Source organism: Corythoichthys intestinalis, chromosome 7, assembly GCF_030265065.1.
Source record: "Corythoichthys intestinalis isolate RoL2023-P3 chromosome 7, ASM3026506v1, whole genome shotgun sequence".
Classification (NCBI taxonomy): domain Eukaryota; kingdom Metazoa; phylum Chordata; class Actinopteri; order Syngnathiformes; family Syngnathidae; genus Corythoichthys; species Corythoichthys intestinalis.
The window spans coordinates 57,200,294-57,344,472 of record NC_080401.1 but is presented as its reverse complement, the minus strand read 5'-3'; the positions used below and the strand labels follow the sequence as shown (position 1 = coordinate 57,344,472).

The following is a 144,179-nucleotide window of genomic DNA, read 5'->3' as shown; positions in this document are numbered from 1 at the left end:
AGCGGCGAAAGGGGATGTCGAGAGACTCGCCAGAAGAGGACCGGTCGGCCCCTCCCTCCAATTGTTTGCTACAGGGGCAAAGCTTTTACAAAAAGGGGGCATAGGTCAGCGGCATCCCTGGTGAGACTAGCAACTCCATTAGCTCTCTGGGCCACTGGGGGCGTCTCGGCCAGCCCTGACCTCCCCCCTTGCTTAAAAAGATATTCCGGCAGCAAAACACTGATGTCAAATCATCTCCGTTACACTCGGCTGGCCATCTTTTTGTCACACGTGGGGACAACAAACAAACAGGCAGGCAGCAATAAAATGGTATAAAACTCACTCTGTTTAGAATGGGATTATTAGGGGTGTGACAAAATAACGAAATGGTGATATATTGTGATACTATATATTCTAATGGGTTATCGATACGCTCCTGCCAAGAATTGATGTATACCGTATTTGCCCGAATATAAGACGGCCCTGATTTTAAGACGACCCCCTCTTTTTCAAGACTCAAGTTTGAAAAAAGACTTTTTGAACACCAAATTTATTTTTATACAGAAAATAATTACAGTACATCCGAAACAAATGATTATAACAATATATTTGAGAGAAAAAGCATATTTTGCCTCATTCAAATCTTAATATCTGAACTATAAGATGTCCCGATCGATCGGGATGCCAATCGATCGGGTCCGATCACGTCATTTTCAAAGTATCGGAATCGGCAAAACAATATCGGACATGCCTTGTTTTAATACATATATATTTTATAATTTAATCGTTTTCTAATTGTATTTAACGTTAGAGACAAAATGTCTTACACTCATCCAGTCTTTAGTTTTTGGCTTAAAATAGGGCTATCAAATTTATCGCGTTAACGGTGGTTATTAATTTTTTAAAAATTAATCACGTTAAAATATTTAACGCAATTACCGCATGCGCTGCACGACCCACTCACGCATTGTCGCGTTCAATCTATAATGGCACCGTTTTATCTATATATAGAGGTAAAAGGCAGCGTAAAATGAATAGAGTGAAATTTGGCAGTCTATGGAGCCGTTTTTTTAATTGGCTAAAGCCTTAAAATCCCTCTCTCAACAATTAGAAATACCGTGAGAAGCAATATGGGGAAGAAAGGTAGTGGTTGATCTTTTTCTTAACACCCTATGTTATTTCCCAACGCAGAGAAGATATATCAATTGGTGCCACTACGCACAGTCATGGTTGCACTTCCCATCATGCATTTGGGCAGAACAGTTAAATGGTTACAGTATCATTTACTGCAAGCTCAACAAATACACTAGATGGCAATATTTAGTCACAATATACAAAGTCACATTTATCCTTTAAGAATTACAAGTCTTTCTATCCATGGATCCCTCTCACAGAAAGAATGTTAATAATGTAAATGTCATCTTGAGGATTTATTGTCATAATAAACAAATATAGTACTTATGTACTGTATGTTGAATGTATATATTCATCCGAGTTTTATTCATTTTTTTCTTAATGCATTGCCATAATGTATATGATCAGGAAAAATTATCGGGAATGATTGGAATTGAATCGGGAGCAAAAAAAAGCAATCGGATCGGGAAATATAGGGCTCGGCAGATACTCAAACTAAAACGATCGGGATCGGATCGGGAGCAAAAAAACATGATCGGAACAACCCTATTCTGAACATTTTAATATGTAAACTAAAGTGCAATCACATTCGTAAACGAATGGCTTCTGGTTTTTAGATGTAAATAAACCAAGCTATTGTGATAAAACAACAAAATTGCAATAACTGCATTAACCATCAAAGTGAGGTCTAACTGTAAGTGTAGTCTTGAAACAAATCTGAATAAGGACAAACATTGCAATAAAACAATGCAAACTGCTTAAACTTGAGAGTCGCTGAGATCTGTCATGACGGAACATCGCTTCAATGATATTTGGCGCCATCTAGCGTCGTAAATGGGGAGAGTAGCTGAGAGCTGTCATGACAGAACATTGCTCCAATGATATCTGGCGCCATCTAGCATCGTGAATGGGTATAATGTCTAGACCGCGAATATAAAACGACCACCCTCTTTTTCAGTCTTATTTTAATGCAAAAAACACAGTCATATTTCCGGGCCAATACGGTAGTTTTAAAAAAGGTGTAACTGTTCAAAAGATTTTTTTTTTTTTTAAAAAGGAACCAACACGTTATAGTTGGCCAATGAGATAAATGATTGCCCTATTTATAGAGGAACCAATTTATTAACCCTGCCCCCCAACTAGGACAAAGTAATCCAACTCGCACTCGTGTTTGAATTCTGCAAACAAGACCTCGTCAGCTCCTAATTAAGAAGGGCAAGCTGCGCATTATTTGCTTTCGTGCGGCTTTTGTGCGGCGCTTTCATCGACGTTCGGCGCCGACAGAGCGGCAGATGCTACCCAAATCCCGTCGTTCAAACACGCGTACCCGCCGCCCATTCATGGAAAATCAGGACTAGACTAAGCGGGAAGTCAGTGATTGTCCTTCTATTGTAAGACAAATACAAACACAGGCACAGGGATGAGCTGAGTCTTAGTGTCCTTTGTGCTGATCGCAATATGCTGGAAAGTCATTTTTAATCTCCAAAAAGCGTCTTTGTGGAAAAGCTTGCTCATTCCATTAGGCTGGAGAAAATCAATCTTGATCCTGTCCTGTTCAGTTGAGACTCAGTCCTTAATTGTTTGCAAAACAAGCTTTCCTAATACATTGAACTACCGGTAAAACATAGGAATAATCTAACAACTCAAGATGTTGTCCAGAGGTAGCAAAACAACCCCAAAACATCATTGGACCTCCACCATGTTTGACTATAGGCACTGTGTTCTTTTCTTTGTAGGCCTAATTATTTTTCCTGGCACTGGGTGCCTTGACAGTGTGCAAGGAGTCATGAAATATGGAGACTATCAAAATGTTTTGGACTGGACTATAGGATGTAGTGTCAGAAAACTGGGTCTGCGTCAGAGGTCATTGGTGTTCCAACAGGACAATGACCCAAAACATACCTCAAATAGCACAAAGAAATTGTTGGAGACCAGCGTCCAGTACCAGAAAATAGAATGAGGCCTACAAAGAAAAGAACACAGTACCTATAGTCAAACATGGGGAGGTCCAATGATTTTTTTGGGGTAGTTCTGCTGCCTCTGGCCCTAGGTGCTTTGACAGTGTGCAAGAAGTCATGAAATCTGGACACTATCAAAATGTTTTGGGCCGCAATGTAGGATGTAGTGTCAGAAAACCGGGTCTGCGTCAGAGGTCATGGATGGTCCAACAGGATAATGACCCAAAACATAGCTCAAATAGCACAAAGAAATGGTTGGGGACCAGTGCCCAGTGCCAGAAAATAGAATGACGCTTACAAAGAAAAGAACACAGTGCCTATAGTCAAACATGGAGAGGTCCAATGATGTTTTGGGGTAGTTTTGCTGCCTCTGGCACTGGGTGCCTTAACAGTGTGCAAGGAGTCATGAAATATGGAGACTACCAAAATGTTTTGGGCCGGAATGTAGGATGTAGTTTCAGAGAACTGGGTCTGCATCAGAGGTCATAGGTGTTCCAACAGGACAATGACCCAAAACATACCTCAAATAGCACAAAGAAATGGTTGGGGACCAGTGCCCAGTGCCAGAAAAAAGAATGAGGCCGACAAAGTAAAGAACACATTGCCTATAGTCAAACGTGGGGAGGTCCAATGATGTTTTGGGGTAGTTTTGCTGCCTCTGGCACTGGGTGCCTTGACAGTGTGCAAGGAGTCATGAAATATGGAGACTATCAAAATGTTTTGGGCTGGACTATAGGATGTAGTGTCAGAAAACTGGGTCTGCGTCAGAGGTCATGGGTGTTCCAACAGGACAATGACCCAAAACATACCTCAAATAGCACAAAGAAATTGTTGGAGACCAGCGCCCAGTACCAGAAAATAGAATGAGGCCTACAAAGAAAAGAACACAGTGCCTATAGTCAAACATGGGGAGGTCCAATGATTTTTTTGGGGTAGTTCTGCTGCCTCTGGCCCTAGGTGCTTTGACAGTGTGCAAGAAGTCATGAAATCTGGACACTATCAAAATGTTTTGGGCCGCAATGTAGGATGTAGTGTCAGAAAACCGGGTCTGCGTCAGAGGTCATGGGTGGTCCAACAGGATAATGACCCAAAACATACCTCAAATAGCACAAAGAAATGGTTGGGGACCAGTGCCCAGTGCCAGAAAATAGAATGACGCCTACAAAGAAAAGAACACAGTGCCTATAGTCAAACATGGAGAGGTCCAATGATGTTTTGGGGTAGTTTTGCTGCCTCTGGCACTGGGTGCCTTAACAGTGTGCAAGGATTCATGAAATATGGAGACTACCAAAATGTTTTGGGCCGGAATCTAGGATGTAGTTTCAGAGAACTGGGTCTGCATCAGAGGTCATAGGTGTTCCAACAGGACAATGACCCAAAACATACCTCAAATAGCACAAAGAAATGGTTGGGGACCAGAGCCCAGTGCCAGATAAAAGAATGAGGCCGACAAAGTAAAGAACACATTGCCTATAGTCAAACGTGGGGAGGTCCAATGATGTTTTGGGGTAGTTTTGCTGCCTCTGGCACTAGGTGCCTTGACAGTGTGCAAGGAGTCATGAAATCTGGAGACCATCAAAATGTTTTGGCCCGGAATGTAGGATGTAGTGTCAGAAAACTGGGTCTGCGTCAGAGGTCATGGGTGATCCAACAGGACAATGACCCAAAACAGCACGAAGAAATGGCTGGAGACAAAGCGCTGGAGAATTCTGAGGTGGCCATCGATGTGTCCTTATCTAAATCATATTGAACACCTATGGAGAGATCTCAAAATTGCTGTTGCAAGAAGGCACCCTTCAGATCTAAGAGACCTGGAGTTCGCAAAGGAAGAATGGTCCAAAATTCCATCGCAGAGGTGCACGAAACCAAATATTCAGTTGAGGGTGCCAACAATTTTGACCAGCCCGTTTTTTGCATTCTGTGTAAAATTGTGTACATTTTGGCTTTTCTCTTGAGCTTTTTTGTGTTTTTCCAATGCAAATCCCAAAAAATAAACAGATTCATACTGAAAACATTTGTACTTTGTAATTGCGTTAATGGCTGGGAGAAACTGTGTATTTTCTGGAAAAATTCCAGGGGTACCAATAATTTCATCCATGACTGTATACATACATACACACATATTGGAATGGATGAAGAAAGAATGAATGAATAATGGGAATAAAAGTCACATGATTGGCCGTCTCTCATCGTCAATAACACGGAAAGAGTTCAATAAAGCATTTATCATTCTAAAGCATTGATACAATATGAATACTTTGGATAACATGTGTGAGCACAGTGAGTAATCCTCTTAGAGCGCAAGGCAGATAAGAGGTTTATGTCAAGGTTCCTCCTCTCAGAAGAGGTTTCTGGAAGAGTTTTAGTTCTGACACACATGGTGGTCAAAGTATTTTCTGAGAGGAAAGAGGTGGCTGTTATGATGACCGAGGGGCAGGTGAACGAACTTCTTCAGCGATGGGTAAGTAGTAAATACTTTCCCAAATGTCTTCAAACCACATGAGGTACTTCAAGGTGTTAAACAATTTGTCTAGAGAGATACTCCTGAAGAGGAGCTGACTCAAGAAGACCGGCAGAACTTTAAGGACCTGGCATGTGCGTGTCTCGCTCAGGAAGACAGCTACAGTTTGCTGACGTTCCTTCAAGATGACAAAAATCAGGTAAGCAATTATGTATATCACATCTGGAATCATTATTTTCTTCTCACAATGTCTTCTTAAGATGGTGGTGAAGTCCATGGGCTGTGTTCTCCTGGCACCTCTTGTGAAAGAATTGCTGAACACCAGGAAGACTTCTGAACACGTCCAAGCAGCAATCTTACATATTACCACGGTGGGTTTAACTAGCGATGGGACTATACACTTCAACTCATGATATGACGCACCTTGATATGCCAGGGTCATGATACGATATGGTACGTTACGATATCCATTTTTTTTTTTTAAATACTGTTTTTTTGTGGTGGTGTAGGTATGTGGTTGTAAATATATTTGTATTTTCTTACACAAATAGCAATAGAATTCTCAACGTTGTTGGCCTGTGGTGCTTTAAGACCACTTGAGAATAAATGAACCAACATGAAGCTTTGAACCAATTGGCTTCAAGAAGCTAAATTTTCCCTCATCGCTGCTCAATGTAATCCCTTACTTCTCTCAGGACAACCTTTGCTGCCGCCTGCTGTCAAAACTTTTGTTGTACAACATATTGCTACCGTGCCCAATGCCTCCCAGCATGCAATGCGGCACTAGGACACTAAATAAATGTCAAATTTTATGTTCTGTGCTAATTTTTCGTCCGTTACTGTTCCGGTTGTTTCATTAATTCAGGGTTCGTACACCTTCTTCAGGTCCAAATTCAAGCACTTAATAACGACTTTCAAGACCAATTTTCCAGTACCTTTTAAAGGTTATCTAATTTTAAAAAATTATTACTATTATCAGAAGTACGCAAAACGTCTTCCAAAATCTTCTACAAAACTTGAGGCTCAGGAAATTCAGTTTGAAAGGTGCGATTCTGAACACCTCTGGGAGGGGTGCTTTCTCTGCGGCAGAGGCAAATTCTGTTCGCATCAAATAGCAGGGGTGCCAGCGTACTGATAGCACGCTGTTCGGTGGACAGAGACATATAAATCACGGTCAAGGAAACCTTGATAAATGACCTTTCTTGGAGGTTTGGGACACCGGAAAAATGGCTCTTACACATCCAATTGCTAAGCTATATGATATCTTGATGTACGTTTGTGAGGAACAGAAGTTCACAACAACAACAAAAAAGCTATTCTACTCTCCCCAAAACTACAAAAGCTCTTCACAAGGCTCTTACTATCTCTCCTACTCCTTAAAATAAGTGGCTGTTTTCTTGTGTAACTCTCACTGGAGCGGTTAGCAGCCGTGTGTAAAGCAGTTGGGATGAGGATCACCACCTCCAAATCTGAGACCATGGTCCTCAGTTGGAAAAGGGTGGTGTGCCCTCTCCGTGTTGGGGATGAGATCCTGCCCTAAGTGGAGGTCAACATTCTTGCACTCTTGTTAACGAGTGAGGGTAGGAGGGAGCGGGAGATTGACAGCATCTGCAGTGATGCGGACTCTGCATGGGTCCATAGTGGTGAAGAAGGAGCTGAGCCGAAAGGCGAAGCTCCCGATTTACCAGTCGATTTACGTTCCTACCCTCACCTATGGTCACGAGCTGTAGGTCGTGTCCGAAATAACAAGATCCCGTATACAAGTGGCCGAAATGGGCTCCCTCCGCACGGTGTCCGGGCTCTCCTTTAGAGGTAGGATGAGAAGCTCGGTCATCCGGGAGGGACTTGGTGTCGAGCTGCTATTGCTCCGCGTTAAGAGGAGCCTGTTTAGGTGGCGCCTCTCTGGAGAGGTGTTTTGGGCATGTCCCACTCGCGAGAGGCCCCAGGGATGACCCACGACACGCTGGAGAGACTGTGTCTCTCGGGTGGCCTAGGAACACCTTGGGATCCCGCCGGAGCAGCTGGTTGAAGGGGCTGGGGAGAGGGAAGTCTGGGCTTCCCTGCTAAATCTGCTGCCCCCGCGACCCTACCCTGGATTAAGCAGTTGATGATGGATGGATGGATTTCTTGTGTAACAAGGGGACTCGATCGAAAACCATGCGAGCAGGTTGAGTCCTTACGGCAACAAAGGCGAGGGAAGTAGCTTCCGGCCGGATTATATCATGACTGGCAGAGTGACTTTGGAGGTCGCCAAAATTTTGAGACAAATAGAGGAACTAGCCATGCGATAAAAGTATTATACTCAACCACAGCTAATACATATTGCTCAGGATTTCCTACACGTGGTACTGTACTACATGGAGGACTTAGTACTGCAAGATGGTGACATCTGCGATAACCCGATAGGAGAATAAAAGGGCCTCCTACCAAACTTCTGACAAACATGTCCAGGGCCATATTTCAACAGACAGCGTACCGGTAAATTGAGCTCGCAAGACGCAGAAGTGGTGCCAATTGTAATTCCCGGCAATCTTGGAGAAGGACGAGTGGCCGGGAACAGCTCCGAGCTGTCGCAAACAGAAAATCTGTGATCGATCGTCCAAGAAGAGATTAACAAGAACAGGAACGTCTGAAGGCACTCTGACCAGGAACATATGAGCTGCCTGGTCCAAGATGAGCTCAGAGGACAAACTGATGTCCGGCATGCCACACCGTATGCTGGCCTGTATCAGGGAGTAGTGGGGATATATCTGTAAATAAATTGCGACTCTCAGATATGTTGTTTTCATGCTAGGGACACTGGTAAGGTGTGACATTAATTGTGGAGATATACTGTATAACATCTACCTTCATTCTATTGTGTAGACCTGCAGACCAGATGAAGTTCTCCAGAACTTGCTGAACATCGTGGAAGATTCTGATCCAGAGACCATAGTGGTAGTGGTTCCACATCTTCAGACAGGTACTTTTGATCCAGTTATCTGGCTCCCCCTTCTGTGCGAGGTGACAAAGTGCTCTATGGTCAAACAGGGCTGCTGAGGCTGAAGGAGAATCAGGCGTCCTCGCTGGGCTCTGCGCTGACGGTCCTCCACAAGCAACTCAGCCGGCTGCCAGTACCGTACACCGAAAAGCAGGAAGAAGACGATCTGATGGGACTGGGTCGCAGCTGCCATGCCTTGTCCGTCTTAACCAAGACTTTCACGGAGGCAGTGAGGAACAACGGAGGACAAGAGTGCCGAGAGATGAAGACAGAACTGCTCAACTTGTACGTTTCCGTAAAAGTATCGAGATATAACCGTGACCCCATTGTGAATGTTGTTGTTTCCACTACACAGCTGCATGAAAAGCCTCAGAGAACCTTTACTGGAAGCTCTCCTGACTCCAGGGAGAAGAACGTCACACATGTGGCTCTTTGCGGTCCACATAATGGTGAGTCAAGATACAGAGGGTTTAATTTCCACTCCGTGAACATGCGGTTTCATCTGTCAGGATACTTTAGCTGCCATTCAAGAGTCGGTGGCAGAAATCCTGTTCTTCAGCACAATGGGGAAGAACATCCAGATGGAAAAAAAACAGCTAGACGAGTCCAAAGGCTGCCTGGCGTATCTCGTATTTGTCAAGTTGCTGGATGCAGAACGGTTCCCTGTCGTGTTCAGGTGACACTTGCTAACCCATGAATTGATAATTGTTGCATCGCCATATCGTTATCACGACCCTTTTATTGCAAATCCTATCGTGAGCCACTCAGAGGTTCCCACCCCAAATCACGACATATCACCATTTTGATATTTTTTCACACCTCTCGTTTCATCTGCCTTTATTTTGAAAACCTCTACCAATTTTGTTCCCCAGCCCAGAATTCGTCCTCTGGAACAACGTGAAATATGTTCATCAGCTGCTCAGTAGGTACGCAACAAACTCAGGGTTTCCCTCAGTTCTTTATAAGCCTGGCGGGCCAAAACATACATTTCTTGCCACACCGCCAGGCTTAAACAGTACTAAGAAAGCAGCATTTTTCAAGACTAAAAATACACATCGTCTGTTTTTGCCAGCAAAAAGGAGTCACACGTACTCAAAGGACTGGTAAGGTTGAAAAAGAAGACATGTAAAGGTAATGTTGGGTTTAACTGTATGGCTTTTCCCCCCTCACAGGCACTGTTTGAAAAAAGCCTGCAGAAAGTGCAAGATAATAGCCTGCCAGCAACTTTGCTGGCTGTGAAAAGCTTTTATGACGTAAAGCAGGTGGGACTATGTCAAAAACGTCTTTTAAGCGTGTTGTTTACTTTTATTTATTTAACTCCTATTTTATTTAATTGACATATTTAATGACACTCTATTCATTTAATTCTCATTTTAATTAATTAAATGAAACATTTAAAGCAACACTTAGTAGCTTTTCAGTTTTGGTGGGTTTAGCGACGGCGGTGGACAAAAGCGTGAGTGTTTTGCCTTAAGGAAGACTGCATTTTCCATGAGGACCAAAGCACACCCGCACAGTGTCTTATAGTGCTGCAACAATTAATTAACTTGAGCATTCGATTAGAAAAAAATATTCGAATTAAATTTTGTTGCTTCGAGTATTCATTTAATTGAAGTGGCATTGTAATGGTTTATTTTGAAAGTGTTTGCATTTCGTTTTATTGATTAGGGTGGATACATTGCCCTCTGGTCTGCCTCATTTCACATGGCTGAATCCAGCTGCTCCCTGTTAAGACCAACGTAAGCTTTTGTTTGAGCTAATGTTTTTTAATGTATTTGTAATTGAGTTTATAGGTATATTGCCTGAACCATTTAAGAGAATTGTAAAAATAAAAACTTAGCATTTTATAGTGTTTAAGTTAGCGGACTTTTTCTATGTAAGTAAGCCAATTGTTCTTTTGTTGTACTTAGATCATTATTCATTTATTTATTTATTTTATTTATTTTTACCGTTTGAGGCTCAGCTCAGGTATTTTAATTTTTTATGTTCCTTATCCGATTACTCAATTATTCGAACTAACTAGTTCATCGATTAATCGACTACTAAAATAATCGATAGCTGCAGCGCTAGTGTCTTACAATCATCAATCAATCAAAAATTAATCTCCCCGTCGCCTGCAGATGGATTAAACAATATTTGTTTCCATCAGCTGTGTGAAGGATGAATAGTAATAATATAATGAATCCAGTTGTGGCTAAACAATAGCATATGACGGTTAGCAATCGTGTGGCTTAGTGTGGAAAAGAGGTATGTGGCATGTGGCAAGATTGATTTTGGCATGTGTCTTTTTTTTTTTTTTTTGTATGCGGCAAAATGTATTTTGGTCTGTGGATTTTTTCTTTTTGCCATGTGGCATTTTTTTTGCCTTGTGGCAAAATGTATTTTGACATGTGCCATTTTTTGCATGTGGAAATTTTATTTGGTATGTCGCAAAATGGATTTCGGTATGTAGGAATAATTGTAATTACATTGGTATCCATGGCATGGACGTGCACAGCCCCCAATGGCATGGCCTTACTTGGGTGTCAGTTGTTTGTCAATGTGCTGTAATGCTAAGTGTATGGTCAAAAATAACAGCAACACATGTTTTTCTGCCATTCAAAATGAATGGGAAAATTTGGACGTTCATAGCCGCTAATGGCATGGACGTGAATGGCCTGCAAAAATGCCATATACCAAAAAAAAAAAAAAAAAAGCCACATACCAGAATCTATTTTGCCACATACAAAAAAAAAAATGTCACATACAAAAATCCATTGTACCACATACCAAAAAAAAAAAAAGCCACATGGCAAAATGCATTTTGCCACATAGCAAAAAAATACCACATACAAAAATCCATTTTAGCATATACCAAAAAAAAAGCCAAATGGCAAAAAAAAAAAAAAAAAAAACGCCACACGCCAAAATCCGTTTTGGCACATACCAAAAAAAAAATGCCACATACAAAAATCCATTTTACCACATACCAAAAAAATGCCACATGGCAAAATCAATTTCGCCACATCCCCCCAAAAATGCCACATGGCAAAAAACAATTGCCAAATACCAAAATCTGTTTTGCCACATACCAAATACCACTTTTTGTTCTCGCTGTCTCTCCGAAATTGTCCAAAATCAACCAGGAAGTGACCCGAAATACCAACCATCAAAGCAAAGCTACATCGCAATTGCTCTAGAAATTGCATTTTCTGGTTAGTAATACTATTGAGGAACGATGTCACATTTTACAGAGCCTGCTGCAAGTTCTGACCGACTGTCCTATGAAACATCTGGTGAGCATCATCGCTGTCGTGAATTTACAGTAACTATGACATAATCAAACAGTCAATATAACGTGCACAACAGAGAGAAAGTGGGCTGAAGGTCCTCCAGCTCCTCATTAATAAACAAGACACCGAAGCAAAGCACAAACTCTTCAGGCAAGTTGTCATCCCTAGACTTGTCAAATATTTTTGGAACACTAAATCTTGATTTCCATCTCTTTTTAAAAACAATAGATGCTTGCTAAAAACCAGCAATCATCCAGGAGTGGAAGGTTACATTGTGAAGAACATTAGAAATCAAGTCGAATTCTCCATGGCGGTGAGATACCTTTCATTTCATACAGTGTGCTAGTGCTATGCTATATATATGCTATATGCTAGGCAATACAATAGCTGTACTTTTTTATTTTAATGCATACACTCCACTCCCAACACAACCCAATCACGGTGCTGTTTAGTGGCTGCCAATTGGGGACATGGAAGCCACAGTAATAGGGTGATAGGTGGGTCCCACACTTTTCTAGATGGCGGGGCTCCCATGGTAGGGTTACAGAGGTGGCGGCTTCTTTGCGTTCTCCGGGTTTTGCCTTCCTCTCTCTTTTCTAGCCAGGCATCCTCCTTAGTTCTCAACAAGGATTGTCGGCTGGGCGCCAGCTGGGTGGCACGGTCTTGCCCTCTCCAGGTGCAGATCCTTTCCTGCACCAGGCCTAGTGGGCCGTGGGGTCCCGCGTTGGTTGGGGGTTGCAGTGGTGGCTGGGAGTCTGGGTGGTGTGGGCTGGCATGGAGGGCGGTGGCGCGTCCCCTCATCCCTATCCTCAGGGTTAATTGGGGCGCGGATGATCTAGAGGACCACCCTGGGTCCCATGGGGATGACAGTTGCCCCATTGCCGGAGCTGTGGGAGGAGGGGTGAGCCGCGCTTGCTTCTACCCTGATTGCCTGGGGCTCTGCCGGGGCCATGAGTTGGCCCCAGCGCAGCATTTCTACTATTCTGCAGAACTATTGCATGTCTCTTTGGGTTCATGCATGATTGGGTGCAATTAGACACATTCAGGTATGGAGATTGTCCATGCCAGGATTAGCCATCAGGTAGCATAGAATAGGATATCAACATGTTCACACTCACATGTGATTTAGATAATACTCGATTCTTCGCTTTCATCACAAGGGTGAGAAGCTCGGTCATCCAAGAGGGACTCAGGGTTGGGCTGCTACTCCTCCGCGTTGAGAGGAGCCTGCTGAGGTAGCTCGGGCATCTGGTTCGGATGCCTCCTGGACCCTGGAGAGGTGTTCTGGGCATGTTCCAACGGCGGGAGGCCTTGGGCCTTGGGCCTTGGGGACGACCCAGGACACACTGGATACACTATGTGTCTCGGCTGGCCTGGGAACGCCTTGGGATCGTGCTGGAGGAGCTGGTGGAAGTGGCTGGGGAGAGGGAAGTCTGGGCTTCCCTGCCAAAGCTGCTGCCCCAGCTACTCGACCCGACCCCAGATTTAGCGGTAGATAATGGATGGATGGATTCCTCACCTCACATTGCTAAATTGTGTACACTCCACCCCACCTATTTATGTCTTCTTTTGACTCACCTTCCCTCCTCTTTCTCCTCGGTTATCATGCCCCTAACATGGTGTCACTGGGCAAATACAATTAGCTAACGACAGCACCACAATGTTCATCAGTGGTCCTTAACCTTGCAAAGGGTACTGAACCCCACAGGTTTTACAATTGCATACACAGAACCCTTTGGAATCACATAATAAAGCAAATTTTGTTCAAATTCAAAACCAATATAGCTAAGCAATAGTAAGCTAATACCTGAGTGAATTTTGATTGAATTTTTTTCATGTCTACGTTCTGATTTTAGTGTTGCATCCTTGAATCTCATACTATTATTATAGTGTAAAATATGCAAATGTAAATGCGCAAATGTTTTATTTATTTATCTATTTTTTTTTTTTCATACTTCCTCGTACCAAGTAAAGGTCAACCTTCCACTGAGCAAACCAGTTTCTCCTCCCATTAGATAGAGGGCTAGCAGATGAACAAAATTGAATTACAGTAAGCTTGTAAATGGGGGGCAAACCAGTACAAAACTTAGTCTAAAACGACACTTTGCCTTTAGTCAGTGTACGAAAATGAGGCCATGTGTGTCATAACCTTCGCCAACCCCCTTAGACTTACTCACCAGACCCTTGGGGTTTGATCGAACCCATGTTAAGAACCACTGTTCATAAGTATCATAGGCGTCTAATAATGTATTCCTCGTTGTTGTTTGTTTTTCTCTTCCGTCTGATTCCATCCTTTCTGTCCCCCCAGAACCCTTTCCTCTTTGCTGCTTTCTCCTAATAAATCAAACATAGTTAAGAAAAAAACTACAGCTGTATTGAGAGTCAATGCCTTATTACGTTATAGCCAGGCAACGCCACCAGTTGGTTCCTGGGGTCGGAATTTGTGCCGCTTTTGGGCCTGGTGTTGAGTTTGCCGCAGGGTGCAGAGACTGACATTCTTCACAACATGGACAAGTAAGCCTTCGTTAAAGGTGCTATCAAATGGACCTGCTTCAAATAATATGTCCATTTCAATTTATCCATCCAGAATCATGGAGAGTTTGAACCTTTTGCGCTACCTTCTCATCCGAAACAACCGACTGAGAAACGACGTAGGTCCCCTTTAATGTACATCCTCCTTCTTTGCATGCACACTATAACCTTTTTCATATCTTCAGTCAGACGTATGGGAAAGCGTGAGCAGGATGAAGGATGAATACACCAGAACGCTGCATGTGTGCATCAGCATGTCAAGAGCTTATTACACGTCTCAACTGAGCGAACTAAGAGATGAACACAAGCTCAAAGCCAGAGGTAGACTACTACTTGCACTACTTTTTGTAAGACTTCAGTCCCAGTTTTTTCCACATGAAGTTATTTTATTCAAAGTTGTGTTATTTCTGCCCTCTAGCGGCCAGAGCGTCAAAGTGCACTAACACATGCTTTCAAAGTGAAACAGTCAAACAGAAAAAGTTATCCAAAATGTCACCGGACGTGCAACACCAGGTAAAACACATACACGTGCTTTAAATCCTCTAACTTATTATTTTTTTTAACTCTTTAAACTTTGAACTGTACCTCAGGTTGTGCAGTGCGCGCTAGTAACCTTCGACTTAATGGAGAGCCTCATTGTGCGCGTAGAAGAGATCTCGGAGGAAAAGAACTCCCACCGGGTCGACACAAGTGCTTTGTATCCATGAACAATAAAGTTTTACATGTTTGTCATTCACTCTGGTGCTTTAGTGAGCTTTTTGTACATCTCCAACACGGGGCTTATATCGAGAATCTCCGACCGAATGGTAGCCATTCTGTTCAAAATGCAATCCACGTGAGGCTTGGTCGTAGCCTGCGGACAAAAAAAAGGCAATATGTATTTCCTTTGACTTTACATGATAGCATGTGAGATACACCATTTGTTGATTATTATCCCGAACGATAGTTGCCAGCCATCCCATTCAAAATTGGATGCTGATCAGGCCCGATTTCCGATCACCTGAATGGACCTTGGACATCTCCAATATGTAATTGGGGGGGGGGGGGGGTGATGGGAATAAAGAGTTGTAGACTTACCTTTGCGATTGTCAGCATTCCATTGATAATTTCATCATTGTTTCGCACGGGTAAAATGTAGAGTTTACTGCCGAAGAATCTACAAAAACAAAAATCATGAGTTTTTAAAATGCAATATACTGCATATTTGCAATCCAACAAAACAGTAATTTTTAAAAATCTATGAATGAATAATCCCGGTTTGAAACTCCAACATCATCTTCCAACCCCATTTCAAAATGCTGATCCTGGTTTGTACCCTCATTTTAACAACAACAATTACCGTATTTCCTGCTGTCTATAAGTCACACCTAGAAGCCTTCAATGTCCTCAAAAGCCGACAGTGCGCTTTACATATGGATCAAGATTGGTTAATCATGGCATGACAATCCCTTTAATGCAGCTCAATTTAGTGGGTGCACAACGCAACGCCAACCACTACTACTATTGCACATTATAATCCGACGCGTTTTATGTATGAAAAGCGTTTTAAAATAGCCATTTATTGAAGGTACGCCTTATACTCCGATGCAATTTATTGACTAATCCGAGTAGAGATTTGTGGACATCACGCTCTAGTGTGGCTGCCATTAGCAGCCCAGCGTCAGTCAATGTAAACAGTAAAGTTAGCTGCTGCTGACAGTGTGCTGCAGGCGGCACACCTCAGCAATGGCGGACGGGGTACTTCTAGTCATTTTGCTCATATTAGTTAATAGTGCAAAAATTCGGTAAACATTTTAAAACAGGAGTGTCTAAACCATTCCTCAAGGGCCGCTATGGGTCCAGGTATTTTTGTTCCTACCAATCAACCACATACAGTTTATCCAATGAAGTTTCTGCTTAAACAAGCAGCACCTGACTGCACTCAACTGATTACACTTGTAAAACACCAGATTGGTGAAAAGGTGTCATATTTTTTGTTGGAATGAAATCCATCACCCACTGCGCCCCTATGCGGAATAGTTTGGAGTTTTGAAGTGTCTTCAAATCCTAACCATTAATTGAAACTCAAATTTGAGGTGAGATTGTAGGTGGGTCCCACACGTTTCTATATGGCGGGGTTGCCGGGTGGGGGTGGGATTGGGGCTTGGGTCCCGCGACGGCTGCTCAGCGATCTCCCGTTTCCGCCCTCCAATCTGTTTTGTACCTGGGCATCCTTCTTGGGCGCTGGCGTGGATCACCGGCTGGTCGCTAGCGGGGTGTTGCCCCCTTCAGGTGGGGATCCTTTCCAGAGTGCCGTGTGGGTTGAGGGGTTGCGGCGGTGGCTGAAGATCTGGGTGGGCGGGTGGTGGCGGGAGCGCATGGCGGTGCATCCCCTCGTCCCTTTCCCGAGGGCTGGTTAATGGGGACACATATGGACTGGATGACCACCCGGGGTCCCAGGGGATGATGGAGGCCCCTTTGCTAGAGCTGCGGGGTAGGGTTGTGCTTCACTCACCCCCCCCCCCCCCCCCCCCCCCCCTTGATTGGCTCAGGTAGTACCAGGGTCCACTTCTGATTGGGGTCATGCATGATTGGGTGCAATTACACACTCAGGTAGAGAGATTGTCGGTGCCAGGATTAGTGATCAGGTAGCATAGAATAGGATGTCAACAAATGTAACGAATGCACGTGGGCATGTTGTGTGCAGTGCAGAGACCTCCCTCCCGATGCCTTCAAGAGGGTGCGCAGGCAACTAAAGCTGCTAGCCTGGGCTTTTAGCCTAGTGGTCAGCGCCCTCGCCTACCGTGCTGAACGAATGAGGGGGACTGATCGCGTCGTGCGCCGCCTCTCCATACAGACCAGTTACATTGGTGCCGTGACCCGGACCGACAGTGAAGGTTTTGGATTGTGAGTGTAACGGGTGCACGTCTGTCTGTTGCTGCGGTACATAGAAACCTCCCTCCCGATGCCTTCAAGAGTGAGCGCTGGCAGCTAGAGCTGCTAGCCTGGGATTTTGGCTTAGTGGTCAGCGTGCTCGCCTGCCTGTGCTGGACACGTCGTGCGGCGCAGCTCCATGCAGACACATATCCACACTTACAGGTGATGTAGATAATATTGGGTTCTCCACCTCACATTGCTAAATTGCGTATGCTTCACCCTGCCTAATCACGTCTTTTTTTTTTCTTTTTTTTTTTTTTACACCACTTCCCTTCCTCAGTTATCAGTTTCCCCACGGTGTTCACGGGTAAATATAATTAGCTAACGATAGCGCCACTATTCATAGGTAGCATAGGTGTGTAATACTACATTTCTTGTTTTTGTCTTTTTTTTTCTCCTCTTTTGTCTGCTTCTTTCCTTTCTGTTCCCCCATAACCCCTTCCTGTCCGCTGATTTCTCCTAATAAATAAAACATAATGAACAACCATAATGGGAGTATATAAAAACTCCCATATGATACATTAAAACTGTTCAGACCATAAGGACACTCAGACTCCTATTCTCAGTGTCTAAGCATCTGAACAGGACAGGTATGATTTTTTTTTTTTTTTTTTGGAACATAAGGTATTAAATTAGTTGACTTTGTCTCATACATTTGAAAACTTTAGACAACCCCAACACTGTGATTTTGATGTACCTTTCCTGGATGAATGACAACATTTTCTGTTGTGTTTCCCTGTTGAAAGGAGAATAGAATAGCACGAAAGAATTCTGGTGGAGCGCCACAAACTTCTGGATTTGCTCTACGAGGATTGACTGGTCTTTGACTTTTTCCGGCTCCACAAGCTTGAACGCGGTACCTATGCCCAAAAAAAAAGTAACAGGCAAACAGTTCCTATTTTACACCAATTCTATAATATGTAATATATTCTTGTTATACCAGACTGAGGAAAAACAAAAGAGTCCAACTCTACGCTGTCTGACAGTCGGATTTTGTGCCGTTGCGCTTGAAGCATCCGGATGGTTTCATGGCTCTGAAAAAAAGTTACACAGTAACAAGTATTGGAATTTGATTGGCACATTTTGTTTGACTCAAATAAGTATTGAATAGAGTCATCTCCTTATTCAAACACCGGCAAAAGTGGTTAAATTTTGAAAAAAAAAAAGACTTTTTTTTTAAGTTACATCAATGTTTTAAATAGACATACAAGCTAATTAGCCAGTTGCATAGGGGGCCATCTAGTGGAGGAGGCGCCAAATTGTTTTCAGGGGAACAAAAACTCGTGCTATGCTTCCCGTTTTGAAGTCCAGTTCAATAGGATACATATAAAAACTATTTGCCGTTTCCTACCAGGATTGGAATAGCCATCTGCTATTTTGTGACACTCACGAGGCAGGTGGGAACAGTTCAAATCAAAGGTCAAAGGTCATACAAAGTTACAGTTTCGGAACAAAACTAAAATTATCACAGAAACAACAAACCAAGTAGCATAACTTGCAATTAATGAAACAACTAGAACGGTAACTGAAGAAATACGGCCAAATGAAGCTTATTGATGAATGATGCTTTACATCCAATTGATTCAAATAGTGCTTCAACGATCAATCGATTAACTCGAGTATTCAATTAGAAAAAAAATATTCGGATTAAATTTTTCTGCCTCAAGTATTCATTTAATTAAAGTGGCGTTGTAATGGTTTGTTCTGAAAGTGTGTGCATTTAGTTCTACTGATTTGGGTTGATCTGCTGCCCTCTAGTCGGCCTCATTTCAGCTGAATCCAGTTGCTCCCTGTTAAGACCAACATAAGCTAAGTTTTTGTTTGAACTAATGTTTTTTTAATGCATTCATAATTTAGTTTAAAGGTACAGTTTGCCATTTTTTGTGGGAATATGTATTTGAGCTATTTGTTAAGAGCATTGTAAAAAAAACATCGGCATTTTATTACATTTAAACTAGCGGACTTTTGCTATGTAAGTTAGTCAATTGTTCTTTTGTTGCACATATATCCTCATTTATTTTTTATACCGTTTGAGGCTCAGGTCAGGTATTTAAAGTCCGATTAATTGATTATTCGAACTAACTAGTTCATCGATTAATCGACTACTAAAATAATCGATAGCTGCAGGCCTAGATTCAAAGCTTCATTGTGGTTCATTTGCTATATGCAGCTATCAAATGGTCTTGAAACCAAGAGGTGAAAAGTGTTGGGAATTCTATGGCTATTTCTTTAAGAAAATGAAATGAACATGCTTGGGTTACTATATGAACAACATGCAACAAGTGCTATAAGGATAATTTGCTATTCGTTTTTATTTAGATATAATAGCTTTCCCACAGTATTTGGCTTTAAACTGTACACCCTTTAAGTTGTGAAAAAACAAAATTTACAATAGCTAAAAAAAAAAGTTTTTTCGGGCGTGGGGGCTTCTAGCTACACTTTTGCCTACGGCACCTAGTAACCCAGGGCCGGCTCTGTAAAATACAGGACATTGAAGTAAAAAGACTTTAGAATTATGAATGCAAAACTCCAACAAGGTGCAACTGCTAAATAATGAAGTACAGTATTAAAGTACATTTATTTTTACTTGAACAATAATGACATTTCGAAAAGACAAAATACATTTAAATAACCAGACATTCCATTTTCTATCATATAGTATAGAAATTAATGTTTGAAAGAATTCAATTAAATTTTTTAAAATATATTTCCACAAAGGTCTCTCTTATTGTTAATAAACGTAAGAGACTCACAATAACAACCAGTCTTTGAGACATAAAGAAAGTTTAACGTTTTATGTAGCAGTATAAATAAATAAATTTCTGTATATTTGTGTTCAAAATATGTTAAGCTATTGTGAATTATAGGTAATTGTATGACCAGTGTTTTTTTTTTTTAAATATTGCACAACATTTTCCTGATACTTGACTCTAAAGGGGCAATCACAAAAAGATAAAGTTCCAAGAAGAAATTCACAAAATTGACATATTTCATCAACCACAGCAAATCATTAAACATGAAAATTACCGTAGTTCGATTATATATTCTGCAAATGTATAGTACTTCATCCTACTCACCTGCAGGGACGTATTGATGATGATAGTTGTTGTCCAACTATTTCCAGTGTTTGTCGCCATCTTCAGGAGAGATGTGAAGGTAGGTCAAAAACAACATTGTTTAAATCTAATACAAAAATAATACTGTACTCTATGTCCTTTTAAAAAGCCTGTTGTCTCGCTAGTGTCTTTTAGCTAGCTAGTTTTGCTAGCTGCCAGCACGATTACTATGACAACTCTCAGTACCCTAAATTTCTAGGTTTTAATAATATAAACACTACTGAAAATTGTCGAAACTGCAGTTTATACTTTACTTATTTACCTGTAGCGTTGACATAAGTTTCTATTTGCTGTGTAGAATTATAGACGTCGTTTTTCAAAATTTCCCGCTATTGTAAGGTACTTAACTATTTGTTATGACGTCATTAGTAACGCGTCCAGTATCTAGCAAAGTTAAGTTGTACTGCACATATCGGAGTTTAAATGACGATTGTACGTCATGTAATGTTACTTTTTCATAAAAACTTACTTGTCGTTAGTCAGTCCTGAGGAAAAAAATGGAGATATTTCGTCTGTGAACTGATTTTTATTTCATTATTATTTTTTAAAGATTTAAATAAAGCACAACCGGAAGTTCAGGTATCAGTACTTCGATTTTCAGTGCTTTGATTGTAGCTTTTAAAATATGTATTTTTTTGTTTTGTTTTGGCATGAAATTTCATTTTCAAGCCGACCTAGACATAATTTTTTGTTGCAATTTGATTACAAAAAAATAATAAAAAATATACCCTTTTTGTGACGCATAAAAAGATGCCAAGTGCCATGCTAGCTACTGCCCTTTGTTTACATACATTGTATAGCCTACTGGAAAAATTCATTAGAATCCAGCAATTGCTAATACTTGAATACACAACTCAACTATATTCTCCTATAAAAACCTACCAGTGAATATCAGTCTGATGAGTGAAAAATTTAGCCCACTGTATTTATAATACAGCTAGTTTTGTAAGCATAAAAGGATCGTGTCAGCTGCCAGGTAACTAATACTGCTTGTTTAAATACTAGTTGACATTGTATACTTGAAAATACATTAGATTTCAGCAAGCACTAATACTTGAATACACAACTCAACTATATTTTCCGATAAAAACTACCAGGTAATATCAGTGTGGTGTGTGAAAAATTCATTTTTTTCCCCACATTCATCCCACTGTATTTATAATACAGCCATTTTTGTGAAGCATAAAAAGATCGTGCCAGCTAGCAACTACATACATTGTGTACTTGAAAATACATTAGAATTCAGTAGTTGCTAATACCCGAGTACACAACTCAACTATATTCTTCTGTAAATACTACCAGTTAATATCAGTCTGGTGTGTGGAAAATGCACCCCCTCCCCGCCCATATTTAGCATACTGTATTTATATAATCTCTCTATAAACTCTGTTCATCCGATAACGTAAACAATTATTAGCCTATTGTGTGCGTGTGTTGACCAAATGAACTATTTCAACTCTACACAGAGGTTTATTTTAGTAATATGACATCAAATGCAACACTTTAGACAAGTTTTCTTCTTAAGAATCCATTAAAACAGTATGATCAAGACGAGAGGTGCCCATTTCTGTAACGATTAAAATATATTTGTAGTTTCCATGTGGCCTAGTGGTTGGAGACCACAAAATTAGAACTTTTTTGCTATGGATGTAATGTGAAGTAAATACCAGCAGGCATAACAGACCAGAGGGTAATAAAAAAAGCATGATTTTGAATAAATTAGGACTAAAATGTAGTATGTTTCTTCTGCGCGTTGCAGGTCAGTGATGCGTTTCCAGTTCCACAATGGTCCACTCCCCTTGTGGCGAGGCGGCGTCTTCCGGGGAGAAACTGGTCACCGTAATGCTGGTGGACGAGTCCTCCATGGGCGATATGAGTTCCGCCCACCGCTTGAAGGTCTCCCTCTCCGGGGACAGGAAGGCCCTGGTGTCCAGGCAGTCCCGTGACAACGACAGCGTCTGCTTGATGAGGTACTGCGCCAAGTTCAGCTCCTCCGGCACCGGGTTGATCACACCCAAATTGGACTCCTGGTCCGAGAGGAGCTGCCGAAGCAGGTTCCAGTCCCGCTCTGCAAACTCGCTGCGTTTGTCCTCATTGTTCCCTTGTCCCGATCTGTCCGAGCGGCGCGCAAACGTGTCGCCTGTGTCCGTCTCGTAAATAGGGGAGAGGGCTTTGTTGGACGGCGTCCGCTGGCGGTTGCCGCCGCCTAGATCCAATCTGTCACAAGCAATGTCGCCTAAAAACAATTGACAATATTGCAAAATGACAAACTGTATCACAGCCCCACTGGTCGTCTTGAGTTTGAACATTTCGGAGACAAATCACAGCCAGCGATGCGGCAAAAAAACAAACATTGTAGCCTGCAGCAGACTGAAGTTGTGTAGGGAGCAGTGTGCTTTAATGCAGGGGTGTCCAAACTTTTTCCAACATATGTCAAGATACAGTACTGTATGTCTAATGGGAAAAATCCAGTTAATAAATAGGAAAAATATCTGCCTCAACGCAAAACACATCAACTAATATTACTGTCTCATTCTGGCAAAATAAAATGGCGACGAGGAACGAGGAACTTGTCCCTACAAATTTGATGATGCCAAAATTCTGGGATCATTTCACATTTGAAAAGGAAAATAAGGTACAATTACGTACTAGGGTTGTTCTGACCATGTTTTTTTGCTCCCGATCCGATCCCGATCGTTTTAGTTTGAGTGTCTTCCGATCCCGATATTTCTTAATCCGATTGATTTTTTTTGCTCCCGATTCAATTCCAATCATTCCCGATAATTTTTCCCGATCATATACATTTTGGCAATGCATTAAGAAAAAAATGAATAAAACTCCGACGAATATATACATTCAACATACAGTACATAAGTACTGTATTTGTTTATTATGACGATAAATCCTCAAGATGGCATTTACATTAACATTCTTTCTGTGAGAGGGATCCACGGATAGAAAGACTTGTAATTCTTAAAGGATAAATGTGACTTTGTATAGTGTGACTAAATATTGCCATCTAGTGTATTTGTTGAGCTTTCAGTAAATGATACTGTAGCCATTTAACTTCTGCCCAAATGCATGATGGGAAGTGCAACCATGACTGTGCGTCGTGGTACCGATTGATATATCCTCTCTGCGTTGGGAAATAACATAGGGTGTTAAGAAAAAGATCAACTATTACCTTTCTTCCCCACATTGCTTCCCACGATTATTCTAATCGTTGGCAGAGGGATTGGAAGGCTTTAGCCATTTAAAAAAAGGCTCCAAAGGCTGCCAAAATTCACTCTACTCATTTTACGCTGCTTTTTAGCTCAAAATACTGTATAGGTCAGTGGTCTCAAACCGGTCCTCAAAGGGCCGCAGGGGGTACTGGATTTCATTCCAACCAAACGAGACAAATACCTTTTCACCAATCTGGTTTCTTACAAGTGTAATCAGTTGATTGCAATCAGGTGCTGCTTATGTTAGTAGAAACCTCATTGGTTGAACTGTTTGTGCTGGATCTGTTGGAACAAAAACCAGGACCCACTGCGGCCCTTTGTGGAGTCGGTTTGAGACCGCTGGTATAGGTTAAACGGCGCTATTAAAGATTGAACGCGACAACGTGTGAGTGGGTCGTACAGCGCATGCATTTATTTAACGTGATAAATGTAAAAAGTATTAAATCTCACCGTTAACGTGATAAATTTGATAACACTACCTTAAGCTTAAACTAAAGACTCTGGAAGAGTGTAACATATTATGTCTGTAACGTTAAATACAATTAGAAAACGATTTAATTAAAAAATTAAGTAAATCTTAATATTAGTCTTAAATATTAAGAAAATGCATGTCCGATATTTTTTTGCCGATTCCGATACTTTGAAAATGACGTGATCGGGACATCTCTATCACGTACCATTTTCAGAAACAAAAGTACGCATCCCGTATTGAGTTTTCAAGGGACACACTTCGTCCCGTCTTATCTTGAAACTTGAAAATAATGTCTTATTTGGAGGTCGTTCGAATAGTGGTATAACCGCTTTTCAAGAATATGCAGTGAAACATTCCCCCCGCCTCTCTTGCTTTTTGACCAATGAGCTGACGGAACAATGAAAGTATGTAATCCCACTCATTTTATTGGTTGAGGTACTGTCGCTTGCCGTGATGATAACATAAGACAACATAAGAGTGATTTATTTTGTTCTTCTCTACTTTATTTTCTCTAATTAATTGTATTACCGTATTGGCCCGAATATAAGACAGTGTTTTTTGCATTGAAATAAGAATGAAAAAGTGGGGGTCGTCTTATATTCGCGGTCTAGACGTTATACCCATTCACGACGCTACATGGCGCCAGATATCATTGAAGCGATGTTCTGTTATGACAGATCTCAGCTACTCTCAAGTTTAACCAGTTTGCAGTATTTTATTGCAATGTTTTTCCTTATTCAGATTTATTTCAAGACTACAGTTACAGTTAGACTTCACTTTGATGGTTATAAGCAGTTATTGCAATTTTGTTGTTTCATCACAATAGATTGGTTAGCGCTGTAGAGTGACGAGGGTGTAAAATAAAAACTTAATAATGCTAACTGTCAATTTTAGCTCAGTAGTCATTGCTGGATAAAACACCAAGTAGCACTGGTCCCTAATGTGCTCCAATACAGCAGGTATCAAAAATTTATTTTGAACACTGCAAAAACTCAAAATCCTATCAGGACTTACAGTTTTGACTAACTTAAAACTTAACTAGAAGTTAAAAATAGCTTGACACAGATAGAAATTCAAATAAAACACGTGGGGAAAAACACCTCTAACTTTTAAGTGATGTGTGTTATCAAGCGTAATGGCATTTTAGGTAAGATATACAGTGGGGCAAATAAGTATTTAGTCAACCACTAATCGTGCAAGTTGTCACACTTGAAAATATTAGAGAGGCCTGTAATTGTCAACATGGGTAAACCCTAACTATGAGAGACAGAATGTGGAAAAAAAACCAGAAAATCACATTTTTTGATTTTTTAAAATAATTTATTTGCAAATCATGGTGGAAAATAAGTATTTGGTCAATACCAAATGTTCATCTTACTACTTTGTTATGTACCCTTTGTTGGCAATAACAGAGGCCAAACATTTTCTGTAACTCTTCAGAAGCTTTTCACACACTGTTGCTGGTATTTTGGACTTTCCTCCATGCAGATCTCCTCTAGAGCAGTGATGTTTTGGGGTAGTCGTTGGGCAACACTGACTTTCAACTCCTTCCTCACCCCTTGGCGTCAAAATGATACCAAGAACGGTGAGCAAAAATCCCAGAACCACACGGAGGGACCTAGTAAATGACCTAAAGAGAGCTGGGACCACAGTAACAAAGGCTACTATCAGTAAAACAATGCGCCGCCAGGGACTCAAATCCTGCACTGCCAGATGTGTCCCCCTGCTGAAGAAAGTACACGTCCAGGCCCGTCTGCGGTTCGGTACAGAGCATTTGGATGATCCAGAAGAGGACTGGGAGAATGTGTTATGGTCAGATGAAACCAAAATAGAACTTTTAGGCAGGAACACAGGTTCTCGTGTTTGGAGGGAAAAGAATACTGAATTGCACCATACCCACTGTGAAGGATGGGGGTGGAATCATGCTTTGGGGCTGTTTTTCTGCAAAGGGACCAGGACAACTGATCTGTGTAAAGCAGTGCTTCTCAATTATTTTCTGTTACGCCCCCCCAAGGAAGACGTAAATGTTTCGCGCCCCCCCCCCCCCCAACTCTGCCACCACTGTAAATAGTATCATTCGTCTATATTACTATTATAAGTACGCCTCAGCCTAACATTGTGTCCTTTTTTTTCTATTAAAGAAAAAAAGTAACATAGATCAACTTATAATAAAGTATAACTTTTTTAACATTGTGTTGCTTGTAACAGAAAAGACTTAACGCGCATCAATTTGCCTGAAGTTAAAAAAAAAAAAAAAAAGTCACATCCAAACTGTAAAAATACACTCAAGGTACATTTTTGACCATTTGATACTGAAAAATAAAATGTAATAAAATCAGTAAATAATAACAAATTCAAACTGATTAGAAACATTTACTCTTCAGGACAACGTGCCAAAAAATTTGACCGAAAAACAAAACTGAATAGAAGGGGGGGAAAAAAGTCTTTGGACAGAAGGAAAGTTTTTATTTTCGCTGATTCACCACAGTGCTCACTGGTTTACTGATATAACACTGACAAAGCGGGACGATTGTGACAATTGGCAATATTCGGCACATTTTCGCTGAAAAACAATCAATTTCAATTCAATTCAATTCAATTTTATTTGTATAGCCCACAATCACAACAGAGGTCTCAAAGGGCTTTACAGAGGCAATATGATACACAATTAGAAATGAAGCAACAAAGATGAATAGATACAGTTCAAGTCCTGGGTATCCCCTATCCTAAGACCCTCCATGCCGGCAAGGAAAAACTCCAAAAACTCCAGAGTCAATTGGGAGAAAAATGAGAAACCTTGGGGAGTACCACAGTCAGGAGAGATCCACTCCCAGGACGGATAGACAGGAACCCCAGAACGGCTAATGGGAATTAGCAAGCGAAATTGTAGTCCGTAAAAATACAGTGGAGTAAAGGAGCAAGAAGAGGTCCCTCTGGTCAGATGAGACGGGGGTAGCAGCGAGGACGTCAATCCAGCCAATCAAGCGGCTTATCAATGAGATTGAGGTCGAATGTCTTTAAGTGGCATCTTAACTGATTTGGCTTCTCCGCTATAATCATTTTTAGACTCAGTAAACAGTGGTCTTTCCTCATTTCCCACTATATTAAAAGTCAAAGGCAAACAGCCCGAAAAAAGCGCATTCTCGGCGGCCGAGGTAGAACCGTAGGTGAGGGCGGTGGTCGTGACGATCCCAAGCCGAAAACGGCACTTCTCGGCCGGACACGTGAGAACCGAAGAAGACAGTGGGTCGCTGCATGAGTCCAGCTCTGCATGAGTCTCTTCTGTGTGCTCTTGCTTACTTCAAAAATACTGCACGCACTTTGAAAATGAGAGCGCCACTGCCACCCACGGAGTGGATGTGCAGGTACACTTTATTCTAGTACGGCAAAAAAAATAAAAAAAATAAAAGCATGTTCCCCGAGGTCACTCGCGCCCCCCCTGGCATCGCTCGGCGCCCCCCTGGGGGGGCGCGCCCCACCATCTGAGAAGTACTGGTGTAAAGGAAAGAATGAATGGAGCCATGTATCAAGAGATTTTGAGTGAAAATCTCATTCCATCAGCAAGGGCATTGAAGATGAGACGTGGCTGGGTCTTTCAGCATGACAGTGATCCCAAACACACAGCCAGGGCAACAAAGGAGTGGGTTTGTTAGAAGCCTTTCAAGGTCCTGGAGTGGCCTAGCCAGTCTCCAGATCTCAACCCCATAGAAAATCTGTGGAGGGATTTAAAAGTCCGTGTTGCCCAACGACAGCTCCAAAACATCACTGCTCTAGAGGAGATCTGCATGGAGGAATGGGTCAAAATACCAGCAACAGTGTGTGAAAAGCTTGAGAAGAGTAACAGAAAACGTTTGGACTCAGTTGCCAACAAAGGGTACATAACAAAGTATTGAGTTTAACTTTTGGTATTGACGAAATACGTATTTTACACCATGATTTGCAAATAAATTCTTTAAAAATCAAACATTTTGATTTTCTGTGTTTTCCCCCCCACATTCTGTCTCTCATGGTTGAGGTTTACCCATGTTGACAATTACAGGCCTCTAATATTTTCAAGTGGGAGAACTTGCACAATTAGTGGTTGACTAAATACTTATTTGCCCCACTGTACATATATTTTTCATAAGAACTAGAAGTTTTTTGAGTGAAAGCAGTGAATTAGTCTTTTTTTTAATTCTAGTTACATCTGAGATGCAATTGTTGGCTGTTTTCAACAATGTACATCGAAAATAAAGACATTGATTGACTGGAAATGGTTCAATATTAGATGAAATGTCTTGTTTTCTCATATATATTTATAATTGCTCTTCACCTACAAATGTTTTATCCGATTAATCGATACATTTTTCAGTCCATTACTTGATTACTAAAATATTCGATAGCTGCAGCCCTATCTTTTTGTGTTGTCAATTTCTACAGAGCCCTTAAAGGGATATCGACAGAAATAGAATACATTTAAACCATCTGGTGCGCACCATGTAGTATGTGGTGCGCACTTGCCTGGCTCTGCCAGACTATTCTCCCTGTATTTTTCAAACACTGAGAGTATAGTCTGGGAACCAACCCATTAACGGCCTCTCGAGCAGGTACAAAATCAATCGACAAATCAGATTCGTTTATTTGCGTGACGTAATCTTAACGAGCAACGTCACTCGTGCGCGTTGAAAGTCGTCTCCGCAACAACACAGATGGTGAACGGGAGAGCCGAGAATATGTTCCAATCCACGGTAAAATCAGTTTTAAATGACCAAAAACACATCGACACGAGTCATTATCAACAGTCTGTCTCGCGCTAGCCATGTTGAATAAACTCCGCTCTCTTCATATGTTTACTTCCGCGCGCAAGTCCCTCATCCTTCCCTCGTCATTTTACTAACGTCATGTCACTGATTGGTCCACTCCGCTCTCTGTTTGCTGTGGCTTGCTCCGCCCTGGAAATTGTATCCGCGTGAATGGTGGCCAGACTCAATAGCTGGAACAGCGGTGAGTCTGGTGTACCAGGCAAGGTGCGCACTAGAAATGATCTTGATCCCCTAAAGGGACATCGACAGAAATAAAATGAATTTAAGCCATCTAGTATCTTTGGAATTTCTCACATTTCTGCATAAAATCACCATCAAATGTGATCTTTGCCAAAATCACACGGATGACAAAACAGTGTCTGCTTTAACTAAAACCACCCAAACATTTATAGGCTTGCATATTTTAATGAGGATAGTATGCAATGAATGACAGAAGGGGGAAAATAAGTGCACCATCACATTTAATATTTTACGTTTCTAATGAACGAAAATTATCACTTGCCCTATAATAGGCTAATAGTCTTACAGAGCATACGACAGGAGAAAACAAAACAGTCTTAAATAGCATTATCATGTGAATTAGAATCATATTTTGAGACGATTCGACTTTATACAACAATTAAGCAAAGCGCAGATAACCAGAAATTAGTTTTTTAATCTGCCGGTTAGCCACGCCGACCATTATTGGGCTCTAGCGTCCCCAACAGGTGGATGACGTCAGCGGAGACTGGGCTCATCGGTTTTACTATTCAGCCCATTGAGGGGGAATTATTCAGAACAAGGAAAACGTGACGAAGAGAGCCACAAAATGTCATTGTTTCAGGCTCTCTACTCCAATATTTTTACAGGATATTCTTTTTATCCAAGTATTTTTCCCCAATAGCTAAATAAATGGCTTGAGAAGGACCAGTCAGCCCGTCGAGGGGGAACTATTCACAACGAGGAAAACGCGACGAAGAGAGCTGCAAAATGTAATTGTTTCTGTCTCTTTCCTTCAATATTTTTACAGGATATTTTTTTTTATCCAAGTATTTTCCCCAATTGATAAATAAATGGCATGGTCATGACAAATAAGTCTTGTGCTAAATGGAATACGAAATAATAAAAATGCACTTATTCAGGACGACATGGCAAAATTACTCCATAATGGTAAAAACTGTCGACTTCACATTTACTGTCGCACCTCCCGAACGATAGTTTATGACACCTAAATCAGACATATGTCATTTCCCTTCCCCGGCTTCGGAGAATGTAAACAAACCAAGGGCGTGACAGCTAGCCGACATGCTAACCCGAACCGAGTGATGTTTCAAAGTCTTCGAAGCGGAAAATCACACATAACTAGCCCAGATTATTTGACATGATGACTGGGTTGTCGATTGTCTTTGGGGATCGGCAAACCACCCGGCGGAGAGCAATTTACCGCTCGTTCCCCGGAGGAGGGCGGCTGCAGTTGTTGTGCAGCTAACGTGCAGCTAATGTGCATGAGGAGAGCTTTTTACATGCCTATCAATGATCAAATGTAAGTAGTCCTTTATTTAAAGAAAGTTTGTAGGGTTTACTTTGTAATCGCTGTATTCGTATTTGACATAATACAAAACAAGATGTTTACTCACTTCCTCGTAAGTCCAATGGTCCCACAGTAGTAGGGCTTGTTTTGGCCAATATCCACGGTGAATGGGAACCTTTTGAAACTCCAAAAAGGCGCACACGCCTCTCCCTCATAAAGCAAGATTTTTCTGCAGCCGTTTGGCTGGCGTGATGCGAAAAATAAACGTAATTATCCGCAAAATCAGCTGAATCCTTAGTCCTCATACACAACAGTACGACTGTTTAGTGGAGAGGACGCCTTCACCCGTACACGTCACAACGCCCTCCTCCTCAATGCAAGATCGAAGCCGGAAGTCACTCATTTTCATGGCGCGGGATTCAAAAAACTAAATAAATATAGCGATCGCTTCCACACACACCCAAGCGGTCCATATCATTCAGGAGCATAAAATACCGCGTGTATTATGGAATAAACATGCTTTTTCGTGTCACATGCACCAAGTGCTAACTTTCAAAAAGCTGTCCACGGGTGTGACCAATGTCCCCGAAAGGGTTAATATAACTTCAGTTTACTTAACATTTTAGGTTATTGGCGATGTTTTGTATCACAATTGCAAGCGAAATAGTTTGACTTCAAATTTCAAGTTTCCGATAATTGCTAAACTCTAACACCTGTCACTCACCAAGCCAAAAATTTTAAATCTGTTCACATCCATATTTTTCTTGTCACAATCTTGTAAGATTAAACTTTTCATATTTCGACTCGTGACCCCCTCCAAAAAAAGCAGTGGGGCCACAAAAAGGCCGACCTGCGTTTGGACACCCCCGCTTAAACGGCTGCAATTACAGCAAAAACAGCACTTTTAAATGCATATTTCTTTTTTATTATTATGATTATCCACATGCTCAAACAAAGCAACAAGCCATGCACTGCGCGGAACTTTGAACGAAATGTGAAACAAAACCAGTTTGCGTCAATATTCTTAACGCTTTCATTTTCAAAGGGGAAATTCGGTTGCAGTTCTTTTGGGGTTTGGACAGAAAGGAAAGGCAAAACGTACCATACATTTAGGAGACAGAGCCATCAAAAGCAAACAACAGAATCGCTTCTCGTCTTAAGCGTCGAGACGCAAGTCAACAGGGCACAAAGGAATATAAATTAAGACAAACATGAACAAATGATGATAGGGAAAGCAGCAGCATGCATGGGTGCAATGCCCAAATCATACATAACATCACAAACAAAAAAGTGCAGAAAATCAAGAACAACCAGGAGATGCAAATATGTTTTTATTCCAACTGAATTATGTTAGCTTGAACCAAAAAAAAAAAAAAACAGAACGTTATCATGTATAGCATTTTAACAAACATCGCAGTTGTTTATTTTATTTTGGGGAGTTACATTCTTATGTAGTTAACAAGATACTAGTAGAAGAGTAACAGTGGGTGTTCATTTATGCCGCGGGTGTCAAACTCAAGGTGCGAGAGACAGATCCGGCCCGTCACATCATTTTGTGTGGTCCACGAAAGTTTATCGTGTGCATTGACTTGATGTTTTTTGTTTAGATAAACATTCTGTAGGCCTCAATAAAAAAGATCAAGCACTACAGAAATCTAACATTTTACTTTATTTTTCTCATTTTAAAAAAATCTAAACTTTTTTTTGATCAAATATAAACAATTTTTGTAGTCCTCAATGAAAGCTCAAGGACTACAGAAATCAGAATATTTACTGTATTTTTCCTAATGAAAAAAAAAGCATTTAAAAAAATAATGTCTTCAATGAAAGACGAAGGACTACAGAATAAGAAAAAAAAATTTTAAACCAAAATATTTAATTTAGTTTCCTGTTAAAAATCATTATTTTTAATTAAAAGATTTTTTTGTAGTCCTTAATGAGAGCTTGAATGTCCTCAATGAATGATCAAAATAAATACATTTTTAAATATTTCATGTAACTTTTTTGTAGTCCTCAATATATGATCACGGACTACAAAATTCCCCATTTACAAATAAAATAAAAATTAAATAAACGGAATATTGTACGTATTTTTCCTGTTAAAAATATAATCAAAAAAATTTTTTAGATACAATTTTTACCATCCACAATGAAGGATCAAGGACTAAAATCTCTCATTTAAAAATACATTTAAAAAAATTAAATTATGTAAATAGAATACTGAATGTAGTTTTCCTGCTTAAAAAAATAAAAGTACAATTAAAAGATTTTTTAAGTAATCCTCAATGAAAGATTAACGACTGACTGCAGAAAAAATCCCCCCTATTTAAAAATAAATTTAAAAAAATTAAATGAACAGAATATTGAACGTATTATTTCCCATTGAAAAAAAAAAAAAAATCAAAAAAATTTTTAAATGAAATTTTTGTCGTCCTCAATGAAGGATCAAGGACTACATTTTCTAAATTTAAGTTTTAAAAATAAACTTTAAAAAATACATTAAATAAATACAATATTTAATGTATTTTGCCTGTTAAAGAGAAATAAAATAAAAAATAAAATAAAAAGAACATTTTTGTAGTCCCCAATATATGACCAAGGACTACAGAAATAAATTTAAAAAATGTAAATTAAATAAAGGAAATATTGAATGTATTTTTCCCATTAAAAAAACTAAAGACTAAAAATTTTCCTTCATTAAAAAAAAAAATTAAACTGAATATTTGATATATTTTTTCCTTTGAAATTTTTTGTTGTTGTTTTCTTTAAATAAAATTAAAACAAGATTTTTGTAGTCCTCAATGAAAGATCAAGGACGACAAAAACATATTTTCCCCAATTTTAAAATTAAATAGACGGAATATTTAATGTATTTTTTTCTGTTAAAAATAATAAAAAAATAAAATGAAATTTAAAGAATATTTTTGTTGTCCTCAAGATCAAGAACTACAGAAATACATTCTCTCTCATTTAAAAAAAAAACAATAAAAAATTTAAATCGAACAAATATATAAAAAAATAGAATATTTAATGTATTTTTCCCGTTAAAAATTAGAGAAAAAAATACAATAAAAATTAAAAGAACATTTTTGTAGTCCGCAATATAAGATCAAGGACTACAGAAATACATTTCCCTTATTTAAAAAATAATTTTAAATGAAATAAATAGAATATTTCATGTATTTTTCCTATTAAAAATCAACCTTTTTTTTTTTTAAACCATGAGGAATTTTTTGTAGTCCTAAATTCCGCCCCTGCCCCTGTTCTAAACAAATGACTTGGCCCATGAAAAAGATGAGTCTGACACCCCAGATTTATTATCATTAATGCCAAGACATTTTGTATATTTTTAAGTGAGAATTTCAAGTAATACTTGCTAAACAGATAGAACAGTCGTTTGCTAGCGTATCTGCTAAATTTTGCCATAAAAGTATCCGTATTGAGGTCTGCGGTGTGTTAAAATGCTGTACACGGTAACTTCAGAGGTGGAAATGCGTAGCGTTGCATGAAATAAACCCCAAAATAAAGTGCTTTAAATATATTTTTTGGGGAAAGGCGCCTCAGGGTCTTCGCCAAAGTCTAAGGATATCGATGTTGCAAATTCAAATATGCTGAGATGAGAGCCGATGTTTAGCCATGAAGTTGATTTGAATTTGAACCTGAATGTCTTAAGAGGTAATATCCTTTTTTTGTCTACACAAGGGATGGTTGGTAGAACATGGGTCAGGTCTAGGAGTCGGGCGCAGATTTGAGGGGAGGATCAAGGAAGAAGTCCATAGATCATACGTTACCTGCTGGAGATTGTGCAGCACGTACGGGAGAGTCCCCCGTCATGTGTGGCTCATTTAAGTCTAGGTGTAAGTCGGCCTTCTTGATTCCGTTGGCGTACGGTTGCCGGAGGTCCAGGTGACACGGACGCTCTTGGGGCGGGGGGTCTGCGGCGGCTTCGGTGCCGGCACACGTCTCTTCCCGGAGCTCCTCGGGCTTTTCTTGATCTGTACCTGAATGTTCGCACGGATTGGGCGACCGGGCGCAGTGAGATTGCGGAGTGACGGAGTCCGACTCGAAAACATCGCAGGGAGTAGCCGCGTCGTCAGGGTCTTGAGGTGTCTGGGGTCCGCCTTCCTCAGAACCGAGCTCCTCGCACTCGTCCACGGAGAGCAGAACGGATCGGCGAAAGTTGGATGCGGACTGAAAGTCCGGCTGCTCGCTCTCTCGGTCCCCTCCGTCGTCGTCGAACGCTAGGTTGACGATCCCTTGAAACGGAGGCGAGTGATCGGTTGGAGCTTGACTGGGGACCACCTCCACTTCGGACCTCTCTTCTTCGGTCTCCTCGTTGTCATCCTCCTCCTCAGATGTCTGATTCTCAGAGACAGTTTCCGCTGTCACGACGCCTCCTGAATGCTCTTCCTTCTGCAACCATGAGCGAGGACGCCGCCTCGCTACCTCTTCCTCGCTGGTCGTCTCTGCCTCCCGCCCTCGCAAACGAACCTCTACCCTCAGCCCCGCGCCTGTCTCATACATCTTGAACTCCTCGGGCGTGCTGGTGTCGCTGCTACTGCGCCCCAGGAAGTCGTGGCAGCGCATGGTGCCACATTTGGAAACGCCTCGTTCGTTGTAGCAGTCGTCGTCCTGCGAGCCCCCTGCGTCGTAGTCCTCGGAGCGGGGCTTGATGTCATCCGAGGAGGTGGAGTGAGTGCTGCCCGTTTCGGACGCGGGACTGATCTGCGGGTGAATCCCACTCCAGGAGTCTTCCAACGGAGTGCCGGTGCTTCCTACGCTGCAGGGAGTGTCTACGGGGGTGCTCGGAGATCCGACACCGGTGAGACTTTCAGATTTTTTAACCGCGGTGACAGATCTAACAGTTTGCGACGAAAGACTGGGTTTAGCTGCTTCATTTGCGGACTGTTTTTCAGTCTTTTGTACATCAGATGTAGACAAAGTTGTCTCCAGATGGGAGCTAACAGAATCTTGGTCTTGGCTCGAAGGTGCTACGCTAACACTCGTCTCTTGTTCAGTTTTACAGTCTAAACTTTTAGCATTTTCCTTTGTTTCGGGTCCTTTTCCATTTCTGCTTGTTCTGGATTTTGTTGAGGCTATCTCATATTCTGTCGTACTTTTAGCCTTTGGTGAAGACTTTGACGGTTGCTTAGACGGCACAGACACTTTGGTTGGTTTGTTAGCACATTTAGCTGAGGCTCCGGTTATGTTCTTTTTGGTTGTTTCTCCATTTGGTTTGGTAGGTGCAGATTTGATGCTGTCTAAATCTTTTCTGGGCAAAACCTGCTTTTTTACAGGAGCTCCATGCTTGACGGCTAAACAACAAAAAGAGTAGAAAGGTGTTAACAGGATGTTCAGTTTTATTCTAGACCAGTGGTTCTTAACCTTGCTAAAGGTGCTGAACCCCATGAGGTTCACATGTGCGTTCAACGAACATGTCTGAATTAAATAATTCAAATTCAAAAACGTGTATCTCTAAGATAGCAAGCGAAAAATCAATTTTTTTCACATTTTGAAAGAATGATTCTAAACAGTGAGGGTTAACCTCCGCCAAGACTGCCCGATGACACCGGTTCTGTTCATAATTTTTATGGACAGAATATCTAAGCGCAGTCGAGGCATTTGAGTGGGTCTGGTTTGGATGCGCAGTATTGCATCACTGCTTTTTGCGGGTGATGTAGTTCTGTTTGCTTCACCAAGCCACAGCCTTCAACTCTCACTGGAACGGTTAGCAGCCAAGTGTGAAGCAGTCGGGATGAGAATCAGAAGCTCCAAATCTGAGACCATGGTCCTCTGCCAGGAAAAGGTGGAATTCCCTGTCCAGGTCGGGGATTAGATCCTGCCCCAAGTGGAGGAGTTCAAGTATCTTGGGGTCTTGTTCACAAGTGAGGGTAGGAAGGAGCGGGAGATCGGCAGGCGGATCGGTGCAGTGATGCGGACTCTGCACCGTTGCGTCGTGGTGAAGAAGGAGCTGAGCCAAAAGGTGAAGCTCTTGATTTACCAGTAAAACTACGTTCCAACCCTCACCTATGGTCGCGAGCTGTGGGTCATGACCAAAACAACAAACTCGCGGATACAAGCTGCCGAAATTAGTTTCCTTGGAAGGGTGTCCGGTCTCTCCATTAGAGATAGGGTAAGAAGCTCGGCCATCCGGGAAGGACTCTGTGTCGAGTCGCTACTCCTCCATGTTGAGAGGAGCCAGTTGAGGTGGCTCGGGTATCTGGGTTGGATGCCTCCTGGACGCCTCTCTGGAGAAGTGTTCCGGGCATGTCCCACCGGCAGGATGCCCAGGGGATGTCCCAGGACACGCTGGAGAGACTGACTCTCTGTTGGCCTGGGAACGCCTTGGGATCCCACTGGAGGAGCTGGTTGAAGTGGCTGGGGATAAGAAAGTCTGGACTTCCCTGTTTAAGCTGCTGCCTCCGTGACCCGACCCCGGATTAATTGGTAGATAATGGCTTGATGGATGGATGTAGTTTTGTTTACTTCATCAAGACGTGACCTTCAACTCTCACTGGAACGGTTTCCAGCCAAGTGTGAAGCAGTCGGGAATGCTCTCAGGGATGAGGTCCTTCCCTAAGTGGAGGAGTACCTCAGAGTCATGAGTGAGGGAAAAATGGAATGGGAGATCGACATGCTGATCGATGCGGGGTCTTCAGGACTAGGCATCGGTCAGTCGTGGGGAAGGGAGCTGAGCTGAAACGTGAACCTCTCTAATCACCGGTTCAACTACATAACTTCCCTCACCTACGGTCACGAGCTGTGGCCGTGACCGAAAGAACATGATCCCGGAAACGAGCGACCGAAATGAGTTTTCTCAGTAGACCGTCTGGGTTCTCTCTTAGAGAAGCTCAGTCATCCGGGAGGGCTCGGAGTAGAGCCGCTGCTCCTCCGCATCGAGAGAAGCCAAATGAGGTGGCTTAGGCATCTGATTAGGATGCCTTTTGGACACCTCCCTGGTGAGGTGTTGTGGGAGGAGGCCGCAGGGCCGATCCAGGACACGCTGAAGAGGCTATGTCTCCTGGCTGTCCTGGGAACGCCTTGGGATCCTCCAAGAAGCGCTGGATGAAGTTGCTGGGGAGAGGGAAGTCTGGGCTTAAGCGGGAGAAAATGGGTGGATGGATGGATGGGTTTTTAACCAGATCAAAATTTGAGTCCACGCTGGTCGTCTGTTATACTTCCTCATACTCAATGCAGGTCAACTTTCCACTGAGCAAACCAGTTTCTCCTTCTATTAGACAGAGGACTAGCAGTTGAAAGAAATGGAATAAGCCTTTAGATTGGTGGCAAACCAGTCCAAAATCTGGCCTAAAGCACCGCTCTGCCATAGTCGAATCGAACCTGTGGTGCAACCTGGACACATCGTCAGTGATGTTCTTGGGGTCATAGGATTTTTAGGGTCTTGCATCAGACACCCTCACCCCGGCGACCCAGTGATCAGGCCCCGACACATGTCCAGGTAGCACACTTCGCCACATATCCCCACAGGCAGAGCTACCGTGAACCTTTTTGGCAACCTCCAAAATGTTCTTGGTGGCTCTTTGCCTGGGCGTTCCACAACTCTCCAATAGTCCAAGGACCTGGTGCGGACCTGCAAAGCCCCTGCAGCCCAATTCAATCGGCTCACAGGGGGCCTTCCATCCTTTTCACCAACATTCTACTACTAGGTTTGTGAACTACTTGGCCCTGTCTTTCCTGTGCTTCCTTGCCACGGACATCAAGACCATGTCTCGTTGAAGTGATGTAACAGCAATGGTGTCCGGAAATCTCAACTGTCTCCCTGTCTGCATAGATTTGTCAGTGTAGGAAAATAGGGCCATGTGTGTCTTAACCTTAAACGTACTCAAAGAACCCCTGGGGTTTCACCGAACCAGGTGAAGAACCACTGATCTAGACAAATGTATGGAGAACAACAAGTCTGACCATGGTTTTCTTGCAGTCCTTTTCCTTTGGTGTCTCCTCTGGCTCTCCCCGTTCCAGCCACAGCGCCCTCTGCTGCTCCAGGCTTGACTTTAATGGCTTCTTTCGCCTTGGACCTGCTGGCAGGACTGCTGACGGACAAAACCATGACAACCAGAAGGTTTCTCTCGCAGAAATTTCAGATAATTGATCGCGAAAACTCACCCGCTAGTCTGCTTTGTTGGATCCGATTTAGTCAGCGTGGATTTGTTCAATGGCTGTTTGGGTTTTGTTCCTGAAACACAAGTCATAAATCAGCAGAGTACATTGAGGACAAAAGCTTGAAATTTGCTGTTTGCCTGCATTGCCCTGACACCAATTTTTAAAAAGGACGCATGAGCTTGGACTCGCCAATTTGACGGAATCCAGGTCCCCCCCCCCCAGTGTTTTATAAGCCTGGCGGGCCACCCTTACGCCTCCGCCAGGCTAAAACAGTGCCGTAAAAGACAGTACAAAACATATACATACATGAACCGCATTTTAACCACATCAGATCATACGGTTGAAAGCGCAATGGCGACATCTTATGGTCGATATGTGAAAAATCAGCTCTATTTTTGTTCAAGACTGTGCCTTTTTGTAGGACTATGTTTTATTACTGTCAATAAATTGCTAATAATTAATGTTAGGCCGATGCATATCTAGTAATCTTTTTAAAATTTTAATTCAGAGCAGAAGGATAATTGGACGCCACACGACTGGACCTTATTATCATCTTGGGATAAATGACAAAAGCGCTCTCGAAAAAGTACATAAAGCACGGGCACATCATTTCTTCGTACTCGCCGATACTGATGATGTAATTTTAGTGCGGTATCAGTACCGATACTGATGATAGTATCGGCACTGATACTAGCATCGTATCGGTGCATGACTAAGATCAATTTGGCCATACAGTACATCGCGAAAAATTGTATCATTCGCGGATACCGATGATGTAATTTTAGTGCCATATCAGTACCAATACAAGTATCGGTGCATCACTGTGTTTTAAATGATTGGCTGCCAATAACGGCTCTAGATATCCAATTCATTTAAACTGGAAGGACCTACATTTTTTTAGTCAGATTGACTAGACATCTAGACACTAGACATCTAATCCATTGTGACTGGGGGGCGAATGAACGTCAGACAAATGCTAGTTTTACACATTTGTGACGTCGCCAAAATGTACTTGTTCAAATGGTTTTCTTTTTTTACACACATTTAAAATGTTAAAGTATAATTTTCACGAATTGCCTTGGAGGCTCCACATGTGCGTTTTAAGCGCTCGAGCAGAAAAGGCTTTGAATAATGCTATCAGTGATGACATCAGGATTTAGCGGCCTTTCTAACCACAAAGTCTCTAAATGCTCAGTCAAGCAAACACTCCCCCCAGCACCGCTCTACCACTTTACCCCCCGGCAGCTGTGCAGGGCTTAGACGTCTGCGTTTGAGCAGCTGCTGGCATGCTGATAGCAGCCTGAGTGCTTTATCTCTTCTTGTCTACATGTGTAGCGACTCAACCTCTGACAGACAACAGTTAGACTGAAGTCCCAGATTTTGAAACTGGTTTGAAAAAGCTTGACAGTGCCTCTGGATTGGCAGACCGGGGTGGTTGTCCCGCTTTTTAATAAGGGGGTATTGGAGGATGTCCACTTCTCAGCTTCCCCGATAAAGTGTATTCAGGGGGTGCTGGAGAGGAGGGTCTGTCGGAAGACTTGACTCTCAGATTCAGGAGGAACCGTGTGGTTTTCGTCCCTGTCGTCGAACAGTGGACTAGCTCTACACCCTTGGCAGGGTGCTCAAGGGTGTATGGGAGTTTGCCCAACTGGTCTAAATGTGTTTTGTACATCTGGAGAAGGCGTTTAACCGTGTCTCTCGGGGAGTCCTGTGGGGGTTGCTCCAAGAGTGCGGGGTATCGAAGCCTTTGGTAAGGTCTGTTCGGTCCCTGTACGACAGGTGTATGAGTTTGGTCCACATTGCCGGCTGTGAGTCGAATTCGTTCCCGATGACGGTTGCACTCTGCCAAGGTTGCCCTTTGTCACCGATTCTGTTCATAACTTTTATGAACAGAATTTCTAGGCGCAGCCGAAGCGTTGAGGGGGTCCAGTTTGGTGGCATCAGCATTGAATCTCTGGTTTTTTGATGATGTGGTGCTGTTGGCTTCATAAAGCCGCAATCTCCAATTCTCACTGGAACAGGTTGCAGCCGAGTGTGAAGCGGTTGGAATGAAGATCTCTACCTCCAAATCTGATACACTGGTCCTCAGTCGGAAAAGGTGCATGTCCCCTCCGGGTTGGGGATGAGATCCTGCTCCAAGTGGAGCAGTTCAAATATCTTGGGGTCTTGTTCACGAGTGAGGGCGGGAGGGAATGGGAGATTGACAAGCGGATCGGTGCAGCGTCTGCAGTGATGCGCACTCTGCATCGGTCCATTATGGTGAAGATGGAGCCTGGCGAAGCTCTCGATTTATCAGTTGATCTATGTTCCTATCCTCACCTATGGTCAAGAGCTGTGGGTCCTCACCGAAAGAACAAGATCCTGGATACAAACGGCCGAAATTAGTTTCCTCCGCAGGGTGTCCAGGTTCTCCCTTAGAGATCAAGTGAGAAGCTTGGTCATCCGAGAGGGCTCGGAGTATAGCCGCTGCCCCTCCGCATTGAGATGAGCCAGATGAGGTGGCTCTGGCATCTGATTAGAATGCCTCCTGGACACCTCTCTGGTGAGGTGTTCTGGGAGGAGGCCGCACAGCCGACCTAGGACACGCTGAAGAGACTCCTGGCTGACTTGGGAACGCCTTGCGTTCCTCCAAGAAGCGCTGGATTAAGTGGCGGGGAAGAGGAAGTCTGGGCTTCTCTGCCGAAGCTGCTGCCCCCGCAACGGACCTTGGATAAGCGGGAGAAAATAGATGGATGGATTGGTTTTTAAACAGGTAAAAATTTGAGTCTTAGTGGGAATAGCCAGAGCTACTGTGAACCTTTTCGGCAACCTCCAAAATGTTCTTAATGGCACTTTGCCTGGGCATTCCACAAATCCCCAAGAGTTCCAGGACCTGGTGTGGACCTGCAGCCCACTTCAATCAGCGGCTTGCAGGCCTTCCATCCTTTCACTGGCACTCCACTTCGAGATGGGGTGAGAAACTTGGTCCTCCGGGAGGGAGTCAGGGTTGAGTTGCTACTCCTCTGCGTTGAGAGTCGCAAGCTGAGGTGGCTCGGGCATCTGGTTTGGATGCCACCTGGACGCCTCCCTGGAGAGGTGTTCCGGTGGCGGGAGGGTCCGGGCACGACCCAGGACACACTGGAGAGACTATGTCTCTCGGCTGGCCTGGGAACACCTTGGGATCCCGCCAGAGGAGTTGGTTGAAGTAGCTGGGGTAAGGGAAGTCGATGCTTCCCTGCTAAAGCTGCTACCCCCGCGATTTTACCCCGGATTAAGCAATACATAATGGATGAATGAAAATGCTTGAATGAAGTGCATTTCTTACATATGGAAAATGATCTCAAGACAACAATAAAGCACCTGGAATGGATGGGTTCACAACATGATGGCTCTTGCCGCCGTTTTCTGCCGATGCGGCTGAACTGGCCTGTTGCGTGGGGCCCTTTAGAGCTCTGGATGTGCAGCTAGGAGGGGAGGTCTTCAATCTGCTCCCTGGATTAACCTTCTTATCAGTTTCCTTCACCACGCGAGATCGAGCCGGACCGGCGACATCCCTCCTAGCCCCCGCGGCACCGTTTAAAACCGGCGCCCCAGTTGACGTCGCCTTCGGTTTTGTCGCCGTGCTCCGTTCTCCGGGTTTTCTGGCGGTATTCGCTTTGGAAGTCTGTCCGTCTCCTGATTTGTGAGCGGTCGTCAGAGCGTCTGACTTCATGGCGGGTGGAGGAGATGCTTGAACTCAGCAGTTGAAGAGCATCTTAGTAGCGGTTTCTGCTGTTCAAGTCTGAAAGAATATGGGAAAAAGCGAGGACAGGTGAAACGGGTAAAGAACATTCTTTTAGAAGTCTAAAGCATGAAAAGTTTCACATTGAGTTACGATTTTGAAAACCGACAGAGTAGTACTGCAATGATAAATCGATTGACTCGTGTAATTCGACTAGAAAAAGGCTTCCGAGTCAAATTTTGCTGCTTCGAGGATTAGTTTAATCAGAGTGACGATTTAAAGTGTTGAATTTAGTTTTATTTGGGGGGGATACACTACCCTCTAGTGGCAACAGACTCGTCTAACATGGCTGAATCCAGCTGCTCCGTGTTAAGACCAACATAAGGTATGTTTTTGTTTGAGCTAATATCTTTGTTTATGCATTCTTTATTTAGTTTAGAAGTACAGGTAGTCCCCGGGTTACGACGTACTTGACCTACGCGATTTCAACTTTACGACGCTCAAGTCTCATCTGCCATTTTGTCGCTTCATTTTTTAAAGTCACATAAACAGTACCTTATTGTACCTTACAGTATCTTATTTTTTACTTTACTTTATTAGCATGACGTGTTCTGGCCTCACTAAACGAAGTTGTTCAACTTTACGGACAGCAAACAAGGCAACTGTGCTTTTTCCTTCCTTCACTTCTGAAAATTTGTAAAGCTATAACACACATATGTACACTTATGTTCAAAACACTTGACACAAAACAATTGGTGTTTAAACATCCATCTAATTTGAACAATATGTAAATTTAGTAGAATTAGCCTAATTTGCCTGAAAAAGGTCCACTAGCTTAAATGCTATGAATGCTAACATATTTACAATTCTCATAGCAAGTTGCTCACACCTAACTCCACAAACTGTAGCTAACTTAATTACAAATGCAGACACAAAAATATATTAGCTGAAACAACTTACAGACTTAGGTGGACCAAACCAGAGCGCAGCGATCTTTTATCCATGTCAGACTCCTGACCCAACGCTGCCACCAGAGGGCTGTGTATCCTCCATCGTTAAACAAAATACAATACTTTTGGATTTTTTGGATTGTTATTTAGGAGTACTTAAAGAATTAATTCCGATTTATGCGGAAATTCGGGTTACGTCGCCCGTGTTGGAACGGAGCTTGTTCGTAACTGGAGGACTACCTGTATATCGCTATACTTTGTATCGGTTCGTGATTCGTTCCTGCCAAGAGTCGATAGATCGTTTGAAAAAGCTACCAAAGTGTTCCACTGAACAGGAAATTTCCACGACAAAAGTGTCTATTCGCACCCTCCCAGACAAAATAAATCGGACGTCCATTGCTGTCAATGGCACTCAAACATGAGTATTCAAAGCCAATCACTGCCAGCTTCTACCAGATCTAATGAAAATATTAAGAATGAATGCCTTTATTGTTTTGCGCAATTATACAACAAAAGTACGAATTATGAATCCAGAAATCCTGATTTACAAAAAAGTATAATAAAATATATGGAAATTTGGAACAGAGAAGGGACATATGTAATTACAGTGTTATAATGTAGTAATAAAACAATAATAATAGTAAATATAGTAATATGCATAATACGACATAGTGGAATGACCACATGTCCAAATAACATTCATATGTCCATGAAAAAAAGACTAGTAATATAAAGGACAGTGTTATGTAGTAATAAAACAATAATAATAATATAATACTATGCATAATACGACATAGTGGAATGGCCACATGTCCAAATAACATTCATATGTCAATGAAAAAAAACCCACTAGGAATAATAAGGGAAATGTTGCCAGCTTCTACCAGTTCAAATGAAGATATTAAGCATGAATGCCTTTATTGTCATTGCGCAATTAGACAACAAAAGTGCGAATTATGAATCCAGAAAACCTGATTTACAAAAAAGTATAATAAAATATATGGAAATTTGGAACAGAGAGGGGACATACTGTATGTAATTACAGTGTTATAATGTACTAATAAAACAATAATAATAATATAACAATATGCATAATACGACATAGTGGAATGACCACATGTCCAAATAACATTCATATGTCCACGAAAAAAGACCAGTAATATAAAGGACAGTGTTATAACGTAGTAATAAAACAATAATAACAATAAATATAACAATATGCATAATACAACATAGTGGAATGACCACATGTCCAAATAACATTCATATGTCAATAAAAAAAACCCCACTAGGAATAATAAGGGAAATGTTGCCAGCTTCCACCAGTTCAAATGAAGATATCAAGCATCAATGCCTTTATTGTCATTGCGCAATTAGACAACAAAAGTGCGAATTATGAATCCAGAAAACCAGATTTACAAAAAAGTATAATATATGGAAATTTGGACCAGAGAAGGGACTTATGTAATTACAATGTTATAAATTAGTGATAAAAAATAAATAAATAAATAAATATAATAATATGCATAATACGACATAGTGGAATGAACACATGTCCAAATAAAATTCATATGTCCATGAAAAAAAGACTAGTAATATAAAGGACTGTGTTATAATGTAGTAATAAAACAATAATAATAATAAATATAATAATATGCATAATACGACATAGTGGAATGGCCACATGTCCAAATAATATTCACATGTCGATGGAAAAAAACCCCACTAGGAATAATAATGGAAATGTAGCAAAATTAAAAAAAAAAAAAATGCCACAAAGCATCCAATAACATAACCATCAACATGCATTATTCACCTGAACGTAGTAACAACAATTACCAGTGAACTGCTGACGACAAGCTTCCGGTCTGAACCATCTGGAGAAACAGCCGAAAAATCGTTAGTTAGCGTGTTGCTAGCTCACCTTAGCACATACACACACACACGCCACTGAGCAGAATCTTATTAACAGTTAATAATGAGCCTGGTGATGTCATCGGTGTGTTTTCCATGCGGTCTGGACACACTGATAAAATATTCAGGCGGCTACTTTAGCGGACACAGACAATGTGGATCACATAGAGACACATAAGCCACCCCCCTTATCCCATTTATCATGCAGTAAATAGTAATAATAAGAAGCAATAAAGCTAAAATGGAATCTGATGACCTGCTCCGCTGGTCCGCAAGCCACGAGAAGCTCCAGAGGAGGCGCAGTACAGCAGCGTGGAATGCGTCTGGTGATTGGATCTCCTGGGTGTGGGTTGTTAAGAATGGAAAAATGGTGCTGTGCAGAGTCAGCCAATCACCAGCTGCTTGGAAGGACCTTTCATCGCCATAGCAACACACAACCCCGCCCTCCGCAGACTCACTCTCTGGCGCAGAAGACGCACCCGTGTGTGTGTGTGTTGCATCAGATTAGCCGAGACTGCTACGGGTTTAATCGGCGAGGGCGGCGTGCGTCTACTCGCCTCCGAAGATTAGCGGTCCATTACCTCTGCCAAGGACGCTTCGATTGTTTTGTTCGTTTGTGTACAGAGCTGCTTATTTGTAAATCAGTTTTCTGTTAGACAGACTCATTTTAGAGTTAAATGACAAAAATGTTTATAAGAAAACATCTGTTAGCGTAATGCTAACATGTAATGTGAAATGCTGTGAACAGGAAATTAGCATGTTTCGGTAAATCTTTAAACAGTTTAAAAGAAATTTTCGCGCTGACGGAAACTACAACGCATGTATTACACGGTAAATTTGAGTGCTGGTTAGCATGTTGTGGCACTGTTAAGTGGTTAGCTGTCCATTAGCTCCGCCTACAACGCTTCCATTGTTTCCTTGTGTACAGAGCTGCTTATTTGTGAATCAGTTTACTGTAAGACGGACATATTTTTGATTTAACTGACAAAAATGTTTGTAGGAAAACATCTGTTAGCCGAATACTAACATGTAATGTGAAATGCTATAAACCGGCTAATGAAAGTTAGCATTTTTCAGTAAATCTTTAATTATAACAATTTGAAAAGAATTTCTTGTGCTGATGGATACTACAACGCATGTATTACACGGTAGAGATTTGCGCTAAATAGCATGTTGTGGCACTGTTTAGTGGTTAGCGGTCCATTAGCTCCGCCTACAACGCTTCCATTGTTTGCTTGTGTACAGAGCTGCTTATTTGTAAATCAGATTACTTTATTACGGACATATTTTTTATTTAACCGACAAAAATGTTTGTAGGAAAACATCTTTTAGCTTAATGCTGACAATTAATGTGAAATGCTTTAAACCGGCTAATGAAAGTTAGCATTTTTCAGTAAATCTTTAATTATAACAATTTGAAAAGAATTTCTTGTGCTGATGGAAACTACAACACATGTATTGCACGGTAGAGATTTGTGCTGGTTAGCATGTTGTGGCACTGTTTAGTGGTTAGCGGTCCAATAGCTCCGCCTACAACGCTTCCATTGTTTGCTTGTGTACAAAGCTGCTTATTTGTGAATCAGTTTACTTTAAGACAGACATATTTTTTTGATTTAACTGACAAAAATGTTTGTAGGAAAACATCTGTTAGCTTAATGCTAACATGTAATGTGAAATGCTGTAAACCGGCTAATGAAAGTTAGCATTTGTCAGTAAATCTATTTAAAACAGTTTGAAAAGAAATTTTTGGGCTGACGGAAATTACGATGCATGTATTACACTGTAGAGCTGAGTGCTGGTTAGCATGTTGCGGCACTGTTCAGTGGTTAGCGGCCCATTAGCTCCGCCTACAACGCTTCGATTGTTTGCTTGTGTACAGAGCTGCTTATTCGTGAATCCCAGTTAACTATAAAACATACACATTTTAAGATTATAAACGACAAAAATGTACATGTGCTAGCTTAACGCTAACATGTAATGTAAATGCGCTAAACAGGCTAATGGAAGTTGGCATGTCTTCGTCAATCTTTAAAACTACTTGAATCGAAATATTTCTATATTATGATGCCCGTATTACACAGTAGAGCTGAGAGTTGCCTAGCATGATGTGGCACAGTTTAGTACTACACTGACAGGGTAAACTTAGCGGACCATTATTTCCGCCGAGGATATTTAGATTGCTTAATTGGAAATCAGTTTACTGTAAGACGGACAAATTTTAGATTTAAACGACAAAAATTAGCTTAATGCTAACATGTAATGTGAATTGCTGTAAGGAGGCTAATAAAAGTTAGCATATTTTGATGAATCTTTGAAACAATTTAAAAATAATTTCTGCGCTGACGGAAATTATGATGCATACATTGCACTGTAGAGCTAAGTAGTGGCTAGCATGTAGTGGCACAGTTTTGTTCTACACTGACGGGGCAAGATTAGCGGTGCATTACTTCCGCCAAGGACGCTTCGATTGTTTGCTTGTGTACAGAGCTGCTTATTTTTAAAGCCCAGTTTACTGTAAAATGGACATATTTTAGATTTATTCATTTATTTATTTTTAAGCCTGTCCTGTTCAGCTGTTTGACACGGAAAATGGAAGTGTAAGTGTCCGGTTGGTCTGAACAGTTTTAATGTTTCACATTGAGAGTATGACATACTCCCATTGTGATCATTCAACATAACTCGTTTATTATGACCAAGCAGCGAACAGGAAGGGGGTATGGGGGAACAGAAGAAATGAAACACAAGAAAAGAAAGAAAAGAAACACAAAAACAAATACATTGAACGCCCACACTAACTATTAATATGTTGGTGCTATCGTCAGCTAGATGTATTTCTGGTTGACACCATGTGGGGGGCCTGTTGACCAGGGAAAGAAGGGGAGGGGATTGGGAAGTCCATAAACTAAGGAATTGGGAGGGGTAGAGTTTACACAAATCAGCTCTGTGATCTAGAACCCAGTAATCGTTTGAATCTCTTGTGAGTGTAAGCCCGTTGGCCACCAACCCTACGCCACCCCACCGCCAATCCCGGCATTGGGACCCCCCATCCGAGCGCGCCCAACCACATCCAGCCGCACGTGAGCCCCACCAAACACGCGACTGCCATGCAGAGAAGCGGAGGCGCCGTGCAAGCGCCAACCAAGGGCCACGGCCCCCACCCAGCCAGCCTGGGGGGGCAACGCAACCCATCCCTCCTCCTGCAGCCCAGCAAATGAGCCATTGTCACCCCCCCGGGATCCAGGGCGGTCCCCTGGGCCACCCGCGCTCCCATCAACCAGTCCTCAGGGATGGGAAGAGGGGACGCACCACCAACCCTACGCCCACCCCCGTCCGCCCACCGGGCCCAAGAGCCAGAGTGAAATGATGTAAACAGGCTAATGGAAGTTAGCATGTATCGGTTTGTCATTTTTAGTTGATTGTAAAAAAATTAGGGCTGTCAAACAATCAAAAATTTCAATCGAGTTAATTACAGCTTAAAAATTAATCGTAATTAATCGCAATTCAAACCATCTGTAAAATATGACATTTTTCTGTAAATTATTGTTGGAATGGAAAGATAAGACAAGATGGATATATACATTCAACATACGGTACATAAGTACTGTATTTGTTCATTATAACAATAAATCAACAAGATGGCATTAACATTATTAACATTCTGTTAAAGCGATCCATGGATAGAAAGACTTGTAATTCTTAAAAGATAAATGTTAATACAAGTTATAGAAATTTTATATTAAAACCCCTCATAATGTTTTCGTTTTAATAAAATTTGTAAAATTTTCAATCAAAAAATAAACTAGTAGCCTAGCCATTGTTGATGTCAATAATTACATAATGCTCATGGGTGCTTAAGCCCATAAAATCAGTCGCACCCAAGTGCCAGCAGAGGGCGACAAAACTCCCAAAAACACAAGTAACAAGTTGGCATTGCACTGTGCTATCATTTTAATCTGTTTGAGCGGGGCATGTGCGTTAATTGCGTCAAATATTTTAACGTGATTAATTAAAAAAATTAATTACCGCCTGTTAACGCGATAATTTTGACAGCCCTAAAAAAAAAAAAAAAAAAAAAATCCACCTCTGGAGAATTACCCACATAAAGAAATGAACTAGAGACAAATGTGGACACACACCAGGGGTCTCAAACTCAATTTTTCAAGGGGTCGCAATAAACAGTCTGGCTAAGTCTGGGTTGTATCAAAAATTCTCAAAAAAAAAAAAAAAAAAAAAAAAAAAATGGAGTAATGTTGCTAATTCACCTAGCGAACTTGTTGGTAAAAATGCCACAAAATTACACTTTTTAGAATGTTTTTTTTAAATGAAGGATGTAATTTTATTTGGATTACATATACTGTATTTACAGTATATATTTAATGTTTTTAGTATGCGTGGATCATAATACTACTATATAATTGGCCCTGGGGCCACAGATTTGGGTCCGAAAATGAGCCGAGCCAGCGCTGCATCGGCAATATAATCGAGTTCCTTCAAATTGAATCAAGGGGTCTTTGATTGCATGATCTTCATGTTTCCTTCCTGTGGGAAAAAAACATGGCACTCGGAAGATAACAAGCTAATCATATTCAGCCCATTTAATTCTTTCGTTGCCATCGACGATGATCGACGTCCAATCGACATATCCTTCTGCCGCGAATGAAAACGACTATCACGAGTAGACATCCAATCTATTGACCGAATGCTGCTCCCCCTCCCACTTCGAACGAATTGGACTTCGACTACAGTCAATAGCAATAAATTAGTTAATAGTTCACAATGGCGCTGACACGATGCATCGATTAATAGATTGTCAAATAATTGACAATTTTGATATTTGACGAACTGCCAAGACATTTCTGACCTGAAGATTTTGTCTAAGACCTCTTTGAAACTTATGACTACGACGGAGGATTAGACAAAATAAAGGAGAAAAAAAATAAAAAGGACTACGAGATTAAAGTCGTACTGGTACTACAACCAAAAAAAGTATTATTACAGAGGGTAAACTGCTCTGTAATATAGCTATTGTGGATTTCAAGAGAGGTACATTACCGCTACGTAATTGTACGACTTTTTTTCTCGTAGTAATAGTATGACTTTTTTATGGGGCCCTTAAAGGGACATCGACAGCAATAAAATAAATTTAAGCAGAAACTATCAGGTGAACATTAGCATTATATGGCCTATACTGTATATAGATAGCAAAGTTAGCCAATCGTTGCATTGTTGCAATTGGCTAACTTGTGTTGCAAAAGTCTGCCAGCTTAACTCTTTCACTCCCAGCCATTTTCACCAGAGCAAGGCCGTTCGCTCCCGGCCGTTTTTTCTGGATTTTGACTGATTTTGCAAGGCCCACAGAAAATTCTGTTCTATTGCTATATAAACTTTGAACCCACCAAAAGAAAGATTGGACTCTCTTCTTTCAGCAGAAAAAAAAAGTAAGTTCGTATCTTTTTCCACTCTTTAGAAATCCGCATTAGAAAATAGCTTAGTTTGAGCAATTTTCCAATTTATGATGAAAAAACGGAGAAAATGAGCTTTTTGTAAACGCATACATTTCAAACATAACTTTGACTTTAACAAAGCTATTTTTTGCATTAGTTACATCCCAAACATCTGAATAATGTTTTCCTTTTACAAAATACTATGAACAACCAGACAAATAGAGCTTTAGATAGAATAGTAACAATTTATTCACACACAACGACTGAGAGATGACGGTTTGTCGCCGAGATGACGCCGTTGTCGCCACGTCAGCTGTGTAAACTTTTCCCTCATCGTTGTCTGTCTCACAAAAATGGATTATTTTTGCATTTCTGCGGGGTCTGCTAGGCGAGCCGCTCCACGGGGGGTTTCACTCGTTTTGCACGATCGTCCAGCGCCTGGTGTCCCAGGCGTCCTCTCGTTGTTTTGTCCGGAAGGAGCGCCGCCTGGGCTCAATCCGCCAGCGCTTTGACAATGCTGGCCGGCCGTTCACTGCTGTTGAATCGGCTTGTCTAGTCTTCCAAAATGCGTTACTGCCCTCCAGTGGCCAGTTTTATTGCTTTAAAATTGGTTTGGAGCGTTTTTCTTTGTTTCTCAGATACAGCGGAACCTATATATGCTTCTTATAAAAAAAAAACGCAAAAGACGTATAAATACGGTTGCGGGACAGTTGAGCATTTAAAAATAAAACGTATTTATACGGTTCCGGGAGCAAATGAGTTAAATGCTATATAATGCTAATGTTTAATGGTTATAATGATCATGTTTTTTTTGCTCCCGATCCGATCCCGATCGTTTTAGTTTGAGTATCTGCCGATCCCGATATTTCCTGATCCGATTGCTTTTTTTTTTTTTGCTCCCAATTCCAATCATTCCCCATAATTTTTCCTGATCATGTACATTTTGGCAATGCATTAAGAAAAAAATGAATAAAACTCGGACTAATATATACATTCAACATACAGTACATAAATACCGTATTTGTTTATTATGACAATAAATCCTCAAGATGGCATTTACATTATTAACATTCTTTCTGTGAGAGGGATCCACGGATAGAAAGACTTGTGACTTTGTATATTGTGACTAAACATTGCCATCTAGTGTATTTGTTGAGCTTTCAGTAAATGATACTGTAGCCATTTAACTTCTGCCCAAATGCATGACGGGAAGTGCAACCATGACTGTGCGTCGTGGTACCAATTGATATATCTTCTCTGCGTTGGGAAATAACAGTGTTAAGAAAAAGATCAACTACTACCTTTCTTCCCCACGTTACTTCCCACGATTATTCTAATCGTTGGGAGAGGGATTGTAAGGCTTTAGCCATTTAAAAAAAAGGCTCCAAAGGATGCCAAAATTCACTCTAGTCATATTATGCTGCCTTTTAGCTCTATAGACCCTACCCACCGACGTCACAAAACCACGTGCTCGCTGTATGGCTCCGCCCACTTGTCCGTCATTTTGTCTCTGTATTAGCATTGGTTTCAATTGATCGAGGAATTTAAAATGCATTTCATGGAAGACCCGGTGCTTTCTGATGCCGTAAACTCACCGGATGTGTTGCATAAAAGGCGTTATGTGGAAAAGCTTCGTTCTATACAGTCGCCAGATCCATATTTGATGCCCAAATCGATGTTTTTCGACCCACTGTCTTCGCCCTGTCTGCCTGACATCTGCTACGCTGATATTTACAATTATCTTGTCCACACAAAATCAGCCTATTCTCACGAAAATTTGAAAAACTTCAAGAGCTTGGAGGCTTATAAATACTTCGTTGCTGGTTGGGTGAAACAGGTCCTCGTCCACGAAAATTCGGCAGGAATCTATCTTGTGCTTGGAAAGGTGAGTTACGAAACTTTCAATTCAAAATCTTTTGTTATTGCTAACATCCACTGTCAAGTCTAATGTATTTCATGTCGTTTGTCAATGGAGTTAAGGCTTTTAATGTTTATATGGTTTAGCGATAGCACTCTCACTATATACATACGTGTATGTTGTCGGCGATTAGCCTCGCAATGATCTTAATTGTGGTTATTTGTCAGCCCAAAACCCTCTAAGTATATCTTAAATGCATCTTACCGGATATAAAATGACTACTACATAGTCTGTGGTGATTTTTTGGTGCCCAGTTTTCACGTCGAATTGCAGCCGTCCATTTCGCTCTCCTCTTTGGATCCCTCGGAATACGGTAAAACTTCAAGTCTCTCCTTCCATCTTCTCTGTTAGTGCAACCAACAGCCACACACGCCTTCACCATTTTGATTGTGGAGCAGAAAAACACGCCGTAAATAGGAGGAATGTACGTAGGTTAACACTATGTTTTGACGGACAATTGGGCGGTACCATTCAGGAGAGCGGAGTTGTGACGTCACGTGGGTAGGGTCTATATACTGTATGGGTAAAACGGCGCCATTATTTATTGAACGTGACAACGCGTGAGTGGGTCGTGCAGCGCATGCGTTAACTGCGTTAAATATTGTAACGTGATAAATGTAAAAGATATTAATTCTCGCCGTTAACGCGATAAATTTGATAACCCTATCTTAAGCTTAAACTACAGACTATGGAAGAGTTTAACACATTATGTCTGTAACGTCAAATACAGTTAGTAACGATTTAATTAAAAAAAAAAAAAAATTATAAAAAGGCATGTCCGATATTTTTTTTGCCGATTCCGATACTTTGAAAATGATGTGATGGGACCCGATCGATCAGGGTGCCGATTGATTGGGACATCTCTATTTGCAACAATTGGCTAAAAGTCCGCTAGCTTAACATCTATATAATGCTAATGTTTACAACATAGTTTATTTCTGTCGATGTCCCTTTAGGGGCTCCGTACTATTTTTCCTGTCTTTTTACCTTTTTTGTTTTTAGAATAAGTCAACTTAAAAAAAAGGAAGAAAAAAACTAAAGTATTTTTATTTTGGGGGGGAATTTTTAAAATTGATTTTATGAATTGAAATGAAACACAAAGAACCCGTTCCCTTTAAATCACACCTAAAAACAGACAAGCGTATCCACGGACGTCAGACTTATAGGACTGAATGTCAACATTACATTTTCTGTTTTAATCGGAATTTGTGCTTTTTAACTGTTTGTACTGATCGTTTTATTGATCTCTGCACGTTGACCTTGAGTGTCACGGAAGGCGCCTCTTAATAAAATGTATCATTATTAGGGCTGTCAAACGATTAAAATTTTTCATCATCTTAAAAATGTATTAATCGTAATTAATTGCAATTCAAACCATCTCTAAAATATGCCCTATTTTTCTGTAAATTATAATGGAAAGACTAAACGGATGTATACATTCAACATACTGTACATTTGTTTATTATAACAATAAATCCACAAGATGGCATTAACACTATAAACATTCTTTATGTGAAAGGGATCCACGGATAGAAAGACTTGTAATTCTTAAAAGATAAATGTGAGTACAAGTTATAGTAATTTTGATAGTGTGTATATTGTGACTAAATATTGCCATCTAGTGTATTTGTTGAGCTAAATGAAATATTTGAATACAGTTTGTAATATTTTGCATAGCTATTTTGATTGGGAGTAGCAGTTCTCTTTGCATTGAGCGCTTTTCTTTTTGTGAACTTTTTTTTTTTAAGAGATAGGAATATTATTTTTATTGAGCTTTCACTAAATGATACTGTAGTGACTTAACTGTTCTTAACTGTCCAAATGCATGATGGGAAGTTGGGCAACCATGACTGTCAGTGGTGGATGCAAATGGTATATCTTTTCAACTTTTCAAATCCAGACAGAAAACACACCTGTTCACTCTTTCTTACCCACCATAACCCCTAGCTCTGTTGTATTTTTACTTCTTTTTATTGTGCTTTTAATCTTTTGTCCTTTTAATACCTTTTTATCGTACTGTGATTCCATGTCTCTTGTGAAGCGTCTTTGTGTGGTTTGAAAAGCGCTCTAGAAATAAAAAAAATAAATAAAATAAAAATTGTGTACATTACAGGGTGTTAAGAAAAAGATCATCTCCTGTTACTCTTCCCCACGTCGCTCGCCACAGTAGTTATAATTCTTGGGAAGTTGGGCAACCATGACTGACAGTGGTGGCTGCAAATGGTATATCTTCTCTGCGTCGTGTACAATACAGGGTGTTATGAAAAAGAACATCTCCTGGCATTCTTCCCCACGTCACTCGCCATAATAGTTATAATTGTTGTGGAAGAGATGCCAAAGCTTATACCAATAAAAAGCGTGGCTCCAATGACCGCCTGTGTCCACTCGCTTGTCTCTGCCTCTTAGCTCTCAATATACTTGTAGTCTGTTTGTGACAGTGAGTGAGTGGGTCGTTCCGAGCATGCGTTAAATGCGTTAAATATTTTAGGGCTGTCAAAATGATCGCGTTAACGGGCGGTAATTAATTTTTTAAATTAATCACGTTAAAATATTTGACGCAATTAACGCACATGCCCCGCTCAAACAGATTAAAATGACAGCAGTGTAATGTCCGCTTGCTACTTGTTTTTTTGTGTTTGGCGCCCTCTGCTGGCGCTTGGTTCCAAATGATTTTATGAGTTTCAGCACAATGAGTGAGCATGGTGTAATTATTGACATCAACAATGGCGAGCTACTAGTTTATTTTTTGATAGAAAAATTTTACAAATTCTAACAAAACGAAAACATTAAGAGGGGTTTTAATATAAAATTTATATTATAAAATTATAATAAACAAATACAGTACTTATTAGGGTTGTTCCGATCATGTTTTTTTGCTCCCGATGCGATCCCGATCGTTTTAGTTTGAGTATCTGCCGAGCCCGATATTTCCCGATCCGTTTTTTTTTTTTTTGCTCCCGATTCAATTCCAATCATTCCCGATCATTTTTCCCGATCATATACATTTTGCAATGCATTAAGAAAAAAATGAATATAACTCGGACGAATATATAAATTCAACATACAGTACATAAGTACTGTATTTGTTTATTATGACAATAAATCAACAAGATGACATTAATATCATTAACATTCTCTTAAAGCGATCCATGGATAGAAAGACCTGTAGTTCTTAAAAGATAAATGTTAGTACAAGTTTTTTTACATTACATTATTAACATTCTTTCTGTGAGAGGCATCCACGGATAGAAAGATTTGTGACTTTGTATATTGTGACTAAATATTGCCATCTAGTGTATTTGTTGAGCTTTCAGTAAATTATACTGCAGCCATTCAACCCAAATGCATGATGGGAAGTGGAACCATGACTGTGCGTAGTGCTACCAATTGATATATCTTCTCTGCGTTGCGAAATAACATAAGGTGTTAAGATAAAGATCAATTGCTACCTTGCTTCCCCACATTGCTTCCCATGATATTTCTTATCGTAGGGAGAGGGATTGTAAGGCTTTAGCCAATTAAAAAAAGGCTCCAAAGGCTGCCAAAATTCACTCTACTCATTTTACGCTGCCTTTTATCTCTCTATATAGGTAAAACGTTGCCATTACAGATTGAGCACGACAATGCGTGAGTGGGTCATGCAGCGCATGCATTAATTGCGTTAAATATTTTAACGTGATATCTTTTTAAAAAAATTAATTACCGCTGTTATCAGGATAAATTTGATAACCCTACCTTAAGCCTAAATTAAAGACTCTGGATGAGTGTAACATATTATGTCTCTAACGTTAAATACAATTAGAAAACGATTTAATTAAAAATGTATATATATATTAAAAAAAGGCATGGCCGATATTTTTTTGCCGATTCCGATACTTTGAAAATGACGTGATCGGACATCCGATCGATCGGAATGGCGATCGATTAGCGTACCGATCGATCGGGACATCTCTAGTACTTATGTACCGTATGTTGAATGTATATATCCGTCTTGTGTCTTATCTTTCTATTCCAACAATAATTTACAGAAAAATATGGCTTATTTTAGAGATGGTTAGAATTGCGATTAATTACGATTCATTTTTAAGCTGTAATTAACTTGATTAAAAATTTTAATCGTTTGACTGCCCTAAAATATTTTGTGATTAATTTTAAAAATTACCGCCCGTTAACGTGATAATTTTGACAGCCCTAATGATTATGATTATTTAATGAATTGGATGGCAATCACTACCAGTAAATGGCAGCTAATGAGTTAAATCTAAGCAAACAATAACACTATCAATGAATATTTAACAAGTTGGTGTAGTGTCACCTCACGTGTGGCCTAATAGTGTCACGAGAGAACGACGAGTCATCAAGTGTCACTTGCAACGCCGGCCCCGGGCTCCGAGAGTTCCCTGGCTGGATGTCCGCTCGCGTTTAAGCTAGCGCTTCGTCTCCGAGCCCCGAGGGCCAAACACGGCCCGCGCTACTTCCGAACCACTACGAGGCCCGACGGGGAACATCGAGCGCTTGTGTTCTCCTGACCCTCTTCGCTTCTTCTGTTGGGGAAAATAAAATGACTTCATGCACGCAGAATTGTCCTGGAAAGTCAACCGAGCCCATAGCGAGACGTGGAATTTGTGTGTGCGTCCGATAGAGATTTCGACACCCGGACACCTGTGTTGTATCAGCAAACACCAATACTGTACTGATACGTTTTTAGTGATAACCTCATTTCATTTCACTGCAGAGGGATGACTGGACGTTGCGCGATTCAACGTCACGAGACATTCAATTCATTTGAAGTGGAAGGGTAGGCAGCCAATCATTCACTGCCAACCCTTCCGCTTCAAATGGATTGGACCTCGTGATAAACTAGTTGCAATTCATGGCAGAAGCATGCAAAGTGTCGCCCCTACCAACATGGCCGCCCTGAGGCCATGTTGGTAGGGGCGACTTCCTATTAAAATCCATGCCTTAAAGTGCATGTGACACGAAAAAAGCGTGTTTATTTCATAATGCACGCGGTAGTTTATGCTCCTGAATGATATGGACCGCTATATCTATTTAGTTTTTTGAATCCCGCGCCATGAAAATGAGTGACTTCCGGCTTCGGTCTTGCATTGAGGAGGAGGGCGCTGTGACGTGTACGGGTGAAGGCGTCCTCTTCACTATACAGTCGTACTGTTGTGTATGAGGACTAAGGATTCAGCTGATTTTGCGGATTTATACGTTTATTTTTCGCATCACGCCAGCCAAATGGCTGCAGAAAAATCTTGGTGTATGAGGGAGAGGCATGTGCGCCTTTTTGGAGTTTCAAAAGGTTCCCATTCACCGTGGATATCGGCCAAGCCCTACTACTGTGGGACCATTGGACTTACGGGGAAGTCAGTAAACATCTTGTTTTGTACTGTATTATGTCAAATATTAATACAGCGATTACAAAGTAAACACGACAAACTTTCTTTAAATAAAGGACTACTTACGTTTGATCATTGATAGGCATGTAAAAAGCTCTCCTCGTGCACATTAGCTGCACAACAACTGCAGCCGCCCTCCTCCGGGGAACGAACTGTAAATTGCTCTCCGGCGGGCGGTTTGCCGATCCGCGAAGACAATCGACAACCCAGTCGTCATGTCAAATAATCCGGGCTAGTTGTGTGTGATTTTCCGCGTCGAAGACTTTGAAACATCCCTCGGTTCGGGTGAGCATGATTGCTAGCCGTCACGCCTCTTGGTTTGTTTACATTCTCCGAAGCCGGGGAAGGGAAATGACATATGTCCGATTTAGGTGTCATAAAATATCGTTCGGGAGGTGTGACAGTAAAGGTGAAGTCGACAGTTTTGACCATTATGGAGTAATTTTGCCATGTCGTCCTGAATAAGTGCATTTTTATTATTTCATATTCCATTTAGCACAAGACTTATTTGTCATGACCATGCCATTTATTTAGCAATTGGGGAAAAACTTGGATAAAAAGAATATCCTGTAAAAATATTGAAGTAAAGAGACAGAAACAATGACATTTTGCGGCTCTCTTCGTCGCGTTTTCCTCGTTGTGAATAGTTCCCCCTCGACGGCTGACTGGTCCTTCTCAAGCCATTTATTTAGCTATTGGGGTTTAAATTAAATTGCCCACAAGAACGGTCAGAGATGCAGGACAACCAGAAGATTTAATATATAAGAAAGACAGGGCTGGTGGTAAAGGATACCTTGTTGAAACAGGAGAATGTCAATTTCAGTCACGTAAGAAAAAGGTATCGATAAAAAGCTAAGGCTATGCTAAGGTCGGCTCGTTTTTTTCCGTCTTTTTCAGCCCTTGACACTCTAGCCATCTCTTTAACTGAACATTTTTATGTTCTTCCACATTTTTGCAAGTGAATTTGGCAGCAGAGACATCATTTTCGGAGAGAATTGGAGGTTTAGCTCTGTAAACATCTCCTTCATACACAATTTCCCTTCATACACAATTTCCATTCATTTCCTATTGGGGACAAACGGTGGCGTTTCCTCCCTTAGCAACAGTAGCTAACGTCATGAATATTTTGAGCGGAAGTGACGTGTTACTTACGGTACGCCATTCAAGGGAGAAGCACAAAAAGACATTTTATTGCCCACATACCAAACTGGCATCAGGGCGGCCATGTTGGTAAGGGCAACGTTCCGATTGAGGTAATTAACATTAAAATGCTGGAAAATGCATTTGGAGAAATGACGCTGGGTCTTTGCCGTGTGGAGATACAGATCTTAGCCCCGCCCAGGTTGGTTTGGGAACATTTCGGGGACAGTATCAGGTCACTCCCTGTTGATTTGGGGGACACGTCCTGGTCCTATCAGGTCATTTGGGGACATTTGTAGGAACATTTTGGGGGCGTGGCCTGGTCATATCAGGTCAATTGAGGACATTTAGGGGGCGTGGCCTAGATAATATTACTAGCTTATTAAATTACTGCTATCTACTCATTGACCACCATGGACAGCGCTATGGATTGGACGTCTACTAGTGATTAACTTATTTCGATTCACCACAGAAGAATGACTGTCTATTATCATCTTGGTAAGGGCGACAAGCGCTCCTGTTTTTAATTGCGGCGTGCTTAGCTGGCAGCCATCTTGGGTAGGGCAACCAGCAGTTGGAGAAGATCTGAGAAGTTCTACATCGCACAGCACCAGCACATTACTTCTAAGTACTCACCGACGCTCTATTTTTATATCAGCTCCTCTTTTCTATTCCCGTTTTGACTGAACAAGAGTTTTTTTTTCTTTCTTTCCAGAGTCTACTTTTAGAAGAAGCCCACAAAAAGTGACAAGAGGTGCGTTTATTTATAAAACAAAAATGGCGGCTCTGTGAACTTAGGAATGCGTGCAGAGGAACATTTATGAAAGAGAGAAAGAGGTGAGGCAAGAAAGTAGGGAAAAAGTGAGGTTCACAAGTGTGATGTGGATTTTTTTTTACCCACTCCGAAAAGTTCTTTAAGTCCACGCAAAGTTTCACTTTGTTCACATTTTTTGGAGTTACAGTTCTTATTCCAAAAATGGAATTCATTTTTTTTCCCCTCAAAAATCTAAACAAAAATTTTTAAATTTTTTTATATGATTTAATAGTTGGCTGGGATAGGCTCCAGCACCCCACTGACTAGGCATGTGCTAAACCGGTTTGAAAACCACTACAATTTTCTGTGATACCGTAGTACTGTATTAGCTATTATAACTATTAGCTCACCCATGCCCCTCCGGCTGTTGCTCTGTCCTGTGTCTGTCGATGACACTACACCTGAGCCCCCGCCCCCTCTCAAAAAAGACAAAATCATTAGTAGAGCAGGGCAGTAAACCGAAAATTTACCGTTACCGAAATTCTTCATGATGACCGACGTAATTTTGACCATGTGGGTAAATTCGGTAATTTAATAAAACAAGAAAATATAGTCTTTTCATCCCGCTTTGACTCTGTGTTGTTCGGCTATGTTCATTCCCCTTTAAGAAAGTAGACAGTGTGCTTACGTATGGAGTCACGTGGTTTTCAGGAAGCCAAACAAACAGAAGCCAGGTAGGCTAACGCTAGCGGCTAACGCTACAAGTAAACGGGATGGAGTCGGGCTTAAGTTAGCTTCGCCAAACTTTCACCCGACATTAAGTAAACTCTTGGCGGGTTCCAGACGGGCCATCACCCGCTGTCCTCCGTGGTTCTCACGATTTCAGGAGAGGATGCTTTCAGTGCATTCTTCTGGTAGCCAAGCCACAGGCTAACGTTAGCGGCTAACAGTGGCTACAAATGAACGTGATGGAGTCCGATAGCGGCTCTAACCTTGTCGAAACGGCTGAAATTAATGAGTGGACTGGGCACGGACTTCATGTAGCAATCATAATGTCGCGTTATTTGGTATCTCTGAGTGATTTCTCTGAAAGCTTTCATGATGGTAAAGCAATCAGCATAAAGTATAATCCAACAGTGAAGCCTACATACAATATGACAGTTTAATGGCCACAGCCATTTTTCTGTATACGTTTGCTCTATTCTGCCATCATAAAATCTTAAATGTTTCATTGGCATCAGAGCACACAGCTTTAATCTGGTTGTGTCTGTGTGGTGGGTGCATGTATTAAAAAATGTTCTGGGAAAAAAAAAAAACTGAAACCTTGACGTAAACACTTGTGTTGAATAATTCTGTCACAGCAGCCATTACAAATAAGTTGTCTGAAGTGTACTGTTAAAGCTGCAAGTCATTTGTGTGAGAATGACATGTTTGCACAGTCGTCATATTGATTTTTATAATGTAGTAGAGCAGAGCGGTAAACCGAAAATTTACCGGTACCGAAATTCTTTACGATGACCGACGTCATTTTGACCATGACTGTAAATTCGGTAATTTAATAAAACAAGAAAATATAGTCTTTTCATCCCGCTTTGACTCTGTATTGTTCGGCTATGTTCATTCCCCTTTAAGAAAGCAGACAGTGTGCTTACGTGTGGAGTCACGTGGTTATCAGGAAGCCAAACAAACGAGCCCGGTAGGCTAACGCTTGCGGCTAACGCTACAAGCAAACGTGATGGAGTGTTGCTTAAGGGAGGTTCGCCAAACTTTCACCCGACATTAAATAGACTCTTGGCGGCACCCATCAGGCTTTCACCCGCTGTCCTCCCGATTTCCAAAGAGGATGGTTTCAATGCTTTCTACTGGTAGCCAAGCCACAGGCTAACGCTAGTGGCTAACGCTACAAATGAATGTGATGGAGTCGGATAGCGGCTCTAAACTTGTCGAAACAGCTGAACGTGGATTGGTCTCGGACTGCATCTAGCAATTATGCTGCGTTCCAGAAAAGTGGGATGTCAGACTTTTCCGACCTCCGAGTAGGAAAATACCATTGGAACACCACTCGAACTGGGAGGTCCAAGTCGCGAAGTCGGAGAAAAAAAGAACTACCCCGACTTCCAAGGTATTTCAATCTGACGTCACTGGACAAAATGGCGCTCATGAAAACGTATTGATTGATAACACGATAATGAAGTAAATCAAGTTTATTTCAGACGCCATGTATTTTTTTCTCATACAGTGAATTATCTTTGTTGTGCTATGTTTTTATATTGAGGATCAGCAAAGGATGTAACTAAAAAAAGGCAGTTTACAGTGTGGGCTATAACGCAGCCGTCGTTTTTCCTCTACTATTTGATCGCTTATAGGAAGGCAGGTTCGCTGGAGGTCAAAATGTCTTTGGATGGCCAAAATAAAAAACACCTCGTCGCGATCAGCCATCTTTGTTGTTTACATTTGCTTGGAACGCTTTGAGGTCGGAACTGGTACCATCCGAGTGGGATAAATCCGACTTCCCACTTCTCTGGAATGCAGCATTAGTTTATCACGTTATTGTGTATCTCTTGTCTGTGTGTGATTTCTGAGATAGCTTTTGTGATGGTAAAGCATTCAGCATAAAGTACAATCTAACACTGAAAATTATAATGTACCGTAATAACGCGCACTTTTTTCCCCCAAAATCAACTTGTAAAATCATGGTGCGCATTATAAACGGGTACATGGACGGAGACAGAAATATATATATATATAAACCGATTTCTTTTTAATTGACACGGCCACGTTGTGTTGAAGAAACGTATGCGGCGACCCGTTGCCGACCATTACGGTACGTGACGTCACCATTTTGTTTCGGTAATACTTCACTCTAATCGGCCGAATGATTTCGTCTGTGTTAAATTCTGCTTTTTTTACTCTTCATAAAGCACGGAATTTAGTTTCTTGAACTCATTTGAGTCAACGTTTATTGCAGCTCCGCAACTCTGACCATAACAAATGGAAGCACACAGACTTCCTGTGTCCGTCAACGATAACTGTCCCTCAGGAAACTCAATCCCAAATAACAATAGTTCCTATTACTGTCGTGGTCACAGCGATGAGCTCTCACGGATTTCCGACTTACGTCCTCACTTTCATTTTGCCGTATCAATCCACGGAAGAAACATTTATTCATCATGATGAAACGAGCAAGTTACACAGCAGCCTTTAAAAGAAAAGTCACATCTGTTTTGTTTTCTCCTATATTCTGGTAAGCTGGAGAGGTTGTCAAATCGTATTATTACCGTAAATATTGTCAGTTTATGGTAATGTTTTGAACTACCAATATGCTATGCTTGTGCTGTGTTTCACCATTCAGTAAAATGACATTTCTGTATCTGTACACGAGCTCTGTTTTCTTGTATTCTTCTATTTATTGGTGCTAAAATTAGGGTGCGCGTTATAAACGGGTACAAAATTTCCCCCTAGATTTTACAAGTAAATTTGGGGTGCGCATTATACACGGGTGCGCCTTATATTCGGGAAATTACGGTAACTGTTTAATGGCCCCAGCTATTTTTCTGTATGTGCTTAATTTTGTGTCATTAGATCAATGCAGCTTTAATGTGAGTGTGTGTATGTATTAAAAAATGCACTGGGAAAAAAAAACCTGAAACCTTGCAGTAAACACTTGTGTTGAGTTTTATACGTAATGTTTAGACTGCATGTTCAATTGTTAAATATATTAAATTGAAAGCTGGTAAATAAATCAACAAGAAACGGTTAATTTGTATTTCATGCATTGATTCAGATTTTCAGATGATATAACAGTCTGCTTGGGTTAATTTATCGTCATTTATCGTTATCCAGGTAAATCTGCTCAATTTATTGTGATACATGCTTAAGGCCATATCGCCCAGCCCTATAATGTAGTACATTTTTCAAGTCATACAAGCTGTTATAAATGTTCACACTAGAATTCTTATTGTTTACAAGATTTTTTTTAATACTTAATGTTTAGACTGCATGTGCGATTGTTAAATTGAAAGCTGGTAAATAAATTTAACGAGAAACGGTTAATTTGTATTCCATGCATTGATTCAAATTTTCAAATTATATAACAGTCCGCTTGGGCGAATTTATCGTCATTTATCGTTATCCAGGTAAATCTGCTCAATTTATCGTGATACGTACTTAAGGCCATATCGCCCAGCCCTAACCACTAGCATGGGAGTACTTCGGCAAATGAAAAGAAACCGACGGCTGCAGCTTAGAGGAGGAAGGACAACAGACGTGCAGGCAACGCCTACAACATGATTTCATATTTAGGTGATCACCATCCGCTACTTTGCACAAAACTGAAGGTAAGTAAACGCTGTCATGAACGTTTTCCACCAGCTCCACCTCCAACATGATTAATATTGCAACTTTAATCTTGTAATATGACATTAATCACTTCATATTACGACTTTTTGTCTAAATAGAACATAATAAAACTTAAATTTCATAATTGTACGACTTTGTTCTTAAATTCCAAGTTTGTTGTAAGTACTTCAGGATTGCAATACTTCATTTGCTATGCATGATGAATTATAAAATTACTATAATATACAAACTAATTATAAAAAGGCTACAACGCAATAAATAAAAGGACAATATGTACAATAATGTGCAATATTTAGCATATGCGAAGCCAAAAATGTACAAAATCTTCTTTGGGGAAGGTGCTAGATTTAAAAAAAAAGTATTTAAAGTAACACTAGGTAACTTTTCAACCTTTATAAAAATATTTTCATCACATTTGTGATATGTCGACAGACGACTAGTTGAATGACACCTCTTTTTAAATATTGAGGGGGTCTGTTTCGCTTTCACCGGGACTAATTCCCTTTGAGGAGGGTGGCAGGAACCCAAAAAAACAGCAAATGTGCTGACTGCTTTAGGGCATACGTCACTTCCCCCTTTTTCCATTCACTACAAAGACGGAGGTTTATGCAAACGCTTTCGTGTGAATTCTGCAAAGAAGGCAGAGCCACATTAGGGACAAAAAGTTTTGTCCGAGGAGGACAAAAAAGGGAGGGTACAGGATATAAAGAAACATTGGCCTGGCTTTCACTCGCTGTTAGCACGCCCCCTCCCCACTCCTCATCAGTGCTGATGAGTTTGGGTGGGGGGATTAGCCACACTAAGCTACAGGTTGCTATCCATAATATGCTATTGTTTAGCCACAGCTTGATTCATTACCTTATTAGGGCCCGAGCACCATTAGGTGCAAGGCCCTTTTGGAATGCAATGAATTATTATTAAAATTATTATTATTATTTCATGGCAAATGAAAACAGCCAATTTGGAGGCCTGAACATGCTTGAAAACTCACCATAATTAGCACACTCGATAATTTAGCAGCGTTGAGGACAAAATTTAACAAAATGGCTCAGTGGCGCCCCCTTGAATTTAAAAAAAAAAAAAAAAAAAGCCTACATTTCGGTTCTTTTAACGTAGAGCGATGAAATTCGGGGAGTTGATACGTTGTGCAAAACTGCTCCAAAAAGTCTCTTGCACCCATATTCCAATAGTTTATAAAAAGCGTGCACGTTTGAGACCATTGGGCCTAAGCAGTTAGTTCGATCCTTCTCAAAACTGGTGAGACTGTTCATGAGATATAAGAGATGTTAAGTCATGAAAATGGTGAGTTAATTCACGGGCCTTACATGGGCGGGGTACCAAAGTTGGGCGTTTTTTGGGGGTTAGGGTTCTTGTTGGACCAATTAGATGATTCATTTTGTTCTTGAAGAAAGTCATGGCTGCACAGATTACATGATTGGGGGGGTGGTATTTTACAGAGCTTAGGCAGTTTACAGAGCCACCGCAATTGGCACACTTTGTCGAATTGGCACAATTAAAACAGAGTTTGCGTGACTGCTCGCAGGGCTAGTTACTATTCATCCTTTACATAGCCGCTGGAAACAGAAATGTTTTTTAATCCATCTGCATGCGAGCGGGAGATTCATTTTTGATTGATTGATTTATGATTTTACGACAATGCGGGTGTGCTCAGTCCTCGTGGGAAACGCAGTCTTCCTTAAGGCTAAACACTACCACTTCTGTCCACCGGTGTCGCTAAAATCGACCAGAACTGAAAAATTACATATCGTTGCTTTAACTCATTGCCTCGTCCTTACAAATACTCAATATAATTCATTTCAAACGGTCAAACGCTAATGTCTCAGTACCATTGACGTCTCACACCGTCGGGCAGCCTATAATTTTAAATTACTGAATTTTGAGGGGAAAAAAAAGAATTCTTACATTTAAGAATAAGGCTGTAACATGAGAAAAAGTCACCCGGATGCACCGCAAACAAAGAAAGTCTTCACCGTGCATCCGTGGCGGTCATTGTCAGTTCCTGTGTCCCTTGCGGCTGTCGCCCTCCTTGAGGAAGGTCCACATGAGCGTGTTGACGATGTCGGGCTGGTCCTGCTGCAGCCAGTGGCTGGCCCCGGAGATGACGTTGAGGCGGAAGTGGCTGCGGATGTGCACGCGACACGCCTCCGCCATTTCCTGCTCCACGAAAGCGTCGCGCTCGCCCCATAGTAGCAGAACCGGAGAGCGCACCTGGTTGCGTGTCAGCGGTAGAGAGCTGCAAGTCAAATGAAAAACATTTCTGTCAAAAGGCAAAAAAAAAAAAAAAAAAAATTACAATTTTCCACTTTTTAAAAGATCACAATGGTTACGAATTGACACTATTAGTATAGGCGGTGTTTGACTTTTGAGGCGGGGGGGGGGGGGGGGGGGGGCACAACATGTTGATGACCGTGAAACGCAGTGTCAGCAATAAAATTAACTTACAAGAATAGAAGTTGAAAATGAGCGTTTTTGTTGTTGTTTCCCTTCATTCTTGAGGGGAATTCTTAATCAGGCTGCTGGCAGGATAGCTATAGACCCTACCCACCGGCGTCACAAAATCACGTGATCACTGTATTGTTCCGCCCCCTTGTCCGTCATTTTGTGTCTGTATTATCAATGGTCTCAATTGATCGAGCAACTTATAATGCATTTCATGAAAGACCCGGTGCTTTCGGATGCCGTAAACTCACTTGATGCGTTGCATAAAAGGCGTTATGTGGAAAAGCTTCAGTTTATCCATTCGCCAGATCCATATTTGATGCCTAAATCGATGTTTTTCGACCCGCTGTCTCCGCCGTATTTGCCTGACATCTGCTAGCTACCCTGATATGCACAACTATCTTGTCCACACAAAATCAGCCTATTCTCACGAAAGTTTGAAAAACTTTAAGAGCTTGGAGGCTTATAAATACTTCGTTGCTGGTTGGGTGAAACAGGTCCTCGTTCGGCAGGAATCTATCTTGTGCTTGGAAAGGTGAGTTACGAAATTTTCAATTCAAAATCTTTTGTTATTGCTAACATCCACTGTCAAGTCTAATGTATTTCATGTCGTTTGTCAATGGAGCTAGGGCTTTTAATGTTTATATGGTTTAGCGATAGCACTCTCTGTTAGGTCCTCTTCCCCTTCCTACTGAGACATGCCCACCTCCAGCAGGTGTGCATGTTTTTTAGTTGATTACAGGTCAGACGAGTGGAGCGGCCACACCTGAGGGCAATGAACATCAGCCAGCTTTAAAAGCCAAGCAGACGCTCCACCTCGTCGCCCGATCAACTCGTCTGTTACACATGTCAGTTGTATCTCGCATTTCCTAAATTATATCTCTGCTCACTGGCTCACGACTACCTTGCTTTCGTCTCAGGTCCTGTTTTCTGCGCGCCCCTCGTCGGATTCCACGCCTGCCTCCCTTCCGAGCCTCCTCGTCAGCTCAACTACCCCGAGCCAAGCAAGACTTCCGCCCGCCACGCTCTTTCTGGTGCTCGCTAATAAAATACTACTCGCCAAAACCCGTTTGTCTGCATTGGGATCCCCTCCTGCTCACGCACACCCTAACACTCTCACTACATACATACGTGTATATTGTCGGCGAAAAGCCTTGCAATGATCTTAATTGTGGTTGTCAGCCCAAAACCCTCTAAATACAGTGCCTTGCAAAAGTATTCGGCCCCCTTGAATCTTGCAACCTTTCGCCACATTTCAGGCTTCAAACATAAAGATATGAAATTTTAATTTTTTGTCAAGAATTAACAACAAGTGGGACACAATCGTGAAGTGGAACAACATTTATTGGATAATTTAAACTTTTTTAACAAATAAAAAACTGAAAAGTGGGGCCTGCAATATTATTCGGCCCCTTTACTTTCAGTGCAGCAAACTCACTCCAGAAGTTCAGTGAGGATCTCTGAATGATCCAATGTTGTCCTAAATGACCGATGATGATAAATAGAATCCACCTGTGTGTAATCAAGTCTCCATATAAATGCACCTGCTCTGTGATAGTCTCAGGGTTCTGTTTAAAGTGCAGAGGGCATTATGAAAACCAAGGAACACACCAGGCAGGTCCGAGATACTGTTGTGGAGAAGTTTAAAGCCGGATTTGGATACAAAAAGATTTCCCAAGCTTTAAACATCTCAAGGAGCACTGTGCAAGCCATCATAGTGAAATGGAAGGAGCATCAGACCACTGCAAATCTACCAAGACCCGGCCGTCCTTCCAAACTTTCTTCTCAAACAAGGAGAAAACTGATCAGAGATGCAGCCAAGAGGCCCATGATCACTCTGGATCAACTGCAGAGATCTACAGCTGAGGTGGGAGAGTCTGTCCATAGGACAACAATCAGTCGTACACTGCACAAATCTGGCCTTTATGGAAGAGTGGCAAGAAGAAAGCCATTTCTCAAAGATATCCATAAAAAGTCTCGTTTAAAGTTTGCCACAAGCCACCTGGGAGACACACCAAACATGTGGAAGAAGGTGCTCTTTTCAGATGAAACCAAAATTGAACTTTCTGGCCACAATGCAAAACGATATGTTTGGCGTAAAAGCAACACAGCTCATCACCCTGAACACACCATCCCCACTGTCCAACATGGTGGTGGCAGCATCATGGTTTGGGCCTGCTTTTCTTCAGCAGGGACAGGGAAGATGGTTAAAATTGACGGGAAGATGGATGCAGCCAAATACAGGAACATTCTGGAAGAAAACCTGTTGGTATCTGTACAAGACCTGAGACTGGGACGGAGATTTATCTTGCAACAGGACAATGATCCAAAACATAAAGCCAAATCTACAATGGAATGGTTAAAAAATAAACGTATCCAGGTGTTAGAATGGCCAAGTCAAAGTCCAGACCTGAATCCAATCGAGAATCTGTGGAAAGAGCTGAAGACTGCTGTTCACAAATACTCTCCATCCAACCTCATTGAGCTCGAGCTGTTTTGCAAGGAAGAATGGGCAAGAATGTCAGTCTCTCGACGTGCAAAACTGATAGAAACATACCCCAAGCGACTTGCAGCTGTAATTGGAGCAAAAGGTGGCGCTACAAAGTATTAACGCAAGGCGGCCGAATAATATTGCACGCCCCACTTTTCAGTTTTTTATTTGTTCAAAAAGTTTAAATTATCCAATAAATTTTGTTCCACTTCACGATTGTGTCCCACTTGTTGTTGATTCTTGACAAAAAATTAAATTTTTTTATCTTTATGTTTGAAGCCTGAAATGTGGCGAAAGGTTGCAAGGTTCAAGGGGGCCGAATACTTTTGCAAGGCACTGTATATATTAAATGCATCTTACCAGATATAAAATGACTACGACATAATCTGTGGTAATCGTTTGGAGCCCAGTTTTCTCGTCGAATTGCAGCAGCACATCTTGCTCTCTCCTCTCCGGGTCTCTTGGAATCCGGTAGAACTTCAAGTCTCTCCGTCTATCTTCTCTGTTATTGCAACCGACCGCCACACACGCCTTCACCATTTTGATTATTAATGTTAACGAGCAGAAAAACACGCCGTAAATAGGAGGAATGTACGTAGCCGTAACAGGGAAACACAATGTGTTGACGGACAATTGGGCGGTACCAGTCAGGAGGACGGAGTTGTGACGTCACGTGGGTAGGGTCTATACTTTACGCCAAGATTGTCATCCATTGAATATGGTACGCCCGCCGGTGTCGTGCCAATGTAGTTACCTCAGTCAAAAATTGTATCCCCTGGGCGGAGCCATATGAGGTAAAAGTTGTGTCTTCATTATTTGATCCCAAAAAAAAAAAAAAAAAAAAGTTTAAATAAAAAAAAAAGTTGCTTCAATCAAAAAAATGTGTTTGAATTTGGGCTGTCAAATATCACGTTAATGGGCGGTGATTAATTTTTGTTAATTATTCACGTTAAAACATTTGACGCAATTAACGCACATGCCCCGCTCAGATTAAAATGACAGCAGAGTAATGTCCACTTGTTACTTGTTTTTTGTTGTTTGGCGCCCTCTGCTGGCGCTTGGGTCCAAATGATTGGGGAGTGAGCATGGTGTAATGACATCAACAATGGCGAGCTACTAGTTTATTTTTTGATTGAAAATTTTACAAATTTTAATAAAACGAAAACATTAAGAGGGGTTTTAATATAACATTTCTATAACTTTTACAAACATTTATCTTTTTAAGAACTACAAGTTTTTCTATCCATGGATCGCTTCAAGAGAAAATTAATAATCTTAATGCCATCTTGTTGATTTATTGTTTAAATAGACGAGAAAATTAATAATCTTAATGCCATCTTGTTGATTTATTGTTTAAATAAACAAATACAGTACTTATGTACCATATGTTGAATGTATATATCCGTCTTGTGTCTTATCTTTTCATTCCAGCAATAATTTACAGAAAAATATGGCATATTTTATAGATGGTTTGAATTGCGATTAATTACGATTAATTAATTTTTAAGCTGTAATTAACTCGATTACATTTTTAATCGTTTGACAGCCCTAGTTTGAATGCATTTTTTGATTGAAGCAACTTTTTTGATTGAAGTAATATTGTTTTGTGTTTGGGCCACATTTTGGCTAGGACTTTTGTGTATTATTCAATCAAAAAATAAGTTCCTTGACACAAAAAAAATATATTTTCAAATAAAAAACAAACCCCTTATGGGTAGGACATTTGTGTCTAAATCATTAAATCCCCCCCATAACTTGCATCAATCATAAAAAAATATTTTCAATCAAAGAAAAAAATCATTTGAAAAATAAAATTGCCCTTTTAAAAAAATTAAAATATGCAAAGCAAATGACCGTCTGAGGTGCTCGTCACATGATCTGTTCGAAAAATAATTTTGAACCATTATTCAAAAAAAATGTTTTTATTCATTTCATTTCATTCATTTTTGTTGTTTTCTTGCTTTACAACTTAAATATATATATATATATATATATATATATATATATATATATATATATATATATATATATATACAGTGGAGAAAATAAGTATTTGAACACTCCAGAAATCACAATGCATGATTTTTTAACAATTTATTTGTGTGCTACAGCTGAAAATAACTATTTGAACACCTGTCTATCAGTTAAAATTCTTACCCTGAAAGACCTGTTAGTCTGCCTATTAAAAGTCCACCTCCACTCAATGTATTATCCTGAATCAGATGCACTTGTTTGAGGTCCATAGCAGCATAATGACACCTGTCCACCCCATACAATCATGAAGACACAAACTTGTAACATGTTCAAGATCAAAGAGCTGTCCAAAGACACCAGAGACAAAATTGGCTGACAAGGGCTAAAGAGCAATTGCCAAGCAGCTTGGGATAAAAGGTCAACTGTTGGAGCAATCATTATAAAATGGAAGAAGCTAAACATGACGGTAAATCTCAGTCCTAGTCGAGCCCCATGTCAGATATCACCTCATGGGATCTCAATGATCCTAATAAAGGTGAGGAATCAGCCCACAACCACACGACAGGAGTTGGTCAATGACCTGAAAAGAGGTTGGACCACCGTTTCCAAGGTTACTGTTGGTAATACACTGAGACGCCATGGTTTGAAATCATGCATGTCACGAAAGGTTCCCCTGCTTAAACCAGCACATGTCAAGGCCTGTCTTAAGTTTGCCTATGACCATTTGGGTGATGCAAAGGAGTCATGGGGCCACGTTTTGTGGTCAGTTGAGAGTAAAATAGAACTTTTTGGTCAAAACTCCACTAACAGAGTTTGGAGGAAGAAGAATGATGAGTACCATCCCAAGAACACCATCCCAACTGTGAAGCATGGCGGTGGTAGCATCATGCTTTGGGGGTGTTTTTCTGCATATGGGACTACACGACTGCACTGTATTAAGGAGAGAATGACCAGGGCCATGTATTGTGAGATTTTGGGGAATAACCTCCTTCCCTCAGTTGAAGCATTGAAAATGGGTCGTCACTGGGTCTTCCAACATGACAATGGCCCAAAGCAGACAGCCAGAATAACCAAGGGGTGGCTTCGTAAAGAGCATATCAAGGTTCTGGAAGGGCTTAGCCAGTCTCTAGACTTAAACCCAAAAGAAAACCTTTGGAGGGAGGTCAAACTCTGTGTTTCTCAGCGACAGCCCAGAAACCTAACAGATGGGTGGGCTAAGATCCCTCCTACAGTGTGTGCAAACCTGGTGAAAAACTACAGAAAACGTTTGACCTCTGTAATTGCAAACAAAGGCTACTTTACCAAATATTAACATTTGTTTTCTCAGGTGTTCAAATACTTATTTTCAGCTGTATCACACAAATAAATCGGTAAAAAAAATCATGCATTGCGATTTCTGGATTTTTCTTTTTAGATTATCTCTCTCACACGGACATGCACCTACGATGAAAATTTCAGACCCCTCCATGATTTCTAAGTGGGAGAACTTGCAAAATAGCAAGGTGATCAAATACTTATTTTCTTCACTGTATATATAGGATAGTCAATTACATGCAATGACACTTTTTGGCCACAAGGGGGGGGGCTGCCCCCTCTAAACTCCGCTTATTACTATTAGTTGTCCATAATAGGCCTGAACGATATTGGAAAAAACTGTCATTGCGATTTTTGGGGGGCTTGCAATATATTGCGATATTATATTGCGATATTAAAACTAGAAGAATTTTCACCACATACCCTGAATAGCCATTTTTGGGATAGGCCTGAACGACTGGAAAGAATTAACATTTAACAGGTGATCCCCGGTTCGCGACACACGTAATTTTGCCTACATAAGGCTGTAAGTTGTGTCCGCTAATATATGTTTGTGTATGCATTTGTAACTAAGTTTATAGCTACAGTTTCTGGAGTTCCGTGTGGGCGATTGTCTACGAGAATTGTAAATACGTTAGCTTTCGTAGCTCGATGACTTTTTTTTTTTAGCCAAATTAGGCTAATTTAATCTACTACATTTCCATATTGAGCAGACTAGATGGATGTTTGAACACCAATTATTCTCAAGTGTTTTATTGTTAAAGTGTGTGTTGTTTTGAACACAAGTGTACATATGTGTGTCACAGTTTTACAAATTGTCCAAAGTGGAGGAAGTAAAAAGCTTCAAAAAGCACAATTGCCTTATTTGCGGTCTGTAAAGCCGAATAACTTCACGTTTAATGAGGACAGAACACGTCATATTAATGTAGTAAATTAGATTATGAGATATTGTGAGGAACAATAAGGTACTGTTTATGCAACAAACAAACAAAAAAAACGAGATAAAATCGCGGGCGAGACTGGCGTCGTAAAGTCGAAATCGCGCAATTCGAGTACGTCAAAAACCGGGGACTACCTGTATATATTTAAAATTACAAACAAGATCCTTTTAACCTGATTCCGTTCATTTGAAAAATGGAGCAATTGGCCTGATTGTGATGTGATCAGGGACGTGATCAGATCAGGGACATTCCTAATTTACATCATGCCGTTTATCCAGTCTTGCTGTATATAAAAGGGACGCAGAATCTGCACACTTGCTGCTTTTATGAAGTACAACAAAAGTTAACATTAAAAAAAAAAAAAAAAATTTAATTGCACATTCTGCGATGTGACTATTGCGCATCCGTACATTGCGATGGCGATGTTCAAACGATATATTGTGCAGGCTTAGTCCATAAATCATTAATCATGTGAACTATAAACTCATCCCTCCACATTTGATGCCAGCACTCCCACTTCAAATGAATTGGACGTACATTGCCGTCATAGTCAGCCAATGTGTGAACTTTTGTCTCTGTTCTAAAAAAAGCAAAAGAATAATTGAGCAGCAGATGGTTTGCTTGCTCATGTGTAATGAGTTGACTCACTAACATGCATTTGTGCTAGTTTTTTCTCCGCGTTTACATAATTAGCCATTTGGCTTCTTTCTAATACTCCACTAGAGGGCGACATAGTGGACAACAATGTTTCATCAAACAATAGCCCGGTTCATCGTGTCATCCAACGTGCTGCAGAGTATCTCATTCACTCTTTGGAAGTCTAACATCCAAAACAAAGAAAAGGAGCCTCGATTTTTGCCCAGCGGCGCCTCCTGGTGACGTGTTGCCATGGAAACAGCCGTCATGTCACGTTCAAGGTGACACGTGCAGACGACGGGCCGTGTCGAAGCATGTGGAGGGGAGACTTTTGCTTCTACTGTGAACTAGTGATGCCACGGAGGATTATTGTGATATTTTATTTATCAATGATTATTTTGAGGTCAATGGAATTATTCTTCTATTTGAGCCATAATTTGGAAATGGAAAGTTGGAGTATAAATATTATAGAGTTAAGGAACTGTAGGATTGTTTTCCACATAAAAACTGGTTAATATCTCATTTTGATTCTTAATATTGTTTTTTTTCCCTCCTTTTATTACATTTTATTGAACTCATTCACTGCCATTGACAGTAATCAACATCAAATTGAGTGATATTAACAAAGAAAAGGATTTTTGTGGAGATTGCATGTTCTTCTGGTGCCTGTGTAGGTTTTCTCCGGGTTCCTGCCACATACCAAAATAATGTGCATGGTATGCTGATTGAACACTCCAAATTGTCCATAGGTGTGAGTGTGTGCATGAATGGTTGTGTGTCTATACAGTTGTGGTCAAAAGTTTACATACACTTGTGAAGAACATAATGTCATGGCTGTCTTGAGTTTCAAGTTATTTCTACAACTCTGATTTTTCTCCGATAGAGTGATTGGAACAGATACTTCTTTGTCACAAAAAACATTCATGAAGTTTGGTTCTTTTATGACTTTATTATGGGTTAACAGAAAAAGTGATCAAATCTACTGGGTCAAAAATATACATACAGCAACACGAATTAGCAATTTCTTGTGAGTGATTATTGACTTGAACAATCATTGACTTGAACAAGTCAGGAAAGTCACTTGGAGCCATTTCAAAGCAGCTACATGTCCCAAGAGCAACAGTGCAAACAATTGTTTGTAAGTATAAAGTGCATGGCACTGTTTTGTCACTGCCACGATCAGGAAGAAAACGCAAGCTATCACCTGCTGCTGAGAGGAAAATTGGTCAGGAGGGTGAAAATTCAACCGAGAATCACCAAAAAGCAGATCTGCCAAGAATTAGAAGCTGCTGGAACACAGGTGTCAGTGTCCACAGTGTTTTGCATCTCCATGGACTGAGGGGCTACCGTGCAAGAAGGAAGCCCTTGCTCCAAAAGCGGCACCTTAAGGCTCGACTGAAGTTTGCTGCTGATCACATGGACAAAGATAAGACCTTCTGGAGGAAAGTTCTGCGGTCAGACGAAACAAAAATCGTGCTGTTTGGCCACAATGCCCAGCGATATGTTTGGAGGAGAAAAGGTGAGGCCTTTAACCCCAAGTACACCATGCCTACCGTCAAGCACGGTGGTGGTAGTATTATGCTGTGGGGCTGTTTTGCTACCAATGGAACTGGTGCTTTACAGAGAGTAAATGGGATAATGAAGAAGGAGGGATTACCTTCAGATTCTTCAAGATAACCTAACGTCATCAGCCCGAAGATTGGGTCTTGGGCGCAGTTGGGTGTTCTAACAGGACAATGACCCCAAACACACATCAAAAGTGGTCATGGAATGGCGAAATCAGGCTAGAATTAAGGTTTTCGAATGGCCTTCCCAAAACTCCATTGAGAACTTGTGGACAATGCTGACGAAACAAGTCCATGTCAGAAAGCCATCAAATTTAACTGAACTGCACCAATTCTGTCAAGAGGAGTGGTCAAAGATTCAACCAGAAGCTTGTGAATGGCTACCAAAAGCGCCTAATTGAAGTGAAAATGGCCAAGGGACATGTTACCAAATATTAGCGCTGCTGTATGTATATTTTTGACCCAGCATATTTGATCACTTTTTTCTGTTCACCCATAATAAAGTCATAAAAGAACCAAACTTCATGAATGTTTTTTGTGACAAAGAAGTATCACTCTATTAGAGAAAAATCCGAGTTGTAGAAATAACTGGAAACTCAAGAGAGCCATGACATTATGTTCTTCACAAGTGTATGTAAACTTTTGACCACAACTGTATGTGCCCTCCGACCGGCTGGCAACCTGTTCAGTGTGTACATCTTCTGCCTGAAGTTAGCTGTGATAGGCTCTAGCAGCATAGGCGGAGTTAGACTTTTGTGGGGGGCAAAACATGTTGACGACCCCAAAACATAGTGTCAGCAATAAATTGCAATATATGTATATACAGTGAGGGGAAGTATTTACACGCCATGTGATTTAGCAAGTTCATCCACTTTGAAAATAGGTAGAGGTCTGAAATTTCAATCAGTGATGCATTTCCACTCAGAGACATCATTTTAAAAAATAAAATAAAATCTGGAAGTCACATTGTATGATTTTTTTCAATAACTTATTTGTAATTTACTGGGCTTCAGAAGTATTTGTACCTCTGAGAAAATCAGCAATAATTATGACACTCAAAAAGTTGTCAGTCTACCCATAGACTGACACCCATAATGATATTCACGGGTCAGATTCGACCTTCGCTGTGCCACGCCTTCAAAGAGGGGGACATCCCACAATCCACTTCAGGTATTCGCAGTCGGTCGCAGCGACACATGCGGCCATCCAACGCTGGATTTATGTTAAAAAAGTACGAAAGCTGTACCGCATACACACAGGCCGGATTGTCTCAGGAGTGATTTGTTCGAGGATTAAAGGTAATTATTATATTTTTCGTTTTTTCAAAAGAATTTTCAATGTACAAAGCTCTTTGTTATAAGGCGGCTGCCACGTTGACTGACAGACTAGCATCGTATTTCGACTTATTTACGTAAAATAAATGCTAACTGCAGGTTTTTTGTTTTTTTGCGTTTAACCAAGAAACGAGACTGTTTTACGTCTATATCTATAAAGAATTCAGGGACTTAAGCATTTATTCACAAGAATTTTCACCGGAAAAGCTCTGTTTACATATGGCGGCCGCCACATTGACTGACAGACTAGCATCGTACATTGACATATTTACGTAAAATCAATGCTAACTGCACTTTTTTTTTTTTTGCTTTTAACCAAGAATCGAGACTTTTACGTCCATATCTATGGACATAAAAGATCTAGGAAAATTGAAAAGCAGCTTGGTGAGAATAAATCAACTGTTGCAGCAATTGTTAGAAAATAAAAAAGAAGGCTAATCATGACTGATAATCTACCTCAGACTGGGGCTTTATGTAAAATCTCTCCTCGTGGGGCATCACTCATGATGAGAAAAGTGAGGGCTCAGCCAAGAACTACACTGGATGCATAGTTTCAAAGACTACTGTCAGTAGAAAAACACTACGGTGCAATGGTTTACTATTTTGCATTACTCTGAAGGTTCCCTCGTTGAAGCCAGTATGTCTGAAGTTTGCCAGGGACCATCTGAATGATGCAGAGGGGTCATGGGAAAAAGTCATATGGTCAGATGAGACCAAAGTAGAATTTTTTGTTGTAAACTTTACTCGTCGTGTCACAAGAACACCATCCTCACTGTGAAGTAAGGGGGTGGAAACGTCATGCTTTTCGGCAAAGGGGACAGGACGACTGTACTGTATAAAGCAGAGGATGAATGGTAGAATGTATCGTCAATCTCCTTCCCTCAGTCAGACTTGAAGATGGATCTTCCAACATGACAATGATCCAAAGCACACAGCCAAGCTGAGCAAGGAGTGGCTGCGTATAAAGGTTCTAGAGTGGCGTAGCCAGTCTCCAGACCTAAATCCCAATAGAAAATCTTTGGATGGAGCTGAAACTTAGTGTTTCTCAGTGACAGTCCCGAAACCTGACAGATCTAGAGAAGATTTGTGTGGAGGAATGGGCCAAAATCCCCGTTTCCATATGTGAAAACCTGGTGAAGAACTACAGAAAGCGTCTGACCTCTGTAACTGCAAACAAAGTATTATGTCTCTATAAGTGGAAATGCATCCATGATTGAAATTTTCAACCTCTACCCATTTTCTAATTGGGTGAACTTGCAAAATCGTAATTCAGTAATTGGGCATTCTACTGAAAATTCCATCGATTATTCAAGTATTCAGAGTACCTGAACACATTCCTGAAGTAGTTGAGCGCCGCCGTCAAAGCTCCCGGCTGCGAAAGCGTGTACAGGTACGCTTCCAGCTCTTCCGCAGTCAGCCATTTTCCTTTCCGGGCCATTCCGGTGCTCCGGCTGGTGAACAACGATTTCAGAGCCTTGGAGAAAAAAAAAGAAAAAAGAATGAGTCAGCGATTTGGCTTGAAAACCAGTTTGTCCCCATTTTCACGTGGCCCGATTTCACTTCCCGTTGACTGCACGACACAAACAAACTGCATCACCTCCATTTGGACTCGTTATGTAATGACCGTTTGGGTTTCATCAACCAGAAAAAAAAGCGGAGCTTCCAGTCTTCTGGGAAATACTGCAATTGATTTCTATCATATTTTGGCTGGTTGAATGAAGCCATTTTGGAGGTGTTTTTTTGTGTTTCAATAGTATTTAGAAGAATTCGTTTCACGTCCTAAAACTCAATTTCAACCCCTTGATGCATTAATTTAATAATTATAATGCTGAAGTACTAAAAATAGTACTAAAAAAATGCTAAATGTAGGATAATACATTGAAAGTACAGGTAATCATTAGAAAAGCCTAAATGTGAAAAAATAACCGATTTTTTTTTTTTTTTTTTTTTTAAATAAAAGTACCAAATTAAAAATAACGGATATATTTAGAACAAAAAATATTGTCTAGCCCTCCCCTCCTTTTTTTTATTGGAACCTTTTAAATCACAAAAAAAAAGAAAGAAAGAAAAAAAAAAAAAAAAAGTAGCACTGTATTACGATTATTATGTACCTACGTGTATTATATATTATATTTACTTTTTTCCTCCTGTATTATTATTATTTTTTAAATTAACCAGTTTTCCCTCTTTGAATTTTAGAATGCGTAAAATAAAAAATAAAAAAACATTGTGATACAAAATAGATTTTTAAAGCTAAAAATTAAAACAAAAAGACATTATACTATATATATATATATATGTATATATATATATATATATATGTATTAGGGCTGTCAAAAATATCGCGTTACGGGCGGTAATTAATTTTTTTAAATTAATCACGTTAAACTATTTGACGCAATTAACGCACATGCCCCGCTCAAACAGAATAAAATGACAGAGTGAAATGCCCACTTGTTAATTGTGTTTTATGGAGTTTTGCCGCCCTCTGCTGGCGCTTGGGTGCGACTGATTTTATAGGCTTCAGCACCCATGAGCATTGTGTAAGTAATTATTGACATCAACAATGGCGGGCTACTAGTTTATTTTTTGATTGTAATGTCATCTTACCTGTTTTGTGGTGTTTGGCGCCCTCTGCTGGCGTTTGGGTCCAACTGATTTTATGGGTTAGTACCATGAGTGAGCATGGTGTAATTATTGACATCAACAACGGCGAGCTAGTAGTTTATTTTTTGATTGAAATTTTTACAAATTTTAATAAAACGAAAACATTAAGAGGGGTTTTAATATAAAATTTCTATAACTTGTACTAACATTTATCTTTTAAGAACTGCAAGTCTTTCTATCCATGGATCGCTTTAAGAGAATGTTAATAATGTTAATGCCATCTTGATTTATTGTTATAATATACAAATACAGTACTTATGTACCGTATGTTGAATGTATATATCCATCTTGTGTCTTTCCATTCCAACAATAATTTACAGAAAAATGGCATGTTTTGTAGATGGTTTGAATTGCGATTAATTACGATTAATTAATTTTTAAGCTGTAATTAACTCTATTAAAATTTTTAATCGTTTGACAGCCCATATATACACACATATATATATATATATATATATACATATACACATATATATACATACATATACATCCATCCATCCATCCATTTTCCATGCCGCTTATTCCTCACGACAGTGGTATGAAAAAGTATCTGAACGTTTTGAAATTCCTCACATTTCTGAATAAAATCACCATTAAATGTGAGCTGGTCTTTGCCAAAATCACACAGATGAAAAAACTGTCTGCTTTAACTAAAACCACCCAAACATTTATAGGTTTTTGTATTTTAATGAGGAAAGTATGCAAACAATGACAGAAGGGGGAGAAAAAGAGTAGGTGAACCATCACGTTTAATATTTTGTGGACCCGTCCTTTGGCAGCAATAACTTCGAACAGACGCTTCCTGTAGCTGCAGATCAGTCTGGCACACTAATCTTGGTCCATTCTTCTCTACAAAACTGCTGTAGTTCAGTTAGATTCCTGGGATGTCTGTCATGAATTGCTTTCTTTAGGTCATGCCACAGCATCTCAAAGGGGTTGAAGTCTCGACTTTGACTTGGCCACTCCAGAACATGTATTTTGTTCTTCTGAAACCATTCTGAAGTTGATTTACTTCTGTATTTTGGATCACAGTGTTGTTGCAGCATCCATCCTCTTTTTAGCTTCAACTGAGTGACAGACGGCCTCAGATTTCCTACAAAACATCCCGATAAACTTTTGAATTCATTCTTCCATTAATGATTGCAAGTTGTCCAGGCCCTGAGGAAGCAAAACAGCCTCAAATCACAATGCTCCCTCCACCATTCTTAACTGTGGGGATGAGGTGTAGATGTTGGTGAGCTGCTCCATTTTTCCTCCACACATGACGTTGTGTGTTACTCCCAAACAATTCAACTTTGGTTTCATCCATCCACAAAATATTTTGCTTAAACTTCTGTGGAGTTTCCAAGTGCCTTTTTGCGAACATTAAACAAGCAACAATGTTTTTTAGACAGCAGTGGCTTCCTCTGTGGAGTCCTCCCATGAACACCATTTTTGGCCATAGTTTCACATATAGTTGATGTGTGCACAGAGATATTGGACTATGCCAGTGATTTCTGTAAGTCTTTAGCAGACACTCTATGGTTCTTTTTTACTCCTGAGTATTCTGCCCTGAGTTCTTGGCGTCATCTTTGGTGGACGGCCACGCTTAGGGAGGGCGGCAACAGTTCCAAACTCTCTCCGTTTGTAGACAACTTCTCTGACTGTCAATTGATGAACATCCAGACTTCTAGAGATGGTTTTGTATCCTTTCCATGCTTTATACAAATCAACAATCCTTGATCGCAGGTCTTCAGACAGCTCTTCTGACCGAGCTATGATGCACATCAGACAATGCTTCTCATCAAGACATTTCTTACCAGGTGTGTTATAGTGGGCAGGGCAGCTTTAAATCACTCATCAGTGATTGGGCACACACTTGACTAAAAAATTGTTTCAATTGCTCCATAAGTCTCCTTAGGCAGAGGGTTCACTTACTTATTTTTCCACCTTCCGTCATGTTTGGGTGGTTTTAATTAAAGCAGACACTGTATTTTCATCTGTGTGATTTTGACAAAGATCAGATCACATTTGATGGTGATTTTATGCAGAAATGTGAGAAATTCCAAAAGGTTTAGACATTTTTTCATACCACTATAATTAAACTGCACCTAATAAGTCAACAACACTCTTTGCTTTTAGGAAAGTGCTCTAAAAAAATCTTCAATCAGATAAAAATACTAAGAATAAAGAATTTTCCACACACGAGCTTGCAGATCCCCCCTCCCGTTCTTCGCTTCTATTTTTAGCCTTCGCTCTGATGCGCTCTTAAAATAGAACACAGACGGTGGGAAACGCTCGCGCGCACGCCGACGCAAACACGGGCTTGCCCTTGAGCGGCGTCAATGTCGGTCGGGCACCTTAAAGTCGTCGATGGAGAGCATGAGCTCGGGCAGGCGAGGCAGCTGGAAGAAGAAGAAGTGGCTGCATTTCAACATCTGGCTGGGGTGACGCAAGGCGTAGTCTGAAAGCGTGACATGAAAAAGAGGATAAAGATGATCAAGTCTCTAACACACTGAAGTCGGGGCGTTACCCGCGTAGACGGACGGGTGAGGACAGTTGAGCACGATGAGCTTGGCGACCATTTCGGGGTAGTTGATGGCGAACAGCCACGCGACGGTGCCACCCCAGTCGTGTCCCACCAGGAAGCAACGGTTGTAGCCTAAAAGACACAAGAATGTAAGCGTGGCTACCACATTTTAGCCCAGAGGTTTCGCGGGTAGTTCACGTTCGCTTCGGAATAAATCGATAACTTATCGATGATCACAAGAATCGGTTTTGACAGTCGGTGAATTGTTTCGAGACATGAAAATTGCCGAAAGCCTCTTTATATCAGATTATTACAGGGTTGTTAAAAGTAGAGCTGAAACGAGTACTCGAGCAACTCGAGTTTAAAAACTGATCCGAGTAATTTTATTGACCTCGAGTAATCGTTTATTTTGACAGCTCTAAGCATCACGTTTTGCTCGGACTATTTTTAATGCGGGACAACGCGCTGTCACGTGCGGAGAGGAAGAAGGAAAAAAAAAAAAACTTACTGCAGCCGACAGCCGCCACAAACAACGCCGACGTTGCTAAATACTAGCCCGCACGATGCTACGTTGGTACAGGTAGCGTCTGATAAGTCTCATAGAGATCACATGTATGTTGAACTAGATGCCCAATGACAGACTCGGCCGCATCTGGGCAGCGTTAGTAAACAGCCGCCATCTTAAAGCAGTAGAGCGCTAAGCGCTAATAAAGAGCGCTGAGCGCTAATAAATAAGATTAACGTTACTGTCGCTACTAGCTCACGTAACGTTAGCCCTGCGGAGGGCTAGGTTTCAATTAATTATGACCACTGTCGATGCGTGGCTAACGTGTCTTACATACAGGCTTTAACATAACATAGCATTGTGGAGTGATGAGGGTGTAAAATAAAAACTTAATCATGCTACCTATCAATTTTAGCTCAGTAGTCATTGCTGGATAAAACACCAAGTAGCACTGGTCCCTAATGTGCTCCAATACAGCCTGTATCATACATTTATTTTGAACACTGCAAAAACTCAAAATCCTATCAGGACTTACAGTTTAGACTAACTTAAAACTTAACTAGAACTTAAAAATGGCTTGACACAAAGAGAAATTCAATTGAAACACGTGGGAAACTTTTAAGTGATGTGTGTTATCAAGCGTAACGGGATTTTTAGGTAATATATATATATATATATATATATATATATATATATATTTTTTTTTTAAATAAGATCTAAAAGTTTTTTGAGTGAAAGCAGTGATTTAGTCTTTTTTTTTTTTAATTCTAGTTACATCTGAGATGCAATTGTTGGCTGTTTTCAACAATATACATCGAAAATAAAGATATTGATTCACTGAAAATGGTTCAAGATTAGATGAAATGTCTTGTTTTCTCATGTATATTTATAAATGCTCTTCACCTAAAAATATATTTGTTTTATCCGATTACTCGATTAATCGATAGAATTTTCAGTCGATTACTCGATTACTAAAATATTCGATAGCTGCAGCCCTAGTTAAAAGTATTAAAAAAGCAGTGAATTTAGTTTTCCATTATTAAAGGTATTAAAAGTATTAAATTAGCTGTCGTAAGTCTGGAATTTTTTCACCGTAGTTTTAATTTTGAAGAACATCTCAGTGCAACCTAAATTATATCCGTGACGAAGTTTTTTTTTTTAAATCCATAACGAAGATGACGCGTAGAATTTTTCGATGCGCTGCACTACAAATCATAATGCACCTCGTGCGTGCGCGCTGTTAGCATCATTAGCATCAACATCACAACAGCAGGCAATCGCACAGTACTGTGTGCTAACATAAGGAACTGCTCAGATGCCTTAGTTGTTATGTTCGACGAAAGCCTCAACAAGAAAACAAAGTCCAAACAGTTGGACCAGCATATGCGGTATTGGATCGGCGACCAAGTCGCATCCAGATACTTTGGGTCGCAGTTTATGGGTCATGCGAAGGCAGTGGACCTGCTTAACATTTCAAAGTAAGTTGCCAATTTCTCCAATTAAAATGTGTTAGATGCAATAATGCATTTCTGCACGGTTTGCCTTTCGAATGAATGTGAATTTTGTAGTTTTAACTCAAGAGTTAGCTATGTTCAATGGGGTATTGGCAGGTGCACTAGCCTTAGCATGGATAAACCAGAGTCGTAGATCCACCATCACCCTCAGATACACAACACGGTTGACACTATTATTGGAACGAGTGCGGGGTAACGTTGATCTAAATAACATGGCATGGTGATAGGCAAATTATAATGTAGGTGATAGTAAAACACCTCCTGGCATATTTAAATGTTTTTCTTGATTGAATAAGTATGGATTTTCTCTATCTGATTAAAAGAAATGTCTTCAATTGCTAACAAAGGATTAACATGTGTTTTGTATACTTCTTGTAATGTGATTAGAAAAAAAAAAAAACAATTACCAAGGGAAATGGTCATGTGTAGCTTAATTTTGTGGTAATTAATGGTAAACTACTGCCATTTAGTGGCTGTTTTTTAAACTTTCACTGCCAATTGCAAGATTTTCCCAAGCACTTTACAGTTAAGGTGACCAACTTGACAATCACCAGTTAAGGTGACCAACTTGACAATCACCAACCTACCACCTTCACTACTGTAGGTCCTCTTAAAAGGGAAACCTGTTGTATTGCAAATTTGAATCTTTCTGAAGTTGCTTTACAAAAATAGTGTAAAATCCATTTTATCCTGGGAAAAAAAAATCTGAAAGACCTTATATTTAAATTAGGGCTGTCAAAATTATCGCGTTAACGCGCGGTAATTAATTTTTTCAATTAATCACGTTAAAATATTTGACGCAATTAACGCACATGTCCCGCTCAGACAGTATTCTGCCTTTTGGTAAGTTTTACAGCAAGGCTTTTTGTGCTGTCTAACAGCGAACTCTTGTGGTCGCTTTGCGACATGGTTTATTGTTGTCTTGCCAGTTCAATATGGCTGCACGACGTCTCGGGCTGACGCCTACGTTGTAATGTTGTGCCGATATGATCCTCGGACAAGATTTGTCCGTAAGTATGGTTGTTGTAAATAATGTACATATTATGTTAGTAAGCGAAATGTTATATTTTTTGTATGAGACGCCTTTTGTTTATGTTTAGTGAACCTGTATAGCGTGCTAAGCTAACGTTGTTGCTAATGCAATGCTTTTTTTTTTTTTTTTTGTAGTTTTACGACGGTCTAAAGAGGACAATGGTTTGAGGCCATTTTATTAATAAATCAGATGAAAAAGAAAGAAGTCTGATTATTATGGCGTTGTTCACTAGCTGTCTAGCTTTGGAAAAAGTAGACGCTTCGGAGTGAGGACATCATAGACAGATTTAAATGACAGTAGAGTGAAATTCCCACTACAGTCCTTATGTACCGTATGTTAAATGTATATATCCATCTTGTGTCTTATCTTTCCATTCCAACAATTTATTTTACAGAATATATATATAATTTACAGAAAAATATGGCATATTTTATTGGTGGTTTGAATTGCGATTAATTACGATTAATTTTTAAGCTGTAATTAACTCGATAAAAAATTTTAATCGTTTGACAGCCCTAATTTAAATGTGTTTTAATCGTATCTTCAGTAAATGCGCATCCTTTTGTCACACTTAGTAATTGAAGTTAAATTTGATGTTCAGTGCTTATTTTTTTAATATGATTCAATATTATCTAAATAATGGGTGCGAGAAAAGTATTAATTTTCAGTTGAAATGGCATTAAAAAAGGTCTTAAAAGTCTTGAATTTAGATTTATCAATCCGGGGGGACCCTGTATTAATAATTTTGTTATTTAGTTACTGTTATTTAGTTAATTTTAGTTATTTGCATTTTTTTTAAACATCAAAGGTTAAAAAAAAAGTACTGGAATCTTTTTTTTTTTTTTTTTTTTTTAATTTCCCTTTGCATTTTTTAAATAAAAAAAATACCAAAGGTAAAAAAAACAGTACTGGAATATTTTTTTTTGTGTTTTTAATTTTTTTAAAAATTTATTTCCCTTTTTTATTTAAAAAAAAAAAAGGTTTGACACCTTCCATCCCAGAAGTACGAAAGTCAAACCCACCAAGGTGCTCCACCAGGTCCTTGACGTCGGTGAGCAACGCTTCAGGCCGGTAGCTGTCCACGGCCAGCGGCATGTCGGACTCGCCGTAGCCGCGCATGTCGGCTGCCACCACGCGGAACTCGCTTTTGAACTCACGTAGCTGGTAGCGCCAGGAGAACCTGTGGCGTAACATAACATGGATAGCGTAACATGGATAGCTGAATTGGACGTCTATTGCTGTCTCAAAATTAAATGTTTTGATTTTTCTCTACTGACGAGTACAATCTGATCATCTGTGACAGCGATGTTAAGGACGATTTGCAAATTCTCTCTTTTTTTTGTCCCAGTTCTTTCGAGTTCTCAAACGACGTGTCCGTTTCTGTCACTGAGCCCAAAACCAAATTGTTTTGACATGTCTTCGGTCAGCCGCGAGGAGACATCGACACAACCTGACAACGTCTTTGACCCCAATCCACGAGGTTCTTATATCATATCATAATCCCGATAGCGAGGGGGAAGGGGGCGCTGAACTGGAAGGCTTATAAGTTTCTTGCAGATTCCCAAAAATTGGCTTTTCATAAAGCGCTTCTAGCCATTGACGTGATTGGAAAACCAGTGGCAGTGATGGTTGGTGTAGATGAGGGCTGGGAATCTCACGATATGGCAATACAACAGTTATCAACACATGGGTCAGGATCTCATTTTACAACACAACTAATAAACACAAAAACAATCTATTTTTAGCCTTCTGTGAATTGGAATGAGTTAATCACTAGTAGACGGCGCACTAGAGAACCGGTGGACACACCAGGGGACGGCACGAGCCCAAGCTGAAAATAGCGCACAATAGGCGGGCTCTTGAGTAATACTGTATTTCAATGCACTAACGAACGTTCGTTCGGTGCCACCCGCCCAGCTCAAATGGATTGGACATCTAAATGTAATAAACTCACTAGAATTTACAGCAATGTAACATAACGGTAAATTACATACGATTAACTCATCGCAAAATAAAGGTTGGTTAATCGACTATGAAAAGAACGCTTTGCAGCCAGCTCACCTACCAGAACTCGGGGAATCCGTGCAGAAAGAGCATGAGGGGCTTCCCCCGCTCACCTGCCGCCACGTAGTGAAATCTCAGGCCCGACTCCTGTCACACAAAAATGACACACTCAAAACAAGTCATGACACCATCACCTTTTCAATTCGATTTTATACAAACATAAAATTAGCCTGAACAACATTTATCACGGTTATTTAGGAAGCAAAAACTCAAACAAGGAAATGCCTATTTTTTCAGGCTAAAGGCCGGTCAAGTCACCGCTTGTGTTGTTGTTCTTGTGAATACCAACTTTTAAGTTCTACTCCCTAGTCATTATTGAACCGACCATCTTGCACCTCGGTAGCTATGTAGCATGGGCCAGTATCTATTGATTCTCCGTGCTTTATTTTTTGTTTTTTGTATTTGGACTTATTAATTTCAAATTAAAGTTAGGAGTTAGCCAGTAGTAGAGGTGTGCAAAATTTCCGATTCTTAGATTATTCGCGATTCGGCCGTGGAAGATTCGAGAACGATTCACAAACATCCAAATTCCGATTATTGAAATATGCTAAGTAAAGCGGAAGTACAACACACTCAGCGCGCCGCGCGGTCTTCAGGACGCAATGAGAAACGGAGCGAGAGTAGCTAAACATCATGCTTCTCATTACCCGGCCCCTCGAGTAATGCCAATGCTCAACTCACGGCTATAGCTCAACTCATGCCACGAGATAAAAAAACACAACAACATACCTGACTGCTGCCGAAAAGCTGCTACAAAGTACATCCACATAAAGTTACGGTAGATATCATTTAAATAGGACTAGATGCAATATAGATTCGGTAGCGTTAGCAGCACATCTACAGAAAGCTAGATGTGGGCGTTAGTAAACGGCCGCCATCTTAAAGCAGTACACTTCCCTGCAAGGCTGTTGTAGCTAACCTTCCAAGCGAACCTAATTAACTTTTCATCTAAAATACTCCTAAATCGGTAAAATATTGACTTGAATCTATCTTTGAAATAGTTTTAAAACTTTCACATGTCGGAAGTAGACAAAAGGGAAATTATGGAATAACGGGAGCAATTTTAACAACCTTAACGGTTGATTCACAACATTAAATTAATTGAATGTAGTTTAAAGCTGCTGATACAGAATGGGGACTGAAGTTTTTTTATTTACTGTTATTTTTGTATATTTGTTTACTGTTATATGTTAACTTGATACTGAAATTGTAGTTTGGTTTAGCCTGAGAGTATTTTTGAACAATTTTGGAACTAATGTTAAAAAAAAAAAAGGAGGGGGGGTGCATCAATAATTGTTTTATAATCGAATCGGAGCCTCTGAATCGTAATCGAATCGTTAGGTGCCCAAAGATTCCCAGCTCTAGCCAGTAGAGCGCAATCTTCTGTAGGATAGGAATTTGCTAGTAGAGGGCAGTTCAGAATTATTTTTGCCTGAAGGTCATGAATTAGCTAGCAATAGCGATGGGTGTGAAAGTATATTGATAGTGATGCAACACAACACTTTGTATCCCATGATGTAACCAAAATTCTCACGCCAAGAATCGATTTATCGTTTTAAATATATGTCACCGTTTATTAGTGCTGCAACGATTATTTAATTGAGTAAAAGAAAGATTTAAATAAAATTTTGCCGCTTCAAGTATTCATTTAATTAAAGTGGCGTTGTAATGGTTTGTTTTGAAAGTGTTTGCATTTCGTTTTATTGATTTGGGTGTACACACTTGCCTCTAGTGGGAACAGTGAATATGAATTAACTCATTTCACATGGCTGAATCCATCTGCTCCCTGATAAGACCAACATACGCTTTAAGTTTTTAATTGAGCTAATGTTTTTTTAATGCATTCGTGATTTAGTTTATAGGTATATTTAGCTGTTTTTTGTGGGAATATGTGTTTAATCCATTTGTTAGGAGCATTGTACAAAAAACAAAAAAACTTGCATTTTATAGCACTTAAGCTAGCGGACTTTTGCTATGTGAGTTAGCCAACTGATCTTTTGTTGTACCTAGATAATTATTTTATTGTTTTTTATACCGTTTGAGGCTCGGCTCAGGTATTTTCTTATGTTCCTTATCCAATTACTCGATTATTCGGACAAAGTATTTCATTGATTAGTTGACTAAAATAATCGATAGCTGCATCTACATATGTTGCCAACAAATTTTTTAACTAGTGTCTACATTAACTCACTGGCTGCCATTGACAGTGCTAGATCTCAGATTCATTTTGATTGGGTTGTTGGATTGTCGATTGAAATGGATTGGACGTCTATCTATATCAATGGAACGGAAACATGGTCCTTCACAATCGGCCCGTACAATTTCGATTGGTTAACCCCTAACAATTATGATTTGATTATGACTACGATTTTTGGTCATAAAAAAACAAAATATCAACATTATTTTCTTCTAAATTATTAATAAGTGTTGTATATATTTTATATACTGCTTTTATCTCTTAGACTGTAAGCCTCACTCATTCAATTTTACAAGAAAACTTTTTCATGTACAAGTTGAACTGAAAGTTTAGCCGCCGGTGTCCACATTGCATTATGGGATATTTACACTAAGAGACATTCAGCTCATAAGCTTGTAACAATCCAAATGTAAGCCACATTGGACTGTAAACCACAGGGGTAAAAGTGGTAGAAAAGTAGCAGCTTATCGTCTGAAAGTTATGGTAACTATACATTATAAACGTATAATTTAATGCAACCTTAATAAGAGCTAAATTAACAGAATTAAACTATGGTTAAAGCAACACTTGCCAACTTTTCAGTTTTGGTTGATTTTAGTGACGCCGGATGACAAAAGCGGTAGTGTTTTGCCTTACACAAGAACATTTCCCATGAAGACCAGTGCACACCCGCACAGTGTTGTAAAATCATGATCTCCGGTTGCCTCCAGATGGACTAAACGACATCTGTGTTTCTAGCGGCTGTGTGAAGGATGAATAGTAATAAGGTAATGACTAGGGTTGTTTTTTTTTTTTTTTTGCTCCCGATTCAATTCCAGTCAGTCCCGATAATTTTTCCCGATCATATACATTTTGGCAATGCATTAAGAAAAAAATGAATAAAACTCGGACGAATATATACATTCAACATACAGTACATAATTACTATATTGGTTTATTACGACAATAAATCCTCAAGATGCTATTTACATTATTAACATTCTTTCTGTGAGAGGGATCCACAGATAGAAAGACTTGTAATTCTTAAAGGATAAATGTGACTTTGTATATTGTGACTAAATATTGCCATCTAGTGTATTTGTTGAGCTTTCAGTAAATGATACCGTAGCCATTTAACTGTTCTGCCCAAATGCATGATGGGAAGTGCAACCATGACCGTGCATAGTGGTACCAATTGATATATCTTCTCTGCGTTGGGAAATAACATACGGTGTTAAGAAAAAGATCAATTACTACCTTTCTTCCCCACATTGCTTCCCACGATATTTGTAATCGTAGGGAGAGGGATTGTAAAGCTTTAGCCAATTAAAAAAGGCTGCCAAAATTCACTTTACTCATTTTACGCTGCTTTTTAGCTCTATATATAGGTAAAACGGCGCCATTACAGATTGAACGCGACAATGCGTGAGTGGGTCGTGCGGCACATGCGTTAAATGCGTTAAATATTTTGACATGATAAAAAATTTTTTAAATTAATTACCCCCGTTAACGGGATAAAATTGATAACCCTACCTTAAGCCTAAACTAAAGACTCTGGATGAGTGTAACATATTATGTCTGTAACGTTAAATACAATTAGAAAACGATTTAATTAAAAAATATATACATATTTAAAAAAGGCATGTCCGATATTTTTTTGCCGATTCCGATACTTTGAAAATGACGTGATCATCTCTAGTAATGACTCCAATTGTGGCTAAACAATAGCATGAAATATTAGCAACTGTGTGGCTAACCACACAACCAAACTCGTCGGAGCTGACGGGAAAGCCAGGCCAATGTTTATTCTTAAGTATATTTTTATCCTGGTAGCCTCCCCTTTTTTCCCCCCTTTCTCCGGACAAAACTTTTTGTCTCTTTTGTGACTCTGCCATCTTTGCAGAATTCGCACAAAAGCGTTGGCATCGACTTCTGTCTTTACACTGAAAAGGGAAAGGGATGTATGCCATAAAGCAGTCAGCATATTTTGTAGCTTTTTGTGTGTGGCATGGTTCCTGCCACTCTCCTCAAAGTTAGTGCCGATTGAAAAGTGACCTAGTGTCTCTTTAAATGTCTTTAGAGCTGAAACGAATACTCGAGCAACTCCAGTTTAAAAACTGTTCCGAGTAATTTTATTCACCTCGAGGAATCGTTTAATTTTGCCAGCTCTAAGAATCACGTTTTGCCCGGACTACTTTTAATGCGGGACAACGAGCTGACGTCACGTGCGTAGAGGAAGAAGCAATAAAAATTTTTTTAAAAACTACTGCAGCCGACAGCCGTTACAAACTGCGCCGATGTTGCTAAAAACTACGCCCCATGGTGCTATGTGGTAGCAGGTAGCGTCTGTAAGCATGTCATAGATATCACATGTACGTAGAACTAGATGCGAAATGACTGACTCGGCGGCGTTAATAAAACAGCCGCCATCTTAAAGCAGTACACTTCTCAGCGCTCATAAAAAGGATTAACGTTACTGTCACTCGCTAACGTAACGTTATCCCTGCGGAGGGCTAGGTTTCTATTCATTATCATTATGACCACTGTCGATGCGTCACTAACTCTTACATACAGGCTTTATTTATGGTAATCTGTGAAAACAGCGTTGTAGAGTGGTTAGGGTGTAAAATAAAAACTTAGTAATGCTAACTGTCAATTTGAGCTCAGTAGTCATTGCTGGATAAAACACCAAGTAGAACTGGTGCCTAATGTGCTCCAATACAGCACAACATTTATTTTGAACACTGCAAAAATGCAAAATCCTATCATGACTTACAGTTTAGAATAACTTAAAACTTAACTAGAACTTAGAGCTTGACACAAGTGGAAATTCAATTGAAACACGTGGGAAAAACACCTAATTTTTAAGTGATGTGTGTTATCAAGCGTAATTACATTTTTAGGTAAGAAATATAGATATCTTTTCTAAGTTCTAAAAGTTCTTTTGAGTGAAAGCAGTGAATTATTCTTTTTTTTCTTTTTCTTTAAAAAGTCACATTTGAGACGCAATTGTTGGCTGTTTTCAACAATGTACATCGAAAACAAAGTCATTGATTGACTGAAAATGGTTCAATATTAGATTAACTGTCTTGTTTTCTCATCTATATTTATAATTGCTCTTTACATAAAAAAATGTTTTATCCGATTACTCGATAGAATTTTCAGTCGATTAATCGATTACTACAATATTCGATAGCTGCAGCCCTAAATGTCTTCATAATTACGTCTTAAATTGTTCGCTTTGAATCGAATCGACGCAGAATACCGTATCACTGTCCATAGAATTGATGTACTATACCATCACAAAATATTTGCCACTAGAGGTGGGAATCTTTGGGCACCTAACGATTCGATTACGTTTACGATTCAGACTCCGATTCGATTATAAATCGATAACTGATGCCCCCCTCCCCCCATTTTTTTTTTGTGTGAATGTTTTGTACATTTGTTCCAAAATTGTTCAAAAATCCTCTCAGGCTATATAAACCAAACTACTATTTTAGTATCAAGTTACCGGTTAAAAACAGTAAATAAAATACTCAAGTCCCCATTCTGTATCAGCAGCTTTAAACTACATTCAATTAATTTAATGTTGTGAATCAACCGTTAAAGTTGTTCAAACTGCGCCCGTTATTCCATAATTTCCCTTTCGACATGTGAAAGTTTTAAAACTGTTTCATCATTTAAAGATAGATTCAAGTCAAGATTTTGCCGATATAGGGGTATTTTAGATAAAAAGTAATTAGGTTCTCTACAACAGAGCCTTCTAGAGAATTCTACTGCTTTAAGATGGCGCCTGTTTACTAGCGCGGGAAAGTGTCATTTCACATCTAGTCTAGAGATATGTGGTATCTACCATAGCCGTATGTTGCCGTATGTTTGTAGCAACTAGCAACTGGGCGCTGTTTGCAGCGGCTGACGGCCGCAGTCAGGTATTTTTTTTTTTAAACTAGTGGCATTAGCTGCACATGATATTTACTCTCGGTCCGTTCCTCGTTGCGTCCCGAAGACCGCGCTGACTGCATTTTATTTCCGCTTTACCAGGTATAATTCAATAATCGGAATTTGAATGTTTGTGAATCGTTCTCCAATCGTCCACGGCCGAATCGCGAATAATCTAAGAATCAGAAATTTCGAACGCCTCTATTTGCCACGATCAAAAACTTCCTGCCACCCACTCGCAACCCCATAAATATTTTTCTAGATCCGCCCCTGCTGGCTGTTAATACTTATTTTTCAGTTAAACTGACGCCTACCGCCGTCAATGGCAGCCAATGAGTTTACACGATAAAAAAAATAAATTTGTGCAAGAAAGGGTAAAAAAAAAAAAAAAAAATTTCGATGACGCAACGCCACCACTTCCCGCACGCGCCTCAGACGAAAACAAAACCAGCACGCGCCCCCGCCGTCACGACGCGGCTCACCTTGATCCGCACGTAGCAGTGCGTGCCCAAGGACGTGTCGTGCAGACACGCCGGCGGCGCCTCTCGCAGCGTCCAGCGGAAGGTGGCCGTCGGCCGCGCGATGGCGCTCCAGCAGAGCCGCAGCAGCGCGGCGGCGCCGCAAAGCGCGCAAAAGGCGCCGACGAGCGACCAGTAGGCGCAAAGTCGCAGGCGCAGCGCCAGGCGGACGAGCAGCGGACGCGCCATCTTTGCATCGCGTTGCCAGTCCGGTTCGGAGGGACGGCGGGCACGGGGAGGATGAGGAGCGGAGAGAGGAAGGGAGGGAGGATCCGCTCAATGGGACGGACGACTGGGAGGAAAAAAGGGAGGGAGGGAGGCTTGTTGTTATTGTTTGCGGCCAATCCAGAGTTACAGCTATTCTTGTACTCGCGTCACGTACAATGGCAACCGCACAGGTTCAGTCTTTAGGCACTCACGTGTTAACAAGACCAGCAGAGCTCATTCACGCGGACGTCATTTAAAACAACAACATACGGGGTCATTACCTGAATGCACAGATGGGTCAGGTCATGTATAAGGGGTGAAAAAAAGTTACAGTATGGAGAGAATTATTTCATTTTAAAATGGTATTATTTAGAACTAACCAGGTTAAAGCTCTAAATAATGAAATTAACTTTTTGCCAGACAGTGTGAAAGGCGATTAAGGTCCAAATTAGGGGTGCTCGATTTGATCAAGTGATCAGAAATTGGACCTAATCACATCATTTTTCCGTCCCAAAATATGTCTTATTTTTCAATTTCTCTTTCCAAAAAATTAATCATGGAAATCTTTTTTGGGGGGAGGTGGATGGGTCAACAATTTTAACTACCGTGATTTCCGCACTATACAGCGCACCCGACAATAGGCTTTTCTCAAATGTTCCAAAAGAAACATTTGATTGATCAAAAATAGGTTAACCAGATTATCATCAACCGGTATCCTCCACAAAAAGCCACCTGCAGGGGGACTTAGACACCACAACAGGGTTTCCCCTACATACAGTAGGGCAAATAAGTATTTAGTCAACCATTAATTGTGCAAGTTCTCCCACTTGAAAATATTAGAGAGGCCTGTAATTGTCAACATGGGTAAACCTCAACCATGACAGACGGATTGTGGGGAAAAAAAACCTGAAAATAGCAATGTTTGATTTTTAAAGAATTTCTTTGCAAATCATGGTGGAAAATGAGTATTTGGTCAGTACCAAAAGTTCTTCACACACTGTTGCTGGTATTTAGGCCCATTCCTCCATGCAGATCTCTTCTAGAGCAGTGATGTTTTAGGGCTGTCGTTGGGCAACACGGACTTTCAACTCCTTCCTCACTCTGTGGCGTCAAAATAATAAGAACAGTGAGCAAAAATCCCAGAACCACACAGGGGGACTTAGTGAATGACCTACAGAGAGCTGCAACCACAGTAACAAAGGCTACTATCAGTAACACAACGCGGGACTCAAATCCTGCACTGCCAGATGTGTCCCCCTGCTAAAGAAAGTACATGTCCAGGCCCATCTGCGGTTCGCTAGAGAGCATTTGGATGATCCAGAAGAGGACTGAGAGAATGTGTTATGGTCAGATGAAACAAAAATATAACTTTTTGGTAGAAACACAGGTTCTCGTGTTTGGAGGAGAAAGAATACTGAATTGCACCATACCCACTGTGAAGCACGGGGGTGGAAACATCATGCTTTGGGGCTGTTTTTCTGCAAAGGGACCAGGACAACTGATCTGTGTAAAGGAAAGAATGAATGGGGCCATGTATAGAGAGATTTTGAGTGAAAATCTCCTTCCATCAGCAAGGGCATTGAAGATGAGACGTGGCCGGGTCTTTCAGCATGACAATGATCCCAAACAAACAGCCAGGGCAACAAAGGAGTGGCTTCGTAAGAAGCATTTCAAGGTCCTGGAGTGGCCTAGCCAGTCTCCAGATCTCAACCCCATAGAAAATCTGGAGGGAGTTGAAAGTTTGTGTTGCTCAACGTCACCCCCTAAACATCACTGCTCTAGAGGAGATCTGCATGGAGGAATGGGCCAAAATACCAGCAGCAGTGTGTGAAAAGCTTGTGAAGAGTTACAGAAAACGTTTGCCCTCCGTTATTGCCAACAAAGGGTACATAACAAACTATTGAGATGAACTTTTGGTACTGACCAAATATTTATTTTCCATGATGATTTGCAAATAAATTCTTTCAAAATCAAACAATGTAATTTTCAGTTTTTTTCCCCCCACATTCTGTCTCTCATGGTTGAAGTTTACCCATGTTGACAATTACAGGCCTCTCTAATATTTTCAAGTGGGAGAACTTGCACAATTAGTGGTTGACTAAATACTTATTTTCCCCACTGTACGTGGGAAAATAACTTAATGATGCATGTTGATACGACACACATAAAGGCAACTTCCTTTAAAAAAAAACGTTAGAAAGTTGTATGGACATACAATCCGCTAGCTTGTTGTTTCTTGTTGTCTTCGAAAATTACACTTGGGTGACGGCGCTTCAAGTGTTCGTTCATAGCCGACGTGCGGGTATGCGAGCTCAGCTTAGCAAAGTGTACACACAGTGGCACCCACCATATTTTCCTTGAAATAATTCCAGGCTCTGGCAATTCTGGTCCGCTTTTTTGGCTTGATGCTGCTTTCACCGCTTGCATCGCGAGCGCCCGCCATTCTAAACTTTATCCGCATGTACCGTAATTTCCCGAATATAACGCGCACTTTTTTTCCCCAAAATCAACTTGTAAAATCATGGTGCGCATTATAAACGGGTACATGGATGGAGACAGAAATATATATATATTACATATATATATAAACCGATTTTTTTTTTTATTGACACGGCCACGTTGTGTTGAAGAAACGTATGCGGCGACCCGTCGCCGACCATTACGGTACGTGACGTCACCATTTTGTTTCGGTAATACTTCACTCTAATCGGCCGAATGATTTCGTCTGTGTTAAATTCTGCTTTTTTTACTCTGCATAAAGCAAGGAATTTAGTTTCTTGAACTCATTTGAGTCAATGTTTATTGCAGCTCCGCAACTCTGACCATAATGTAAGCACACAGACTTCCTGTGTCCGTCAACTATAACTGTCCCTCAGGAAACTCAATCCCAAATAACAATAGTTCATATTACTTTCGTGGTCATAGCGATGAGCTCTCACGGATTTCCGACTTACGTTCTCACTTTCATTTTACCGTATCAATCCATGGAAGAAACATTTATTCATCATGATGAAACGAGCAAGTTATACAGCAGCCTTTAAAAGAAAAGTCACATCTGTTTTGTTTTCTCCTAGATTCTGGTAAGCTGGAGAAGTTGTCAAATCGTATTATTACCGTAAATATTGTCAGTTTATGGTAATGTTTTGAACTACCAATATGCTATGCTTGTGCTGTGTTTCACCAGTCAGTAAAATGACATTTCTGTATCTGTACACGAGCTCTGTTTTCTTGTATTCTTCTATTTATTGGTGCTAAAATTAGGGTGCGCGTTATAAACGGGTACAATATTTTCCCCTAGATTTTACAAGTAAATTTGGAGTGCGCATTATACACGGGTGCGCCTTATATTCGGGAAATTACGGCAAAAAAATTTTTTTAACCCGATGACTGATCGATGACGTCGACTACTCTGGACAGCTCTAAACTAGATCATATCGATAAACTTTTGAACTAAAAAGTAGGGTTGTTCCGATCATGTTTTTTTGCTCCCGATCCGATCGTTTTAGTTTGAGTATCTGCCGATCCCGATATTTCCCGATCCGATTGCTTTTTTTGCTCCCGATTCAATTCCAATCATTCCTGATAATTTTTCCTGATCATATACATTTTGGCAATGCATTAAGAAAAAAATAAAATAAAACTCAGACGAATATATATATTCAACATACAGTACATAAGTAGTGTATTTGTTTATTATGACAATAAATCCTCAATATGGCATTTACATTATTAAAATTCTTTCTGTGAGAGGGATCCACGGATAGAAAGACTTGTAATTCTTAAAGGATAAATGTGACTTTGTATAGTGTGACTAAATATTGCCATCTAGTGTATTTGTTGAGCTTTCAGTAAATGATACTGTAGCCATGCCCAAATCCATGATGGGAAGTGGAACCATGACTGTGCGTAGTGCTACCAATTGATATATCTTCTCTGCGTTGGGAAATAACATAAGGTGTTAAGAAAAAGATCAATTGCTACCTTGCTTCCCCACATTACTTCCCATGATATTTCTAATCATAGGGAGAGGGATTATATGGCTTTAGCCAATTAAAAAAAGGCTCCAAAGGCTGCCAAAATTCACTCTACTCATTTTACGCTGCCTTTTATCTCTCTATATAGGTAAAACGGCACCATTTCGTGAGTGGGTCATGCAGCGCATGCATTAATTGCGTTAAATATTTTAACGTGATACATTTTTTATAAAATAATTACTGCGTTTATCGGGATAAATTTGATAATCCTACCTTAAGCCTAAACTAAAGACTCTGGATGAGTGCAATATATTATGTCTGTAACGTTAAATACAATTAGAAAACGATTTAATTAAAAAAATATATACTGTATATTAAAAAAAGGCATGGCCGATATTTTTTTGCCCATTCCGATACTTTGAAAATGACGTGATCGGCATCCCGATCGATCGGGACATCTCTACTAAAAAGTATCGCGACATCTCACCTTTTGACATAATGTCACACCCCTAGTAAAAACTAAAGATACACGATAATATCGGTCGCCGATAATTATCGGCCGATAATGGCAATTATGACGTCACACAGATAATCCAGATAATAAAAAAATTTAACCGATAATGCAATCCGATAATTATATACTTGATTTAGCCTCCAAATGTGCGCAACCGAAGAATTCAGCACGCCGCCTCCTCAACCCCTCCCCTCTCTGAAGCCCCTGAGGGAGGAGGGGTTGAGGAGGCGGAGTTACACGACAAGAAGTAGTTGAATATTATGGCGGCTGTTACTAAAAAAAACGACACTCTCGCCATCTGCGAAATATGTACCGTAGAAGTTCCACGAGGCAGAAAGAAAGCGTCCTCATTCAAAACCACTAACCCAGCAGCCATTTAAACCTGCATCACAAAGATTTTTGGAACGAATACGAGGCTGCTGCTAGCGGGAATGCTAAAGCTATTGTAAACACTAAGTTAAACTACAGGGCTTGTGACGATACAGAGTCGGGCTGTTTGGGAATGCAGCCGAAGGCGGGTGGTAAATTCGCATCTAACCGGCACCGGCACGACTGGAGACCGATAGTCGGCAAGTAGCCGTCTTCCGACGGAGCCCGCCACTCTGGCCGGTCCGGCAGGCCGCCGCCGAGCCCGGTTCCTCGGCCTCGGGACCTCCAGCGAACACCCCGGTTTCGTGGTGCGTTCCCCCACGGCGTGCGAGCAGAGCCAGGACCCGAATACACCGCGGCGAACCGGCCGGGGCGGGCGGATTATTCGGTACGTAGCTGCCGCCGAGACGAGACACGTTTTTTTCAAGCAGAGCCAGGACCCGAATACGCCGCGGCGAACCGGCGGGGCGGGCGGATTATCAGGTGTTCTGACAAATTTTGCAACCCATCAAACATTGCTGTACGAACGTAGCTGCCGCCGCCGCCGAGACGAGACACGTTTTTTTGTGTGTTTTTTTTACCGAAATGACCCGAGAGCCAAAGCCCTGGATAAAAAATTATGCAGTTTATACGACCACCATTCTTCATGAAAAAGTGATGTCCAGTAAGCAAGCTTATCATGACGGCACAGTGGTTAGATGATAATTTAAACATGGAGAAAACGAAGTCAGCCAGTCAATAATGCATTCAGTATGTTAAATGACGAGCGGTCAGATGACTTTGTAACGCTGCCTTTATTTTAGGCTTAACAAAACTCAGGCACAAAACAACACGCACGGAGATGCGAACACCAACTCCGTCCAAATAGTCCTGCCGTGTATCAGTTTAGCTGCTGTAAAGCAAATGTCGATAAAGCCGCAAATGTAAACAAAGTGCTGCAGAATGGGTACATGACATCTCGCTCTTTTGAGTTAATCATTTTCACAGTGTGCAACAAAGCATATAACATTAGCAATCACTTTTCAAATTATTTAACTTATTTCTCTGCTCAATTACAGTCACAGTAGATAATCAAATTCTTAAATCAATATTCTGTTGCCACAAATATTATTCAAAATCTTTCCTTCTTCCAAGTTTTTTTTTTTTTTTTTTTTAGGATTAAGTATAATAATGTATTGCTTAAAACAAGGCTGTTAAGATTATTTTCAGCTAGCTATTTTTCTTCCAAGAAATCTGAGAGAAATACACTTGAAGCGATGGCAGATAATTTCACTTATTGCCAATAGATTTACAATTAAAACTGACTAGTTTTAAGGAGGTGTGTTTTGCAGTGTATTAATGTTATATATGTTAGGAACGGCTTACTTTTAAAGGCATTTTTGTGCAACTTAGGTATTTACTCTGTAAGTAATTGGTTTACCATTACACAATGTCAGACAATCTGCATTATTTAGATGTTTGAATTGACGACTTGTTCATATTTTATGTTGAAAAAAAGAGCAATAAATTATATTTTTGCACAGTAATATTTTCTTTTGTGTATACTTTAAAATTTTCCATAAATCTTTTAATAGAATTATCGGCTTGACATTATCGGTTATCGGTTGGAATGAGGAGGAAATTATCGGTTATCGGTATCGGTTGAAAAATGTATTATCGTGTATCACTTGTAAAAACCACTAATACTTGCAAAATTAATCATAGGCCCCTATTCTCTGATGCTTTTTCACCCACCAGTGACCCCTGCTGAGGAATTTCCGTCACTTCTGACTGACCACTCTCTTCATGGTATATCCCTCCACTCAGAAAAGATCCGCAAAGGTTTGCAACCGAACTCTGTGAATCTACTCTGACACCCTGCAAAGAAATTCAAGCAGAAACTCACAAAATACCACAAGTTAAACGCATACAAGATTAAAAGCAAACTCACCCAGACTGAAGACATTTTTAGACTTCTCTCTGCTTTGAAGCCAACACCGATTGCTTAGTGAAAATATCTTTATTTAGTCATAAAAGAAAACAAACCTAAACAAGCCTCTCCTCATTCGAACCTATGCAAGGCAGAAAATACAGAAGAGGGAACAAAGTGCGGTGCATGTCAAAGGAGAACGCAGTGAATGAGGAAAGGTTGCTGGCAAATGGCGTGTAAACAAAATAACAAAAGTGCATGTATAGGAGCACATCTGAGTTTTCATCTCACACTGAAATCTAACAATTTCCAACAGATTTGTTGTATCCGATGACGAAGAATAAATTTTGATGTAGAGAAACAAACCAAAGAAAAGTGGATGAAATTCAAACTCAGACGGCACACTTCCATACATGACAATTGTATTCAATAACACAAACGTAGCGAGAAAACACTACGAAAACAACAAACGGCGCTGGATGTCCTGGAACTTTCCAGAGACCTGAAAATGAATGAACACATTACAAGTGAACACAAAATGGCCGAAAGTGCCCTGAGACCGTTTTAGTTCTTAGGTCCAAGTTGTTTTGGTTTTAGTCCAGGCTGAGCTCAAAAGTGGCCATGATGTCCCGCTGCATGGTCATGTCGATGCACGACATCTAACAGGAAAAAGACAAGAAAAGGCATTCATTAGATGATGCATTCTAACATTGAGGCCAATAAAGACAATGTTCAACGTTTTTAATGTTGAGAAGAAAAAAAAAATATTTTAAAGTTTTGTTTTCCAAAAATAAAGACTACATGAGGTACCGCAATGAGGCCTCAAGATAAGAAATTACCGTAATTTCCCGAATATAACGCGCGCACCCCCCCCCCCCCCCCAAAATCAACTTGTAAAATCATGGTGCGCTTTATAAACGGGTACATAGATGAAGACAGAAATATATATATATAAACCGATTTTTCGGTAACACTTTATAATAACTATCCGTTTTACTAGTTAATAGATCATTAGTAAACTGTTGATAAATGATTTATTGTTGATTTGTGAAGTATTTGTTAACAGCTTGTTAAGCATTTACAGGTGTTCTTAACCTGAAACACAGTTTGTGTAGAAACGTTTCAAGTTTTTGTGTGTAACGTTTGGCATTTCTATCTTTTCAGGTTAAGAAATGCCGTTCACTTCAAAAGAAAAGGCATTTTGACAAGGCATTTTGCAGGCAGCGCTAATGTTGCACATTATGAAAATCTGCCATGGAACCAACAAATATTTGTACTTTTCTTTGTATATTTAACCAATAAAACTTATGACCTTCAACATAAAGTGTATATACTTTTATTAAGATCCATCAACTAGCATGGGCATTTAGAATGGGGTCCACCATATTGGAACGTACCGGAGGGCTGATGCCCTCAGGTGGTCTTCAGTTGCGAATGTATTAGCTCTCACGTTCGGAGGAGTAGAAATAACCAAATGTTTATGTCAAGTGTAGATTTTAATGTTAAGACTCAAAAACTGAATGAGACGAGATAGCACGTAGAGACGCAGATCAGGAAGGCGCACAGTCCAGTGAAGGAGAAGTAAGCAAAAACGCAAACAGGAAATCTAGCTGGGACCCAACATGGACAAAAATGGCAAAGTTCAAGCCGTGGCTGTACCACAAAAATCAAGGTGAGTGTTTACAATCGTGCATCTATCATTTTTAATAATCATAATTGTATTATTTTACCTTAAATTGTGATATTGAAAAATAGAGGCGTGCAAAATGTCTGATTCTTAGATTATTCGCGATTCGGCCGTGGAAGATTCGAGAACGATTCACAAATATCCAAATTCCGATTATTGAATTGTACCAGGTGAAGCGGAAGTAAAACACAGTCAGCGCGGTCTTTGGGACACAATGAGGAACGGACCAAGAGTAAATATGTTCAACTCATGCCGCTAGATAAAAAAAACAATCATACCTGACTGCGGCTGACAGCCGCTACAAACAACGCCCAGTTGCTAGTTGCTACAAACATACGGCTACAGTAGATATCATATATATGTAGAACTAGATGCAAAATGACAGACGACGTCGGTGTTACAACATATATTATTGAACAGAGATGCGAATTGACACTTTCCGGCGTAAGTAAACAGCCACCATCTTAAAGCAGTAGACCTCTCTAGAAGGTGCTGTTGTCGTGAACCTAATAAACTTTTTATCTAAAATACTCCTAAATCGGCAGAATCTTGTCTTGAATCTATCTTTAAATGATGAAATAGTTTTAAAACTTTGACAAAAGTAGACAGAAGGGAAATTATGGAATAACGGGAGCGTTTTTAAAAACTGTAACAGTTGATTCACAACATTAAATTAATGGAATGTAGTTTAAAGCTGCTGATACAGAATTGGGACTGGACTTTTTTTATTTGCTGTTATTTTTGTATATTTGTTTACTGTTATATGTTATATGTTAACTTGATACTGAAATAGTAGTTTGGTTTAGCCTGAGAGGATTTTTGAACAAATTTGGAACTAATGTACAAAACATTAAAAAAGGAGGGGGGTGCATCAATAATCGTTTTATAATCGAATCGGAGCCTCTGAATCGTAAGCGTAATCGAATCGTTAGGTGCCCAAAGATTCCCAGCTCTATTAAAAAAGGTTCATTGTCTATAACCTGGCATAATCCTTATCGGAAAAAAATTACAAAACAGCATATTTGCATTTAAAGAATTATTTTTCATCTCATTGAAACAAATCATTATATGAATTTGTACTAACAATCAGAAAAGTAACTCCCACAAAGACACCAGTTTAGGACTGCAGCTATTTATATTTTAGTAATCGAGCAATCGACTGAAAATTCTATCGATTAATCGAGTAATCGGATAAAACAAATATATTTTTAAGTGAAGAGCAATCATAAATATACATGAGAAAAAAAAACATTTAATCTAATCTTCAACCATTTTCAGTCAATCAATGTCTTTATTTTCTATGTATATTGTTGAAAACAGCCAACAATTGCATCTCAGATGTAACTAGAATAAAAAAAAAAGACTAATTCACTGCTTTCACTCAAAAAACCGTTAGATCTTATTAAAAAAAATATATACATACATACATATATATATATATATATATATACACACACGCACACACACACACACACACACACCTAAAAATAACGTTACGCTTGATAACACACATCACTTAAAAGTTAGGATTTTTCCCCACGTGTTTCAATTGAATTTCTATTTGTGTCAAGCCATTTTTAAGTTCTAGTTAAGTTTTAAGTTAGTCTAAACTGTAAGTCCTGATAGAATTTTGAGTTTTTGCAGTGTTCAAAATAAATGTATGATAAAGGCTGTATTGGAGCACATTAGGGACCAGTGCTAGTTGGTGTTTTATCCAGCAATGACTACTAGAGCTGGGAATTTTTTGGGCACCTAACGATTCGATTACGATTACGATTCATATGCTCCGATTCGATTCTAAAACGATTATTGATGCACCCCCCTCCTTTTTTAAAAAATTTATTTATTTATTTATTTTTTAAAATGTTTTGTACATTAGTTCCAAAATTGTTCAAAAATACTCTCAGGCTAAACCAAACTACTATTTCAGTATCAAGTTAACATATAGCAGTAAACAAATATACAAAAATAACAGTAAATAAAAAACTCCAGTCCCCATTCTGTAACAGCAGCTTTAAACTACATTCAATTAATTTAATGTTGTGAATCAAGTGTTAAAGTTGTTAAAATTGCTCCCGTTAATCCATAATTTCCCTTTTGTCTACTTTCGACATGTGAAAGTTTTAAAACTATTTTAAAGATAGATTCAAGTCAATATTTTACCGATTTAGGAGTATTTTAGATAAAAAGTTAATTAGGTTTGCTTGGAAGGTTCGCTACAACAGCCTTGCAGGGAAGTGTACTGCTTTAAGATGGCGGCCGTTTATAACGCCCGCATCTAGCTTTTTGTAGATGTGCTGCAAAACTACCAAATCGGTAATGCATCTAGTCCTATATAAATGATATCTACCATAACATTATGTGGATGACGTACTTTTGGAGCAGCTTTTCAGCAGCAGTCAGGTATGCTGTTGTGTTTTTTTATCACGTGGCATGAGTTGAGCTAGAGCCGTGAGTTGAGCATTGGCATTACCCGAGGGGCCGGGTAATGAGAAGCATGATGTTTAGCTACTCTCGCTCCGTTGCTCATTGACCGCGCGGCGCGCTGTGTGTTGTACTTCCGCTTTACTTGGCATATTTCAATAATCGGAATTTGGATGTTTGTGAATCGTTCTCGAATCTGCCACGGCCGAATCGCGAATAATCTAAGAATCGGAAATTTTGCACACCTCTAATGACTACTGAGCTAAAATTGATAGTTAGCATTATTGAGTTTTTATTTTTACACCTTCATCACTCCACAACGCTATCTTATGTTAAAGCCTGTATGTAAGACACGTTAGCCACGCATCGACAGTGGTCATAATTAATAGAAACCTAGCCCTCCGCAGGGCTAACGTTACGCGAATTTTATTTATTAGCGCTTAGCGCTCTTTATTAGCGCTTAGCGCTCTACTGCTTTGAGATGGCGGCTGTTTACTAACGCTGGCCAGACGCGGCGGAGTCTGTCATTGCGCATCTAGTTCAACATACATGTGATCTCTATGAGACTCATCAGATGCTACCTGCTGTCAACGTAGCATCGTGCGGGCTAATATTTAGCAACGTCGGCGTCGTTTGTAGCGGCTGTCGGCTGATTTAAGTTTTTGTTTTGTTTTTTTGCTTCTTCTTCTACGCACATCAGCGCGTTGTCCCGCATTAAAAGTAGTCCGAGCAAAACGTGATGCTTAGAGCTGTCAAAATAAACGATTACTCGAGGTGAATAAAATTACTCGGATCAGTTTTTAAACTCGAGTTACTCGAGTTGTTCAAGTATTCGTTTCAGCTCTACTTCAGTTTGAACTGAAGTTGCATTGGCTAATGTAAATTTTAACATATTTAATTTAAATCCAAATGGGTAATCCATTGAATGTGTTTCAGAAAACGGACCAGGTCAGTTAATTCTCCAGAAGTTGTTGAGGTAGGACTACGAAGAAAATGGCCTTAATCTAAGTTAAATGGTTCCTTCCAGTATCAGTTCTTTGCTATTTGGGAGGAAAACTGATTCTTAGCCATGTACCATTGCAGATCATTCAAGTTGACCTCCTTTTAATTTAAACCCAAAGTAAAATGTCAGACATCCCACGCGATTCGGGACACTCACCGCCTCTCGTCTGCGACGCTCCTGCTCCTTCTGTCTGGCCAGCTCCCGCATGCGACTCACAGGGGACAGGGTGCTCCCGACCTGGGTGTCATTCGGGGACATTGGTGGCTTGCTGCTGCTGCTGCTGGGGATAGGCGTCGTCGTGTTCACGCTCGGACACGAGAGGTCCTCTTTGCTTGGTGATTTTTTGCACAAGCTGCCATTAAAATGAAATAATAATAAAAATAAAAAAAAAGTACAAGTGTTTGCAACTTAACAACAAAAGTACCTCTTTTCTGGAACCTCTAGCTGCTTCTTCTTCAGCGCCTTTTCACGCTCTTCTTTCTCCATGGCGGCCTTCCGAAATTGTTGAAAGCTCTCTTTAGATGATTTAATGGCGGAAGGGAACGCCACCGATTGCATCACCAGCCGGGCCCACGAATCGGCATTTTTCAGTACGATGTCCTTGTATTTTGGAAAAAAATATACGACATCAGAGCTATCCCGACTAGTCGACGTCATTGATAACGTAAACGCGTCAACGAGCACAACATCCCGTCGACGGTTAATGAAAGGTTTTAAAAAAAAAAAAAAAAAAAAAAAAAAAAAAAAAACTATTGTTAAACAAAAGAAAAAAATAAAACATCATAAGCAGTTGCTCACAATGTTACTAGGCCTGCAGCTATCGATTATTTTCAAATAATCGAGTAATCGGATGAACATGAAAAAATTAAAATACCTGAGCTGGGCCTGAAACGGTATAGAAAAAAATAATAATAAGGGTCTACATACGTAAAACAAAAGAACAATTGGCTAACTTACATAGCAAAAGTCCACTAGCTTAAATGCGATAAAATACCTTTTTTTTTTTTTTTTTTTTTTTTTTTTACAATGCTCTAAAATGGTTCAGACACATATTCCCTCAGAAAATTGGCTAAATATACCTTTAAACTAAATTACGAATGCATTAAAAAACATTAGCTCAAACAAACACCTAGCTTATGTTGGTCTTAACAGGGAGCAGCTGGATTTGGCCATGTAAAATGAGGCAGACTAGATGGCAGCGTATCCATCCAAATCAATGAAACTAAATGCAAACACTTTCACAAATCATTACAAAGCCACTTTAATTAAACGAATACTCGAAGCAGCAAAATTTAATTCGAATCATTTTTTCTAATCGAATACTCGAGTTAATCGATTAATCGTTGCAGCACTAATACTCTCTAATTGAGTATTCTTTTCACCAAATACTTTTTCACTTGTACTTGAGTACATTTTTTGGATGACGACTTTTACTTTGAGTAATATTATTTTGAAGTAATGCTACTCTTGAGTAAAATTTTTGGCTTCTCTACCCACTTTCTGCTTATTTGTGCCTAAAATTTAACTTTATGCACAATTTATATCTCAGGTAAAAAAAAACTCAAACATACCTTTTGAGGTGTTTTTTCCAGTTGGGTCGCTATGATTGGAGAGTTTGAGGAAGAGGAAACATCGGCCACTTGACTGTCACGAACATCCTCAGCGCATTTGGGACCTGGAAGAAAAGGTTTCATAGCAATTACCATCGTGTTCAGTGTATATTTATTTGGTTCTGCATGGTGACTTGCCTAATTTAATGTCTTCTGTAGGTGGTGGTGGGCTTTTCTTTAGAGGTGACAGCAACGGGGCCTTAAAAAAATAAAAAATAAAAAAAATAAAAAGAAGCTTGCCTTTTATACGTATATGATATCTAGGATAAAACTGTGGAAAAATAAATGTCAATAAAAACACTTCATTTTGCTGTATATACTGTTCAGAATACCAACTGTATTTTAGCACCATAAGACATACAAAAAAGTAAACATTACTTATCAGTTTATCAGTGCATAGACATCATCACTATTGACGTGTCACTTTGTCATTCTTTGCGCGACGCCTTATCAGAGGGAGCCGAGCTTCATTTAGTAATAGCCGAAGACGGCACACGCACACACTACGAAAGTTGTACAGGAAGAATTTTCTCAGGAGTGATTTTTTCGAAGATTCAAGGTAAATATTTTTTCCGTATCATGCATGCGGGATTGAAGCATTTATTCGCCGGAATTTTCTTCTTTGTTTACTCATGGAGGCGGCTAATTTTCGTAACTGACTAACCTCATCATGGTTTACTTGTAACCAAGAATCGAGACTGTTTTACGTCCATATCTACAGTATGAATAATTCGGGGATTTAAGCATTTATTCACAAGAATTTTTGCCAGAAAAGCTCCTTTTACGTCAGGCGGCCGCTAGCCTCATTCGCTAACACAGTAGCATTGTACTCTGTCAATATATGTAAAATAAACGCTAACTGCACAGTTTCTTTGCTTTTATCCAAGAATCGAGACTGTTTTACGTCCATATGTATGGAGAATTCGGGGATTTTAGCATTTATTCAGAAGAATTTTCGCCAAAAACGCTCCTTTTACGCCAGGCGGCCGCTAGCCTCATTCGCTAACATACTCTAGTAGCATTATTCTTCGTCAATAACCGTAAAATAAACGCTAAATGCACGGTTTCTTTGCTTTTATCCAAAAAATCAAGACTGTTTTTCGTCCATATCTATGAAAAATTCGGGGATTTAAGCATTTATTCACAAGAACGTTTGCCAGAAAAGCTCCTTTTACACCAGGCGGCCGCTAGCCTCTTTTGCTAACACAGTAGCATTGTACTTCGTCAATATACGTAAAATAAACGCTAACTGCACGGTTTCTTTGCTTTTATCCAAGAATCGAGACTGTTTTACGTCCATATCTATGAAGAATTCGGGGATTTAAGCATTCATTCACAAGAATTTTCGCCACAAAAGCTCCTTTTACGCCAGGCGGCCGCTAGCCTCATTCGCTAACATAGTAGCATTGTACTTCTTCAATATACGTAAAAGAAACACTAACTGCACGGTTTCTTTGCTTTTATCCAAGAATCGAGACTGTTTTACGTCCATATCTGTGAAGAATTCGGGGATTTAAGCATTTATTCACAAGAATTTTTGCCAGAAAAGCTCTGTTTACACCAGGCAGCCGCTAGCCTCATACGCTAACATAGTAGCATTGTACTTCATCAATATACATAAAATAAACGCTAACTGCATAGTTTCTTTGCTTTTAACCAAGAATTGACACTGTTTTACGTCCATATCTTCGAAGAATTCGGGGATTTAAGCATTTATTCACAAGAATTTTCGCCAGAAACGCTCCTTTTACGCCAGGCGGCCGCTAGCCTCATTCGCTAACATGGTAGTATTATACTTTGTCAATATATGAAAAATAAACGCTATCTCCACGGTTTCTTTGCTTTTAACCAAGAATCGAGACTGTTTTACGTCCATATCTATGGAGAATTCGGGGATTTAAGCATTTATTCATAAGAATTTTTGCAACAAAAGCTCCTTTTATGCCAGGCGGCGACTAGCCTCATTCACTAACACAGTAGCATTGTACTCTGTCGATATGCGTAAAATAAACGCTAACTGCACGGTTTCTTTGCTTTTATCCAAGAATCAAGACTGTTTTACGTCCATATCTATGGAGAATTCGGGGATTTAAGCATTTATTTACAAGAATTTTCGCCACAAAAGCTCCTTTTACGCCAGGCGGCCGCTAGCCTCATTCGCTAACATAGTAGCATTGTACTTCTTCAATATACGCAAAAGAAACACTAACTGCACGGTTTCTTTGCTTTTATCCAAGAATTGAGACTGTTTTACGTCAATTTCTATGAAGAATTCGGGGATTTAAGCATTTATTCACAAGAATTTTTGCCAGAAAAGCTCCTTTTATACCAGGTGGCCGCTAGCCTCATTTGCTAACAGTATATTGTGTACAATTATTGATTGTACATAGAATTTATTAATAATTATAATTATTAATCTATTTACGTATTATTTATAAATGATTCTGCATGTTTTCCTCAAGTATTACCGTAAGTTTCTTATGTTAAATTGAGTGATTTACTAGCTGTTGAAAACTTAAAATAAAAAAAATTAAAAAGTTGCTATTTTGGTCAAAAACTTACATGATGTGTTAAATATTGCCAATGATCCTCAAAATATAGGTGATTATCCCTGCATTTAGTGATTTTTGTGCAACTAGTGTAAAATCTGAGACTTTTTTAGCCATTTTAAGTTGTGTTATACTTCTATAGAAAATAATTGGGATTTTATAAGGGAACGACTTTGAATTTTTTGATGCCGCTGCTCATGGAGACTCATACAGTATGGCTAAGGTAGGTTCCCGTTTTGGTTTTAGGTCGGTAGCAGCTTTGGTTTTGTAAATATTTTGTTTTGAAGTTTTAGAAAATAGGCCCCCTACGAATCGGCCCCGTTTCCCGTGTCACGGCAATAGTTTATGAAGTCTATGATAGGTGTTACCTTATATCCAGAAGTGGTCCAAATCAATATAGTATTCGGCGACACCGATGGAGAGCATTCTGTTCAATACATACAATTATGATTATTGTTATTAGCTGTAAACTCATTGGCTTCCATTGACAGCGATAGTCTTTTTACCCATTTTGACTAGAAGATGTGAATCCTGCCAGTCCAAATGGATTGGATGTCTATCGCTGTCAATGGCAGTGAATGAGTTAAAGACAGCTCAAAGGTTGAGTGTCACCTGTTGGCGGCAGCGTCGTTCTGCTTTCTTTCCCCAAATAGCGTTTGGTCTGTGTTAGCGTAGCTTTAGCAGCTGGAGCTGTATGACAAGTGTTGCCAGAGCGCCCCCCGCTGGTCAGTTTGCTACTGGTAGCCTGCAGTGAGACAAGCAGCCATTTAGCATCGTCCAATGACAAACCATCAACATTTGCAGAAGACGATTACCTTCTTTTTAAGCTTTTTACATGGAGCTTTCATGTTCTTCTGGATGTCGGACGCTGGGAAACAAGCAAAATGTTTGTAGCCTGAGTGATATTTTACGCTAGACTTTGTCTAATAACAAGAACCAAGTTTACCAGAAGATGAGGTTCTGCTATCAGAAGATGGCGAACTGCTGCTGGAAGATGTAATTGAAGAGCTGCTGCCATTGCTGCTGAGCATGGATGGCAAAATAAAGTCTGGCGAGGCACGCTTGGCTAAAAAAAAGAAAAAAATAATTTAGGGGAATACGAGACGTAAATCTGGATAGATACATCGATTGGTTAACTAAGCAAAGATCCAATCAAATTGATTGAAACGCAAACATCGATGTGCTCGTCTGTGTATGTTCATTTGAAATTGTTGGAAACCTTTATTTTTGAACTACTAAAACTTTGAATTTTACAGTCGAAAACATTCTGAGTAACTGTCGACCAAAACTAGACGAAAACATTTTGAAATTACCAAAATATGACTAGGACTAACAAGTATTTTCGTCCAAAAGACAAAGACAACAATTGAAACGTCCGCCAAAAACCAGCACTGGTAGCTAGTTACCTATCCATCTATCTATCTATGTAGCTACCTACCTACAGTATCCATCTACGTAGCTACGGCATCCATCTACGTAGCTATTAAATGTTTAAAAAAAAAAAAATTGATTCCAAAATGTATCCCGATATTAAGTCAAGCAATTCTCATATCGATTCAAAATCTGTCTGTATCGACCCTTGCAAGTGTGTTTTTGGTGGAAATAAGCAATTCGGTGGGTATACTTCTACTCCCTTCCAGTAGTTGGCAGCGTACAGCAGCATTACCTTGCAGTCTGCTAAAACAACAACAAAATTTGACTAATCCAAGTAGATTTATCTAAGTCGCCCTCTAGTGGTTGGCCGCCATTACTGGCGTGTTTACACATCTGTAGTGGCCCAGCGTCAGTCAATATAAATAGTAACATTAACTGCTGTTGACCGTGTGCTGCAGGCAGCACACCTCAGCAATGGCAGACAGGGTACTTCCAGTTGTTTCGCTCAGATTAGCTCTTTTATAAATCTGAAATTTGGACTAATTTTTTATTTTATTGCAAAAACGGAGGCATGGAGTATTCAGAATCCTGCATTAATGTAGGTTTGGACTAAAGCAGGTTTTCACGAAAAAAAAAAGAACATGTTATCATGAAAGCCATATATTGTTCAAACATTTTTGAGTGCTGGATGACGTTTCAGAAATAAATTAATATAAATGTAATGTAATGCATACGCGGAGATTGAGGGGAGACAGGCGGGGCAGTGCCACGCCCCAAGTGGCTGAAAAATGTCATTTCATATAATTGACTTTCCTATATACAGTGATCCCTCGTTTTTTGCGGTTAATGGGGACCAGAACCTGCCGCGATAAGTGAAAAACTGTGAAGCAGCGCCCCACCCCTCCCCTAAAAACAAAAAAAACAAAATCTTTTGTGTGTTTTCAATGTATATATTCAGATTTAGCATTGGAAAGGGATACATATTAGACGTTTTTTTTCCACTTTTTTCCCCAAAGTATCAAAGTATATATTTTAATAAATGGTTTTCAAGCACTTCAACTGTAATAATTTGAAATTTTATACATGGTACTGTCCAACCAAATTATTTTTAAACAATAATAAAGTAGAAAATTAAATGCTTATGCTTCATTGAGTAAATTCACTACGCTGCTCACTTACACGCTTGCTACTTCAAGTGTTGAAAAAGCTAAACGATGATTGACAATGCAGCGCTTTGAAGTTTCGGCTTCCAAGCTTCTCTGGCAAGACCAAACCTTAACGTCTGTCGATCATCGTTAACTTTAACAAGCAACTCAAGTAGAGCTGAAACGAATACTCGAGCAACTCGAGTAACTCGAGTTTAAAAACTGATCCTAGTAATTTTATTCACCTCGAGGAATCGTTTAATTTTGCCAGCTCTAAGCATCACGCATTGCCTGGACTACTTTTAATGCGGGACTACGCGCTGATGTCACGTGCGTAGAGGTAGAAGCAATAAAAAAAATAAAACTTTCTGCAGCCGACAGCCGCAACAAACTACGCCGTCGTTGCTAAAAACTAGCCCGCATGATGCGGTGGTAGCAGGTAGCATCTAATGCGTCTCATAGTTATCACATGTATGTTGAACTAGATGCGAAATAACAGTAAAGCAGTACACTTCTCAGCGCTAATAAATAAGATTAACGTTACTGTTACTCGCTCACGTACGTAATGTTAGCCCTGCGGAGGGCAAGGTTTCTATTAAGACCGCTGTCGATGCGCGGCTAACATGTCTTACATACAGGCTTTATTTAATCTGTGAAACATAGCGCTGTAGCGTGATGAGGGTGTAAAATGAAGATATGATAAAGCTAACTGTCAATTTTAGCTCAGTAGTCATTGCTGGATAAAACACCAAGTAGCACTGGCCCCTAATGTGCTCCAATACAGCAGGTATCATACTGTAACGTTGACAAAGAGTCACCCGCTTCGTTAGGTTGCAATTATTTATTTTTTGGGAACTCGTGGAACGACAACAACAACATGAAGGCAAGTCTCTCGCTCTCCCACACCTCCCTCACCCCCGTACGTCACGCGGTGCATTCAGGAACGCATGCAAATATCCCCGCCATATTATAACATGATATGTTACAATACATTTATTTTGAGCACTGCAAAAACTCAAAATCCTATCAGGACTTACAGTTCAGTAGAGCTGAAACGAATACTCGAGCAACTCGAGTAACTCGAGTTTAAAAACTGATCCGAGTAATTTTATTCACCTCGAGTAATCGTTTATTTTGACAGCTCTAAGCATCACGTTTTGCTCGGACTACTTTTAATGCGGGACAACGCGCTGTCACGTGCCGAGAGGAAGAAGGGAAAAAAAAAAAAAAACTTACTGCAGCCGACAGCTGCCACAAACGACGCTGACGTTGCTAAATATTAGCCCGCACGAAGCTACGTTGGTAAGAGGTACCGTCTGATGAGTCTCATAGAGATCACATGTATGTTGAGGTAGATGCAAAATGACAGACTCGGCCGCCTCTGGGCAGCGTTAGTAAACAGCCGCCATCTTAAAGCAGTAATAAGTAAGCGCTAATAAATAAAATTAACGTTACTGTCGCTACTAGCTCACGTAACGATAGCCCTGCAGAGGGCTAGGTTTCAATTAATTATGACCACTGTCGATGCGTGGCTAACGTGTCTTACATACAGGCTTTAACATAACATAGAATTGTGGCGTGATGAGGGTGTAAAATAAAAACTTAATCATGCTAACAATCAATTTTAGCTTATTAGTCATTGCTGGATAAAACACCAAGTAGCACTGGTCCCTAATGTGCTCCAATACAGCCTGTATCATACATTTATTTTGAACACTGCAAAAACTCAAAATCCTATCAGGACTTACAGTTTAGACTAACTTAAAACTTAACTAGAACTTAAAAATGGCTTGACACAAAGAGAAATTCAATTGAAACACGTGGGAAAAAAGCCTAACTTTTAAGTGATGTGTGTTATCAAGCGTAACGGGATTTTAGGTAATATATATATATATATATATTTATATATATATATATATATATATATTTTTTTTTTTAATAAGATCTATAAGTTTTTTGAGTGAAAGCAGTAAATTAGTCTTTTTTTTTTAATTCTAGTTACATCTGAGATGCAATTGTTGGCTGTTTTCAACAATATACATCGAAAATAAAGACATTGACTGAAAATGGTTCAAGATTAGATGAAATGTCTTGTTTTCTCATGTATATTTATAATTGCTCTTCACCTAAAAATACATTTGTTTTATCCGATTACTCGATTAATCGATAGAATTTTCAGTCAATTACTCGATTACTAAAATATTCGATAGCTGCAGCCCTACTTGACACAAATGGAAATTCAATTGAAACACGTGGGAAAAACACCTAACTAAAGTGATATGTGTTTTCAAGTGTAATGGCATTTTTAGGTAAGAAATATATATATATTTTTTTATAAGATCTAAAAGCCACGGTGTCGCGCCGTAGACGTTTCTGGGTTATACTGTCCTACCGTGTTGGTATTCATTACAGTTGAGAAGACTGAGTAAAAATAATCTACACAAAGAAACTGTAACCCGATCGACTCACAACCTCGAAAAGTAAGGGTTACATTACGTCAGAAACTCATTCGGTACGCCTCCGTTCCGAACCGAGCACCACGTACCGAAACGGTTCAATACAAATACATGTACCGTTCAGAGGTTGCGCTAGACTTTTTCGTTGTCTGTCATTTTGACTGACAGGGTCATAAAAATCCGGTCATAATCTATTTTTACCGTTCACTTAAATTTTTAAAATGATAATAATGACATATTCAATAATATTTAGTTTTCATTCATCTTTAATTAATATTCTGTCCGAACAAGCTTAACAGAGAATCCACACCGCGCCATCACACATCAAGCAGCTGTGTGTTATTAGCGCCTAGCTTGCCTTGAACACGGCTTTTTAAGAAGGGTCGGACTTGACAACAGTCATAAAAAATTTTTTCATAAAAAACGGGTTTGAGGATAAGCCTGAGAATGATCGGTTTTCTCTCTGCTCCATATAAGCAATATTTCACCATTGCTTACACGGCCGAGAGTCGGGGTAAACTGCTCGTATGTGTGTGTGAAATGCACGAACAGTGGGTGCATGCTATCGATCCATATACTTTGAATATAAGCCTATACAGGGATGATTTATGCCTGTTATTTGTGTCCTCTTTTTAATAAGCAAAATATATCCATGAAATGACAGATGACAGCTAGCATGTGTGATTGTATGGTCATTTGTTTTGATGCTTCTACAGCAGTGCTTCTCAATTATTTTCTGTCACGCCCCCCAAAGGAAGACGTAAATGTTTCGCGCCCCCCCAAACTCTCTGCCGCCACTGTAAATAGTATCATTTGTCTATAAAATTACTATTATAAATACGCATCTGCCTAACATTGTGTCCTTTTTTTCTAATAAAGAAAAAAAGTAACAGATCAACTTATAATAAAGTATAACATTATTAACATTGTTTTGTTTGTAACAGAGAAGACTTGACGTGCATCAATTTGCCTGAATAAAAAAAAAAAAATTCACATCCAAACTAAAAAAATACACTCAAGGTACATTTTTGACCATTTGATGCAGAAAAATAAAATGTAATAAAATCAGTAAATAATAACAAATTAAAATTGATTAGAAACATTCACTCATGAGGACAATGTGCCAAAAAATTTGACCGAAAAAACAAATCTGAATTAAAGAAAAAAAAAAGTGTCCTTGGACAGGACAGTTTTTATTTTTGCTGCTCAAAGTATTTACCTCCTTTGCAATGGTGTGGAGTTATTTTGCAATGAGCATGCTAACAATGCTCACTGGCTTACTGATATAACACTGACAAAGCAGGACGATTGTTGGCAATATTCGGCACGTTTTCACTGAAAAAAATCAAGCGGCTTAACAATGAGATTGGGGTCTAATGTCTTTAAGTGACGTCTTAATTGATTTGGCTTCTGGCTGTCTACTATAATTATTTTTAGACACAGTAAACAGTGGTCTTTCATCATCACCCACTGTATTAAAAGTCAAAGCTAAAAGGCAAACGGCACGAAAAAAGCGCATTCACGGCGGCCGAGGTAGAACCGTAGGTGAGGGCGGTCGTCGTGACGATCCCAAGCCGAAAATGGCACTTCTCGGGCGGCGACGTGAGAACCAGACAAGACAGTGGGTCGTTGCGTGAGTGAGTCCGGTCGGAAAACGGCTTTCGAAAACGGCGGTGGCACTCTGCTCTTCATATCTGTTGTCTGTGTGTGCTGAGTGCTCTTCCTTAGTTCAAAAATACTGCGCGCACTCTGAAAATGAGAGCGCCACTGCCACCTACTGAGTGGATGTGCAAGTACACTTTATTCCAGTACGGCAAAAAAAATACAAAAAAAAAAAAAACATGTTCCCCGAGGTCACATGCGCCCCACCTGGCATCGCTCTGCGCCCCCCCAGGGGGGCGCGCCCCACTATTTGAGAAGTACTGTTCTACAGGCATATATAATCCCTGTTTAGGCTTATATTCAAAGTATATGGCTCAATAGCATGCACGCACTGTTCGTGCATGTCACACACACATACGGGCAGTTTGCCCCGACTCTCGGCCGTGTAAGCAATGTTGAAATATTGCTTGTATGGAGCAGAGAGAAAACCGATCATTCTCAGGCTTATCCTCAAACCTATTTTTATGTTTTTATGACTGTTGTCAAGTCCGACCCTTCCTAAAAAGCCGTGTTCAAGGCAAGCTAGGCGCTAATAACGGACAGCTGCATCGCTACCGTAGCTACCGTACTGTCTCTCGCTTTTTGATGACATAATTGCTGCATTAAATCCGATTTGCGGGACTGGACAGTACAGACCGCCGCAACAGTCTGGAAAAATGTGGCCCAGATCGGATTTAGACCACATACGAAAGTGACCCAGATCGGATTTGAAATGGTCCCGTTCTATGCGACTTGTCACGTTCAGACCTTCAAGTTAATGCCTCACTCGAGTCGGAAAAACACGAAAAGATCGGATTCGTGCATTAAGACCTGTAGTATGAATGTTTGCCTGGTACACCAGACTCACCGCTGTTCCAGCGATTGAGTCTGGCCACCATTCACGCGGATACAATTTCCAGGGCGGAGCAAGCCACAGCAAACAGACAGCGGAGTGGACCAATCAGCGACGGGCAGACGTGAAGTTAGTAAAATGACGAGGGAAGGACGAGGGACTTGCACGCGGAAGTAAACATGCGAAGAGAGCGGAGTTTATTCAACATGGCTAGCGCGAGACAGACTGTTGTCAATGACTCGTGTCGATGTGTTTTTGGTAATTTAAAACTGATTTTACCGTGGATTGGAACATATTCTCGGCTCTCCCGTTCACCATCTGTGTTGGAGACGACTTTCGACGCGCAAGAGTGACGTTGCTCGTTAAGAACACGTCAGGCAAATAAACCAATCTGATTTGTCGACCGATTTTGTACCTGCTCGAGAGGCCTTTAATGGCCTGGTTCCCAGACTATACTCTCAGTGTTTGAAAAATACAGGGAGAATAGTCTGGCAGAGCCAGGCAATATGAATATAACCTTAGTTCGGACACTCAGTTGCCTTGACATTTTTCCGAGTAAGGCCAACGACGTCATGCATCAAGAGAGACAATAGCTAATTAGTATGCTCACTCGCCACCCTGTGGTCTGGGGTGTGAATTGCAACCTGTCAAAATGACAGATGGACTTCAGTTTTTTCCGTCACCGTTTTAAAAAAACGGTCAACGACGGAAAATATTCGGTTAACGCGACCCCTGGTACCGTTACACCCTTAGTGTAAACCAATAGATGTGGATGCTTTGCCTACCTTTCTTCTTCTTCAGTCCCAGCTGCATTTTAGGGAGCGCCTCGCTGGCTGCCTTCACCTTCCCAGAATGCATCGCTGGCAGACTTTTTCCCACCTTTTTCAACTCCTTCTTCCTCCGCCACTCAGCCACCACCCTCTGCAGGCGCCTCTGCGTGGACGTCTTCAACATCTCCACGTCCACCTGCAGCTTCTTGGAAGCCGAGTACTTCAAAGGGGCGTCGCAGGCTTTGATGATGCTCACCAGCTTGTCTGAGGGCAGAGCGTCCAAATCCCGTCGTAGTTGCTGCTTCTCATCATAAGTCAGCGATGTGGAGTTGACCCGTAACGCCGTCGTACTACCTTTTCCGTCTCTACACAAACATCTGATGTTAGCACCGAAACGCACGCAGCTACAATGAACTTAAAGGGTACATACAAAGGAGAACTCTTGATTTTTTTCTCCGTGATAGGTTTGAATTTGCGTGATTTGTCTTTGAGACGAGCGACGTGCTTCTCTTTGGATCTTTTCTCCTTCAGCTTGTCCTTTTTTCTGGGTTTCCTAAGTGGATCCTCGGCAAGTCTCCTCAACTGGTCAGTCACGGCTTTCAGCTAAACGTGCGAGAATGAAGAGGGAGCAATGACCACATGTGGATTGTGTTCACTCAAGAATCGTGATAATTACACCCATGGATGAACCTGATGAGTCTATTTTACATGATATAATCATCCAGAAATTCCTTTAATCGCATTGATTAATCGACTATTAAATCATTATTTATGGCAGCCCAACCAATAATGCTAAAATGATCATACCGACGACTAGAGCTGGGAATCTTTGGGCACCTAACGATTCGCTTACGATTACGATTCAGAGGCTCCGATTCGATTATAAAACGATTATTGATGCACCCCCCTCCTTTTTTTTTCTCTTTTTATTTTTAAAAAATGTTTTGTACACGAGTTCCAAAATTGTTCAAAAATACTCTCAGGCTAAACCACACTACTATTTCAGTATCAAGTTAACATATAGCAGTAAACAAATATACAAAAATAACATTAAATAAAAAACTCCAGTCCCCATTCTGTATCAGCAGCTTTAAACTACATTCAATTAATTTGAACTGGGCTTCGTAAGCGTGTCTTTTCGTCGGATTTGCCATTTTTGGGGGTTTTGATTCAAACAGAACTTGATTTGCCCAACGCATGTAACTCAATTTTACACTGTACCTAATGGCGGCCCGCCCCCTATGACGAGCACCATTCACACCTCTAATGGTTCTCATGCTGCTTTCACTCCCGTCCGCCTTCGGTACACACATTGGGCGCTAGAGCTGGGAATCTTTGGGCACCTAACGATTCGATTACGATTACGATTCAGAGGCTCCGATTCGATTCTAAAACGATTATTGATGCACCGCCCCTCCTTTTTTTAAATTTATTTATTTTTATTTATTTATTTTTTTATTTTTGTTATGTTTTGTACATTAGTTCCAAAATTGTTCAAAAATACTCTCAGGCTAAACCAAACTACTATTTCAATATCAAGTTGACATATAGCAGTAAACAAATATACAAAAATAACATTAAATAAAAAAACTCCAGTCCCCATTCTGTATCAGCGGCATTAAACTACATTCAATTAATTTAATGTTGTGAATCAACCGTTAAAGTTGTTCAAATTGCTCCCGTTAATCCATAATTTCCCTTTTGTCTAATTTGGACATGTGAAAGTTTTAAAACTATTTAAAGATAGATTCAAGTCAATATTTTACCGATTTAGGAGTATTTTAGATAAAAAGTTAATTAGGTTTGCTTGGAAGGTTCGCTACAACAGCCTTGCAGGGAAGTGTACTGCTTTAAGATGGCGGCCGTTTACTACGTCCGCATCTAGCTTTTTGTAGATGTGCTGCTAACGCTACCGCTACAGTAGCGCATCTAGTCCTATATAAATGATATCTACCGTAACATTATGTGGATGACGTACTTTTGGAGCAGCTTTTCAGCAGCAGTCAGGTATGTTGTTGTGTTTTTTTATCTCGTGGCATGAGTTGAGCTAGAGCCGTGAGTTGAGCATTGGCATTACCCGAGGGGCCGGGTAATGAGAAGCATGATGTTTAGCTACTCTCGCTCCGTTGCTCATTGACCGCGCGGTGCGCTGAGTGTGTTGTACTTCGCTTTACTTGGCATATTTCAATAATCGGAATTTGGATGTTTGTGAATCTTCCACGGCCGAATCGCGAATAATCTAAGAATCGGGAATTTTGCACACCTCTATTGGCATTATTAGACGCCCCGCCCATTTTGGAGAAAATTTTTGACTTTTAGGTGCGCCTTGTGGTCGTGAAAATACGGTACTTTATTATTTATGCCTGTTATTTGTGTCCTCTTTTTAATAAGCAAAATATGATATCCCTGGAATGACGGATGACAGTCAGCATGTGTGATTGTATGGTCATTTGTTTTGATGCTTCTACAGGTATATATAATCCCTGTTTAGGCTTATATTCAAAGTATATGGATCAATAGCATGCACGCACTGTTCGTGCATGTCACACACACATACGGGCAGTCTGCCCCGACTCTCGGCCGTGTAAGCAATGTTGAAATATTGCTTGTATGGAGCAGAGAGAAAACCGATCATTCTCAGGCTTATCCTCAAACCTAGTTTTATTTTTTTATGACTGTTGTCAAGTCCGACCCTTCCTAAAAAGCCGTGTTCAAGGCAAGCTAGGCGCTAAGAACGTACAGCTGCATCGCTACCGTAGCTACCGTACTGTCTCTCGCTTTTTGATGACGTAATTGCTGCATTAAATCCGATTTGCGGGACTGGACAGTACAGACCGCCGCAACAGTCTGGAAAAATGTGGCCCAGATCGGATTTAGACCACATACGAAAGTGACCCAGATCGGATTTGAAATGGTCCCGTTCTATGTGACTTGTCACGTTCAGACCTTCAAGTTAATGCCTCACTCGAGTCGGAAAAACACGATAAAAAGTTAATTAGGTTTGCTTGGAAGGTTCGCTACAACAGCCTTGCAGGGAAGTGTACTGCTTTAAGATGGCGGCCGTTTATAACGCTCGCATCTAGCTTTTTGTAGATGTGCTGCTAACACTACCAAATCTATATTGCATCTAGTCCTATATAAATGATATCCACTGTAACGTTGTAATGGATGTACTTTGTACAGCTTTTCGGCAGCAGTCAGGTATGTTGTTGTGTTTTTTTGTCTCGTTGCATGAGTTGAGCTAGAGCCGTGAGTTGAGCATTGGCATTACCCGAGGGGCCGGGTAATGGGAAGCATGATGTTTAGCTACTCTCGCTCCGTTCCGTCCCGAAGACAGCGCGGCGCGCTGAGTGTTGTGTACTTCCGCTTTACTTCGCATATTTCAATAATCGGAATTTGGATGTTTGTGAATCGTTCTCGAATCTTCCATGGCCGAATCGCGAATAATCTAAGAATCGGAAATTTTGCACACCTCTACCGACGACTTCTGTATATCATGCGGCTAAATAAAGAGGACAGGTTATTCAACTCAGACCTTCTCCTCCAGATTAGCCAATTGTGTGGCGACCTCGTCCGAAATCCCAGTGTTGGAAGAACTCTCGCTCTCGGAAGAAGAGGAGCTAGTTGAGGAAGAAACGCTCCCCACGCGATTGCCTTTGGGCTTATCCAGTTGACGTCCCTGGTCCAGCTCCTGCAAAAGTTTGGTGTAGCGTGCTTCGAAAACCTCCTGTTTAATGACAGAGACGTTTTAATACATCAAGTATCTCTCATTGTTGTCACAAAAATAACATGTCCTTTTTTGTTTATTATTTTTTAAAAACCTGTCCTGGTCAGCTGAGAGACACGGAGAATAGGAATGTGAGTGCCCTGATGGTCTGAACAGTTTCAATGTATCACATGGGAGTTTGATATCCTCCCTTTGTGGTTGTTCATTATGTTATATTTATTAGGAGAAAGTAACAAACAGGACACGGTTGGGGGACACAGAAAGGAAGGAAATAGACAGAAAAGAAGAAGAACAACAAGAAATACATTATTACGTATGCCTATGCCAGGTATACAAACTGATTAGGGGTAGGGATGTCCCGATCCAGGTTTTTGCACTTCCGATCCATTACCGATATTGTTTTGCACTTCCGATCCGATACCGATACTGGCCGATACCGGCTTATCTGAGCATGTCTTAAAGTTATTTAGCCTCCTTAGTTGTCAGACTCATGTTGAAAAAAGTTTTAGTACTCTTGATAACAACTAGCCAGCTGAATTAGGTGAGTTTGAAAAACACACAACAGTTGGTAACAAGAAACTGACCTGTTTATTCAGTGACAAACACAAAACATTATAAATAACAAACAGAAATGGCATAGTCAGTCAGTAAAACGTGCAAATAATATTGTAAACGGTCTTAGAAAAAGCAAAACACACAAACAACCTCAGTGGAAAATCCCACAAACCCCCCAAGCTATCAGATGCTTTTAATGTTTCGTGCATTAGTTACAATAATTGTATAAAAAGCCTCTCAGGTTTAAATAAACGACTATTTCAGTATCAAGTTAACATTTTAAAACAGTAAATAAAATACTCAAGACCCCATTCTGTATCCGCAGATTTAAACTACATTCATTTAATTTTGCAAATCAACTGTTAAAGTTGTCAAAATTGCTCCCGTTATTAGATAATTTCCCTTCTGTCTACTTTCGACATGTGAAAGTTTTAAAACGGTTTTGAAGATTGATTCAAGTCAAGATTTTGCCGATTTAGGAGTATTTTAGATAAAAAGTTAATTAGGTTCGCTTGGAAGGTTCACAAAAGCCTACAAGGGAAGTCTCCTGCTTTAATATGGCAGCTGTTTACTAACGCAACTTGTTTTCAATACTTCAAAGTTGCTAACGCCGTCGAGTCTGTCATTTTGCATCTAGTTCTATATACATATGGTATCTATTATCTACAGTAAAACGATGTTGACATAGTTTGTAGCGGCTGTCAGCAGGAGTCAGGTATTCTTATGTTTTTTATCCAGCGGCATGAGTTGAGCTAAAGCCGTGAGTTAAACATTGGCATTACCTGGGTCTATGACAAGCATGATGTTTACTCTCAGGATGCAATGCGGTCCGTTTCTCATTGCGTCCCGAAGACCGCGCTGTGTATTAGTTCCGCTTTAGTTGACATATTTCAATAATCGGAATTTGGATGTTTGTGAATCGTTCTCGAATCTTCCTCGGCCGAATTGCTCAAGGATGTAATGACGGCTGGTTGTATCGTGGTTCTAAGTGTTGGATGGTGCGTCTTTACTCACGAGAGATAATGGCTCGTCATCCAGAATGAATTCTTCGGCAATGACTCTTGTTATTCCCTGGGCTTTGGGACTGTCGAGTGTCAGTTTGTCACGCATAGCAAAAGTTTCTGCCAGTGTTAGTTGCGTAGGACCTTTCTTTTTGTCTTCGGTTTTCTTAACATACTCCTTATATTGTTTGTGGTATTTCGCTAAATGCTTGATTAGGTTGGTTGTATTAAAACTTCTAACAGCTTTACCACCACGCTTGACTTTATTGTGACATATGTTGCACTCTGCCTCTTCGTGTTTGTCGTCCTTTAAGGTGAAATGATCCCACACAGCTGACATTTTTACCGACAAAGTCTCTCTGTATATTGGGAGACGGTAATGTAGTTTGTTGAAGGTGTGCCGTAAAATGCGGACCGGATTTTAGGGAAACCGAAACAATAACTGGAATGGATTATGTAAATTGGTCCACTGGAAAACCCGGACCGGACTTTAAAAAACTGGATCGGAAGTCTGGATCGGAATTTTTCCGTTATGGCCGATCCGATGCGCATTTCTTTGCCCATATCGGCGTTCGATCCGATCCAAATATCGGATCAGGACATCTCTACTTTAAAATACAGTTTTGAATGAAAATGAGTTAATTATGTCTGCCTTGTTACAGTAAGAGCAATGCAGTAGCCTAACGTGTAAAACCTGAGATGCCACAGCACACTAGTGTAGGCATGCGCCGGTATGAGATTTTGACGGTACGATAACCGTGAGCAAAAATACCGCGGTTTCACGGTATCGCAATTATAGCTCCAAAATTTTGAGATGTATGGGTTTAAAAAAAAAAAAAAAAAAAAAACTTTTTTCCATTGAACAGGTTTTTTTTTCAGAACATATTTGCAAATTGGAACATGAATATAATGTGAAAATAAATTAATGTGAAAATAAATAAATTAACAAAAAATAACAAATATTTTATCTAAAATTAAAATAAATAGAACCTAGACTATACCCAAAGCCACAGCTCAAGTTGCTCAATATTAGAGCAGGAACAAAATAATTGCTATAAAAAGGTAAAAACACTTCTAAATAAAATTAAAAATATATAGTGTATGATTTTTTTTTGAGGGGGAGAAGCTGAAGATTCGCCATTTTCAGCCACTGTGTCAACTCTCTTCTACATGATGTCATGCCTTTGTGTTAAAAAGAACAAAGAATTCATAAGTTTATAAGTTAGTTAAAAATGTATAAGTTAGTTTTATAAGTTAGTTAAAATGTAAATATTGTTGAGGAAAGGTTTCATCTAAAACAAAAAGTGAGGAGTGAGACCTCCTTTCGCAATTAGCGATCTTTGACGCGATCTTTTTTTCCTCCCCCATTCATTCAAGCTTATTTCTCACTCAGCGGCTGTGAGACATAAAACGTCGACGAAGCTGCTCTCCCAGCTTAGCCTAGGCTAACATTCGTCTTTGTAAGTTGTAGTTAGTTTGTATATTGAATTTGAAAGGAAAATGTATGTTTTGTTTTTGGCGACCTTTTTCATGGTGCTATTGCTATCCTGTTGAACCTACTCACGTGTTGAAAAATACAATTGTATAACGTTTTAAATGTATATTTCACCACGATTTGAGAGCTCAATAAATTGAAGAAAAGTACGCCTTGTGTTTGGAGGGCTTGTTTTTAGGTTTGCTGGCTGTTTAGCAGAATAGCGTCACTGACACTCACGGCAACAAACGGGAAGGGTGAGCGCTGCCGCACCAAGCCACTTCAGCTGCATTTTGGCACATGAAAAATAGCGAATACCGTACTAAGGTATGACGAAAAATTTTAGTGGTTTTGAAACCGCGATGTTTTCACACCACGGTAAACCGTGAAACCAGTAACCGGCACATGTCTACACTAGTGTTGAGCAAGCTAAACGATGATTGACACATTCGGCGTCTTTGAAGGTAGTGCTGCCAAGCTTCTCATCGTTAACTTCAAGAAAAACTCGCAGTACACTGCTGCCCAAGAAAAGTAGCAGGAGTGAGAAACTGTACGAGGATGAAGCAAAAAAACATTTTTTAATCAAAAACCCAATCCTTTTCACCCGATTCCCATCCTCTGAAAAATGGCGCGATCCCTAGTCCCTATCGCTCGTCTTAAATTGACTTTTTCATATTGGCCGGTCGGATTAAAAAAAAAAAAAAAAAAAAAAAAAGGGCCGATACCGATATACGTCAAATTTCCAAATATCGTCCGGCCGATATATCTATCTCTACTGTAAACGTGTTGAATTTTCGGGAGGCCTACCTGCAGCTTCCGTGCCATGTAGACCACCTCGTGCGCAGGAGGGTTGTACTTGTAGCAGTTGGAGAACATCAACCTGACGTCTGCGGCAAAGTCCTGGGCGGCGGCGTACTCTCGCTGCTCCATCTTTTTCTGTCCAATCAACATAAGGGCTTACAAGAAAGTGCGATAATATTCTTTTTTTTTTTTTTTTTTTTTTAAACAGCGCGTAACCTGCCTTGATGGTACCAAGGTCCATGGGCTGCTTGATGATGTCGTAGTAATCATGCAGCGCCAGCGCCACAGTGTCCACAGGCGTATAAAAGGGCCAAGCGTAAGCGTAGTGCCTCTTGGAGAACAGCTCCGTCAAGATTTTGTCGCAGTCGCGAAGCGGCTCAGGTAGTTTTGCTTGCATGTCCTCCACGGCTGTGAGGTCTCTTTTCGGCACTTTGATTGGTCGCCCGCTGCCCGACCTCGCGGTCAGCGCGCACGGCGTCGGCGCTTCTTTAACAGTGCTTGTCACCGCTGGTGGGGCGGCCTCCAATTTTCTCTTTAAAGGTTTTTTGACCTAAAGGTTTAAAAGTAGTGAAAACGTAGCTCTTCCCCCTAATAAATTTTCCACTTACTCGTTCATCCATCTGGGCTGAGATTTGGACAGGTGACGCAGGGTGGGGAGAGTTTGACTGGTTGACCGTCACCTGGTGCTGGATGACCATTTGGGACATCACGGGTCTCATCTTCAACAAACCTGACAGACAGTAAGTGGCACAAATTAATTAGGTCCACCAACCTCACTCAGTCGAAATGAATTGGACGTTTCTCGCCGTCAACGGCAGCAAATACCATAATTTTCGCACTATAAGGTGCACCAGACTATAAGCCACCACCCACCAAATGTGACAAAATGGAATTTGTTCATATACAAGCCGCACTGGACTATAAGCTGCAGCTGTCCTCACTGTATTATGGGATATGTACACCAGAAGATATTATTTACTTTTGCTATGTAAGTTAGCAAATTGTTCTTTTGTTGTACATAGTAGAGCCTAGTTCGGGCCTAAAAAATCCAGCCCGACCCGACATGGCCCGCTGGTATTGAGGCCCGACCCGGCCCAGCCCGGGCCCGATCAATTAACTAGATTTGCAGTCCCAAGCCTGAAAACCCCCTTTTTTTTTTTTTTTTTAAATTTGTGGAGTGACGCGTAGAAAAAAAAAAAAACGCAGCAGCAATTTATTTTCTTCGAGTTGGCAGAAAAAAACGCAAGTTTTCTTAATGTTTAAATAGTCTACATATTTTTATGATCATTATAAAAACATTTACACAACGAAATAACGCTGGGAAAGTTTAATATTAAAAAAATATATATGCAGTTTTGCAGACACACAGAGGAGAAGATTCAAAAGGATCAGATTTGTGTTGCCTTTGTGTACATAAATAAAAGTGTCTTTCGTAACGAATTCACAGTTGTCAGAAAAAAAAATCCGAGTTTACTCAATATTTAAATAGTCTACATATTTTTATGAGAATTATAAAAGCATTTACACAACAAAATAACGCTGGGAAAGTTTGTTAAATATATTTCTGAGTGTGTGGGATATCGTTCTCACATGGACGCGCCTCTCTGACATGGAGAGGGAACAGCAGCAAAAAAAACAAAAACAAAAAAACTACAAATGCTTTGAAATAACATCCTTTATTGTAATGACAACAATACCAAAAATAAATTATAAAAAATAAAAATGAAATGAAAGCTTTTAAACTGCGGGCTGGCCTTGACTGCAGTCTGCAACTTGCGGCCTCATGTCCTGCTCTTTATTCCTGTGAAATAAGGGAAATAATTAGAGCGGCTCGGACTAAAAATGGCGATTTGAACAGCAGGATATTATGGCTTACTTACAGTGGTCATATTTTTTGGTCATCGTCGTGCAGGAATAAAGATTGCGTCCACTGGCAGGTTTCAGTTACGTTCTCCGCTGATCTATTGTGCGGCCTGCAGCGCTGAAATCTCTCTCACTGCTGCTGCTGCTGCTGCTTGCAGGGATGCACAACACTTTCTCTTGCCAACTTGGAATGTTTTGGGTATATATTTGTTGCATTCGACGAAGCTGACAGTTTTTTGTTGCATCTTCCACGATCAATTGAAATTCTTTCCACACCTCACTCCTACCGGTGCATTCTTGCCTCTTCCATTCCCCAGTCTTCAGTTTGTTTTTAACTCCTCGCTGCTCCATTTTGAAAAAGAAGTACCACGAGGATGAGGAGTTGTGGAGTTGTGTACACGCGGAAGGCGCCAGAGCAGGAGAAAATGAAAAAGAGGGCGGTGCCTCGGCCGTGCGCAAGCGCTACAGCGGGAGGACAAGAAGAAAAAGCGGGCGGCGTTCATGTGCGCGCATGCACAAGCAAAAGCGCAATACAGGGAGCCTGCTCTCCATTTTTTTATTATTATTATTTTTTAATAATTTATTAGTCCGGCACGGCGGCCCGACCCAACCCGACCCGACCGTGAATGCTTAACATTTTGGGCCCAGGTCGGGTTGGGTTCGGGCACAAGATCTAACCTCTAGTACATAGGTCCCCTTTTTTTTTTTTTAATTTAATTTTTATTTATTTTTATTTTTTTTTATTTAAAAATACCGTTTGAGGCTCAGCTCAGGTATTTTAATTCTTCATGTTCCTTATCCGAATACTCGATTATTCGAACTAAATAGTTCATCGGTTAATCGACTACTAAAATAATCGATAGCTGCAGCCCTACTGGAGACAAGGCAAAACTCCATAATAATAATAATTTAAAAAAAAAAAAAAAAAAGAGTTTAGCAGCTTGTACCCTTGAATTTCTAACAGACAGCAATTGATAATCCACAAAAAACTTTTGTGAACATACAGCTTCATTGAAACTGCCGATACAAATGGTACCCTATTAAAAAAGTGACACATATAGCGCATTCAGTGAGTTAATGTTGGCCCCGATGGTGGTACTCAGGGCTAATAGTGAATTCATTTACCAGCACTGCTCTTTTTTTTACTTTTGGCTGCTTCCTTTGTGGCTTCAGGCGGGACTTCACATTCATCCTTGGGCATTTTGGCAACTTCAAGCAGAAAGAGCTTCTCCAGCGACTGCGCCATGAAAACGATGTCATCTCCGGGCTGAGGAGAGGAAAATTGAACACTTTAAAACAGAGGCGAATGCTCTTACATTTTTTTTTTTTTTTTAACAATAAGCACAAATCTCATTTTATGTTCATTGTGCAATAATATAATTGTAACATGAATTTGTTCCATCTTTTAATACATTTTTATTTTTTATAAAATGTTTATGTCTGAATTTTGGGGGGCTTGGAACATACAGTGGTATGAAAATGTATCTGAACCCTTTCGGAATTTCTCACATTTCTGCATAAAATAACCATCATATGTGATCTGATCTTCCTCAAAATAACACAGATGAAAAAAAAACTGTCTGCTTTAACTAAACCCCAGCATTTACAGGTTTTCATATTGTAATAAGGATAGTTTAAAGAGGGAAAAATAAGTAAGTGAACCATCACATTTAATATTTTGTGGTCCCCCTTTAGCAGCAATACCTTCAGCCAGACGCTTCATGTAGCTGCAGATCAGCCTGTCACATCGATAAGGACAAATCTTGGCCCGTTCTTCTCTACAAAACTGCTGTAGTTCAGTCAGCTTCTTGGGCCATTCTGGCATGAATCACTGTCTTTAGGTCATGCCACAGCATCTCAATGGGGTTCAAGCCTGGACTTTGACTTCGCCACTCCAGAATGTGTATTTTGTTCTTCTGAAACCATTCTGAATTTCATTTACTTTTGTGTTTTGGATCATTGTCTTGTTGCAGCATCCATCCTCTATTTAGCTTCAACTGTCTGACAGACGGCCTTATGTTTTCCTGCAAAACCTTTGAATTCATTCTTCCATTAATGACTGCAAGTTGTCCAGGCCCTGAGGTAGCAAAACAGCCCCAAAACATAATGCTCCCTCCACCATGCTTCACGGTGGGGATGAAGTGTTGATGTTGGTGGGTGGTTCCATTTTTCCTCCACACATGACATTGTGTGTTACTCACAAACAATTCCACTTTGGTTTCATCAGTCCACAAAATATTTTGCCAAAAAATCTGTGGAGTGCTCAAGTGCCTTTTTGCGAACACTAAATGAGCAACAAAGTTTTTTTTAGACAGCAGTGGCTTCCTCTGTGGAATCCTCCCATGAACACCATTTTTGGTCATAGTTTTACATGTAGTTGATGTGTGCAGATATTGTACTATGCCAGTGATTTCGTTAAGTCTTTAGCAGACACTCTAGGGTTCTTTTTCAACTTCTGAGTATTCTGCGCTGTGCTCTTGGCGTCATCTTTGGCGGACGGCCACTCCTTGGGAGAGAGGCAACAGTGCCAAACTTTCTCCATTTGTAGACAACTTCTCTGTCGATTGATGAACATCCAAACTTTCAGAGATGGTTTTGTATCTTTTCCAAGCAATATACAAATCAACACTCCATGAACGCTTGTCTTTAGTAAAGTTGCACCCATACCGATACCAGTATCGGCAGGGGGCGCCAATCCGGCCCGAACTGGTGGTATCGGTATCGACGAGTACCAACATTTAGGGCGCCGATACCATCTACTGGCATCACTTGAACGCAAATGTACTGTCCTCCCCACGTCAGCTAACTTCCCAAATCCCGATGCATGACATTTGTATGTCTGTGTCTCGAAATTACCAAACAAAATTAACACCTTCGTCTTCAATATTAAGGATGTAAAGTACAACGCATATCCGCGATGTTACGCTGCTCATCGCACATGGCATTCACAAACGATTAGCATGCGTAAGCTAACGCCTGTTGTTGTAGCGCCGAGGGGATCAGAAAGGTTAAGACCAGAGGTTGCGCTAGACATTTTCGTTGTCTGTCATTTTGACTGACAGGGTCATAAACTATTTTTACCTGTCACTTAAATTTTTAAAATGATAATGATGACATATTCAATAGTATTTAGTTTTCATTCATTTTTAATTTAATATTGTAACGCTTGCTTAGCGGCGAAAAATTAGACACGGAAGTCGTGGTATTTTTCTCACTCTTTTTACTCTGCTTACCGCCAACAACACCAACAAAACAACAACTTCCCCCCCAAAGAAAAAGAGGCAACTATATAGACCCCAATCACCAACGTCACACAATGATCTTAATTGTGGTAGTCAGCCCAAAATCTTCTAAATATATATTAAATGCATATTACCAGATATAAAATGACTACTACATAGTCTGTGGTGATCATTTGGTGCCCAGATTTCTTGTCGAATTACAGCAGTTCATCTCGCTCTCCTCTTCGGGTCTCTCAGAATACGGTAGAACTTCAAGTCTCTCCGTCTATCTTCTCTGTTACTGCAACCAACCGCCACACACGCCTTCACCATTTTGTTCATTAATGTTAACGAGCAGAAAAACACGCCGTAATAGGAGGCATGTACGTAGCGGTAATGTGTAAACACGACGAGCTGACGGACAATATGGCGGCTCCAGTCAGGGGGGCGGAGTTGTGACGTCATGTGATTGGGGTCTATACACAGGCGGCAATCTAGTCCACCAAATGGATGACACGCTGGCACACCGGGTGCACCAATAAGAACCTCGCGTTGATGTGTCAATCACGGTGACGCCGCCAGACCCCGGTGACGGTACAATATTCTGACAGAATAGCCAACAACGTCATGCATTAAGGGAGACAATAGCTAATTAATATGCTCACTCGCCACCCTGTGGTCTGGGGTGTGAATTGCAACCTGTCAAAATGACGGACGGGCTTCAGTTTTTTCCGTCACCGTTTTAAAAAAACGGTCAACGACGGAAAATATTCAGTTAACGCGACCCCTGGTTAAGACCGTGGGAGACTAAGCAAACTCATGGTTTCATGATGAACATTGAGTGGCAAATTAAGAGCGCCGTACTTCAAACTCGTTCTGTTTATGAAAGTCGATTGTCATATGCTGGTGTTGTGCAGTAATGAGCAGAAGTGACTTCTGTGGCCAGAAAACACTCTAGCAGCGCAGCGCGCACACTAGATATCATCAAATAGAAACCTAGATGTGCTACATTAGATCCCATGCCATTAGCTGCGTGAGCCCAGAGCGATGCGTAGTCCATATACTACATTGATGAATTAGAAACCGCCAGGACTGAATGGAAGTCAAGCAGGCCAAATCAATCCATACCAGTGACTATAGATAATGCTGCAAATATGCTGCAAATACTGTTAATTCAGTACAGGTTACAGATGGACTCGGACCACAAATAGGATGTTTTGCTTATATGGTAAATATAGCTGCTAAGAGAGCTGCAGCAATCAACAGTGTGCCCCACTTTACAAACAGTAAAGATTGTTCTCAGCACTTATATACAAAATTTCTTCAGATCAGTAAGAAGTGGGCACATAAATATTATGCACTAAAATGCTTGTTTATATGATGGCACTGTTATTTTTGCTTGTTACCAAAAAAAAAAACAGAAATAATAATAACAGTTGTATTTTCTGTTTCAGAGCATTAAATATATTGAATTGTATCGAAAATCGTACTGAACCGTGACTTAACTGTATCGTTGCATCCCTTATACGTACCTATATATATATATACATATATATATATATACTGGACTGTCTCAGAAAATTAGAATACACAATATTCTAATTTTCTGAGACAGTCCTGTACATTAATCCACCATTTAAAGCAGGGGTGTCCAAACTTTTTGCAAAGGGGACCAGATTTGGCGTGGTAAAAATGTGGGGGGCCGACCTTGGCTGACGTCCTTTACATAGAACAATATATAGGACTGTCTCAGAAAATTAGAATATTGTGTATTCTAATTTTCTGAGACAGTCCAGTATATATATATATATATATATATATATATATATACAGTGGTACTAGAGCAGGGCGGTAAACCGAAAATTTACTGTCACCAAAATTCTTAACGATGACCGACGTAATTTTGACCATGTCGGTAAATTCGGTAAATTAATAAAACAAGAAAATATAGTCTTTTCATCCCGCTTTGATTCTGTGTTGTTCGTCTATGTTCATTCCCCTTTAAGAAAGCAGTGAATGTGCTTACGTAGGGAGTCACGTGATCATCAGGAAGCCAATCAAACAAAAGCCCGGTAAGCTAACGCTAGCAGCTAACGCTACAAGCAAAACGTGATGGAGTGTGGCTTAAGGGAGGTTCACCAAACTTTCAACCGACATTTAGTAGACTCTTGGTGGCATCCAGACGGGCTTTCACCCGCTGTCCTCCTTTGTTCTCACGATTTCCGGAGATGGTGCTTTCAGTGCTTTCTACTGGTAGCGAGGCTAACGCTAGCTAGCGGCTAACGCTACAAATGAACGTTATGGAGTCGGATAGCGGCTCTAACATTGTCGAAACGGCTGAACTTAATGAGTGGATTGAGCACGGACTGCATCTAGCAATTACTATGTGGCGTTATTTTGTATCTGTCTGTGTGTGATTCCTCTGATAGCTTTTGTGATGGTAAAGCATTCAGCATAAAGTACAATCCAACGGCAAAACTTATAATGACCGAGAAATAGCCCCAGCTATTTTTATTGTGCGTGCATTTATTAAAAAATGCACTGGGGGGGGGGGAACTCTTAAACCATAAAGTAAACACTTGTATTTAATAATTATGTCACAGCAGCCATTAACAATAAGTTGTCTTTTTGAAGTGTACTGTTCAAGCTGCAAGTCATTTGTGTTACAATTACATGTTTGCATAGGCATATTGATTTTGACAATGTACATTGTTCAAGTCATACACGCTGTTATAAATGTTCATACTTGAATTCTTATTGCTTACAATACATTTTTATAAACTTAATGTTTAGACTGCATGTACAATTGTTAAATACAGTATATCAAATTGAATGCTGGTAAATAAATCAACAAGAAATAGTTAATCTGTATTTCATGCATTGATTCAGATTTTCAAATTATATAACAGTCCGCTTGGGCGAATTTATCGGCATTTATCGTTATCGAGATAAATCTGCTCAATTTATCGTGATACATGTTTAAGGCCATATCGCCCAGCCCTAAGTGGTACCTCTACATACGATCGCTTCGACACAGGAACTTTTCGACATCCGACGTAAAATTTGACTCGCCATTTGTTTCTACATCCGACGACATGCTCGAAATACGACGACAATGGCAGCACCGCAGACGAATGCACGGCAGATTTTCTTGTGTGACAAATCAACACAGGTTTCAGAAAAGGTTGGTACAGGTGGTGAAACAAGGAAAAAGTTGACGCTTACCTTCTAAATGAAGATGCAAATGACAGAAAAATATGAGCGTGGGGTGAAATGGCTCAACAATACATCTCCACGGTCCTCCTCCGACCATCGTTCGCCAGTCTTTATAAGTTAAGCTGACAATTCTTATTGTGGTAACATCTCCAGAGAAATCGCCAGCTTCGCCACGTTTTCATCATTTCTTTCACAACTTATTCAACACAAAACGCCTGCTGTCTGCCGCAATTGACGATGTTCTCAAGAAAGCATTGAAAGCGAAAGTAAACTCTCACCCGCTCCCCTCCCTCTTTGTCACGTGAGCCCCGCGGTGCCTTCAGGTACAGAAAAAAACGTCCGCCTTATTAGAACCCGTTTCGTTACACTATTACAGGAATTATTATTATTATTATATTATTAATCCGATTTTTATTTATTATTTATTTGTTTTGCTATATGTAATTGCCATTTGTAATAGTACCAGCAGTATTTTTTAAGGATTTAGTGCAGGTTTTTGGGCTGTGGAACGAATTAATGGAATTATAATGTATTCCTATGGGAAAATCCTGCTCGACATACGACCATTTCAACTTACAAACAAGGTCCTGGAACGGATTAACTTCGTATGTAGAGGTACCACTGTATATATGTTTTTGTTTTGTTTTGTTTTTTTGCAAACAGAGTGGTATCGGAATGGTATCGGTATCGGCTGATACTGCATAGCCAGGTATCGGTGTCGGGCCCAAAAAATGGTATCGGTGCAACACTAGTCTTCAGACAACTCTTTCGACCACGCCATGATGCACATCAAACAATGCTTCTCATCTAGACAATTCTTACCAGGTGTGTGTTTTACAGTGGGCAGGGCAGCTTTAAACCACTCATCAGTGATTGGGCACACATTTGACTCAATTGAATTGTTTGGTAAAAATTGGTTTCAATCCCTCTTTAAGTCTCCATAGGCAGAGGGTTCACTTACTTATTTTTCCCCCTTATGTCATTGTTTGCATGCTATCCTCATTAAAATAAGAAAACCTAAATGTTTGGGTTGTTTTAGTTAAAGCAGACACTGTTTTTACATCAGTGTGATTTTGACAAAGATCAGATCACATTTGATGGTGATTTTATGCAGAAATGAGAGAAATTCCAAAAGGTTCAGATACTTTTTCATACCACTGCATTTCTTTTTAAGAGTGGGATGCTAGTTACGTTTTTTTGTTTGTTTGTTTTTTTGCCATTCACATTGTGGGTTACTCTCCTCACCTTGTTGTACAGGTAGCAGTTTGTGAACATGGTGTTAAAGTCTTGTACACATTCCATCGCTTTCCAGTAGTATTTGTTCTGGAGTCGCATCTTAATAGTCCCCATATCCATGGGAGTCTTGATAATTGTGTAATAATCCTAGAAATGAAGTGTAAAGACAGAAGAAAATGAGATTGCAGGGAAGGAAAAATGCGGGGACCAGGGTTCACTCACTGGGAGATGCAGCGCCACGGCGTCGACGGGCTGGCGGAAGGGCCACGAGAACTGGTGGCGCCACAGAGCTTTGAGCGCCACCTTCTCCAGGTACTGCAGCTGGTTGGTGGTGCGCCCCGGTCGCTTGGGATTGGCCACCTCGGGCGGGGGAGGGTTCCCGCTGGCGCTGGGACAGTCTTCTAAGCCAGACATGGTGCCGTCCAAAGGCCATCAAGAGGAGGGGTCTCGTGCGTACCTTCGCGAAAACCAGGGGGAAAGTTTTGTGCCTTGAAAAAGTATTCGGCCCCCTTGAACCTTGCAACCTTTCGCCACATTTCAGGCTTCAAACATAAAGATATGAAATGTAATTTTTTTGTCAAGAATCAACAACAAGTGGGACACAATCGTGAAGTGGAACAACATTTATTGGATAATTTAAACTTTTTTAACAAATAAAAAACTGAAAAGTGGGGCGTGCAATATTATTCGGCCCCCTTGCGTTAATACTTTGTAGTAGGCCTGAACGATATATCGTTTAAATATCGCCATCGCGATGTGCGCATGCGCAATAGTCCCATCGCAAGGACGTGCGATAGTTTTTTCATTTCATTTTTTTAAATCCACAAACGTTTGTTTTGAGCAAGGAGCGAGAAAGAGAGTGCAGTCTCTCATTCTCTCCAGCTCGCAGTCATCGGCTCCTCCCCCTCCCCTGCTAGAGCGGAGTGGAGGGAGGAGGGGCCGAACAGCAGAGCGGAGGGAGGAGGGGCCGTTTTCAAAGTGAAAGCAAGCAATCAAGCAGCACGTTGAATAGGGAAGACTGTCTCCAAAAGGAGTTTTGGAAGTATTTTGGCTATCGACAAGAATATAAGGAACAAAAAACAGCCCTGTTGACAGTGCCTCGCCATGGTTGCCTCAACAAGAAGTAATCCGTCGAACATGTGGGACCATTTAAAACGCAGGTATCTATGCATTCCTGCTACGAGCTTCCCATCAGAGGCTTTTTAGTACAGGTGGGAACATTGTTACGTGCCAACGTTGTTGTCTCAAGCCTGCAATGGTGGATAAACTAGTAGTCTTGGCCAAAAACCTATGAGACCCAGTTGAGAATTGCTGAGCAAGGAAGGTGGACGATATGCAGACAAATACATAAATTTGGGAGTTAAAATGGTTCTGTTATTCATCAGTTATTTGCTGTTATTCAGTTCAATTATTTACAAGTTCAATTGAGTTTCTGTTTCTTTTATATTTAAATTAACTGTAAATCGTATTTTTCAAATAACTATAGTACAGCTGCACATAAAGTTTTGATACTTAATATTTTTTAAATATTTTTACAACTTTGTTGCAGTTTTGCAGTTCTATATTGTTATATTTTGTGTAAACAACTCAGGGGACTAATGCACTTGCACTTTTATTTGACAGATTTAATATTTAAGTTCAAATATGTTGACAACTTTATTGTTTTACTGAGGTTCTTATTTATTGTTATAGTTTGTGAACAACTCTTATTTGTCATATTTAATATTTTTGTTCAAATATGTTTACAACTTTGTTGTTATTTTACCGAAGTTGTTATTTATTGTTATATTTTGTCAAAAACTCAGGGGACGAATGCACCTGCTCTTTTATTTGTCATTTAATGTATTTGCTGCTGTTGAAGTGTCAAATATTGTGTTCAAGAAATTATCTATTTTGTGCAGACATGGCTTCCTGGATCCCTTCATAATAATACAGCAATCTTAATCATTCACAAATGAAACCGTATTATATGAATACACTGTGGTCACGGTGTGTCATGCAAAGTATTTCCAAACAGCTATTCAAGTCATCTAGTGAATACTTCTTTAAAATTATTTTTTTATTTTTATTTTTTACTATCGCAATATAATATCGCAATATATTGCACACCTAAAAAAAATCGCAACAATAGTTTTTTCCAATATCGTTCAGGCCTACTTTGTAGCGCCACCTTTTGCTCCAATTACAGCTGCAAGTCGCTTAGGGTATGTTTCTATCAGTTTTGCACATCGAGAGACTGACATTCTTGCCCATTCTTCCTTGCAAAACAGCTCGAGCTGAGTGAGGTTGGATGGAGAGTGTTAGTGAACAGCAGTCTTCAGCTCTTTCCACAGATTCTCGATTGGATTCAGGTCTGGACTTTGACTTAGCCATTCTAACACCTGGATACGTTTATTTTTTTAACCATTCCATTGTAGATTTGGCTTTATGTTTTGGATCATTGTCCTGTTGGAAGATAAATCTCCGTCCCAGTCTCAGGTTTTGTGCAGATACCAACAGGTTTTCTTCCAGAATGTTCCTGTATTTGGCTGCATCCATCTTCCCGTCAATTTTAACCATCTTCCCTGTCCCTGCTGAAGAAAAGCAGGCCCAAACCATGATGCTGCCACCACCATGTTTGACAGTGGGGATGGTGTGTTCAGGGTGATGAGCTGTGTTGCTTTTACGCCAAACATATCGTTTTGCATTGTGGCCAAAAAGTTCAATTTTGGTTTCATCTGACCAGAGCACCTTCTTCCACGTTTGGTGTGTCTCCCAGGACGAGACTTTTTATGGATATCTTTGAGAAATGGCTTTCTTCTTGCCACTCTTCCATAAAGGCCAGATTTGTGCAGTGTACGACTGATTGTTGTCCTATGGACAGACTCTCACACCACAGCTGTAGATCTCTGCAGTTCATCCAGAGTGATCATGGGCCTCTTGGCTGCATCTCTGATCAGTTTTCTCCTTGTTTGAGAAGAAAGTTTGGAAGGACGGCCGGGTCTTGGTAGATTTGCAGTGGTCTGATGCTCCTTCCATTTCAATATGATGGCTTGCACAGTGCTCCTTGAGATGTTTAAAGCTTGGGAAATCTTTTTGTATCCAAATCCAGCTTTAAACTTCTCCACAACAGTATCTCGGACCTGCCTGGTGTGTCCCTTGGTTTTCATAATGCTCTCTGCACTTTAAACAGAACCCTGAGACTATCACAGAGCAGGTGCATTTATAGGGAGACTTGATTACACACAGGTGGATTCTATTTATCATCATCGGTCATTTAGGACAACATCAGAGATCCTCACTGAACTTCTGGAGTGAGTTTGCTGCACTGAAAGTAAAGGGGCCGAATAATATTGCACGCCCCACTTTTCAGTTTTTTTATTGTTAAAAAAGTTTAAATTATCCAATAAATGTTGTTCCACTTCACGATTGTGTCCCACTTGTTGTTGATTCTTGACAAAAAAATTAAATTTCATATCTTTATGTTTGAAGCCAGAAATGTGGCGAAAGGTTGCAAGATTCAAGGGGGCCGAATACTTTTGCAAGGCACTGTATCACGCTCGAGTGTAGATGACAAGCCATTCAGACTAAGATTTCTAAATGCCATGTTGCGCATGAAAACAGCTGACCTCTGAGATGTTGGCCCTCATCAGACGCAAATTTATATAAAAATGTCAATTGTTTGTGCTGTTAAAAGTTTCGTTTCTGCTCCTATCGTATTTGAGATGTTAACAATTCTTTTGAAGGTCAATCTGAGGTAGCGCTGCAGCTATTGATTATTTTAGTAGTCGATTAATCAATGAACTAGTTAGAATAATCGGATAAGAAACATAGAAAAATACCTGAGAGTCAACGAGTCATTTGAAAGCCAGCTAAGTGCAAAATATGAAATAGAGGAGAAACCCAATACCATTTTTGTTGTCTGCCAATTAGAGTCAATCAAAAGTGTTTACATACACAGCATTTGATCCGAAATGTCATCTTGTTCTGCAAAGTGCATGTTAGCAAATTGGAAGCCAAATTATCATTGCCAATCAGATTTTTCTTAAAGGGTGTCATTTTAAAGCTATTCTTCGCGTAGAAGTATGTGAGATTAAAACCAGAAATTGTTATTGATACGTTGGACATGATGTGCTTTTATTTTAAAATGTTCACCGGAAGTACGTTCTCTTAACCGCTAACCGTAAGCTTTACACTGCGCAAAAAAAAGTGCACTTCTCTTTTCGCCATGCATGTAGTGTCAGTAATAGATTTTTTTTTCATTTGCAAATACTCTTAACCAGGGATTTTTCATGTTTGAAGTGTCACCTTTTAACCGCAAGTTTGCGCTTTGGAGAAGACTGCCAATGTTTTACAGCAGGCTAAAGTGGTTACTACATTAACTTTTCTTCCCTATTAACCTCAGTGTATCAATGATAAGTTTTACAGTGTTTAACAAAGATGAGTTTCCTTAATTTGTCTGAACTTTAACGATACAATGTGTTGATGACCAATCTGTGAAAGGAACTGGAGTCTCATATACCATCAACACGCACATGTACACGCACGCAAAAATGTACGCACGCATGCACACGGCGATAAAACGCAGCCGTGAAAATTGGATAATTGGACTTCTTGCATATCGCGACAATCTTACTTTTTACAGCACAAATAAACAGCACCATTGCGGTTCAATTCCTGTGATGGCTGCAAATGACGTCATCACTCAATCTATAAAACAATACCAGCACAAACTAAAAAGTGTTTTACAGCCCAAATTTAAATGAACAACCCAAAGTTAAAGTGTAACACTTTTTTGCACTACTGCAAGACAGTCAAAAACAAGTCTAATGCTGCCACCTAGAGTACAGTACAGTTAGAATGGAATAAGCGGTCCTGTTTCTACTGCGACTGGAACTCAAGACATCAATCCATTTCAACAGGGAAGCCTGGAATTGAGTGATCAATCATATTCCACTTCCTTTGACGGCGATAGACGTCCAATCCTATTTGACTGGAAGGACTGGCAGTAGTCTAACGATCGGCAGCCAGTGATTTAATATTTCTTTGTTGCATTAATTTAGCAACTTTTCCATTAATTGATTACTTATCTGTTTAAATACTTGTGTACTGTAATTCAAAACACGATTATAATTTTACATCAACATTTATATATTTTTTTAACCTGAGTTATTGTATGAAATCAATGTTACATTTTGAAAATGACCCATTTCATGAAATTTACGATTCCATACAATTGTTTATTCACTTCATCTGGCTTTGAATTCAAATGTGGCACAAACGTTTCGCACTCCTGATCAAGAAAACATCATGGACGACTGTAAAAAAAAAAAAAAAAAAAAAAAAATTAACAGTGCATTTTAATAATTTGATAGGGGAAAAATAATCAGACAAGTGTAGCAATGATGCCAACACCTGATTTTAAATTGGTACTAAAAGCAGAGAATGCGAAATGGAACAAATGCATTGTTATTTTTACACAAGAGAGTTGATATACTGTATTTGAATGTCAATGCACTTGAAGCGGTTTCACTGACATTAGCTTGAAGTTTAATTTGCAAAATAAGGCCAATGAGACATACATTACATAAATATGTTATGTCCCCTTTTATCAACTCCTTAATAAAAAAACATGGAGCTAAAACAAATGTTACATGAGATATTGTGGGTTAATTACTTTTTAATTATTTTTTTATTGACAAATGACTCCATTTTAATGATGAGCCAAGACAATTTGTTGGCTTATTTTTCCAAATTTGACCAAGTCTAGGCCGTTAGCTACTACTTCAAGTTCAAACTAGTCAAGTGCCTAGGCCTGTTTAAGCTTTACATCCAATAATTGGTAACAATAGTATCCCGTTTTAGCATTATTTAACTTCACTCTTAGAAAATGTCGTTCCCTTCGCACTAGGCAATACTTTTACCGTTCAAAATTCAGTACGTTCAACTGAAAATGACTTCATTGTAGCATTAGCGACGTTAGCATATCTCGAAGTGCGCCAAATTTGCATTACATTCAGCTTCATGAAAAATATTAATTGATTAAAAACACGATAAAAACGGCAAGATAGAGCTTATAATCATATATATTTTTAGACATTACTGCAATATTTGTGTTCACGTATACAATACCTGTTGACGCAGGTGACCGCTACACTGACCTTCCACTGACGCAAAGCAAGAACAGGCGGTTTAGCGACACTTTTGCCCAAATTACGGTATATTTTTTTTATGCCCGCTGGTGTGACCAATGACCATACGTTAATGGAAATAAATATTGTCAATGCGTCCGTTTTACCGAACTAGAAATACATTGAGTGTCACCCGCTACTTTTTAACCAGCGAGGGTGCTGTAAATGAAAAGGATGGTGGTACATTCACGAGAAGTCAACATGTCCGCAAGTGAACACAAAACCGGACAAAGCGACGTCAACCAGCTTAAACCAGAGCTAAAATTCAATTCGCCCTCTTAAATTCAATTTATGCGAGTGCAATAACAACAATAAAAAACGGCGCTTACGTAGCTGTGAGAACTTTTCAACAGTCAGGCCTGGACAAACATGGCGTCCTCGTGAGGCGCACACTACCCTTGACTTCAATTAACATGGCTATCATATGCACATAACATATTTATTATGATCACATTTCAAAGCGCTACCTATGTTTGCACTAAATTAATTTTAGGAGTTTTACTCAGTTATATCCCGCGTGTTTCAGCGGACGTTTTCCTCACTGTGTCCGATTAATTATGTAATAGTTATTTAAATATTATTTCTTTAAAAGCAGGAGATAACATATCGAGTAAAATAGCCGAACTACTTCACGTAATAAAAGTTTAACAAGTATCAAAGTTCCCAAATTAATGAATATTTTTTAATTAGCACAACCAGGAGTGTACCTGTTCAAAAGGTCGCTTGGCGATGACGTCACAACACCCGTGTTTTCCCTAGAAAAAATTACTTTATTTAAACAAGCAAGTTGTCCAAGAGAGTTGTAACTAGATACAGTGAATTTAAATGACATAAGAAATCGATCATTGCAAATGAATCTTGCTATTTGTTTTAAAATTATATTAAAAATCTCAAAATATAGAGGTGTAATATTACTTTATGGGATCACCATGACTACCTTGACAAAAGTATCCATACATTTTGTATTGTTTCTTCGTTTTAACCAGCAGAAAATGAATGGCTGGTTTGTAACTAACATTTGGTCTCTTTAAATATATTATAGACAACAACAAAAAAATCTGGACAAAAGTATAGGGGGAAAAAAATATTATTAGGTCTGGAGCTGTCGATCATTTTGGTAGTCGATTTAATCTATCAACTAGTTAGATCGAATATTCGAGTAATTGGATTAGGAACATTTGATGTTTTGCAGAGTAAATTTTAGGAGATGTAAAACAAAGGCTTGCCAAGATTGCACTTTCAAAAAAGCATTAAATGCAAATACAAAATAAAATTCCCGAGTGTTTCTTCAAACTACACAAAATTGCACATTAATTTAAAAATAAAAAACTGAAAAAAACTGAGTTTGGCTTCAAAGGGTATAACAAATAAATAAATAAATTACGATCTAAGTACTACTAGAGAACAATTGTCTAACTTGCATAGCAAAAGTCCGCTAGCTTAAATGCTATAAAATTCTAACCTTCTTTTACAATGCTCTTAAGGAATCATTTAAATACATATTCCCACAAAAAAAACAGCAAAAAAAAAATCTATAAACTAATTTACGAATGCATAAAAAAACATTAACTCAAATAAAAACTTACCCTATATTCGTCTTAACAGGGAGCAGCTGAATTGAGCCATTTCAAATTAGTTATATTATATTCACGATTGCCTCTAGAGGGCAGTGTATCCACCCAAATCAATAAAACTAAATGCAAACACTTTGCATTTTTTTTGCATCACAAGCTTTTTTCTAATCAAATCACTCGAGTTAATCGATTAATCGTTGCAGGACAAATTATGATTTTTTTTAATGTCCTGACAATGAGGAAAAATTCAAATCCACAAACTTGGGATTGAAACATTAGACTCAGCAAGATATATTGTGTGGAGTAAGTTCTCCACACACGATTAATTTTATTACTAAACTTAACATTATTACTAAACCTTATTCTTAAAAATGCATCAATATTTGTATTAAATGATTAGATGTCATTTTATAGGTCGTCATCCTTTCAACTAGTGAAAATCCACTGTGTCCACAAGATGGCGCCATAGTGGTTTATTATTATTTAGACCACACACTCAGAATTTTTGGACACACTGAGTACATTTTTGCTAGAAGTGGTCAATTAATTTCCAAACTAAGAAAACATGTTTTAGAGAAAAACAGATTATCAACACAGAAAACTTATTTTTTTTCTTCAAAATGAGAAAAGTGAAAATATATGTTTTAAAAAACAAGCATAGATTACTTGAGGTCTTCCCATAGTTCAAGGCAATTAGCTTGATGATATTTCTGCTGAGTCATCCATCTCACTTTTTCTTTTGTTTGTCTTTTCTAAATGGCTGAAAATGTTTTAACTATGAAAAAAGCCACAACATCATATTATGATTAATATAATTTTTAAAAATTTCAGTTTGAAAACAAATTCATCCTAAGGTTTCAAATGCTAGCTGTAGCTCAATGTTAGCATCAGAATGCAAGTAGTCATCATAAAAAGGCACATATGTAAAATGGAGCAGTACATTTGTTGGGCAACGAGAGGCACATGCGGTTATTTAACGAGACACTTCTTGGAGGCTTCCCTCTGAAGCGGAGGGGGCTTGTGGCTGGGGAGTTGGGGAGGGAGTCACAGCTGGATCATACATTAGCCAGCGGACCCAAACAAAAATGGAGTCAAACACGTCTGTCTTCTGTCAGTCGCTCTGGAAAATATCGTGGCCGCAGGGTCACCGCA

The 144,179-nt window shown here is 40.1% G+C and overlaps 5 protein-coding genes and 1 long non-coding RNA gene across 16 annotated transcripts in view; 2 read left to right on the top strand and 4 right to left on the bottom strand.

The window, feature by feature from the left end:
* Positions 1-15,403, top strand: part of LOC130918578 (glomulin-like) — a 22,720-nt gene extending 7,317 nt beyond the window's left edge. Inside the window, exons 2-19 of one of the 4 annotated variants that reach the window (XM_057840393.1) lie at positions 5,414-5,532; positions 5,606-5,731; positions 5,793-5,903; positions 8,398-8,494; positions 8,563-8,797; positions 8,868-8,961; positions 9,022-9,188; positions 9,385-9,438; positions 9,585-9,615; positions 9,685-9,774; positions 11,746-11,787; positions 11,861-11,934; positions 12,013-12,097; positions 14,189-14,298; positions 14,372-14,435; positions 14,502-14,637; positions 14,735-14,829; positions 14,907-15,396. In XM_057840393.1, the coding sequence (XP_057696376.1) occupies positions 5,414-5,532; positions 5,606-5,731; positions 5,793-5,903; positions 8,398-8,494; positions 8,563-8,797; positions 8,868-8,961; positions 9,022-9,188; positions 9,385-9,438; positions 9,585-9,615; positions 9,685-9,774; positions 11,746-11,787; positions 11,861-11,934; positions 12,013-12,097; positions 14,189-14,298; positions 14,372-14,435; positions 14,502-14,637; positions 14,735-14,829; positions 14,907-15,023 (1,847 nt within the window). In that variant the 3' untranslated portion in view covers positions 15,024-15,396. Of the gene's footprint in view, positions 1-5,413; positions 5,533-5,605; positions 5,732-5,792; positions 5,904-8,397; positions 8,495-8,562; positions 8,798-8,867; positions 8,962-9,021; positions 9,189-9,384; positions 9,439-9,584; positions 9,775-11,745; positions 11,788-11,860; positions 11,935-12,012; positions 12,098-14,188; positions 14,299-14,371; positions 14,436-14,501; positions 14,638-14,734; positions 14,830-14,906 lie in introns of those variants that run through there. The other 3 variants (XM_057840392.1, XM_057840391.1, XM_057840394.1) reach the window with 3 other exon arrangements.
* LOC130918582 (protein SPO16 homolog) lies at positions 14,659-21,314 on the bottom strand. 2 transcript variants are annotated; one of them, XM_057840399.1, is made up of 6 exons: positions 21,231-21,314; positions 20,310-20,369; positions 18,173-18,266; positions 17,930-18,092; positions 15,394-15,472; positions 14,659-15,169 (listed from the first exon to the last, which is right to left on the bottom strand). In XM_057840399.1, the coding sequence occupies exons 2-6, from the start codon at positions 20,367-20,369 to the stop codon at positions 15,050-15,052; spliced, it is 516 nt and encodes a 171-aa protein (XP_057696382.1). In that variant the 5' UTR covers positions 21,231-21,314; the 3' UTR covers positions 14,659-15,049. The 2 variants fall into 2 exon arrangements, with proteins under 2 accessions (XP_057696382.1, XP_057696381.1); XM_057840398.1 differs by lacking the exon at positions 21,231-21,314 and adding an exon at positions 20,611-21,148 and having other exon boundaries at positions 14,661-15,169.
* On the top strand, positions 20,734-55,190 carry LOC130918583 (uncharacterized). The gene is made up of 3 exons (XR_009063786.1): positions 20,734-20,927; positions 22,108-22,318; positions 54,517-55,190. It is a non-coding gene; the product is annotated as an uncharacterized LOC130918583 (long non-coding RNA).
* On the bottom strand, positions 21,854-46,144 carry btbd8 (BTB domain containing 8). Of its 3 annotated transcripts, none has more exons than XM_057840389.1 (7): positions 45,298-46,144; positions 44,967-45,004; positions 41,817-42,237; positions 38,481-38,550; positions 38,280-38,407; positions 34,148-35,671; positions 21,854-22,584 (listed from the first exon to the last, which is right to left on the bottom strand). In XM_057840389.1, the coding sequence occupies exons 3-7, from the start codon at positions 42,166-42,168 to the stop codon at positions 22,109-22,111; spliced, it is 2,550 nt and encodes an 849-aa protein (XP_057696372.1). In that variant the 5' UTR covers positions 42,169-42,237; positions 44,967-45,004; positions 45,298-46,144; the 3' UTR covers positions 21,854-22,108. The 3 variants fall into 3 exon arrangements, with proteins under 3 accessions (XP_057696372.1, XP_057696371.1, XP_057696373.1); XM_057840388.1 differs by having other exon boundaries at positions 21,855-22,584; positions 44,944-45,004; XM_057840390.1 differs by having other exon boundaries at positions 21,863-22,584; positions 38,280-38,404; positions 44,944-45,004.
* Positions 55,191-57,434: 2,244 nt separating the features above from the next.
* Positions 57,435-100,813, bottom strand: ephx4 (epoxide hydrolase 4). 2 transcript variants are annotated; one of them, XM_057840397.1, is made up of 8 exons: positions 100,699-100,813; positions 100,503-100,625; positions 87,070-87,155; positions 86,027-86,184; positions 81,956-82,084; positions 81,783-81,886; positions 78,102-78,250; positions 57,435-66,315 (listed from the first exon to the last, which is right to left on the bottom strand). In XM_057840397.1, the coding sequence occupies exons 1-8, from the start codon at positions 100,711-100,713 to the stop codon at positions 66,075-66,077; spliced, it is 1,005 nt and encodes a 334-aa protein (XP_057696380.1). In that variant the 5' UTR covers positions 100,714-100,813; the 3' UTR covers positions 57,435-66,074. The 2 variants fall into 2 exon arrangements, with proteins under 2 accessions (XP_057696380.1, XP_057696378.1); XM_057840395.1 differs by lacking the exons at positions 100,503-100,625; positions 100,699-100,813 and adding an exon at positions 93,669-93,935.
* On the bottom strand, positions 100,753-143,056 carry brdt (bromodomain, testis-specific). 4 transcript variants are annotated; one of them, XM_057840385.1, is made up of 20 exons: positions 143,040-143,056; positions 142,161-142,208; positions 135,506-135,740; positions 135,293-135,430; positions 128,736-128,877; positions 126,356-126,477; positions 125,968-126,297; positions 125,754-125,882; positions 121,725-121,916; positions 118,620-118,792; positions 118,205-118,554; positions 110,897-111,016; positions 110,766-110,818; positions 110,563-110,695; positions 110,319-110,377; positions 107,540-107,600; positions 107,363-107,466; positions 106,216-106,391; positions 105,948-106,143; positions 100,753-101,336 (listed from the first exon to the last, which is right to left on the bottom strand). In XM_057840385.1, the coding sequence occupies exons 3-20, from the start codon at positions 135,695-135,697 to the stop codon at positions 101,271-101,273; spliced, it is 2,736 nt and encodes a 911-aa protein (XP_057696368.1). In that variant the 5' UTR covers positions 135,698-135,740; positions 142,161-142,208; positions 143,040-143,056; the 3' UTR covers positions 100,753-101,270. The 4 variants fall into 4 exon arrangements, with proteins under 4 accessions (XP_057696368.1, XP_057696369.1, XP_057696370.1 ...); XM_057840386.1 differs by lacking the exons at positions 142,161-142,208; positions 143,040-143,056 and adding an exon at positions 141,783-141,913; XM_057840387.1 differs by lacking the exons at positions 142,161-142,208; positions 143,040-143,056 and adding an exon at positions 141,395-141,547 and having other exon boundaries at positions 128,757-128,877.
* Positions 143,057-144,179: the final 1,123 nt, after the last annotated feature.

What these genes read in the sequence shown, in the direction of transcription:
- LOC130918582 (XM_057840398.1), bottom strand. An exon ending in TCATCAATACGTCCCTGCAG is followed by an intron (nt 18,267 to 20,309) that starts GTGAGTAGGATG and finishes ACTTTTTTTCAG; the next exon opens with AGCCATGAAACCATCCGGAT. An exon ending in GAATGCTGACAATCGCAAAG is followed by an intron (nt 15,170 to 15,393) that starts GTAAGTCTACAA and finishes TTTTGTCCGCAG; the next exon opens with GCTACGACCAAGCCTCACGT.
- brdt (XM_057840385.1), bottom strand. Translation starts at nt 135,697, where the DNA reads ATGTCTGGCTTAGAAGACTGTCCCAGCGCCAGCGGGAACCCTCCCCCG. An exon ending in AAAATCAAGAGTTCTCCTTT is followed by an intron (nt 118,555 to 118,619) that starts GTATGTACCCTT and finishes ATGTTTGTGTAG; the next exon opens with AGACGGAAAAGGTAGTACGA. An exon ending in GGGACTGAAGAAGAAGAAAG is followed by an intron (nt 111,017 to 118,204) that starts GTAGGCAAAGCA and finishes TCTTTTTTTTAG; the next exon opens with CCAAGCGTGCCTCGCCAGAC.
- ephx4 (XM_057840395.1), bottom strand. Translation starts at nt 93,893, where the DNA reads ATGGCGCGTCCGCTGCTCGTCCGCCTGGCGCTGCGCCTGCGACTTTGC. An exon ending in ACTGCTACGTGCGGATCAAG is followed by an intron (nt 87,156 to 93,668) that starts GTGAGCCGCGTC and finishes TTTGTGTGACAG; the next exon opens with GAGTCGGGCCTGAGATTTCA. An exon ending in CACGGATTCCCCGAGTTCTG is followed by an intron (nt 86,185 to 87,069) that starts GTAGGTGAGCTG and finishes GTTACGCCACAG; the next exon opens with GTTCTCCTGGCGCTACCAGC.
- btbd8 (XM_057840389.1), bottom strand. Translation starts at nt 42,168, where the DNA reads ATGAAGTCAGACGCTCTGACGACCGCTCACAAATCAGGAGACGGACAG. An exon ending in TGTGAACCCATCCATTCCAG is followed by an intron (nt 38,551 to 41,816) that starts GTGCTTTATTGT and finishes CTTGTGTTTCAG; the next exon opens with GAACAAAACCCAAACAGCCA. An exon ending in TGCTGCACAATCTCCAGCAG is followed by an intron (nt 22,585 to 34,147) that starts GTAACGTATGAT and finishes AATTGTTTTTAG; the next exon opens with GCGACATTGCTTGTGACAGA.